We start from the raw sequence: 119609 nt of genomic DNA, 5'->3' as shown, positions 1-119609 counted from the left end.
TGGGAAGAAAGCTGGTTGATTCCAACGACACAGAATGATCGAGCATCTGGCGACCGAGGCAGAAATTGCGAATGCGTCCCTGACCCTTACCTGATCGACTTCTTTTCGCCCGGTGGGGCCTACCAACCAGGGCTTCACCCCGTCCCTCCGAAGGTTCTCTTCGAAAGGAGCAACCTGCCGTTGCTGGCGTCTCTGCTGGATCTCTCTAGCATCCGCGGTCTCTCTTTCTCTCCCTCTCTTCTCTTTTTTTTTTCTTTTTTCTATTTCGAACACGCGTTTTATCCGACCTCGTCTAACGTTCGCAATACGACTATACGCGTGTCTCTCTTTGCTTGGTGCTATAGCGAGTAATGGAAGGGGCCAGAGGCCGAAGGAGAAGGAGAAGAACCAGTCGTGAACCAGAACCGTCGGTCCTCAGAATCTCCCAGTCACCTCTTCGAGTCTGTACGGGGACCAGCGCGTGGATTTGTCTCGATCGTGTACACCTCGACATTTTCCCGCTCCCGGTGCGCAACCACGATCGCGTGGATCGATCGATCCAGGATGACGACGGGGATACACGTCGAGGACGCGGACGATTGACAGGTCGGTGAGTCGATTTTCGAGCCGCGCAAAAAGCGTTCGACAAGCGCTGTCCCACTGCAAACCTTCGTGACATCGTGCCGAAAAACCGGTAACGAAATTCCGCCATGCAATTGCGTTTATCGATAGATTGCTCGATCTATAGAGAGTGATAAACGATATTTCTAACTGATTTTCTTTCATCATTCTCTTTGGGATATTTGTGATTTTTAACGATGTAGGATACACAGCTTTTACTGTGGGATGGCATTCCTTGAACGATTTGCAAGCGCCTCGTATTCCTTTTTATATATATGTACGTACATGGATAAACGAGAATTGAGGGAAATATCTACGAAAGGATATTTTGTATTATTTCTATATCTATCTATAGGATTTTAGAATTCATTCAAAAGTCACGATCCTATAAAATGAAAAGTAGAGAAACGTTGTCGTATTACAAAGAGGATTTTTTAAATTCTTCCTTACAGTTTACTATTATTTACACGATCTTTTTACGATAAAGCTTAGCTTATGGAAATAACTCGTTGGTTTCTTCAAAATTGAATTAATCCTGTACCTATGTAACGAAATCCCGAAATTTACAGAAAGCGAAGTCGATTACTTTGGATAGTACGATTACTTTTATCACTTGCCGTATATACATGTACGTACGTTACACTTTATCGTTCCAACAAAATTCATAAATGAAAATTCGATCCCCGTCCCACGATTCATCGTTTTATTACAAGATCGTGGTATAGAGGTGCCAATTGCGATCTGTCAGGCGCCACGAATCAGAAGCTCGATCTGGAAATCGCGTAGGTGACTTTCTGTCTGTCGTTGATAATTAGTAAAGTAAACGATATTCGAAGGACAATGCCGCGAATCAGCGTGGGACATATTAAAATTCATCGTATAGCATCTCGTAACTCCCGTGTAGACGACATAAATTTAGTACAGAGTGAAACTGGCAATTAGTAGGTAATTAATCGATGCAAAAACAGAACAACGGAAGATAAACACGTACTAAGAGGATGTTCGATGTACGATTAATTGATTTGCCTGGTTATTGAACGTCCACTCGTTATCCATTGATCGTATTCACCAGCGATTCGAAGCACACAGGGTTCGACGATGCATTCATTAAAGCGTCTTGCACGTATAGATTGCGTCAATATATTAGTTTATTAAGAATAATTATTTCATGCGCGCCGTATACACGTTTTACGTGTCACAACAACGAAGTCAATAACCTGGGCTACGATCTCGAAGTCGTAAATCCGCGATAAAATTCTGATAGCGGTGAACTATGACGTGTCTACGTTAAATCAATAGAAAACGCAATGTTTCGTATTATACACTGCGTCTCGTAATCATGAAACTAGTCTGAAATTTTCAGTCGTACGCAGATACAGGGTATAAGATACGATACGACAAGATTTAATTAGAAGTATGTGAAGTAAAATAGACGAAATTTAGACGGTTTCATACTTATGAGACGCGGTGTACGATTAAATTGACATCGATGGAATTAATAGGACATACACGAGGATCAATTCTTTAATTTCTGACATCTAACGTTTAGAAAAATAATAATTGCTATTAATTTTAGAATGACAATCCAATGTTGTTTACAGTATTCGACTAATTTTTTAATTTAATTTTTGTTTGATTCAATTTGAAAAATTATTATATGAAGTTCTTTCTGATATAATTGTAGATCGACGCGTTTGTATACTCTCTATATAGGGAACAAGTTTTCGTATACTCTTTAGCTCGACTAGAGAACACCGATTTGTAGGAAATGATAATTTCTTTCGAATTTAAATGGTGATCCAACTCGACGCTTTTTATCGGTTGCTCAAACTACACCTACACCGCCGTCTACAATTTACATATCGCGTTCCGCTATTTCTTCGTGTTTACGAGCGATCCGATCGCTGCTTACATTCCGCACGCGCATAATCTCGTGCTCGTGGAAACAAGTGGACTTCGGTTACGTGGAAATACGTACGACGATAACACATGTTGCCTTTTGTCGCTACTGCCTGGATCAAACGTTACCGATCGCGACCTCCAGATTTTTTTCAATTCATTCTCGACGTAATATAAAGCAACGCATTCGTGAAATTATTTGAAAACGAGTCAGTGGACAGGTTTATCCAGTTTGTTAAAGCGTGTGTTGATAGTTTATTTATTTCTTTATTTGTTTCTCCGGACAAGCTTTTATTTGACATAAAATCTTTTCGAAACAACACACGTGAATAAGTTCATTTCGTTTGTTAGGGTACGAGCTATCAGTTTTTTTATTTATTTTTTCAAACGTAGATTCATTTGCCGATATGCATAAAAGCGGAAAAGATTAGTTCTGTGACGATAGATATTAAATAATGGAAACAGAGAATTTTGCAAGTGACGCCCAAGACAACGCCTCCTGCGTTGCAAACTAAATGCAAAATGCAAAACATTCTAACGCGCGAATTGAATATTATACACACAGCGTTTGTTTCGTCTTTCAAATATGGTACATCCTGTCGAATAGATTAATTGCTTGAAAATATGAAATATGAAGTGCGATGGTTAATTTAGAAAAGATAGGCGCAAAATACACTGTGCTAAATAGATACGAGATTATCTGGTTGAACGACAGTCACTTGGTGAACTATCGAGGATATAAGGCCAATTAAATATTTGATGACAATCGTATTACGTTGCATAGGGACAATTTTATTTGTATATCTAAAGAAAAGAATTGATACAATTTAATATCCTATGTGACACGATGCACCGTCATAAAATAAATACTCCAACTAAAAAAGGAATCGAGAAGAGTGTTCGCACCCATGCGATCGATAGATTCGTCACGTCTCCATTCAAACGTGCCAATTCCTTAAACACACAGCGACAAATGTTCACGAATATTTTCAGAGAGATTTTACATCAGAAAGCACCCAACTGTGTATTACAATTAGAATTATAAAATGATGTTATAAATCAGAATTATAAAATGATTTTATAAATTAGAATTATGAAATGACGTTATAAATTAGAATTATAAAATGAAGTTCATTATTTTAGCCATTCGTCTTTATGAATACAATCTACAAATTGACGTGTAGCTTATATCAAAGTATACCACATTTTAGTTTATCACGACAAATATTAATTGACTATGAGTTTCGTTTTTGTTGCTTTTCTCAAGGTACTGAAAAGTGGAGCCGCCCCTTCGATTCGGTATACTTCTAGCAAAAATTCGCTTACTAGTAAATTTCCTAGCGGACCAAAGAGAAACTCGCGCGTCAAGTTGAATCTTCAACTTATTGTCCAAATTGTCCAGCCTCAGCTATGTATAGAATGCTTTAAAGTTTTACATTCTAAATAATTTTTGTAATAAACCATTTTCGTATTTTTATCTTATAACAATTCAACTATTATTACAATTAATTATTAATTAACAATTTATTATCATGGAATATCTTTTCAAATACCTACGACGATCCTTCGCAAGTAGTCAAACAAGCGAAACCCGATTATAGGTTACGTGGCCTGACCAGAAACCTTGCTGACAGCCGAATACGGGTGTCGTGGCAGTGAACGTGTTAAACCGATTTTCTATCGCTCCAAAAATTGGCCGATATTGCCACGTTTCGACGATTACCATAGTTGCTCGAAGCATCGATTATTTACGATTTCCTCGCGCTCTAGCGAATTGACACGTCGCGAAGTTCCTTTAAATCCAATGACAGATGCGATATTTACGATGCAGCCGGCAAACAGTCGGTCCTCGTCTCGTAACTTATCAAGATCCGCGGCTTTTCTGTCGATACATATAAGGATACCTGTTGGCATCGCAACAAACCCTCTCAACTATATATTGCTTCTTCTGTTCTCTTCTCTTTGCTGGCCAGTTATATCCCGAAGCGTGCACGATCCCCAAGTGCGTGCAATTAACGCTGCAAATACCAAGTTATCTCTGATAATCCTCCAACGATCACCCAAGCATCAGGCTGCCATTAACGTATATATTATACTGTATACACGTGGTTTAAGCGTCCCTCTAGCAAAGAGAGTTATTAAACCTCGTGTACAGTCGCGTACTTATTCTCTTCGTCTTGATTGAGCGCGTCGCTTTTGACATGTGCCATGGTAACGAACGGAAAACGATTCGATCTGTTACGTGACTCGTTGAAACGGGTGAAAGTTCATCGACGCCTTCCACGCTCTTCTCGATCGTCTTTGCCATAAAACGAGCTTCCTTTTCGTAAAGAAGGTTTTACGTGAGTCTAGAGTGCAGTTTTGTACGTATTTACGAATTTTAGGTAACGACGGTATTGTTCCTTTTGGCAAGTAATCGCGTTCGGAAAGTTTGGCAATTAGAGAGAAGAAATTAGTAGACATTTCTGAAGTATCCTTCGCACGCTCTTTTTATTTTATTCGCGCGTAGAATTTGTGTCGTTCAAATTACGCTTCTAGCAAAGCCGCCTATAACTGGAATTGGAGTATTCGTAATTAGAATCGGAATTATAAATAGTTTGGTGATAAGAACTAGAAGCTATACGGTCTTACATTATACATACGTATGTACATGTACATATAGTCGATTAGAGTGTAGCTAAGTATTTTTCGAAGCTTTTTCTACCCTTTATACATTCATTTATGCATAGAATTTGCATCGTGCAAATCATCTTCGTATTCAGCTAATGTATATTCAAGCTTGGAATTAGGACATTTGTAAACAGAATTGAAATTGCTTGATTCGGTATTAAAAATCAGAGTCAATTTACCTTCATGAAGATACATATTTAAACGCTCAGGTACAGATAGACTGTCTATTAATAGACACATTATTTGACGAAGGATTTTACGTTTATTCTACGCTGCTGTATATACGCAAGTGAACTTTTATATTAATTCGTGGACTCGGAGCATCGAGAGAGGAATCCTTATTCCGGTTCTTCGACGTTGTACGAACATGTGCGTCTAAAAGCATCGTTGCACATGTGCAGCCTTACGTAACTATTTGTAATACTCGTTTTGTTTGACTTGGACAAAGCAGGGTATTTAGCACATGCGCGTTCTAGTCACTTCTATGCTAATCCGTGTGCATTTTATCTGGGACGTGAATTGGCATGACGCTAACACTTTTGCTATCGAACAGTAGCTAATATATTATGCTACCAACAGTTAGTACCAACGACGATATATCATACTTGATCAAAGTATGAGCCACGCACAAGTCAAACCGATCGATTTATTGATCATTCGAATTAATCGGTTTAGCTATCGAGTGACTCGTAATATATTAAAGACACGATTACCAACGAGTTAACGAGCCCGCAACTAAAACTGATCAACCCTTTTCTCTGACAAATTAGAAACTAGTTATACGTATTGTAATTTCCAAAATATTATTTGGCTCGATCAATCCAACTTCTGAGTAGTTGATAATGTTAAAAACACTATCGGTAACGGGCCAACGAACTCATATCTCGAAAGATAAATTAAAACGACTAGCAAAAAGGTAACAACTTACTTGCGATCCGAGAATTTTTATTCTCGAATCTCATGCTTGTTTTAAGAAGCGAGATTTTTAATGTTTCAAAAAGAACGTACATCTAAAACGAGGAATCAAGCAGCGATTCTCTCATACTCTCTTCGAATTTATTTAAGAAATTTGTTAACGATAAAAGGACCACGTTCGAGTGTAAAATAATTCAAAAGAACCATTTCGTACGGAAGTTGTGGCAAAAGAAAGAAAAGCTTCGGATGTATCACCAGCAAAGGATATAATTTTGCGATATAATAACAAGGGAAGATGTAGTAAGTACGAATTATATGCAAGAACGATTAAACTGAAATGTGATCAAACCGTTTATGTGATCAAAACTCGGCGCAAAATTAATTGTACAGCGAAGTAAGGAACAAACGAAAGGGCGTTTCTCTGTTGTAATTCAAGCGAACGTATTTCGAATACAGCAAATTCTCTGTTAATTACACCGTCTGCAAGATTAAACAAATAAATTACCAGTCGAGACAGCGGGCTGCTGGCTTTGCAACCGCTTTCAAGTGTATCTCAACTTATTCATTACCTTTCATCGACCGTCCGTTCAGGCAAACGGAATCCTTATTTGGCGGAGACTTCGTTCCGAAGCTCGTTAAAGCGACCGTAGAAAGTTCATCGAAAGCAACGACGAACCGAGGCAAAGCAACTCGAAGGGATTGGCCACGTTATCGATAACTCGCCAGCAATTTTCCAGGCTGGCCCAGTGACATTTTAACTTCTTGCTGCGATCATTTTCCAGAATTCCACGTTTACTTGTTCCCACGAATCTCATAGCTATTTCGAGATTTAACCTGTAATCGGTATAATAACGAATTCGATGGAAATTGGTATTTCTGTGTGAATAGAAAGATATCTCGACTATTCCACTACCATAGAGTGCAATGGTACTCTAGCGAGATTTTAGATATTTTTATTTATGCCACATGCGTGTAATTTGGAAGATATCCTTCGCGTTTTGTGTATTAGTATTTGTTAACGATTTTAGGGTTTGTAGCTTTTAAATACGATATGACTGAAATTTATAATAGTAGAAATTCAATGATTTTTCTCGCTATAATTTTTCGCTCGTTTAATCGGCGCCCACAGTCGAATAAGTAGATTCACAATGGACGCGAGTTTATCTAGTCGAACGTTAACTAAAATTTCGTTCCAGTAAATGAATTTACAGCGTAATGTAATCGATAGACTGTGAATATCTATACAAATACGAGCACTATACAGGGTGGTTGGTAACTGGTGGTACAAGCGGACAGGGGATGATTCTAGGCGAAAAAAGAAGTCGAAAATATAGAATAAAAAATATACAATAAAAATTTCTAGAATAATAAAAAAAACGTCAATCGAGACAACGATCTACAGTGAGATCCATTATAACGCGTACCGAGCGAAAATTCAGAGTCGGTTTTCTCGAAAACAAAGCCTCGAACGAAAAATTTTTATTCTATATTTTCGACTTCTTTTTTCGCCTAGAATCACCCCCTTTCCGCTTGTACCACCAGTTGCCAACCACCCTGTATATTTTAGATATTTTTACATATTATGCGTCTTCTATATAAAAAAAGAATAAAATAAAATGGCATAGAAATTTGTGGCTTAGTTATTGCTAGAGTAATAAAGTAATAATATCTATGAACTTCTGAAAGTTTTCTGTGAAATCTTGCGAAAACTTGTCCACTTGACCAAACGACTACCATACTATATCGATAGGAACTAACATAAGTAGGAGATTTCTCATAGAACCGTAAGCATAAGTACGCACAAGAACGCTTCATGACATTTCGCGGAAACGAAATCGACTTTCCTGGCTGAAATCGTGAAACGATCCGATCTCCTGACTGTAGCAGTTTCATTCGATGAAAAGCGAGTTTCACGTGGCATTGTTCGTCCGTATTTGCTCGAGCCCTGCTTAACAGGGTAGTTCACTGTTTGCTGAAATGAATACGTAATTCTGCGGAATTTTCCCAAGATTCAGCAACTCGTTTCATTCGTCATCGACTTATTTGGATAACAGTTTCCTCTATCTATTATTATTATCATTATCATATTACGATCGAGGTAATTAGTTAGCTATTTTTTTATTTTTTGTTATCTATAAATAGTTTTACTTTACAAGTTCTTCATATTAGTACCCTCTTCACTGTCACAATTATTCTCACATCTGAGTTGTAATTACTTACTGTTCTATTTGACACGTTAATGCCTATGTTATAGTCATTTATTAATTAAATACACTTATATTTATTCGTCCATTCGTGCATTGTAATTGTTGAATACAATCAACCTATATTGTCATCAAATCGTAAACGTAAAACCTAGTGTGATTGTTTTATATGTATATATTAATCACGTATATTAATTATTATATATGTCGGAGAAGGAAAGACAGCGGGATTTCCCGTCCGGAATGTTGGCACAAACCCCAATACACTAGTCCAGACTTTTATCACTACCCCGCACGCCATTGTCACTTCATTAACATCGATCTCGTCTTCGGCGGTTTTATTGCAGGCATTAATTATTTGTCTTACACATAGCGAGGCTATTTTGTGTAATACTACGTCGAAACCTTGACTTGTAATTTCACGATCAATCGCGATATCATATTTTAGAATAACTATCAGCGAGGACATGACGAATTTATTTCTAATGCAAAACCACTAACGCCCGCGATGGACAAGAGTCGAGACGTACCAATATTTCTCATTCCTCGCATTACGATTATATCGATCGTTCTTTTGCCAGAGAATCTCAAGACTACGGATTCTGTGATCAGTGGACACTTGGCTGCCAAAAATCGAGGTAAAATGGAAACGACTCACCCGGATGACTCGATCCACCAGTTGATGCTTCCACTATGTGGAAATCGATTGGACGCTCGTTATTGAAATTATATTCAGGGCACTGCTTTCTGAGGATTTTTCTCCGTAATCAAATTGAAAGCTGCGCATCATGCAGCGGAATCGGTCGTAAGCTCTTGCGGTGTTATAACCGGCACTGATCCCACTTCTGATGTCGGAGTCAGGTTGGCATTTTGGGGCGTTCTATGAACCTTCGCTTACTTTACCGTCGCGGATGTGGCTAGTATTTATCAGTACGAATATGGGCACTACAAGAGGCTATGAGTAACGGCAATAGAATGTTCGAGATGATGGTGACAACGAATCCAGGTTCGATAACGAATCCACGATCCACGGGATGAACGTAACTCACTCGGCAGTTCGCCCAACGACTAACTAACTAAAAACTCTAACTTTCACTCTAACTCCGTCGATCCAAAAGAGGCTGCCCTTATATACTCCTGTCCCCGCTTCTCGGGTTAATCTTTGTTTTAAGGAGAGCCATATAATCGTTTCATACCTCTGTCAGGTACATGTCCCTACCGTGACCGTGACTACGTCCGGTGACCTGCCACGTCACTTCGAGCCCAAACTCATCGTCATAAAGTCAGATTGGAACATTAAGACTATTTCTTATTTTTATTACTTAAGGACGGCTATAGTAAAAGTCTGGACTAGTGTATTGGGGTTTGTCCCAACATTCCGGACGGGAAATCCCGCTGTCCTTTCTTCTCCGACATATATAATAATCAATATGAATATATAATATTATGTGTCTATCAAGTTTATTCCACTATGTTCTTACAAGCTTATTCGATTGGTATAGTTTTGCAGACACGCCTAACGACCTTGACATTATTTCCTCAGTCAGCAGTAGGAATAAGTACGATGTTAATAATCGTCAGGCAGGCTGGCGCGGCAGCGTTGCGCTTTTGATAGCTATGAGAATAACTCGTGGTATACGGTGCGTATAACGTCGTCATCGAGCAAACGTAATCGCCTTGAAATACGCTCCGCGAATATATAATCCGCTTGCGGCTACATCGTTATTCGCGAGATGCGCGTTCATTCTTAATTAACCGAACGTTACGTTTGCCGCTCGATTGCAGCCAGATGCCAACAGTGACGCTGTTCGATCGAAACAAACGAGGAATTTTTTTATCTGCTACACGAGTTACGTGAGATTCATTGAATAAAATTATAGGTAGCCTTAAGATAAAATTTCACACTATGGGTACTTGTCGTTAGCTTCTTTGAAGTAGCGCGTTTTATATCTTCGATGGAGTAGAGTTTAGCGTGCAAAACGATTGAAAAAATGCGACACAACGCGTTTGTGGAAAAATGACAAAAAGAGACAATACATTTTGGAATATGTTGCGATAAATCGTCGTTTCTTCTTTTGGTGAGATCAATTTTAATAAACCAAAAATGACGAAAAAGAATTTGTCGCAACGTGTTTTTGAGAAGGTTAAAAAATGAGCCTATATTTTTTTAAATGTCTGGAATTAAACAGAACTGTACAAAGTATAAAAAAGGAAATTAGGCAGAAATTCGCAGGGAAAGAATTAAAAATTTAATATTTCGCGAATTTGATTGAATATTAAATTTCATTCCATCTCTTTCACATTGCCTCTGGGTTTATTAAAAGAGAAACACGAATCGCGTTTCATGTACAATTTGCAGATTGCGATGGTTTATTAGTATACCGAGGTAAAATTAAGCAAACATATTCTCATATAATTTGAACGATAAGTGAAAAGGATATCTACACAGACGTTGCTTATTTGACTCGATAAAGAATTTTCTATATGCGAATTTTAAATCATTTCTTTTCTTATTTAACTCATTCGGCGGTTATTTGTAATTAATTTCTCTGTAGGGAACGTGAAATCGTGAATAAATATTCTAGACGTTTTATTTATTTATGTTTAACAAACAGTCCAACAAATGACAATGAATTTTACAACACGCGTATTTATATATTTACTAAAATTGTCACTTCGTAGAATGTGCAAAATAATATCTTTAAATAACGTCGGTTCAGAGTGAAATACCTTACGGTTACGGAAATGAACGTTTCGAAATGATCCGGAAAAAGAACAAATTTCTCCTGTCGTATTACCTCATGCCACAGCATCCTCGGAGAAAATGTAAACTTTTATTTCGCAAAGTAGTCGCAAGACATGCGACTGCTTTTACTTGTATCATCGGAAAACTGTCGGATGCGTTTCTCGTGTTCGTTTTGCTTAACAAAGAAAAAAAGCGGATTGATGTGTGTACTCTACGCTGCAAAACCTAAAACTGTAAAGTTATCTCGTCGATGTAGCGTCGATAGAATTGCATCGTCGAAACGTTAAATCAATAATCCATTTATCAAAACTTCGTTCTCTCTAATCTTCGAAAACTTACTTCTCGAAAATGTTTAGTGCAAAAAGCTTGAAAACCTTCGAATCGAATTAAACGTTGCCTTGTCCTACTTTACGGAAATTTGACCAACAATAATACGTGTTTCCATGATTTTCCCTGATATTTTATTCCAGAATCATTCGTTAGAATCATTTTTTCCTGTGGAATATTCAACGAACTTTCTGATGTTTTAACGTTGCCAGGTTAGTACGCGTTGTGTGAAAACAAGAACAGAGTTGAAAGTAGGAAAATCGTTGAATCTATGAAGAGAATTAACTATAGAGCCGTGGTAGATAATAAATCAGACGAAATAAATTATAGTTCGCTTAGTTGGCTCTTTAGGTCGAGTTTTTGTCCTCGTCGAGCTGGTAATTATTCGAACGACCGATAATCGTGCCCGGTCAGCATGTTGTTGCACTGTCGGTATGCGATCTTTTCATTAAATTAGCAACACTCGTGAGCGCGTGCCGCGTTACGAACTAGCCTGTGGCTCTTCCGCTGCGAAGATTAAACCGGATATAACGCAAAAAAAGGAAATAATGGTAATTACGTATCGAAAAATTATATATCCGAATAATTATATGAAAAAGAGAAGATACAGAGCCAAAGCTGTTCGATACTTTGCTATGTAACACGCGTTTGTGAACAATTCACGAGTTTCTTTAAATTTGTACTTCTTTCTAGCGCAATATCGAGTTTCAGTTTCACAATACATCGTGACGAAATTTATTTTTGTAATACGGTATTCTGTACCTTACCTTTGTCCGAGAGTTTAACGCGCTACTTTGGTCGATACGACAAACGGAAGCAAAGTAAAAATGTGAACAGCGTTCATTGCCTAAAATATACAGGGTGGTTGGTAACTGGTGGTACGAGCGGAAAGGGGGTGATTCTACGCGAAAAAAGAAGTCGAAAATATAGAATAAAAATTTTTTTTTTAATTTTTCCATCGAGACAACGATCCACAGTGAGATCCGTTATAACGCGTACCGAGCGAAAGTTCATAGTCGATTTTCTCGAAAACAAAGTCTCAAAGAAAAAATTTTTATTCTATATTTTCGACCTCTTTTTTCACCTAGAATCACCCCCTTTCCGCTTGTACCACCAGCTACCAACCACCCTGTAGAATATAAAATACGATTGAATATTAAATGATCTATCATCTCTTACATCTACCTATGTACGTCTCAACGATACCAGTTGAAGAAAAAGAACTGCTTTCTCGATATTTACCTAACACAGATATTCGATTGCATAACTTCGGATTTTGAATGAAATTCTTTCTCCGAGCTAATTAGCAATCCACCAAATACAATACAGAGGAATTTCATTCTATCAACGCTGGAGAAGTAATCCGTACAAATATTTCGTAACTGTAAAGAAATAATTTCATACGAAAAATGTCATATCGCAGCGTAAATACAATTAAATTTAGTAATATCCTGCGCGATCGTTTCAAACGTGAAATCCGAGAACGTGGAAATTACTCTGACCTACGCGACGACGAAATAGCCTGAAAAAAAAAAAAAAGGAAAACGTGCCTCACGACACGAAGGTACGTCATTATTAATCATTATGTAAGACGACAATGACAGTGACGCAAGGAGCGTCAATATAAATTCGATTATCTTATCTTAGGAAATATAGGAAGAGTATACAACGATGATGAGTTCAGTGTGAAGTGTGAATAAGTCGAGTTTACCTGGGTTAAGATAGCTTTTATCGCCAGATGGCTATAACTATTTATACGCAGAGACGAGACTCGTTTATTAACATAAACATTCGCCAAGCATGACTAGCTAAGTTAAAACGCGAAACAGCGAGATGCTCGGGAGAGAAACTTGCATAAATCGTCGATCGTCCGTGCATTGTGTATAACGTAGACGACCGTAATTTATTTTGCGTGTTGGATCGGCGATCGATGGATCCAGTATGGTGCGAGTCACCGAGTCATCATTAATATTGGTTTTTACTCGATTTTATCGATCAAGTTTTTTTTTTTTTATTTAATATTTCACATTCACAATTTGTCGAATTTGGACATTTGGTAGAATTTTTTAGCTGTTTGATTATCACGTGGGTGGCCACCCCTAGCGGGGTACCATCTTCGTGTTTATTAGGTTATATGCTTTATAAATTAATATTGGTGAAATCAAAAGATTGATGTCGAACTTTAGATCGATCTTCTTTAGTGATCAAATATAATAAATTAAAATCAAATGTAATTAAAATTCTGAAATGTTTCAAGATCAATGTTATCGTAGATTTAATCCTTTCTGCGCGATTTCCTAAACGACAAAGGTATTTTTAATACAATTTCATAGAAATAAATAAAAAGAAATGTTGAAAAATATCGCTCCATCCGGCGAGCTTAAACTCATCGACACGATAACGCATCTGAAATTGCAGCGTTTGTCGTACCCTGTAAATTGCAACAATGACGATAGCACGGATGGTTAAACAAAAAAAATAATACGATTCAGACACGATAGATATTGGAAATTGGAAAATGATTATTGACGGACCAGAGGTTCACGAAATTTCTCTTGGCATTAAAAATTAACTTCAATCGCGATTCAATGATTTTACTCGTTAATTTTTTGACGCGCGCTCGGCCATACCAGTGTTTTAAATCAGCGTTCTGAAAAGTAATCGAATAACTCGAACTTGGCTGATATTTAGCTTCGTTAGAATAGAATTTATATATCTTTCGATGGTAAAATTTAAAACAGTACGTCACAGAGTGTTTGGCAAATAGGAAAGAAATAATAAAGAAGACTTGGTATCTAGAAGCTTTATTTCGATTATTTTCTGCACAGTTAGAGCCATGTTTTTATCTTTCGAAAATTTACAGTATATATTAGGTCATCCCATAAGTTCGTGCCGACTTTTGCGTATACATTTCATGTGTCGATCTCTAAACATACGGCGATAAGGGACCAATGCACTTGAGCTTAGCCGATCGAGAACAGGCTAGAGCAGATTTTCGTGGATATAAGATCGTAATATAGCGAACACAGCGACTTCTAACAGTAAAAAATCATGAGCGAAATGCGTATCCATTTTCGACATCTCGTGTTGTATGAATTTCGGAAAGGAAGTTCTGTAACAATTGCCACGAGAAACATATGTGCTGTTTACGGAGAAAATGCGCTTTCATCTCGCACCTGTAGGAAGTGGTTCCGACGTTTTAGAGCTGGGAATTTCTGTTTAGAAGACGAGGAACGCTCCGGGCGTCCTCCTCAGACAGACGAAGATAAAATTCGGGATCTTGTTGAAAAATCACGAAGTTTGACAGTTCAAGAGATTGCAAATGTTCTGAAAATACCTAAGACAACGATTCATAGGTGTTTAAAAAAAAGAACATATATAGCCGCTCGAAAAACGGCACGAACTTATGGCATGACCTAATATTTTTCGAATATATTACATCATCTTCGGAATGAAATACCTCGAGGCTAAAAAAAGAAAAAAAATTTCTAGGATTTCCTTCCTCATTTTTGTGTATTGTGATCATCCGTGAAATTGCGGTAAAAAAAAATCGGTAAAATTAGATTCGACGAAATATACCATCCGTTCGGATGAATTTCGGAATGTAATTATAACGGAACATATCAATCTCGTTCTCTTATTACTTTAAAATCACCTGATTTTATATTCAGTTGATTTAAAATTCAGATTCGTACAGTTCATCAAATACACCGAGAACATTTCGAAAAACCGGCTGAATTTTAAATGGATTGATAAAACTCGCCGACTTGAAATTCCCACGCAACGTATGAAACGCATTAATTCAAAAAGTATAGTACGATGCTCGATATGTACGCTGAAAAACTAACCGTTTCTTTTAGCTGAATCCGAATCTGACCTCGGCTGAATCCGAGAGGTTTCCTTGTTCAATCACAGAAATATAAATCACCGTTTTAATTGGAGAACCGTTTCTTCCCGACACAATGCAACTCCGAGCGCATTCAACAAGCTGAATGCACCTTTTAACACCAGCTTTGTTATTGTAATTCAGGAACCTGATGCCTGGTAAACGAAACATAAAGGAGAATATGTCAAGGAAGAAGAAAATATCTATTATCCTATAACGATGCCAGGCGAAGTGATCCAACTATAGGGTCTTTGAATTTTTATATCGCAATCTCATTTTTGTTCCGACAGTCGGAAAGACTTGGAATATTTTATGAGAAACTGTAGCATGAAATTGAAATTGAAATTGAAATTTTCTCGTATTTTTTTCACACTTGAACAACTTTTTAACGATAAAAGTATTCCGGCAACCAAAGAACGAAAGAGGATTGAATTAATACAGAGCGTAATATTTGAAAGGGTATTCTTCGAACTCTCATTTGTCTTATTCGTGCAAGCTTGTGATTTTCTACTTTTAAAGTCTCTGTAAAACTACTATTATTTTCATAATAAACGTGTTATTACAGAGACACGCGAAATACCCGGTGCATAACGTTGCATGCACGACGTTACATCGTGAAATATTTCGTTCGTAGATACGAACGATAGAACGAGCTCCATTTCCTCTCCGATCACTGTCAAAGATAACATAAATCACCTAGATAAATCAATTAGAAGAACTTTGAATGTCCGCTCGTTTAAAACGAGTACAATCCACGCTGGACTCGTGCATGTCAAACGCAAGACGCATGGAGCATTCTGGCTGCGCTTTTTAATGCCTCGTTCGGTATAACAACCAGGAAACAATCCCATATTCCGGTCTTGGGACGTATTCATGATCGCCCGTGGCAATGAAAAACGCGCAAAAACTCAAGCGGGAATAACCGCGATGCTTGGCTGAAGCGAATAGAAAAGGGCATAAGAGATAACGACGCGTAACAAGAACGTTAAAGTTGCGAGAAGAGGTGGGCAACGAGCAAAGGTAAAAAGAATGGGAAAAACATCGGATCGTTAAGGTCGAGGATAAAGAAATTCGTAGAAAAGGGAGAGTACTGGGGGGGAAAAAAGCGAGACTTTTTTTCTAGACAAGGAAGAAAAAAGAGTAAACGTTACAACGTAAAAATGTTTTAAGCACGTATTTCGAGCGAGGTGAATGTAAATCGGGAGGCATCCTAAGTCGCGATGCGTGCGCTATGAATAAATAATAACAGTGATAACGATATAGAAAGACGAATAAACGTAGACAGAAGAATTCCATTCGGATTTTTTCGATATTTCAATATTTTGTGATAATTGGCAATCGACAAAAGGTTTCCAGATTTGTATAGGTAAAGAGGACAATCGCGTAGATAGTAGGAAAGGGTAAAGAAGAGAGGATGGAGAGGAAAAGAGAATAGAGTAGCACGAAAGGGAAACAAATAGAATTAATACTACGTTGTGTGTTTGTAAAATCGAAGTTACAGACGAAAGGACCGGATAACGGGGAAAAATACAGATGGGCGAGAGAAAGAATGGAAGAAGCAAATTAAATGAGCTATATGTTTCACGTTTGTAAAATTGGAGATAAAGAAAGGAAAATAAATAGTAGAAAAGGTAGAGGACGAGGGAAAAAGAACGAAGAACGGAGAACACGAGAGAAAATAAAGTTAATCGTATGCGTTTGCCACATACAGAGATCCGCGGGGGAGATCTGGCTTCGAAGAAGCTCGAACACGTTTCGTGTTCGGAACACGAATGCCAATATAGTTTCGAGCGAAGGTTTACCGCCGTGGTCGTTGGTACTCGTCACCTTGAGCCGGCGATTTAGGCACGTTCACAGAAAATACGCGTGTCATTCGGAATTCCTTGGTTCGCGACCGAGAAAATCGTCTTCAAGGATCACCATTACGCGTGCTCCTCGTGTCAGCGTTATTTATACCGTCGTTACGCCTCGATTTTCATTCCGTGCTTCCTTCGATCTTTCCTTTGCTTCAGCACGCGCGTATCGTATACGCGCTGAAGCTGCATCCTCGCCGAAGCAAAAACGAGCAACCTTTTGTGGATGTTCTATCGTTTGTTGAAAAAGTTGTTAGTTATTGTTCGATGTTTGTTCGCGTTTCTTCGGGTTCTTAGCGCTATATACAAAAGTAACAAAAGGCAATGCTCGTTGTCTGTTTCCGTTCGAAGCGGCAAAGATCAAAGGAACGTAAAGAACACAGCGATAGAAACGAGTAAGCCTCTCGGTAGTCAAACCGATCAGCGAACGTAAAAGCTGCTACATATAAACTGTATGGAAGAACGACAAATTTTCTTTGGAATCGACTATTACTTACGCGGTCTCCTTATGAGAAATATATTTATGAAAATAAGATGTCTTTTCTCAGATTTTCAATACGAATTACCTAGCTGGATAACGTGAAATCGATAACTTTGTAAAAAGTGGATTTAATCAATTTGCTCTGTAACATATACTTACAGCTTCTCTCTTTTTCTGTGCTCTTCGTTCATTCGATACCGTTTACAGTATACGGCAACAATAAGAAACGAAAAATACCTCGTTGTTGCTTCAACAAGGACGTAGCTTAACCATCATCGTCTCGATATAGTATACTCCGGTATTCCATGGTGTTTCGATTCTCCCATTCGAGAAAACAGGCCGACGATTTCCCATGAACGACCTCGAAATAAAAACAGCAAAGATACGCAGCTGGCCTGACGATGAAATTATATTTGAACGACGATATGCTCCTCCTACTTTCCAGATTGTCACGAACGATCTAATGGAATCTGCAAACGACCAAAATGGCGTATATGGAGAACGTTGTTCGCGCGAAATGTTCCCGATTGCCGGTCTTTAAAGCTCTTTTAAAGGAATATGCCTGTATGATCGCGAACCGGGTCGTGCGTTATTCATGTCACACACGCGTGTGCGTAATGTGCATGGGCGAACGAGAAAGGCTGATAGGTGAGCCCACGTGGGTTCTCTTATGTTCCTTTTCATGTACCGGGTGGAACCAAGTGTTCCAACCTCTAGCGATCGTAAAATCGATGCCTTCGAGATGTTTAGATTGGAAACCATAACCTTGAACCGACGTTTTCTCGTAAAGAAAAGGAAAGAACGAGACCGTGTTCGTCCTTCGAGGCTTTATAATTTGAACATGGTTGACACGGTGAAACGGACAAAGAATATTTCGATCTTTTAACCTCGATTAGTCGGTATCGCATAAATAATTCAACTTTCTCGATACTTCGAACTTGAACTTGCCGATTTTGATCATTCGATTCTATGGTACGTGTATCGGTATATTATATATCTATAGGATGAGATTAAATCTCATTGGTTGTATAGATCTCTATCGTCTATCGTGGATTATTGAATTTCAGAAATTAGTAGGTTAAAAATGCGAGATTATAATCTCGTGATTTCTCAACTTCCACTTTCTAATTTTGATTAATTACTTTCGTGAATTTCATCGACGTGATACACGTCGAAAGGAAGAAACGAAACTTGCCGAGTCCATTAAAGTTCAATTCTTTTCACCTCGACTATCCAGTTTTACGATTCAATAGGTTGTAAAATAACGATTAAACTTTCTTGTTCCTTAAACGTCAACTTTCTACCATCTATTATCCAATTCGACCCACGAACGTACCAGCACCACACATTAAAGACAAGAAATTAAAACGGCGCTTATATCGAACTTAAGAAATTAAATCTCTGAGAAGACTTAAGAAATAATATTCTGAAGGTAAAAGTTTGAACCTCTTTGATTCCCCGAAACTACAGTCTTCTCTAACTACTCTATTTTTCCAAACGAACGCATCTCCGCGATTCGTTTGTCAAAAGCAAGAAACCGATCTTCCGCGACGACCGAAACTTGTCATCGCCTCCACCCTACGTTCACAGCCTCCGAATAAATTCTCGATCTTCGGACTCGACAAAAAAGCAAACTTGGTCAAAAGGATTTTTCCGAACCACTCTTCAATTCCTTTCCTACTATCCAACTTCCGGTCTAGATTACCAGCGAGTCGTTTCTCCGACTGCTGCGATTCTATCGATCGGCGAAGGACGCAGCTGAGAATGGCTTCTGATATCGACAGCGTGGAAATTTACGTGACTCGAGGACGATGGTGATTAAGCGAGCGCGGATCCCTTTGGTTGCCGCTTTCCAGCCAAGGACAGAGACGCGTGTCCTCACCGTATCCTGGTCCGTGTTCGTTACGTCAGGTGTACGAATGTTTCCAGGCACCCCTTACATTCGATCACCCACACTGTGCACGCGATCGCGTACGAGAAGACAACACAACGTCGTGCGTACGCCTACGCGGCTTACGCCTTCGCGGCTCGTTGCATCAGGCCCCAGTGTTACAGGCCCAATAAAGGAGCACTCACACGCGCGCAGAGCGGGTAAAACGAGCCGCGATAAAGGAGAAAATAAAGGAACGACAAGAGGAGAGAAACTCGCGGCATAATTAATTCACGCGAGCTGAAACGAGCTGTGGAGGACGCCGAGAAAAGAAATTCCCTCTTGGATTGCGCAAAACTGACCCTTTGCTTCGTTCCTAACTCTACGATCGTCCTTTCGACGCGTCTATTAATTAATTGTTGCTCGAACGAATTACGATTGAATAGGTTTATGCTGTTTCCGAACGTTTGCGTGTAAAATACTATTTGGTTTCTTCTTGTCCTATAACTGCCGGAACCAGCGTAGAATATTTAATTATACAGAAAATTCAACTTTGCATGGAGTCGATTTTATAAATCCAATTGAACATAATTGCATAATATAATTACGTTTGTCGTGTTACAGCTTTAAGGTAGCTTTACAGCTAAGATCCAGCGTAGATTGGATTGGTCTATATAGTCGTTATAGTTTACATTTATAGTAATTAAATATATATATGTAGTATCGGGGAGAAGGGCCCAAGAAACGTCGAGCTAACTACAGACAATGTCGCGAGAGCCGAGGCGTTGTCGGCTCCATCAATGCATTACCGGGTCCTTCAGGTAAATAGCTTTGCCGAAAAGACCTACGTGACCCTGGCTACGAGCGTCTGTAGAACACGTGTGCGGTGGGCCCAGCAAAAGACAATAGAGTGCTAAAACGGCCAGAGAGTCAGTCGAGAAGCAGAGTGTGAGTCGAGAAGCAGAGTGCGAGTCGATCGGACACGGAGTGTGAGTCGGCGTGCGAAGATATCGTAGTCTGTCCTTTTGTTATCGAATATCACTCATTAAAATACCTTAAACTTTAAACTCTACCATCATCACTTGTCCTTACTCTAAGAATCCACCAGTTACTACATATATGTACAGAGGAATTCACGTAATTGGAACAAGCCATATCTGTTTCTGACTGTAATTAGAAAAAATGTCGGAAGATGATGAATGGTCCGCGAGTGCAATCATGCACATGCATTTTAATGCAATCATGCAAGTTGCACCATTTTTCTCAGTGGAAGCGTGTAATTTGTTGCATAGGTAAAATCCTCTCGTCATTCTGTGTAAAAATGACGTTAGGTAATGTGCAACATAAAAATGATTAATTCGGGTGATGTGTATTTTGAATAAATTTCTTCGTTAATAGAGAAGCTGGTAAACTCCGTTACATACTTTGTACATATCGGAGTACAAAGTACAACTTTTGGAACGTTGCAAGAACCCCCAATACCCTAGTCCAGATTTTTACTATAGCTACACTTAAGTAATAAAACTAAGAAATAGTTTTAATGTTCCAATCCGATTTTACGACGATAGGCTTGGGCTCGAAGTGACATAACGGGTCACTGAACGTAGCCACGATCGCGGGAGGGACGTGCACCTGACAGAGGTATGGAATAATTATATAGCTCTCCTTAAAAACAAAGACAGGTAGGGAGAAGAATATATAAGGGCAGTTCCACTTGGACTGCAGGTGAGTTCATTCAGATAAATTTTACTCGTACGTGGAGTCATACGTGTATCACGTCGCATTCGTCATCCCGTTGGCCGTGGATTCGTTATCGAACCTGAATTCGTTGTCGTCGATATCTCGCCGCTGTTACTCGTAGCCTCTTGTAGTGACCACGCTTGTACCAATAAATATCAACTATAACCGCGATGGTAAATTCGAGCGTAAATGGTAAATTCGAACCCGACATATAGATTATATACAATTTCTAAGAAAGTTTCCGAAGAAACGAATAAGAAGGATTCACGTACGCGAGAATCGATAGCGGCAGCGTTAGAAATCGATTTTATTAATTTACGTAACAATGTTGTGAAAGTGAAATGTTACTTATTATGAACGATGCGATAGAAAGTATAATGATCTAAGAGAATAGTCTGCCGATCGACCGTAATATGCCGGACTTTATGCTGCAAGGCAAGGAGCAAGAGAATGACTAGTCGATGGACGAGATTAATGCGCGTTTCTAATTTCTCGAACTAGTAGTTAATCATAGCAACTACTCGCCGCTTGCTATATCGCTCAGAATGAAATATAACGTATCTTAAGAACCACTTCTCCGCGTTGATGTATTATCGATAATCGTCGCAAAAGAATTGTACGTACCTCGTGACTAAATTAACGCAGGTCGAGCTGTTATGAGGTTAATTAAATCTACTCGTTGCGGCAACGTTAAAGCGTCGATTGTAAATTGATGTTTGCGCACGGGTGTAGGGTCGAGCAGCTTCGACGACAACCAGGTTCGAAAGCCGTTCGATACACAAAGTTTCCTATCAGAGTCGAACAAGCGCAACCAATTTGCTTCGAACATGTGCTCGTTACCAATTGCTTCTTAAGTTTCGTCGTTGTAGTCGATAACAGCTCGACTAATGATACCTTTGCGAATATTAGAGAAAGTGAGATATGATAGATTTTTATATTATATTTTATATATTGATATAACAGAAGAATTTCTGAAACGGAGGATGAAAGACACGAGTAAATAGAATTTAAGTAAAATTATAGACAGAGTCTAGCTAATTTTTGTCGTTGCAGTCGATCAAAGAACGCTAATGCCACTCTTTACGTTGTACGATTTCTGCTTAACAAATTATAAAGTACAAGTCTGTTGTTTAGTTCGTTCCTTCCTAATCGTTACGACTTCGTAACTGTGTTTTTCTTATCCTCCGTTATTTAACGACCAGTTCCATAGTGTCTGTACTACGCGATTAAGCGATCGCTCGAATTAGAAGCTGTTCACCGCATCTGTTAATTTCTCGAAACTGATTTCACGTATTCAATAATATGCATGGTTTAATCAAGTTTTGTGTAATCACATATTATTACCTGTACAGTGTTAACTATGGTCGATGTCGGAAAAATCATTGAGAATTACTCTGCTTGATATAATATTGAAATCTGATTATATAATTCTCTCGACATCGAAAATGATCCACGATGGCTGAATAAATTATATCCTGCCTCTGTTTACCTTATTAATTCCCGGATAAAGTTACTTCGTTAATTAATTGCTACATATGTATGTTACAGCAACAATTGAAATCGTATCTCATTAACAATTTTAAATTACACGTCGGTTGCTACCTTCGAATTATCAATTCAGATTTGTAACGCGGAGAGGATACTCTTTCGTTTCAAACACTCAGACATCGATTGATATCGTTTTCACCGAATTTCTTTAATCCATTAAAACAAGATAAATTTCAACGGCTAGAAAATGTTCAACAACGCGAATGACGCAGATAATATTACCATATAATCGATTCGTTAGCTCGATTAATCTCTTGCAATTTTGCGATCTTACGGTGTAGAATATTTCCATCTATCGTGACTCTGAAGGCAAAATTCAACAGCGGTCAACGTGTTAACAGCGTTTCTTATCGAGATGAACAAAGATCACGAGTCGTAGGCGCGATCGAGGATCCCGTATTCCAAGTCCAACCGGCCGGAAGTCGTTCATTTGCCCGACGATATCTATGCAAAACAAAGTCAAGCCCGAGGAGCTCTCGCGGTTCTCCGGCTCGTGCTATTCGATTTCTTCGTTGGATAGTAAATGGTAGCTAGGAAACGATATTTGATGCCGACGCAATTGTACTCGCGACGTTGTTTTGCTCATCGATCCGCGGCACGGCACTTCGATAATTGCATCTAGTCATTTTTCACAAGTTCCACCTATACGCGTCGCCTTCTTCCATAGCGCGTAATGCATAATTCGATACGAAACGCTCTTCTAACCTTCGTATAATATTTCCTCGTTAAAACTTCGATCTTCGATCATTAAGCAGACGTTGGTAAATCGTCGAAGAGCGAGTGGTGGTAATTTTGAACTTTGTATCGTTTCCAAGTTATTGCGTGGAACGCGTATTGGATGCTCGTAATTTTGTAAATACCGACAGATTTTTAACAAAGGTATCTGTCGTAAACACGCAATTGCGGTATTATTATACTTTTAAACGTTTGGTCGCTTAGAACCTTTGACTCATCCGACATTTTTTGTATACTATCTCCTCTCCTATTACAACGTCGTTCGTTTCATTATCATACTTGCCGCCGTTACGCAAGAGAATTTATTGCTAACTTGTAACTAGCGGCATGCAAAATTTCGCTGTTCGTAGAATTTCATAATATCGGATTCTCACGTGTAATTTGCAAAAGCTATTCGTAAAACTTCGTTTGTTCAATCATCGAACTCGTTACTGTCGTAATGTATAATATGTCGTGTGTATATAAGATTTTATTAACGTTCGTAACTCGTAACTACTAACGTGTACAATTTCATTAATAATATCGGTTTGGTTATGCGAAAGAATGCCAGGTATCTAACGCGCGAAGGGAACAAGAAAATATTCGTTCTCGGAATAGTCGTGTCTTTTATCTCGCATTTGCATGATAAAAGTAAGATAGAAACGAGGACAAATTGCTGCGCTAGAAACAGGATTGACATTGCGGCGCTTACTCGATAGCAGTCTGATGACGGGAATGTTTTCGGTTAAAAATATGACCGGCTGTGTTACCTATAATTAAACGCGGTCGATAGGCTGAGAAGTCAATCTAATTTCTTCCAACGCGAAAATAAATCCGTGCGCGCTTGACAGCTTGGTTAAATTTACACGCTGGTTTATTTATCGGATTTACTGCTATTATTTCACGGCAAATAGCAAAACCAGATTTATGATAATTAAACAGGAATACAAGTAACCTTAATATAATTTCCATTGAAGACAAAATATATCACGATCATAAATAAACGTACACACACGAATAAATGCACGTTACGTCAGAATCGATGCGCGTTCGAGAAAAATTCCTAATCGATGCATAATCGTTGAGGAAAAGTGTCGAAGAGGCGTAGAAAAAGGCAGATAGCTGGAATAAAGGGGAAAGTTAGAGAGATATTTGAAGGGGAAGAAAGTGCGGTTTCGTGAAATGCAAAAGCGAAACTATGTACATAGCTGTGCGATGTAATATACATTAACAAATTTTTTAAGCATCTGTTTATTCTAATTTCTATGAAACGTTAAAATATTCCGTACGTAAATGCCGGAGACGTAATTTTATGATTTTTCCATTCAGAAAACAGTCATTTTCTATCCAAAGTGAGGCCGCAAATATTTACGTATGCATGGAAAGTATAAAGTTGCGTAACTATGCGAAGTATCCAAAGTATAGTCGCAAGATACTCGTTCTAATATTTAGCGAATGAAACAACTCTCTTAGATATCGTGTCTTTATCTTTTTCCACGAAAATACAAATTTGCATAAATATCGGCGATCTTATCGCTCGCAGGGATCGAAGGATGTTGTCAAACGATCCATGGAACAACAATTTATCGCGATGATCTTTTAGATCGCGATCAATGGCAGCTTAATTTCATCTCCATCGATGCGATTCGCGAGGCGGATATAATTTCTATCAATATCCTATTACCGAGCTATGCAAGAAATAGAGAGATCAATTTCATGCTCAACTAAATCGCGATTATCAGCGTGTCGTGTATCGAGAAATCCTCGAATCCGTGTGCATTTCATCGTGTCAAAGTGATGAATGGATTGCTCGTGTGTGTGTATTTTAATTAAACGTTGTCAGACCGATGAAAGGGTAAATTTCGCAGGATCCACGTACGTTCCATCCAGCTGCTGAAGACTGATATTTTACATGTGCTATTTTATACTTTATAAGAGAATACAATCGATGAAAATAAATGTGCAACTCTCGATAGACGGACCAGGTCATCCCACGCGAGAGATAACATTTACAGAGGCAATGAATTAACTTAACTCGTTTGCTGCGAGAAACAGTTCAAATATAATTAAAGGAAATTCTTAAACTCGATAAAATACGATAAAATCTTTATTATTATCATAATCTGCTGTTTTCACATCCCGTTAATTTCATTTGCAATTCTTTCGATCAATTTACCTAACTGAATTCTACTTTTTAAATATCGTGGTCGCGGTAGAGAATTCCAAGGATTTGTACAATATCTTTCTTTATTCCTATTATTTCATCTTCCACGATAGAAGCTAGCTTTTGCCAAATTATGGAAATTTGATTTATATTGCCAAGCTTCCATAAAATATTCATTATCCAAATAGATTTTCTTATGCTTTAAAAAGCTAGCGAAGTTTGGTACTTTCGCTATGTAGATTACTTTATTTGCATACGTTCTCCAAGAATATACGTTTACATAATTTCTGCACATCACTGCCTCGACCTTAATAGCGTAACGGATAACGTTTCTGGTAGAACAATTCTTCTCGAAGACACCTATTGTCCTTTTATTCGAACAAATTGTTCTCCGTTTGCATTGTACGCTACTGTAACACCATTTGTAGCCATAAATAGCAGGTAATTAGAAAATTTAACAAGGAGAACATTCTTGCCCAGAAACGATTAACTAACCATAACATCGCGTAGAAAAATAACTGCACTTCGTCAGTCTAATAAGTACAGAGTTCATTCCTCCTCGGCTTATTCGTTCGTGTTTGCTGTCAACAGGCAAAAAGTATTTCCTGTTTTTATACAAGCACCGAAAGAACGAAGACACAGAACCGGCCTAAGAAAATGACAAAAATACGTGATGGTCTCGTCATCCGGTTGCTCATGATATTTTCGTCGTACGTTCATTGAGAAAAATCTTAACGGGCCTAGAGTACATGCCAACGTAGACACTTCTCGTATTTACTATATAGACATATCCGAGACTCCTTCAAACACATAAATCGCGTCCTGTCAAACAGCATGCAAAGAAAGCCGGTATTACAGAAGCGAAAGAAGAGACAAAATATTTGCAGCGATAAAGAGGCAGTTGCGGTATTCGAATTGTATTTGTCGATGGAGAAGAAATATCACAGATTTCTTATATTGTACGAAAGCGCAAAAATTTGTATTGCTAACTCAAAAGTAGAGATAAAAATGATAGGAAAGAAGGGCTATATGAGAAAATTAAAGCTGATGAAGTATATGAAAAAAGAAGATATGAGAAAATTAAAGCTGAAAGTGAGGATAAAAGATATAAAGGAATGAAGAAGACAGGAAAAATTGTATTTGTCGATGGAGAAGAAATATCACAGATTTCTTATATTGTACGAAAGCGCAAAAATTTGTATTGCTAACTCGAAAATAGAGATAAAAATGATAGAAAAGAAGGGCTATATGAAAAAATTAAAGCTGATGAAGTATATGAAAGGATCAAATGAGGATAAAAGATATAAAGGAATGAAGAAGACAGGAAAAATTGTATTTGTCGATGGAGAAGAAATATCACAGATTTCTTATATTGTACGAAAGCGCAAAAATTTGTATTGCTAACTCAAAAGTAGAGATAAAAATGATAGAAAAGAAGGGCTATATGAGAAAATTAAAGCTGATGAAGTATATGAAAGGATCAAATGAGGATAAAAGATATAAAGGAATAAAGAAGACAGGAAAAAGTCGAGTTGAAAATTGTCGGGTGCCAACTGCGATATTTGAATTACGTTTATTGGAAAAGAAATGAATAGCTTTCATATTCAAAGGAGTGCATTTAAGAGGAGATATTCGAAAAACGTTTATTACTACGAATATTAATTGACTATGAATTTATAATACGTTCCAGAAGGTGATTCGATCTTAATTAACTCCGAGTCGGTTTCTGTTGATTCGGACAAATTACTAAAAATTGGAGCTGCCTCCTTATTGCAGCAGCTACTTTAAATCTTGACCTTCGTGGGCTTGCCTTTGCACCGATTTTCGCGGGTTGGTTATTTAAAGAGGCGACCTGAGGCAGCCAGGCGACCAGGCGACCAGGCGACCGTCTGAATGAAGTGGCGCTTACGGAGCGTGTAAATAAAATTTACGATTCGCAAGATCTCATGGCGAACTTTGAACCGTCTCTCCTTTACGATCTTCCTTCTCCATTTTGTCGACTGTTAAAGATTCTACGGTGTCGTTCTTCTGTTTGCTTAACAAACAAGGGGTGTGTACGCGAGACAACGTCATTCCGGGAATTCTAGATATTTTTAAATCGTATACTGTTCGATAAAAGGCAAAGGAAAGAAAAAAGCAAAGGAAGCAAAAATGAGAAACAATTGAAGGGTTCATGATAGAAACGATCCTTATCCATATTTGTCTCTGAAGATAAAATATACCGTAACCTCTTTGACTTTTGTTCGATATATTTCAACTTTATTGACAAAATATTCACTATATTATATCATTTTTATATAAACAAGTAAAAGACAGTAAAATAAATAAACACTACTGTATCTGGTTATACACAATACCAGTTAGAATCTTTTAATATCGCCTTCAAAATATAAAGTGACAAATCTACCAGCTCTGTACTTTTGCACACCATCGTAAATCACTTTTTATTATACCAATCCCAGCGTGTTATGGAATTTATTTAGCTTCCGACCATTAGAACGTGTTATTGTCATTTGTTATTTCGAAAGTCGAATTTGACGAAGAGCTCCTCCGCTTCTCATAAGCACTTGCGTGAAATTTGAGAATATAAAAATATATAAAACGTAACATAAATATACAAAGTAACCGTAACTTGTAGTAGATGAAGTAAATATCCACTGTGGTTGCAACTTTTTTCATAAACATCCACAGTTTAGATACAAGTTTCTCTTGACAGACGGATAGACTCGTGTGTATACTTTTACCAAAACAAGAGCCTCGAAAGGAAACACAGGAGATCAACGACGCGGTTAACCGTATGATTTACACTGGTCCACGGAAGTTTAAGTGCTTCCTCGAAGACGTTGAAGATCGTCGCCGGTGGGGACCCGGTGTTTAATCTCCATCAGGATGCGTCCTCCTCGTCATCCGTGGCGGCTGCTTTGACCGTGGCACGTATGACTTTTTATCTCGCGCGTTTCTCTCGCCGGTTGCACGGCTCTCTTCTCCTATTTATACACTCGCGAGCCTCGTGGCTGGCGTGTGCTCGTTACTATCTGACCGCACAACGCGGGGTTAATGTTACCCTTTGAAGAGAAGGGAAAAAAAGATGGAGAGAAAAAGCGGCAAGCCGGAGCGAGGTGGAATTAAACGGCAGGAAAACAGGAAATTAATTGCTCTCGTGTTCCGTTAATTCCTTCCACAGACTCCTGCACGATACTTTGACGCACCCGCGCATTACATTTTAATTATACACGCTTTGTAATTACCGATGCGATTTTTAACCGACCGATACAACGCCTTGAGCTATATGTGTTGCGCTGTTTAGCGCTGCGACGTAGGAAAAGAGAAAATCGGAAGATTTACCTCGCAGGAACGATAGGAATTTCGATGGAGTGTGCGCCGGTGATATGGAGATGATCTCTAAGCGGAAAAAAAAAAGAAAAAGAAAATGAGTTTATCGCTTGTTTCGCGTTCCATCTATGTACATTGTAACGATTCGAAAACATTTGCGCAAAGTGATAGAAATTGAACTATTGAACCGAGTTAAGTCGATAATGGATAATAGTTAAGTCGTTAATAGATAAGTCGAACATGTAGAATACAATTTTTCCGTTCGGGGCTTCGTTTTTAAGAAAATAAAATTCGATCGTGATTAGTCGAGAATCGACCTAATACACGCGTATGGTAAATTTTCAAATTTATTTTTTTCCGAAACAAATTGTCTCGAGGCAAAAATTACACTCTGCATGTTCGATTTATTTTCACGCGTAGAACGACCTCCTGTCGATTATTTAGTCCTGTCTAATCTGGAATTAGCCATGTTCAAGTATACTTGATAAATAACTCGATTTTCTCGTAAACTAAGCCTCCAACGAGCAAATTTTATTTCATATTTTGTTCTTATTTTTTCATAAGGAATCGCCTCGCGCCCTCTTGGAGTATTCGCTGTACGTTATTCAGCGGCACCCTGTATATGCAGGGTATTTCATAACGTAAAATAATCCGCAACAGGTTATCTTCATAGATGGTGCTCGAAATGACCATCCTCGGTTTGTACGCAGTCGTAGCGACGAATTTCGCCGACATACAGAGCATTCTTTCGTAAACTGTCGTGGATTATTGAAACACAAAAATGGCTATAACTTTGAAGGAATGTCGAATAGGAGTACAGAATTACTTTCGTTTTTATCGTATGCCCTATCCACTCCTGAAATGGATTCCACGCGTTATGAAACATTCTGTACATACTGAACTAATTTCTCCTCAAATTATCTGCTTTCTAAGCTTGAAGTACCGTAGCCGTGGAAAAACTGTTCGATTCTTTTTGCGATGTTTCTCAAAGTTTCATTTTTATTCGGAGTTCGAACGAACTAAACGTTTGTATCAGGTAATTTAGATTTCGTATTAGGTAATTTAAAAAAAAAATGGATATCTTTTTAAGACGCTCTTTACGCAATGTAAATGGTTCTATGGAAAATCATAAAACGAAATTACAACACAAAGGTAACATAGTAACGAAACATAGTAATTTACGAGAACTAGGCGAGTGGCAGATTTTACAACCAGTGGAGAAACAAAAATTCACGATATCAAGTTTCCTGAGTTTCTCCTTCGCTTCCTCGGCAATTGTTCCAAATTGAATTATTCGAACAGCGGTCATTCCTCTCTCTCGCCTTGCATTCGAAGAACGACCGCCACCCACGCGTTCGGAACGACGGTTTACCCGCGTCGAAGTCACGAAGTCGTAAATAAAATAGCGAACAAATTGCCTGGACAATGGCCGCTCGAAAGAAACGCACCGACGCCTCTCTTTTCAAAAGAAACTTCATAATCACGCAAACGTTTGTCGTGTGATTTCTTCGCTATTGTTTACAGGCCATTGTACAGCCTAGCATGCGAGTATCTCGCAGACAGACAAAGAGGACGAGCTGCAATGCCGAAGGTTGTTCGCGATATAGCAACAGAATCTCTTATCTGATGCGAGAAGAACTGTTGGACGCGCTGGCAAACAACTCTTTCCCTAGTGTCGACACGATAAAACCAATTTTCCTCGGTTTCCTTTTTGTTTATCGTTGTACAAACAACGGAACGTTAATGATAGCACGTAATGCTGGACTCTGTATGGAAGAACGCTGGTTCGAATACAGTTTCATTCGATGGAACTGTGCGTCGTGCTCGACACTCTGCTAACGAGGTAATTTTCCAACGATAACGAGGGCTGGGGGATGAAAGTGGCCGCGCAAGGTTAATCTGGCGAGGACGCGAGCGAGATACTCTAAACGATTTACCTCCATGCGCTCTGATAATATTTTTACATTTATGTTAACTTGTAGTCGAAATGTGTTGCATACATATTGTTGTATAGCTTCGTAATTATTAGATCATGCCATAAGTTCGTGCCGTTTTTCGAGCGGGTATATATATGTTCTTTTTTTTAAACACCTATGAATCGTTGTCTTAGGTACTTTCAGAACATTTGCTATCTCTTGAACTGTCAAACTTCGTAATTTTTCAACAAGATCCCGAATTTTATCTTCGTCTGTCTGAGGAGGACGCCCGGAGCGTTCCTCGTCTTCTAAACAGAAATTCCCAGCTCTAAAACGTCGGAACCACTTCCTACAGGTGCGAGATGAAAGCGCATTTTCTCCGTAAACAGCACATATGTTTTTCGTGGCAATTGTTACAGAACTTCCTTTCCGAAATTCATACAACACGAGATGTCGAAAATGGATACGCATTTCGCTCATGATTTTTTACTGTTAGAAGTCGCTGTGTTCGCTATATTACGATCTTATACCCACGAAAATCTGCTCTAGCCTGTTCTCGATCGGCTAAGCTCAAGTGCATTGGTCCCTTATCGCCGTATGTTTAGAAATCGACACATGAAATGTATACGCAAAAGTCGGCACGAACTTATAGGATGATCTAATCGAGATTTTAGCTTCTAATTGGCATAGGGTCGTAGGTAATTGGGGATATTTGAGTCAAGTTAACATCATCCTAATTTTTTGCACCAGACAAATTTGTATTTTTATATGTGACATAATGTATAGAAATATTATATTTGTACACATAATTGTATCAATTGCATCGTCGATTAATTGGATTTGATATCGTTGGATCGTATTTTGTGTCCAGTTATTTAATCTTACAATTAAAGTATTTCACTTTGGCAGGTTGTATAGGTATTCGGAAAATCTATACAATATACGAGTGAATATGGATATTGATACTTTTTTCGAATGCTAGAGACAGACTTTGATTACAAAACGAACGTATATTTCAACGAATCGCAATAGGAGCACTATGGAAACACGGATGGTTTTGTTTCCTTCTTTTTTATTTTTTGTTCTTTTTGAGATACCGGTTTCGATGCTCGTCTATACTGGGGATATTTCAAGGCAACTGAAAGGTAGAACTTTTTTACGCTGGCTGTATCGAGTTTTTATGAAAGCTTGGCGTAATTAATTGGTTGGCAAAAGAGAAGTTCTTTAGTTTGCGATAAATTACTTGTCTACTGAAGCAACATGGGAAAGCAATAACATTTATGTATGTTTGTTAATTAGCGGAAGTACAGCCTTTAAACTCCAACATGAAGTTTAATATTTAATGAAAGTGGAATTTTATTAAGTTTAGTATTACAAACGTAGTAAACATCTTGGGGAAAAATCTTGTTGATCCATTCGTTCTTTACAGCCGTAAGACCCTTGTTAAAATAAAAACGCGGAGGACTTGTTTGATGATAAAGACGAAGACATCTTCATCGCGCGGTTCTAAAAAATGTCCATAAACGAAATGTATATACGTACAGATTATACGACATGCCATAATTGTACAATTATGCTTTACGATGAAAGCAAAGAAAAATCAAGATTCGTTTATTTCATCTTACGAATAAGATAAAAAGTCAATGAAAGCAAAAAAAATTTTTTTTAAAGAACAGAATTCTCGAACTTGACAATTGAAGAGATAAAACTTCTGTTGTGAAGAGAAAAGTTATAAAAATTGTCGAAAACTGTCTACTTTGAAGGTGTTGAGGATCTCGAGGATCTTTGAAGATCTTTTAGCCAACTTTAAAATCGCTAAAATAACGACCTCGATTCTTCTCATCTTCGTATGAACTTTTAAATAATTCAATCAAATCGCAGAACTCGAGTACAGAAGGAAGTAACGGATTAAGCATCGAATGACTCGTAGCCAAAGCATCGGAAATCAGTCCGCTCGCGTCCAAACCTTCAAACCTCACAAATTATCAATTTAGGGCAACGAGGAATGTCATATGACAGAAGCAGCGAACGTTTGATAGATCCTCTCAAACAGGCTTCGTAAGCTAACTGTGCTATCAGTTGGTCAGTTTATCAACTAAACTGCGTATCGATCCATTCGGCGGTAGGCAGTGTCGTGTTATAGCTATTTCACGTTCGCAACCTTCCATCGGTGTCGAATCTAAATCCAACGTGAAATTTCAACCATCGCGCATTGCTCGATGCTGGTTTCGACTAAATTTCCGAAATTAGGCCACGGTTCGCGTGTAATCAACTACTTTGCCTTTCGTTCGACGAAATCTTCCTCTATGGCTCTAGTTACGTTTACAGTGATCCATGAAAGTATTTGAACACTTATCACACGACACATTTATATTTATAGTATAGTACATGTTACATTATCGCACAAGACATTGTGAAATTTCATTAGCAGCGTTTTTCAACCAGTGAATTTAAAAGCAATTTGAAAATGTATACAAAAGCTACGAGATGTTCGTTGCAAATATATTTATTGTTAGTGAAAAATTATTACGCAGTGTAAATAGTAGTATTGCACGCGTGATTAATGATAAATATGCCCACTGAATGTCCAAGTTTATTCGTCTAATGGATAAATTGATCGTGTAAATATTTTTGTGATCTGTGTGAAATGTATATTTGCACAAAATATCTTCTACAGGGTGGTTGGTAACTGGTGGTACAAGCGAGAAGGGGATGATTCTACGCGAAAAAAGAAGTCGAAAAACTAGAATAAAAATTTTTCGTTCGAGGCTTTGTTTTCGAGAAAATCGACTTTGAATTTTCGCTCGGTACGCGTCCACTTTGCCACGCCTCGTTATAACGGATCTCACTGTAGATCGTTGTCTCGATGGAAAAAAAGAAATTTGTATTCTATATTTTCGACTTCTTTTTTCGCGTAGAATCACCCCCTTTCCGCTTGTACCACCAGTTACCAACCACCCTGTATAGTACGTGTTACATTACCACACAAGACATTGTGAAATTTCATTAGCAACGTTTTTCAACCAGTGAATTTGAAAGCAATTTGAAAATGCATACAAAAGCTACGAGATGTTCGTTGCAAATATATTTATTGTTAGTGAAAAATTATTATGCAGTGTAAATAGTAGCCTTGCACGCGTGATTAATGATATATATGCCCACTGAATGTCCAAGTTTATTCGTCTAATGGATAAATTGACCGTGTAAATATTTTTGTGATCTGTGTGAAATGTATATTGTCCTAAAAATGTCCTCTATATTTATATTTTCGGATCGGTTTCAAAATTTATCGATGTAATCACGATGATAGTATCTTATTGCATTGCTAGTTCAAAATGGTTTACATAATACGCATAATATATTCATGGAAGGTTTCTATAACCGTTCGAATACTTTTCTTAGCCACTGTACGTGAGTTGCTTGTCAGTTCGTAATATCGTCGTTGATTCGATCGTTTCGATGAACAGAGTCGTATACCTTGTGTCTTCTTGTAGTTTGTGGTGTACAGTCGAAAGTTAAATCATTAAGAAGTTTCGTGTGACGCTGAAGATGCGAGTACACTGTTTGTTGGCCTTGGAATATTTACCAGAAGATAGTCCAGAGATGTTCGATAACGAGGATTAAACGTCGTGTCTTGTAACGTCTTTGAACCGAGTGTACAGAATATTGAAATATGTGTTAGCTTTGATGGTTTAGCACTAACGAGCGGTAAGTTAATGTTATATGGGTCAATGTCGTATTTACGTGCTTGCGGTTAATAGAATTTGCCTGTTAATCTTTTGCGCGACGAATAACATTTTAAGAAACATCCAAAAGTTGCTTATTCTTTCTTTTACCATTAATTAATCGAGTAGATGATTCCAAGGTAAAAGAAAGAAGAATATAGCGAGAAATAAATAATAATTTTCTATTGAAAATAATGAAAAAAAAATCGATATTCCCAATTATAAGTTTTCATACGTTTTAAAGCAGAGAATTCGTAATCCGACGTCATGCTCTTTTTTTTTCCTCTCTTTTAATTCTTTGGTGATCTCCGTGCGTTTTCAAATTTGAAATTAATCACACACGGAATTAATGAAATAATAATCCATTGAAAAAGCTAAATATTTTAATTTAATGAAGATATTTTATTTAAAAAAATACTTTCGTGCAATAAATCCTATATAATAAATATTTTCTCGAGTTGCTAATACAAATCTATAGAATTATCGATTTTATAATTGCGTAGACCTTTGCGTACTTACGTACATCACGTTTCTACACAATTCCGTTCGATCATCGATGATGACTAATAAATACGACATATCGATCACAACAACAACTGCGTACGATCATATACCGTGTACGGATCTTTATTGACGAAATTATCAACGCTATAAAGATAAACGTGGTAAAGCGTCAGCTAGTCAGAGCAAAAGCAATCAGTCGTCGATGAATCGACGTTGCACACGCACGTCGTTGTCGTTGCTTGAATTTCAATGCTTACTACTTTCAAAGGATTCGAGTGAAAGAGTTTGGCTTTCTATCCACGCCGCCGAAATTCAACACGAGCCGTCCTAACACCATGGTAAATATTTACAGACTATTTCCATTTATCAGCTACCGCTTATAAACAACGTTTTACATGGTGTACCTTCTTAGATAACGATTGCCGTCGTGTCGCTTTATAATAACGTCACAGAAACGAATGACAGCATATGAATATTTAAACGAACGAATGAATACTTAAAAAAAAATGTATTAACATACCGTCGGTCCATCTCATAACCGTAGACATTTTATTACTTCGTAACTCGACAAATTATTGTTTATCGTTTGCTAATCGTATCGTGCAATACGTATCTTTTTACATTCAGATTAATTTGTCAATTTTTTAACGGAAAACACCGGACAATAAAAATTGCGAGATATTGTTACCGCTCGCTTTGATTCATTCGAATATCGCGAATTCATTTTTCGTCGACGAGAAAAAGCGAAATTTCGCTAGTACGTATCGGCAGAGTCTTAAATTTAATATTCTTATCTTGGTAAAGATGAACGTATCCGTTCGAAGGTTCCAAGGTAACGTCTCGTTGCATCAACCTCCATACGTAATGAGCCGCAAGTTTCCATTTCGCGTGGACATCGATTCGAAGAAGTAACCCTCATTCGTGAGAGGAATACCGGTCTCATCTAAGAAAATCGACAGACTTTTCCTTCGAGAAAACTCGTTTGTCCCCTTACCTCGTTCGAAAAAATTGATCGGAAGGGTCGGAAGATATATGATAAATGTAAACGAGGACTTGGGAAGAATACGATAAGCCGCGTTGCCTGTTTTTTAACAGCCAAACGGTTTTAAAATTCTACACGGCGTTCGTCAAATTTTTCCGAAATTCTATTCTTTTATTTTCTTCAAAATAAAAAAGAAATTGTCTTAATGCTCGAATGTACAAAACATCGAAGAAATTAAAATATTCTTTGCCTTGATAATTGTACGTATCTCTGGCTTGCCAAATTTCGTCGATATATCAGGTATTTTTAAAAAAGCTGCATCTTCCAACCCAACAGATCGTTTCGATTTTCAATGGTGCCGTATGAAAATACAAGTTTAATCATAGAGTAACGCCAAAACCAGAAAACCGATAAAGACGTACTCATCGTGTTTTCCTTCCGCGATATTCGAACATTTACTCCTTTAACTCGCGATTATTCGATTAATACCGATTAGTTTGAAGCGAAGAGGACGTTAGGCGGCTCATTAAAGATCAACGAACTGTCGTGACTTCGTCGCTCGAGGAAAGGAGGAAATGCGTTGTTACGTGTTCGCCGTAAGGTCCCTTATTCCGTCCGGCCCTACGACCTCAAGCAGATCGCGACGTGAATCCTAATTACTTCGGGGAATGATTCCTTGGTAAATGTATCACGTAGTACGGGGCGAAGTTTCCAGGCCAAGGATTAAAAAGGGCCTAGAGAATTTCGTGGCAGCCCTCTGGCTATGCGAAATCACTTTCCAACATAATTTCCAAACTAATTTCCGAATTACCCTCTTAGGTGAAATTGATTATTCCGACTGTAATAGGGAAATCACTCCTATCTTCGAGACATATCTAGACAAAGATACGACGAATTACTCCGTAACACGAATTTCCACCTGATATAATGAAGAAAATTACCGCAGTAGTCGCGTATCGACACGACCCGTTTAGTTTGCATCTAACGAAAACACGGCTTCTCTATCTGCTGCTACAGCACGAAACGTATTTATCCGCGGTACATCTAAATATATTCGCAGCGAAAATCAGCCTGTATTATGTAGTCATCGGGTGAATTCTTGGAGACGCGAAAGCCAGGCAAATCATCCGCTAAGAATCTTCACCGGAAACGATAGTAAAAATATCCGCGCGAAACTGGACGAAGCTGAGCGTGGAACAATTAAAGTTGGCGAAGTCGGGGAGAAGCCAGGAGGACGTGTTGCCGTCAGACCAGAAATCCGGCATACGGAATTAGCCCCGCGGTACGGGACATCGTAGATATCGCGCTTAAAGCTCTCGCATTGCTATGGCGTTACGAGCCTTCGTGTTAACGTTTCTATCCCTTTAAGACTGGCACAGACGAGCAATTGGACGTCGTTGTGATTTCGTATCGGTGATAGAGATTTCATAGGATTATGTTTCTAACGATTCAACGCGTATCAAAGCGCGTAATATCGCTATTACCTTGCGATTTTGTCGCAGCCTTGTAACGATGGCATTGTGCAATTCGGCTGGGTTGTATTTTTAATAATTCGATACACACGAATTTGTGATATCGCTATGGACAATATAGAGACCCGATGCAGACCGATAACGCGTTTTTCTCTCCACTTTGCGTTGCAGTTTTACAGCGATGACGTTGCACGATTCGGCGATATTATACTCTTAATAATCCAGCGCACATAAATTTGTAATACCGTTGTTGACAATGTAAGACTCGATGTCGACGAGCAATACAATTTCGTAGATCGGTTCGTGAAAAATATAAACTTGTCAAAATGTACAGCGTCGCCGTTACGAAATCACAGCGACGTTTCAGTCGCCTGCATTGATCCTAATATCCGGTTTAGATTACCAATTCAATTGCTGCGATTTCGCATCAACAACGCTGACCAATTCAACGGAATCATAGTTTTAATAATACAATGCGTCGCGCCGTTACGAAAAATCTGATAAAATCATCGCTTAATAAACATGACAATCAGCTTTATCACTCGAACAGCACATCTACCTTTTTTGAGAAAATCTGATTTTCCTACCTCCCAAGTTGTAAACTTTACGGTGCAGACCTCATTAAGAAGCTAATTAATGCTCTAAGTACTCGATGGGTTCGCTCTAAAGTAAACATCTGATATCAATCAGCAACATCGGAAGATATGCCCCCACCAAGATACACAATTACAAGGTTGGAAGAAATAGATTCCCATCCCGTAAAAATCATGGTAAGAAGGAAAACCACGGGACGGAGAGGTAGTATATCAGGACCAGGCGAAACTTCTTCGAGCAGTCTTAAAACAGTCTTCATCAGAGCGTCATACTCCTCGTGTTATTTTATTATTCGCGTTATGTTATACAGGGTGGTTGGTAACTGGTGGTACAAGCGGGAAGGGGATGATTCTATGCAAAAAAAGAAGTCGAAAATATAGAATACAAATTTTTCGTTCGAGGCTTTGTTTTCGAGAAAATCGACTTTGAATTTTCGTTCGGTACGCGTGCACTTTATCGCGTCTCGTTGTAACGGATCTCACTGTAGATCGTTGTCTCGATTGACGTATTTTTTTTATTCTGTAAATTTTTATTGTATATTTTTTATTCTATATTTTCGACTTCTTTTTTCTCTCACTGTAGATCGTTGTCTCGATTGACGTATTTTTTTTATTCTATAAATTTTTATTGTATATTTTTTATTCTATATTTTCGACTTCTTTTTTCGCGTAGAATCACCCCCTTTCCGCTTGTACCACCGGTTACCAACCACCCTGTATATTACTCGACATCTTTAATCTACCTTTACTTTGAGCGTTAATAGCGTTCACAGTTCGCGATATCAACTGATCGGTTGCTGACTGATCGTCACCTAGTTGAGGATTCGCAACAATTTCTACCGTACAGATATAAATGTAATCATTTGATAATTTTGATAAGAAAAAAAATTGGCATTTTAAGAGTTTCCTAATTTTTTTAAATTAGGCTTTTCAGTCAAAAAATTGGACAAAATTCCCAAATATGTAATACCATGTTTACAGTATCTCAGATTTTTTAAAATAATCTTTCATTGGATACGACAAATAAATCAAGCATAAACTGTAAATCACGCGTTTAGGTCGATAACTGTTCTAATAATAGGAATAGGGAGGTAAACGTTTGTCGAAATGATTTTTCTGGGAAGCTCTTTCGATTGACGTATCACAAATTTAATTTGGTTCCAGGACGCTTTTATCGCGGTTATTCGGTTACGACCTTCCACGGTTTCATTGTTGTTAAATTGCATCGTGCTATGCGTTTCGACAGATTTATGTTTCTACGTCCCCAGCGCAGACGAACGATGCGATATCGTTGGAATTTTACAGCGGTGACTCTGCAGTTTGGCAAATTCGTACTCCAATTAACACAGTGTATATTAACATGGAATTTCATTGTTAGAGATGAAGCTATCATATCGCACAGTGCCTCCACTGCGAAATCACAACAACGTTGTAACACACTGCACTAATCTTTATCTTTCCAATTGCATATTTTATATCCTTCTAATATGAACCAAAAACTTCTAATTTTTATATATCACGTTGGAAATCGTGTTGAAAATCTTTTCTTTCCCATTTATTCTTTCCATTGCCAAAAATGATAGATCAATTTATCGATAAAAATGAAAAACAGCAGCAAACAGAATATTTTCTTATACAAAAGTTAAAATCAGAACGCAATGAAACGATTTATAACAGTAATTTTTGTAAGCAGAATTGTTCGATTTTGCATACTCGTAATTAAATCTTGTCGCGTTGAAGTGGCGAAAAACTGAAAATTTTAGAAACAAATTTCTCTGAGACTCTTTAGCTTTAAACTTTATATTTCCAATCATAACTCTTACATTTTCCATAATAACAAATTCAGAAACATATATCGAAGGTATAAGCTTGCTTGCGTTAGTTCGATCGCATAATCAGATCGTTGAAACACGGCAACCGTATCGCTGTCGCTCATCCGTATCGAACCTTATCGCGATTCATCCCATTCGCGATTTTTCTTTGTATCGTCAATTATAACCGACAGTCTGAAATTCCACGAAACTAATTTATTTGCCGCGCACGCTGCATGGAATTCCATAGCGCATTTTATTAAAAACGAAGATTTCGCTGGTGTAGAATCGGCGAAAGAAAGGTCGCAGATCTTCAGGGTTGAATTTCCACGTTTAACGCGATTCTGACGATAGATAACAGAGAATGTACAACGAACGCCTAATGAAATTACGCGTTTCTGAGAATCTTTTGTTCGTAGAATAATACTAGCGCCGCTCTCTAATAAATCTAGTCGGATAAATGTAATAAACGTATTTCTCTGAAATATTCCTCTCTTTAAATTACGACATATTTTCCGAATTAATTTCCTTCCGTTTGTTACGCGCGTTGTCGTCATGCGTGTTACTACACGATAGAAATTTATAATATATAGCAAATTTATAATACGAAAAAGAGAGACTAACGAAGGTCTTTTTTTTCTATTTTCAGGGTGGTGAGGATGTTTTCCTGTGATTGGTGGTGAAACACAGTAACACTGATCGTGTAGAAAAATGGCTTTGACCGTTGTAACCTCGGCCCGCGTTTTCAACGGAAACGGTAAGTCGCATTAACATACAACGACATTGCAATAATTTTATCGATAATTAAAACACGATTAAATATCGCAAGCAGTAGTGTACTTTGAATATTTTATATATCTTTTCAAATTATATGGATTATATGTAATTATTTTTGCATCTATGTGTTTCCCATGAATAAATGAATACAAATCCGCGGACTATCGATAATGATATGCATTAGCCATGTCGAATATAATTCGTACGATTTAAATTGAATATCGAAAAACCCTTTATTTCGATTGCGAAAGATTATACAATTTGTTATTAATTTATTATATAATATTCGATTTACATCTTTGATCTGCATTTTCAACGAAAACGTGTAAGTAACATTACATAAGTGATATTAACAGATAATAATGTTAGTGATAACGATATACTCTGCTGATAATCCAAATTTTGTGTCTAGCTGAAAATATTTGAGTTGTAGAAAAATAGCACAAAGAAAACATTATAAAGTTTCCCGTCTTATCGGATAAAACAACTTGTTGTTTTCGTTGCATCGCGTCGTTATAAATAAACACAATAAAACTTTGGAAACGTGGTAGCGCTCCTCTAACCGAGGAAACTTTCTCAACAAACTACAAACGATCCGACTAATGAAGCAGCCGGATTCTCCCTGAACTCTAAATTGAAATTTCATGCGAATCTCCGCCACCATTTCCTTTATACAGTTTACTGCAGTTCATGATCAGCTTGATCCTTTAATTACCCAAAAAAGTATCGCGTACATAAATAAAATAAACAAATAAAAGACGACAATGTACGAAGATCGCTAATGAAAAATGTGATAAATCACAATTTCTCGTCTGGTGCGAAAGAATAATTTTTGATATCGTGTCAATCAAGTCCACGCTAGAACTATCTTTTCGTTTGTTTTTGAGAATAAATATGTCTTGTACATTTAAAGTTAATTGACAAATTAATTAATCGATTTAAACGAATACTATCGTTAGATCGTGCATTTCTTATCTATTTTTAATTGACCTTAAGTCTGTTCCTTTCTTCCATTACTTCGTATTATAATTCTTCCCTTAAATGACCAAAAGACGTACACTAAAATCAGAAAGTCAAGAAAAATATGTTTATCGCGGTTATCTTTTCTACGATCTTTAAATACAGCGGTAGAACTTCATTGAGTCATTGCCACGTATACGTTGCGATAGCATGAACGGACCAATATGACACGTAAATGGGATCCCCACGTTGTCGCGGCTAACGAACTTTGCCAGATTATTATTACCGTGGCTTTGGATGATCGCCAATGGTTACAACATATTTCGGTTTACGCTTCGCATCGGTCATTACCCTCGAACAATCAGCCTCTCGAGATAAAACACAATCGAATCTAATTTCCAAAGATAGATCCTTTCTATCGAACTCATCAAACAAAGACGAGATCATTTTCTTTTCGAATATCATTAGGAGGGTCGAACTTTCTCCATATCCGCTTCTTCAAATAAGATACCACCGAACCTAACTTCGAAAGATAATTTTCCTTCGATTTTCTGTTCGATCTATTCGAAGCAGGATAGGGTCATTTTCTTTTCGAGTATCTTGAAGAAGATTGATGTTGCTGTGATACAAATGTGTACGTGATACAGTGTGTAATTGGGACTTTGGTTATGGGTTTAATCAGAGTCATTGATGAAAGAACTGTTACCATTGTCCGCTTCTTGAAATAAATACTACCGAACCTAACTTCGAAAGATATTTTTCCTTCGATTTTCTGTTCGATCTATTCGAAGCAGGATAGGGTCATTTTATTTTCGAGTATCTTGAAGAAGATTGATATTGCTCTAAATTACTATTATAACTTAATATTCGGTGCAGTCGAGGATTCGGTTGGTGAATCCTCTACGAAAGATACTGATAAAAAATGTGTACGTGATACTGTGAATACTTTGGTTATGGATTTATCAGAATCATCGATGAAAAAACTGTTACCATTGAAATAAAATACCACCGTGTATTTTTCCTTCGTTTTCTGTTCGATCTATTGAAGAGGATAAGGTCATTGGTTATGGGTTTAATCAGAATCATCGATGAAAAAACTGTTACCATTGTCCGCTTCTTGAAATAAAATATCACCGAACCTAACTTCGAAAGATATTTTTCCTTCGATTTTCTGTTCGATCTATTCGAAGCAGGATAGGGTCATTTTCTTTTCGAGTATCTTGAAGAAGATTGATGTTGCTCTAAATTACTATTATAACACATTAATATTCGGTGCAGTCGAGGATTCGGTTGGTGAATCCTCTACGAAAGATGCTTCGATAAAAAATGTGTACGTGATACAGTATGTAATTGGGACTTTGGTTATGGGTTTAATCAGAATCATCGATGAAAAAACTGTTACCATTGTCCATGCTCTGCTTGATTCGGGAAATTGAAATACGTAATTACTCCACGGATTTTATATGAATTCCATTTTAATCTTCTAACGCACAATCTTTCTTTCCATTTTATGGAGTCGATCAAATTCTTATACAAAAGTAACGTACAAACAAAAATACATTTTCTATTTGGTAATACGAGTAATGAAATATTTTAATATACAAAAAATACATAAAATGCACGAAACACGCAGAAATATATAAAATGTACCGTGTATGATATATTCCAGAATATTTGACGAGTGAATCAGATTTCTACCTGGAAATGCTTCCATTTCTTTCGGTTAATTACGTTCATAAAAATATGAATTTGCATCAACATACGCAATACGTATTCACGTACACATACGATATATCGTATTAAATTCATAAAGATCGATAGCTAAAGTAACTATCTGAAGTAAATGTGATTTATACCTGTATATGTCACCAACACGTGTAGCATGTGCGCTAAGTGGTTAACATAAATGTTTTATGTGTCGTTTGATTTAAGTGTTAGATAAAAACTTTTATCGAATAGATAATGATATTTTTTATACTTGTTCCCGGTATACTTCAGTGGGGACGCAGGCCTACGTTTCCGGTTCGACAGGCTCGAAGTGTCTTTGCTGCCCTTACGGCTACCACATCGACCTGGACTTCGTGCGATATTGCGAGGCGGTTGCAGCAGGAAGTGCCGGCGACAGGTCTAGCATCGAAAGACGAAAGAAAAGAGAACGTCGAAGGCAATGTCAGTCGATGGAGGTTCTCCTGGGTCTGGTAATTGATCGCTTCATTCCATAATTAAACTGCTGCTAGATCCAAATTGTGAATCTAGGACGCTCCATTTCGAACGTCAATCGTTGAACGGTTTAAATCAAATGGACTTTCGTTCCGTGATAATAGAATCCTTTTTAATCTTCCTTTTCTTCATTTTATATCTCAATGTAATATCACGCGAATCACCTTATATCGATCCATTTAAAAACCAAGATTCTGTTAACGTAATATCTCTGAATATGTAAATTCCCATTACACTTACAATGAATGGAAAGGAATGTGAAGAATTCGCGCAATAGCTTTTCGTTATTATTTCCTCGGTACAGTTTTATGAAATTTAAAGAGATCGAGGTATTTTATATCTTTACGATAAGGCGTATCTTTTTGATTATAGGAATTCTTTCCATATCTTTGATTCGCGTAATAATATAACGTATCGACTGTACTATGTAGATTTTGTGTAACTCGACAACGATTTATTTCCCTACTTTAAATGTTGCATTTACGTAACTTCCACGCGTTATTTCACTGCTTGATCCTCAATGGGTTAGGTCGAACGAAGGTCCAACGATGCTCACCTCGAGGTAAAAAATGAAAGACAAGCATAATAAACAGAAGGAAGATGGTTTCGTAAATTGTTTGATATTTTTAATCTTAGGTGAGTCCAGCCCTCGTCGGAATAGAGGCGGAATTACCGAAAATACCACAGGAACCTGCTACAACGAATGGCGTGACGACTCTGCCGAGGTCGAACCACGATAAGCAAGAGTGCACGCAAGTATCAACGGCTCTCGACCTCAGCGACGTGGTGGGCGATTTCGAGGCGACCTTGAAACGTTCGTCCAAATCCACCAAGACTTTCGATAAAGAGGATCGCACAGAAAACGGTCAGACATATTTATCTTTCGTTTCTATTCGATCGTTTCGTCCCATTTATCGAGTCGTAATTGCGGTTTCGATAAAGGCAGCCTGTATTTGTAATAAAATACAGTTTGAATCGTAACTTTGCTTGGAAATTCCTCAAATTGTATGTTATCGAATACGGATTACGCGTAACATACGATAGAACTTGATTGCCTGAAACGATCATGATATTTGCCATACCGATAATCATCTAATTTTATTGTCGTACGAACGAAAATCGCTTATATCGAATCGCTCTATGAACGTTAATATCAAGTAGAAACTTTGAAATAGAAATGCGTTGAAATAATGTGTCATCGATGTGACAAATACTTCCAATTCCGTACGTTTCCTAAAATTGTAGAATCTGAGTAGAGAAAAATATCGAGTCGATCCTTGGAATTCTCTTTCGCAGCCGCGATGTTAAAAACATAGAATTCGATAATATAAGTTGGTCGAAAAAGATCACAGATAAAACGTAGCGCTAACGCAACGTTGGTTCTTAATGAGTTAATTAATGTGCCGATATAATCGAGATTCCCGGGTTCTATTTCGATATCACACGGTCACGTAGATATCTCGCAAAAAAATCACAAGACAAGAATTGTTCGTTTAATTTTTCTTCCTTCCATTCGCTCGCAATTGGCGTCTCGTGAACTGCAGCCTGATTACGTAGACTTTCTTTGGAATTATTTTCCATGTCGTAACAGAGGCGTCTTTCTGTCGAACGATACAAAAAGGAGGAACCGTACGATGCAACCGATCGCAGCCAATATCAATCGCAGCGGTGAAGAAACGAAGGGGCAAGAAAAAAAGAGAGAAAGAAGGGAATAGATCCGATAATTTCACGCACATTTGATTTCCTCGCGCTGAATCCTTTCGGCCATCTTTGGATTCTCCATGGCCCAATGACCTGATACACAATGATGCCGTGCAAAGAGAAATGCTTCCTTCGCTTTAGAGTCACTGTTTCGCTGAAATGCTTCGTACAACGGTTAAATAAATGCACAGGTCTCGCTAATGAGTTGCTTTCCGTCGTAATCGCCTCGAGGTGGTTTCTCGCCGCGAAATGCATACGCTTGTAACGTGGGGGCTCGAGCAGAGAGACGAGTAGAAACCAGCGAGGAAAAGAAAGAGAGGAACGAAATAAAAAGCAGAAGTGAATCGCGCGTAGCAGGAAAATGAATCTTGGAACTGGCTGACGTTTCCTACGAAACGAAACGTATTCGCGATCGAACAAGTGGCAGGTGGAAACTATAACGCAACAACTCATCGTGTAATTACGGTTGACGAGGAATGCATACGAGCTGTATGAAAATTTCTCTTCGCAATTTCACGTCTGCGCTTTCGTACGTACTCTGTTGCTTCGAAAGAATTCGGACGCTCGTTCGTTTTTGACGAGATGTAATTTAATCTTCGAATCGCCGGTCAAAATTTTCTATCGATAGATCATGATTGCATTCTGTATCAGTATGCTGTTTTTATGGCATGGAGAAATTGACTTGAAGAGCATCGATAGATAATTATCGATGTCCCGCAGAAGCGAGATAAATCAAAAAAGTGATTCAAAATTACGAAAAAAAGAAAAGATGTATAACAACCTCCTAGGAAAGAGTATCTGATCTCTAAGATAAAGTTCACGTACGAAAGATATTTCTGGACTCGTAACAACGTATAATTTAAGCGTATAAATAGAATGTAGTATTTCGCGATTCTGTCAAATGATAAGGATCTTATTTAATCGCGAGTTACTCGTTCATTTACACATTTTACAAATTGTTACAAATCGACTAAAGTACATACGTATATGATATATGGAAACCAATCAGCGGTAATGTATTTCGTCGTATCAAAAATTCTTTATTGCAGAATGTTTCAATGGTTTTCAAGCGATTTAACGAGTGATCTATTTTACTATCCGTTTAACGGGCCCGTCATAGAAGGCAATCAGTTAAACAGGTGAATACAATTTTCTCCTCTCAATTAAGACCTTCACAGTGCGGGCGATTCACGATCGAAAATCGAATAATTGCCCCGTCAATTGGATTCCTCTCGGAGAACGGTTTACCTGCTAATGCTTCTATGATTTGAACTACTTTTTCTGTATACATGGTGGCTTAAAGGAAAGAACCAATCTATGGTAGTCTATATTTGCCATAGTTTAAAAAGTTTGAATTTAATTTAGATAGAAATAAAAGATACAATTCCATTGCACGCTTGCTTTTCAATTTTTCGTCCCAAATTTATCTAGAACGCAATTGAAACACCGAAATCTGAGACATTGAATGTTGTTGCGTAAGTTGCTAATCGTCGAACGCAATTGAAACACCGAAATCTGAGACATTGAGTTGTTGCATAAGTTGTATCCGTCAGAATACATTTGTAACATCCATCTACGTGGATATTATATATTTTTTATAAAAATCTTCAGATTTATCTTCGGGTTTATTATAAAGGAGACTTCTTGTTTTCTACGACCTCAAAATTATTTAATCTTTTCTTTCAAAATTGTTTTTTAATGTTTTGAAAGGATAAAAATCAGTTGCCACCAAAGTCGAAAAACTTTCTATATACCTAATATAATAATTCCATTGCACGCTTGCTCCTCAATTTTTCGTCCCAAATTTATCTAGAACGCAATTGAAACACCGAAATCTGAGACATTGAGTTGTTGCGTAAGTTGTATCCGTCAGAACACATTTGTAACATCCATCTACGTGGATATTATATATTTTTTATAAAAATCTTCAGATTTATCTTCGGGTTTATTATAAAGGAGACTTCTTGTTTTCTACGACCTCAAAATTATTTAATCTTTTCTTTAAAAATTGTTTTGTAGTGTTTTCAAAGGATAAAAATCAGTTGCCACCAAAGTCATCGCACTTGCGAAAAACTTTCTGTATACCTAATATAAAAATACATATCTTATTCTTATCTTTCATAGCAACTTACATAGCAATATTATAGTTTTATTCTATAGCTTACCTGTACGAACAAAAATCGAGGAGAATTTATACAGCAACCTAAGACGAATATTCCTAGTGGCGCCTACAATACATTCAATAGGAGGCACACAAACGACTGCACAACTTCTTTCGTTCGCGTACACCTTGTACGTTAAAACTCATTAAAGATGAAAGATCGCCATCAAGGATAACTTCTTCGGTCCTCGGTTCGTCGTCCTCGTGAACGCTTCGCCTCGACTTGGTACGGTTTTCACTTTCGCTGAAACAAAGCGGCTCAGCTTTTTACTGATGACACGGTTGACGGTTCGGTTGACGAAATACGACGATCGTGTCATTTTCTCACGAGACCGCAAACTCAATCCCAAGACGTGGCTGCACGCTCGTCTGCAGGAAGATTCTCACGTTTCGCAACCTGGGTCGCACTTGCTCCCGTTTCCTGTCTTATCGGTCGTCAGACAATAGAAGCTTCTTGAACCGGGAACACGCGTCCTACCGACGAGAACGACGCTGTTTCCTCTCTTTGATGCCACTCTCTGATAAATTGGACTTCTTCGGTGCAGAGTATGAAACCTAACAATGGGAACTGAATAAATACAGAATTATATAGCGTAGAAGGTAATGCGTTTGAGGGAATAGGAACACGAGATCAGTTGCGAACAGGATCCGTGTTTTACGTAAGACAAATTAACAGATTTTAAGAGATTTTAGGAGAATCGGCACTCGTTCGTGTGCGTTCTTCTCGGTGTTCTTCAAGGAAATTTCTACGCTACATACAACGGGGCAATTTTAAAATTCGAATTACAATAAACTGTGCTTCTCTTTCGATCTTCTCAAACGTATTCTTGATTATTCTTGATTGTAATTTTGTATGTTCGAAGTAAACTATGCATACCTTTTGCAATTATCTCAGCCGTCGGGTGACATAAAAATCAAAAAACCAAGAAAGACAGACTCGTACGTTTCTCCCACGTACGCTTCTCTTATTTATATATTCGCATTTTTAACTCGTTCGCTTGTTATCGTACCATTATGTATACTTCTTCTTGCTATACCATTCTACGAATAATCATTAATCTATACGGTAATCTAAGATCGTACGATCTAATCGCTTTCTAATTTTCAAATCAAAGTGGCAAAACATAATCAACTACCGCTTCTATCCCTCGAAGCAAGCAAAATTCCGGTTACAGAGGCCTAAGCTAATAATTCGATCGAGAAGCGAATAAAACGCGGCACCGGTCCGACCGCACCGTTAAGTAATCGCGAGAAACGGTTGTTCGATACAATTCCCGTGTTTCCGTGACGAGTAAATCGCGAATGGTTCACGCGGCCGTTGATCGCCGGGCTGACTGGTAAATCGCGGTTTAAAGATAGTCCCGGTGGCTTCTTCGGCAGAGTCGGCGCTCGAACGCCGCCGGAACGCGTCAGCGAAGTCGTCGGTGCGTGGCTGGAACCACCTGCTTCCGGTGCTCGTGGCATCGCGTCAGTTGCACCGTCGCTTCAACGGCACCTGTGTTACAACCCCGTGGCAATAACGTTCGAAGTTCCGTCCTCTTTCAACCAAACTAATTCCAAGTTCCTCATCCGGGCCGATTTCCCTGACAAAAGTAGGATCTGCACGCCAGCGGATAGGAATGCGAAAAGATTATGCACCGAACTGTCGTTCTCTGTTCTTAGCTTGGCTCTCTTTCTCTTTTCTACGCTTCCTTTTGCATTTCGTATCTCGTTTCATGATTTTCTTTTCTCCTCTTGGTTAGGAGGGAGTTATTCTTAGCTTCTTTTTCTCTCTTTCTGTCTAGTTTTTTTTCTCCCCTCGTTTTCTATGCTTCCTTTTGCGTTTCGTATCCTGTTTCATGATCCTCCTTTTTCCTCTTGGTTAGGATGCAGCTATTCTTAAAAGAGTTGATTCTATTAGGAGAGATATTACGCGAGAGGTTCCTTTTATGCTGTTTTATCGATCAGCATCGGAGGTTTCTGCGATTCAATATCGAGATTGCTTTCCATCGATTCTTCCTACATTGGAAATTGAATTATCTGCCTATCATCTTACTACATTTTTTTTTTTCAAACAAGCTCAGGAACTTTTTATTCGCCAGTTTTACGAAAACAGGGAACGAATACGCGATTTACTCTCGTTATGTTCTTCAAGGCTGTTTCAAACCAATTGTACGTTTCTTTTGTCTCGAAAAAGTTTCCTCAGCTTGAAACAAATACGAAAGAATCGTCGTTGATGTCGGTGGTTTTTCATTTCGATTTTACGACAAAGATTCTTTCAAAACGACAGACATTTCTGTATCTTCCTACATAAGAGCAATATCGGCACATTAGCATTCGGAAATTATTGGGATAAATTCACGAATCGTTATTTACGTCCTCTCGGAACATTAAATATCTATTTATTTATTTGTTAAAACGTGAGCAAGATTAAGATATAGAAATAGCAAATATTTGTCGGAGCTAAATTAAAAAATTCCTAAAAATGTACATTGTTCAAAATGTACACGTTGAAAAATTGTCTCGTGTAAAGAGATTAGGATTTTCTGGAGAAACAGAACAAACCCATTACTCTAATGGAGCGTAACTTTCTCTCGACGTTGGTAACAGGATTCTCAAAGCAGCCGAACTTTTCGCGAAAGTGCATCAAATCGGACTGACACGCTTCATTAGGAACTTGAACGCAGCCGTAAAACTCGTAAAATAATGTAATTTGTTTCAGAAACGACTCGTTGGTCGGTGAAAAAAAAAACTCGTTCCGAAAATTACGTTCCACTCGTACGTTATATCGCAGAGTGTTCCGCGATCGAACATCAACGTGTGCACGCGTACAATTTAACGAAAGCGTCGGCATACCGGTCGACGATCATCCAGACTTTATTAAAGCGTTAACAATAGCAACCGCTTGGCGAGGATGCTTAGAAAGTAGAAAAAAAAAAGGACAGGCGAAGATTCCGTGATTCTCGTAATTTCGCTTTTGCGTGACGTGTTGAAATCGCGCGTGTATCTTATAGATGTTAGATAGTGGCTAATCGAATCTCACAAGGAACAGAGAGCAGCATCCTGATTAACTTGTTGCTCTACTATTTCCTTTCATGACTATTACTTTTCCATATGATAAAATCAGCCACTTAATCGTTTGAAATTCTTTCTTTCCTGTTGAAAATAGAAACGCTTTGCGTCGTTTGGAAGATAGATCTGTCGCAATACGATCATCGCGTACGTACAAAGTGGTAATTTGTAATTTTCATAAACTGGAAATTAAAAGCTTCGTTTTTAAGTATAACTCGTATTCCTCGCTATCGTACCAGAATTTTCGCCTTAAACGCGACTGAAAGTTCCAAACCAGAAAGATACATGTGTCACGAGTGGTTTGATACCGTATCAACGGTAGCATTCGTCAAATTTTCCAGTCGAAAGCAAACAATCCAAACGCGTCAGTCGTTCGCGAAAAAGGGACACGATATTGCGAAAGACGTTTTACCGGTACGAAAATACCACGTTGGTAAATGTGTGACACGAATTCGCTAGAGGCCGCGATTCCACGTCCGAAAATACACGTGGTTTAATATCGAAAAAGCGTTTCTGGCAACGCAACGGACGAAGAAACGTCTGTGGTAGAAGATGGAAACACGATGGACTTCTCCATTGGAAACATCGGTACGCGAGACATCACTGTGCGAAACATCGGTGCGCGAATGCGGTGGCACTCCATTTAACTCGATTTGGAAGGTATGACGTGACTTCATCGAGAACGCTAAACCATTTTGGTGCAACCTTGTCAGAGCAAGGTGGTCGCATATGGCGGCGTGCACCTGTCAGCGACCTAAACGTACGTACGAGCAACTGTCGCAACTGTTCTTCGTGAGGACGAGCTGTAAAACCGGCGGCATTTAAAAAAAAGTGGCAACACGATCGATGGGCCCACGACGATTGGGACAACGATCAGGCAACCAGGAAACGCGTGGCGCGTGAAAGCGATGGTCGAGCGAAAATGCCGATCGATGGTCGGCCGACTAAACGTTCGAACGCGCCCGAGGTCGTTTAAAATGTTGTTCACGCGCGTAAACGCGATGCTTTTGATTCGACGATTGCACCAGCGGGTTCGTTTATACGGCACCATACACGATTTAATGCATCGCGGTTAAACTAGATTATTCGACCACCTCGAGCCTGCTATTTTTGTACTTCAAAGAGATAGACTCGCGAGAAGCTTTGCGCTTTGATAAACATTATGACGATGCAGTATTACGAAATTGCAAAACCAGAGTATTACCGAGAATTGGAACGATAATACGACGTTTTACGCTTACAAAACGTACGAAGCTTGAAAGATTTTGCGAAGCTAATTATTAATCTGTTTGGTGGATTGTATCTTACGAAATTAGAAGTTAATAGTAAAAACAGATTTTCATCGATTTCATTTACGTCAAATATGATATAATTTATTTGTACAAGAGAAACGAAAGAAAATATACGAAAGAAGATAAGAGATAAGGAGAAAGGGAAAATAAGTGAAAATAAGAAGGAAAAAAGAAGAAACTTAATTGTCAAATTAAATTGTACTGAAACAATCACGAAAATATAGCAAAATATCTAGCCAATGTCTTCCCGATGTCCGCGAATCGTTGTTGCCAAAACGAAGCTTCGTAAGCAGACAGTTTAGACGAATTAGAGAGGGTGAAGCATTATTTCCACGGCGATTAAGAAATCGACGAGCATGCATGCACCACGCATACACGCTCGTCAGTCAGTGTACCGTCGCTACGGGCAAAGAACAGGAGAAGAGGCACATTTCCCCTCTCCATTCACCTCATCGCGAGTAGTCAGAGTCCTGGTTGGCTATAGCCCAGAGTTCGGCGTCACAGTCAAACGCAAACAGTGGCCGCGGCAAAACAGTGGCACGAATGCTGGAAAAACCAACGACAGAAACCCCGGACACGGCATGCGATCCATGGGGATCCAAATCGAAGAGAATCGGCTGCTCTGATTATCAGGGCAATTCGATTATCGCGCGATTCTCAGCCGGATTCATTGCGTCACTGCACGATCGATCGATCGATGCGACAACGAACGAACGAAACAACGACTAAGCACCGGACAACGAACGATGCAACCGCTTTAAATCATCATGTTCGGTTTTCCACTGACTGATAATCGAGAGAAAGTTTACGAGTTTCCACGAAGTCATCAGCAATTCGTGTGATCTAGAGTGCGTATCGAATCTTAGAGGAACATCTTGTTACCGGGATTTGGATGAATAATTAATTGGTTTTTACACCTGTGGACAAGTGTTTCGTTTCGATAGTTTGGTTCTCGCGGATCGAATAGCGGTCGAGACATTGGCAAAATGGGGGTGAAGAATTTTATTATGAAAAGGATACCCTTCTGCAAGATGAAGGCGAAGAGGAAATACCGTGAGCCTATTTTTTCTTACTTTCCTGCTTTTTCACATTTTGTCGAGCGGTACGAGTAGGTCGCGATCGACGATGCTAAGGAATTACGACGAAACGTTTATTTAGTTAAATATATATATATATATATTTCTTTTAATATTTATCTATTTTACACGATGATCATATGGAAAAATTTCATATTGCATATATTTGAAATTTCAACGATAGATAGTGGCGAACAATACACAAGTCTCCGCGTCTGTTTTTCTTCGCGATATCTACGAAACGTTACGATAACAAATTCTTACGTCATATCGATTTTTCTCATCATATATTTGCGTGAATTATCGTCTACTGTTTGCATATCGTTTCGCATACTCGTACAGCTCGAATCTAACCGCTACTTAGACTAGACTTTTCCTACCAGAGACGCGCGTGTTTCAACGTCAACAGCAATTAAAAGATACTTTATCTGAAGGCTAAAACAAACGAAGAATTCATTATCATCGCGATAGGAGAATCGTGCTACCGCGTGTTTGGCCACTTTGACCCTAGAAATTCGTATCTGTACGTTTTCTCGCCTCCCCTCCAGAAAGAAAGAGGAAGAAACGAAACGTCCGGCAGTAATCGAATGGAAAGTGGAAGAAATTTTAATGGATACGATCTTTCGTTGGCTAGCAGTTCGTTTAATTAGAGTGTTTGACATGGAATCAAATTATATAGGAATCGCGGATATATCGGAAATTATTCAGAGGCAACCGTTCCTTTGCTTTTTCCTTTTTTACCCAATCATTTCGAGGATCTTTTCGATTCCTTCGAATTTAAGATCGTCGTAAATTTATCGTCGATAAATATCGTTCATTTGGAGTTGAATTCGACGAGCTAATACCATCGGTTAGAATTTATCATCTGTCACTTATAGATTAACGATCATATTAAGAAAGAGGAGATTCGATATAAACCACGTGAATTCAATGTTACCACAATGTCGCAATAAGAATATCAAAATCTTAGATATTATTGATCAATATTATCGATAAATAGCCAGAATATTCGTTTAATTTTCTCATATGCGGGAAAAGGTATCACGAAAACTACCGGAGACATAAGATTATCGTTGCAGACATCTTCTGTTCCATCCAAACAATTTTTCGATAAACAAATTCTTTAGAAAGATCCCTGTAACAGTTTCATACCAAGTATATTTAAATTCTAAATTCCTATAGTCTCATAAATAACGAAACTAGTTAATCGTTAGGAAAATGCATTGAATAATATGAAAATTTAATGTTTTGATTAAATACACGACATTACGAAGAAACTACTTATATTCTCTTAAAAATTCGTATGGGAAAGAAAAATGTTTTGCTCGTTTATTGCTACAAATCCTTCAATTTTTGAACAGGAAGAAGAAAGGGAAAATGAAGGGAAGAAATGTCGAGGACCAGTCGAGTGCTCCTTTTTAATTTGACTTTCACGACCGATGACGGTTGTTTCTTTTTTGTTTTTTTTTTCTTAAAGGAATATGTACTTGTTTCTAATCCACATGTACAACGTACGCGAGAAACCAGCACAGTTTCATCCATATAAAGCGCAACGTAACGATTACGCGCCATTATTTACATGGCTGGATCGTTCGTGCATCCTTCGCGTTGTCACGGCTCGCGTGAGGACCGTGTCGAGTCCTTTTAAGGATATTCAATAGCGCTAGAAGGCTGCGTAAAGCTCCTCACTTCCTGAACAAATTTTTCGTCAACGTAGATGTTACATGCCCTGTCAGTTTCTAAAGTTGCTGAGATATCAAATTATAATTGGGAAATTCTTTGATGGAACTGCAAGAACTTAACTTCTTAACGAAGATTGATTTTCACGGTGATCGCTAGTATATTTTTCATTAACCTAGATTTGTATAGCTTTTAATATAATTGCTAGTATGTCCCAATTGGTCTCAGTGATGTCAGTAATGTTACGTATATATATTTTATAATAGCAAAAATAATATATAATTATGTTATATATATCGTATAATAATCCAGCAATCGTTTTAAAAATGACCTCTTAAATATTCGGGTTATATGGTTGCATCGGTCTACGAACAGATAAATAAATGGTCATATTTGTGAAATTTTTGATATTTTGAAATGCTAGCGTAACGGTGTTTTTTTAAAGAAAATAAACGTTTTATATGTATATAACCGATTCAGGGGAAAAAATAACAGTACAAGGGATAAAGTGAAAAAGAGCAATATAAAAAGCAACTTTCAGTTGGAAGAATCGAAGGATTTGAAAAATCTGTATGTTCTTTTTCCAAATAATATTCGTTCAGCCAACGCGTTAAAGTAAACTCGGTAAAAATAACGGAAAGAAGTTTCAAAGGTAAAAATTGATTCTAGAATCTCCTGTGATTTGAAGAGTAAGCTGTTAGAAAGCCGATTTAAATCTATGAATTTTATAGCGAGCAACAGGATCGATCGATAACGGCCAAGTTTCTTCGTTCCGCGTGCTGCAGGTGCACCTTTGGGTGCAGAATTTATTTCTAACTGTTCTCATACGAACGACTGCTTGGGTAATAAACTCGTGTTGATCTTATAACAGTCGAATTTACGAGCTATTTTATTTCGTTATAAGGGAAATTGAAAAATATCATCTTATAAAGGGAAACGCAAAGGAACAAGATGAATAAACATCTTCGATACTTTCATCTTGTTGATAAATGGCAGATCGATCCGATCTTAAAGCGTACCCTTTGTACATCGTGTTGGTTGTCTCAATGAGCCTGCGAGCCTTCGATACTTGTTAATTCTGTATCCTCAAAAAGGTCAACGAGGTAGTCCTAGATTCCTCGAGAGTCTCAATAGCGAAGCTTTAAAAGCAGACATCGAACGTCCATTGCTTAAACGACTTAAACAACCGATTAATCCGAACGAAGAAGTAATCTGTCACAAAATTTATGCTTTCATCCAGTTAGCTGAAACAACTTTAAACCCCCTTCTTCGTATTCAAATTAAATTCCACTAACTTGACTTCGAGTCCTTTTACTTAAATTTAAATAACTTGACTAATCCGTTTAAGGATTAACGAGATCCAACGGAAGCCGGATTATTACGATCACGAGTCTCGAATATTTTACTTTACCCCTGCTTTACCCCTTTCTGGTATTTATGCAACTTTATATTTCCATGAACGTAGCTAAGAAATTAGAATTTAAAAACAGCGAGATAGTTGCTTTGCCCTGTAATCCTTAAATTTTCCATAAATGCATAAAAATCCACAACTTAGGTGTAACTAAAGTTGCTTGACAAATAAAACCGTTTAACAAAATAATTACACGAAATAAGAACAGATATAGCTTGAAAAGCGATCACGCAGTATGCAAAATTGACCGATCGTTCGCCGTCCAAGAATCAAAGTTTTATGGCCTTTTCTCTTCTATTCTGTCAATCCGCTTACTCGGCGCTTATTCTCAAATAAAATATGCATACTTCGATGCCTGACCGATTTCATGACTTGGTTATATAGCTTGCGTCGACTGTAACGAAGGGAAAAAGTGGCACACGATGGATGAACGTTGTTCTGCGAGAGCGCGTGACGCGATTCGCGTGCGGCAAACCCCTTGGCATTAGGCCGAGCCTGAGACACGTGTGTCACGATATCGTCAAACGCATTCGAAATGCCGCGTCTGGCGCGTTTCTTTATTGTCCAAGCTCGTTTCCATGCAGCCACGCGGTCCGTTACGCAACAATCAATTAAAAGAAAAATTGAACGACAGCGCAGGTGAACACCGCTGCCGCAGTGCTTGCGTAACGTACGCTGTTTCTCCGTCTGTTTCGAGTGGAGAACCGTATTGTTACGAACGAGGGGTGTACGCGGAAAATTAGATTGCTGTTCCCTCGGACTTCACATGCAGATAACGCGTAATCCCATTTTTTAGAAATGGAGACATCAATTAAAATTTCATAACGTGTTAGAATTCATCGTTCGTTTCGTTTTAATTAAATACTGTTACGAGCAATATATTTTTACGATCGAAATAAAAGACCAGATACTCTATAATTTAAATGGCAAAATTACGGATCTCCTTTTAATCGAATCGTGTTAATCCGCGAACGAGTCAGTACCAAACGATTTAATCGACATTTATTTATTCAATAGTATTCTGCATAAAATATCTTGCAATTTTTAAGTCATCGTAACTGCGAATGACAACTGCACGCAGTGACTAGTACGGACGTTTAAACGACCGTGGACGTGAATAACACAAGGTCGATGACCTTTTGTAGTCGTTAGATGATCTTGAATATCGATTGCATGATCTCGGTGAACCCATTTGACCTCCAAATGCGTTTCGACGATATAATCTCAATGACCCCACTTAGCTCTCAAATAACCTAGAACTCTGACAATATGATCTCAATCATCTTTTAGAATTTTCTGATCACCTCAAGCGCTAATGACTTCGACAAATGCGTTTATCTATGCAAGTATCTTCTGTTCGTTACCCTAATGTTTTCATGGTCGAACGACGTGTTTACGCAATTCTTCAAAAGATATTTTATATCTATGTAAAATCTTGTGCACATGAAAAAAGTAATTTCCACGGCTGTCCAATTTTTCCATCGCGATATTTCTACGCCTTCAACGAAACAGGTGTCCCATTAACCTATTCGTGTGCGTATTACGTGACGCATTCTGCGTAACTACGGTAATTAAACATCGCGCTAAAAGCTATCGCTATGTTGCACAGTGTCCAATATTTTTCGCCGCGCTATAAGAACTTTCTTATACCTTTTGCAAGCAACATGTACATTCGTACGCATTTTCTATTTAATCGATACAATTTCATCAGCTGAGATATTTACTTTTCTCTTCTCTTCTCTTCTCTGATGAATCGGTTACACGACTTCGCTATCTGTATCGAAACGTATACCGGGGGAATTTGGATATTCAAGGAAGACATTATCGCAACGAAATGATCCTACTGTCCATTTTATTACTTGTATCATCTTATACGTCGAGTTGTAATACTGGTGGATACAGAACCCATAGCAAAATAAAAGAAAACATCAAACCAACAGAACGCAACTCTGACACCGCGTAACACAGGTGTAAAATTGTAAATATGGTAAATATTCGTAAATATTGTAAACACTTGTAAATAACCCTATTTGACACTCCCCCCCCCCCCCCCCCCCCCCCCCCCCCCCCCCCCCCCCCCCCCCCTCAAAGTCACACAGCACCCAAAAAGCAAGCTACCGAAGCGTCCTGTTCTGCAACCTAGTTTTCAGGACAGAAAAAACAAAGACAAAATCACACAGAAGCTCCGCTCCCCCAGCGGCTTAAACCTAATAATCATATTAAACACGAAAAATGTAAAGCACCGACACACATCATAACATGGCTACGTCGTACCGTCGCGTATCGGTACTTTTGCCAAAAACATCACTACAAAAATTCACCGTTTATTGTGAACACCAAAAGGTATTTAAAAAACTTGTATCTTGGGCTTAATAAACATAAAAAAAAAAAAAAATACGTCGAGTTGTACGTTACTATTATACATCGTATTGCACATACTACACGTGCGATTCGTATCGTATATTTGGATAATATCAATAATAATATCAATCAAATATTCATTCGCTCGTTAATTTAATCGCATGAAGTATTTGTTTGTATTGAGGGCGGCATACTTGCGTTCGTTATCAATAACGAAATGTTTTACTTCATAAAGTTTCGTAGAATTATTTGAATAATTAAATTAAGGAGAGAACGATCAAACCGATTTCAACGGATATATTGAGAAAACCTTCGGCTAAAATAACGTACACTCTCATCGGAGCAAAAATCGAACAATTCTGTTTTCATTAAGCAGCAATTTTTCCGAATGTCGCGTGTAATACGTGTTTCCTTTTTCTAATAAAGCAGAAAAATTCTGCTCGCTTTAATAAAGAACAAAGCGCGATATGAAGGTCTGACTTCATTACATAGAATTGTGTTTTAATACGAATTTCTGTGGCATTCGCGAGTAGACATTCTTATAATTAGAATCATTCCGTCGGCTGCCAGTTGAAATTAAATTCAGGATTGAATCCACCAACTTTAATTACATATCGTTCACGTGCGATTCATTGAAATATGTACCTGAACGCGCGTGAGTTTTTTTTAATATTTCCTGGTTCCGTGCAAAATGTCAAAAGCAAGATCCTTAGTCGTTAAAAGGTACAATACGCACGCGATAGTAGCGGCACGTACATTACATTTTCCGTATATACTCCACGATTGTAAGATAAATTGAAGAGCTCGTAACAAAAATAACCCTTGTCCGTGTTTGTCTCTTCCCAAAGAAACAAGATACTTGGCATACTTTCGACAAAATACTTGCCATATTGTACACGTGATCGTTGTAGACCGTAGTTACACCGTAGATGAAATGTATCTAATTAAATCAGCAATTTAAATCAGAAGTTATGGAACCTTGATAAAGACAATTTTCGTTGAAGTGGTCACCGCTTCTAAGAAAACTCTACATCTGGTCTTTTTTAGTTTTCTCAAGCACCGAAGCCATCGACAGCTTGCAGACAAAAGACTGCGACGAGGACAGACCATAAACAGTAGACAAACGACGTTGGCTTGGGGGTTTTCAGTTATTGGGTAACACAGCTAGCGTGCGGATCTGGACCAGCTCAAATTGTATTCTTACTTATAATTACACTTCTATTTAAATATATTTTCTGCCTTACAATTTATCCACCAGGTTTCTCCGTTTACACGTCGAATAACCTCGACAATTTTAGATCCTTTTAATTTTCATCCGATGATAAACGAGCACATGGACTAGTTTTCGCTATGTCGATGCCGAAATATCAGGAATAAGAAATAAATTATGGAAATAAATAATAAAAATATTTCTCTAGATGGAACGAACACGGCCACACCAGCGCAGAACAACGCGCAAACGGAACACGCCGGGGGTGATTTTGACAACGCGAGCGTCGGAAGCGGAAATTCGAATCTCAGCACCGGCGCGCTACAGGTAGGAGCAACAAGTAAACAAAATCGAACTCGTACACTTGACGACGTCTACGACGGTAAAATCGTATTACTCTGAACGCAAACTTGTGTATTTGTAGAACATCAGAGAACAAATGGCGGCGTCGTTGGAACGGATGCGAGAGTTGGAGGAACAGGTCAAGGCAATTCCCATGTTACAGGTAAACAGAATAATTTTCATTTCAATCTGAACCGTTTTCCTTACTGTAAATCTCGTGAATCGCGTTTGTCCTTCTTTCGATAACGTAATCGTGTTCGAATCCCTACGGGAGGAGAGTCGTCCTTTTAATTATCGTAAACTCGTGACTCAACAACGTAATGAACTTTGAAGAAGGAAAGATAATAACTTCGCACGGAGACTTTCGTTGTTCGTTGAACCGACACTCGAGAAATTCACATTTCGTTTAGCGTGTTTTTCTCGACGTTCGTTATAACACGAGTTAATTTCTTTCTTTTCATCGCGATACTTTCGTCAAGGAAATGTAATTACGTGTCGCAAAGTAAATGCTGACTGTTGCAGTGGCACGTTCCGTGCCTCGCGTTTATCGGTAACACAAAACGATTATTCGGAAGCAAAGTTTTCATACAGTAAACATTGAAAAAAAAATGTATCACCGTAACGTCAAAACTAAATTCGTCGATTTAATTTCAATTCCAAGGACAATTCGTGTGGAACTAACCTTCTCTTCGCGATCGATCAAACGATCTATCTTCTTCTCTGTCTATGCGATAAAAATAACTTGTTACAGGATCCCTTACGTTTGAATCATTTGACTTTCTAAATTCACCAAACGACTTCGATACATTCTTAAATTTCCAAATTTAAGGATCTTTAAAAATTCACCAAACATTGAACATCTGGACTTTTAAATTCACAGATTTCGAGATCTTGAAAAAATTCCTCAAATCTTTAAATCTTAAAATTTCCAACTTCCAAAGAGTCCGATTTATTAAACCCTGAGAATCTTTTGTATCTTGGAAAATTCGCCGAACCTTAGACACCTAAACGCCTCTAAATCTCAAAATCTTCGCGTTTCCAAAATTCCCTAAACCCCAGTTAAATATATGCAAATCTCTAAGAGTTTAGCAAACTCGAAACACCTGAACCTCCAAAACCCCAAGTGCCTAAATTTTGAAGTATCCAAAATTGATCAAACCCTTGACTCTACACCATGCAAGTAGTTCCCCCGTGTCACCGAAACGCTAAACAGCAGAACCGACATTAGACGGTTACCCGAATGCCATAACATTTCCCTTTTGACGACGTCTCCAACGCAGGTGCAAGTGTCGGTGCTGAAAGAGGAGAAGCGGAATCTGCTGCGACAAGTGGACGAGCTGAGCAAAACGAGGCAGTACGACGATAGCGTATTGCACAGGCATCGCAGCCAGTCTTTCTCGGAACAACGCGACTCCCAGCGAAATCTGAGGAACACGGCCACTCCAACGAGAGACATGGGAACGATGTGCGGCGTAATGACACGGGACGTCGGTGTTTCGCACCAGCAGGTACGCCGTCGACTTCCGTTTCACGCCGTTTTATCGGCCCCCTCGATCTCCTTTTGTTCTCGCTCTCTTATGTTCCATCGCTTGAGAAACCGTAACACGTTGAGAACGCGGCGTCGAATCAACTTCAACGGACCGAGGTGGAAAATTTGCATATACCCGATGCTCGGCTACCTTTTAATTGCACTCACAGCGAAATAGTTAGGCGAATGTTGCTTTATCGGATCTGGTGAGAAAGTATGGGGCTTAAATTCGCCGTTGAAACGCGAGCCCGTCTCTTTTCGGCAGGATGATTCTATGCAATTAATTTCATGCAGTTTCTACTTCTTGGGTTTCTTATGAATATGCGCGAGCCACCTTTCTATTAGCTTGTTACCATTTGCATGAAAGAAAAGTTTTTCGAACGCAACCGTCCGTTTTACTTGATTTTATTCGAGGCGGAATAAATTAATCGGTGAACATAAAGGAGTAATAATAGACGGTAATGCAATGGTTTTTATTCGACGGTTTATTTTATCAAGTCTCCTTTACGAGTTACCTCTCTCTCTCTCTCTCTTTTTCGGTTGCCTGGCATCTGCTGATTCTAATTACGAGCCCGATATTCCGCTTCCTAATACGCGTTTGTATTTATAGCCGAACGAAAATGGGTCACCGTGCACATTTCGTTTGCATCACACTTTTACGCTGTAATTGAATTAAAGGTTAAGTCGATAAAATCTCCGCGAATTTTCTCATCGTGTCAGATACGTCGCTTACGTAAATCAAAATAAAGTTTGCATCGAAAACTTTGTTAGAAAACTAGCTACGAACTGGGTAACTAACTTCCGCCGATTAGCTTCCGCGAAGTAGTAATCTAGTATTCTCTAGGCTCTTCGTTCTAAAAGCCAAGGGTAGCATTGTAACTAATCGAATAAAAGAAAGATACGTATTCGCGCATAAGTATCAGGACATCTACTTGTTATATTTATTCATTGACTTGCACAAATTTTATTTCATCTATATATATGTGTGTGTGTGTGAAGATGACAGAGGAAGAACACAATGATTGAACACAATTTAATAATAAAATAATTAGAAAATAAAAGCAGTAGATAGCATTCGATTTGTACCAAGTATCGGGTATCCTAATACTTATGGCAGCGTACGTAGTACGTATACGTAGTAACACGTTGAACTGTCACGTGATCAGGTTCGAACCCGAGACGTCGGCATGATAACGAGCACCCCGATAAAACGATCCTTGCAAAAGAGTCGATTGCAAATCGAAGAAATCGTACCTGAAATTAAAGACCAGAGCACATTGTCCGACGATCGAACGTCGTCGAGCCTTGATAAGCTCTACTCGAGCGATTCCCACGACAGTTGGAGATCGACTTTAACACGTAACCGACGACTGTACGAAGACATAATGTCGGAGGCAAAAATGAGGAATCGTTTGAAGAGGAGCCCACTTCAGATAGAAACGATACCACCTACCAGCCCGAAATTGGCCAGAGATGAAAAGAAATTTCGCGATGTTGCAGTTAACACGAGGAACAAGTTAAAGAATCTTGTATACAGTCGATTTGTGATCGAGGATATAGCACCTGAAATAAAGAAAGAAGCGAAGAAAAGATCGTGTGGAACATCGACAGGGTTAAACATGAAAGACGTTTTAACGAAAGAAGATGTCGCGGTTATCGTGGATGATGCTCTCAGGATTTATAAGAGTACTTTAATTAAAGATACAGTGTCTAGGGGTTGTCAGTGTACCCCAGATCCGGTAAAAATAGTCGAGAAGAAGGATCAGTACATACAGGTGGCGGAACCATTTAAAATGAGAACGAACGTAGGAGTCATGGTAAAACCGAGAGTGTGTGAAATTGGAATCGAGGTTAGAACTGGCCCTGCAACGAGGACCATCGCTGTTGGTCCCGATCCAGTTGCTACTCAGTCGTTATCTTTACATTCGATGAACTCGAGAAGTCATTCGTTTAATTACGGCGATACTCAGCTAAAAAGAAAAACTACAAAATCTGTTAGCGTTATGGTAGATGATTTAGTGAAAACCACGGTAAAGAGTACCGACACTTCCGGTCTAGCGCCTAGAAAACGAGAGTTTGGTACTTCGCCGATAAAAAAGAAATTCACAGACGTCTCGGTCGGAGAGTCGATCAAACCACACATTTCTATCTCATGCGCTGCTAATTATTGCGATAATTGTAAGGAGACTATAAAGAATTTGGCGAAACAAATTGTCAACAACGCGGAAAATAATATGAATCACCAGAACACGAATCTCGTCTCGAGGATACCGAGGCCGTCTCAAATACCGTTGAACAATACGATAGATTACAGAAGACAATTTAAACGGCAGGATACGTATACGAAGATACCTGCAGGTGTGATTAGATATGATTCCGATAACAAGGAACAATATGACAATCGGTTAGTAACTCGTTTAAGGATAATATCCCCGTTATTTTTCTCTCGTCTCTATTATGTTAATTACTCTTCTCAATGAAACACGATGGTAAATCTTATTATTTAGATACTTAAAACCTTATGTAGATTAGAAATTGGCAATGTGTAATCGTTATTAATTCATTTGAATTACATATTAAGATTTATTTTTCCAAAAAACTATCTTATAAGATCGTTCGATATCTGTCGATATAAGCACTAGAATATATTACGTACGCCATCTATAGGGTGGAAAGTTCAGATTAAGGGTAGTTCGGTAAAAAAGGTAGTAAAGAAGTTGGCACCATGGAGAATCAATCTATCGTATAGTCAGTGACAATCAAGTGCATATCAAGGATTTGTTGGTTTTTTCGAACCCCATGGTTGCGCGTCCTATGCGTCATAAGTATTTTCACGGAGCAGAGCGCAGAGGTCAAATCGTAAATAACGTCGTAGAGGTCAGTGACAGAAAAAAGTGCACTTAAAATCATTGCGATTTCGCTATGGTGAATAAGTAAATCGTGTATCCGATCTCAACAAATCGATGCTGCAACAGCAGCAACAACAACACACTACCCGTTTAGTTAACGATACCGAACTCACCGAAATAAATTCTGCTTGTTTCGTTGAGAAAGGGTAATTGATTTCTTTTTAATCACTTTATTTTATTTGATCCTCTCCAATAAAAAAAACGTATATTATATATTTTATACATTTTACATATTATATATTATATGTTTATTATATTTTATATATTTTTGTATTTACATTTCTCCATACTTTTTATAGTATCCAACAATTGCAAGGAGAGAAAAGAAAAGATGATAAATCAGAAGAAATATATAATACAGAAAAACAAGCAGATAGTGAAGAAAAACACGAACTTCCAGAATCTGCATTGTTCCAACCTATACAAGAAAAACCCAGGAAGAAAGTTGAACCATCGAAAGAGATGCAGGCCGCCATGAAGGTTCTTAACGACAGCTTTAAAAAATCTCCTAGTAAAAATATCTCTCATCAAATGAAAAATGCTATTAATATCATCCAACAAGAATGGTTCAAAGTTTCAAGTACAGTAAATGCCAATCCCTTAGAAGTTGAAGATTATCTAGATTGTTTTGAAGAATGTTCAAGTACTTTATTGGAGTATATTGTTAATATGACTGACTCAAGTGGGAACACCGCAATGCATTATGCAGTATCTCATGGAAATTTTGATGTTGTATCTATACTTCTTGATTCAAAAGTTTGCGATATTAACAAAGCAAATGTGGCCGGATACACGGCTGTGATGTTGGCGGCTCTTGCTGAAGTCAGAAATTCCACTCATGCTTCAGTGGCTAACAGGTTATTCCAGCTTGCAGATGTTAATATTCGAGCAAAATTAGTGAGTACTTTAAGTAATGACTTTAGTATGATTTTACTTTGTGCCTTTTTTTTTTGTATACTTAAAATTTGTAATATTTTTCAGCATGGTCAAACTGCCTTGATGTTGGCAGTATCTCATGGTCGCAAAGACATGACACAGTTACTTCTGGATGCTGGAGCAGCGGTTAACATTCAAGATGAAGATGGCAGTACAGCTTTAATGTGTGCCGCGGAACATGGGCACACGGACATCGTACGATTGTTACTTGCGCATCCAGACTGTGATCCATCGATCGTTGATATAGATGGTAGTTCCGCTCTAAAAATCGCGTTAGAAGCAGGCAATCGAGATATCGGTGTATTACTCTATGCACACGAGCGCGTGAATAGAGGAACAAGTCCATATTCATCGATGAGACGTAGTAGAAGAGGTTCCAAACCAACAACACCTACCGGCCCTTCCCCTTCAGCTCCCGTAAGCCCAGCTCCATCCCGGCGAATTCATTCTTCAACAGTTTCCTTAAACACCTCAAAATATTCTGCTAAATAATTTACAATATTCGAAGACTTTTTTTATTGATATTTAACGTACTAGTAAATAATTTGAATTATAATCGCATCATACAAGTAAGCAATAATACAATCGGCGTTCCGTGTTTCCTATATTTATTGCTAACGTGTTTTAGTATTTATCGTCGATTTATAATATTTTAGGATTTTAATTTTTTAAGATGAAACAATCATGTTCTTGCCTAATCATTCATCAGTCTCAGCGCAAACATTTAATTTAAGATGTGTATTTAACTGCTCAACTTTGTATACAATTATTCAAAAAAGGTTTGAGGATGTTTTGTAAAGTTAGTCCATAGAAAAGGTATCTGTGAAACGTGTTGTTTCATATCGTTAGTAGATAGGAGGGATTTGTATAAAATTTGAAACTTCTTTCTAGGTGCTATCAGAGTAAAAGATGAATCCATTTTCATTGTTAATAAATTTTATACGATGTCACGATGACTAAATGGTTAACTTCAAAATTCAATTTTTACATTTTTAGAAACCATGTGTGAAAGTACAAAAAAATTTCTTATATATAAATACGAGCCCACACAGGGAAAGAATTAAGTACGTAATGTCTTCCAACATCCTGTGGCATTGAACATTCCAAAAAAAAAAAAAGAACGAATCAACAAACAATCCGAATTTCTTGTCGCAGAAAGTTTTTCTTATATCTACTCTATAACATATTTTGTAACTGTCAGGCCTAATTTCCGTTAAATCCTGGGGATCAAACTATCAGTAGAATAATTATGTACTGATACACATAGAGGAAAACAATACAATATGTGTAATGATTATATGGTGCACAAATACGAGATTTCTAATTCCCGTGACTATAATGTTGAATTTATATACGGAGAAATTTGTAGAACCTATTGGTGATCGTTCGATGTTGAAGTAGAAATGTTATAGATGTGAAAGTATAAATATAGCATCCGTACATAACAACAAAATATCGGAGGGCATACGAGGAAAATTTACTAAGTTTAATAGTTGTTGAAATTATTTCAGGATACAGTATATATATATATATACATATACATATATATTATATATTATATTATATAGAACAAAATACAAAAGATGTAATTTCATTTCATTCCTCGTTTATCTGTGTTACCCTCGTGTTAGGAATTGGATGTATAAGAATAATCTTAACGTTGAACGTATTCTTACATAGGGTTGTGAATATCTAGAAATAACGAACGTATTTAAGTTCAACATCAAAGATTTAGGTTTAACGCTATAATGAGTATTCCTATCGTTAAGGATTTATATTAACGTTAAGTGACGACTATGTATCAAAGATAGTACTGAATCAAGTAATAGACTCGTAGGAATCTAGAAATTAGATAACTACTTTTCATTGTTTGTGCCTTTATATTTAACATAATATTGTAATTGATAATAAAATCGAGAAGAAACAACATAAGATAATTGTATGATACTACAATTTACCAAAAATTAATGTAAACAATACATTATGAATTAATCGAAATCCTCACTTTATCTTATAAACTTATATGAAACCCTTAACCGTCATAAATGTACTAATGATAATAAAAAGCAAATTTTGGTAAAGTTTAATGTCCCATGATCGGCAAAGAATATTTTATCGATAAAATATAAATTGGATCAATTTAATATACATATACGTTATTAGAAGTTCAGCATTTTGATAGTAATAGTCCTTTTTCAAATAGAAATATATTCTCATAAAAACTATACATTGATCCCAATATTATTTATTTCAAAACCGTAATTTTAAATAATACAATCATATATATTTGATTGTTAATAGTTTGAACACTTTACATCATATTTGAAATCCGAGTTAAAGTAGGTTAAAGTTTCGAACTTCGAAGTTGGCAACCCTGATTGATAATGATGATCAGTGCTGATTACATATCATGATCATGACCGTAACGTGACGTTGACATACATACGTCATATGTACATACATCACCACTCACTACGTTTAACGTATACATATGTGTATAACGTACATTATTTGATCGCTTCCTTGACAGTTCTTTTCGCATGGTTTGTAATTGTGTTTTAACATAATCAATATGTATGAAAACAGTTTAAATATTTTTATCAATTTCGTGGATATATAATATAAATTAAAACAAACAATTTGTTGTAATATTGCATATGACATGTTAATTTCTAATTCAAAATTTATGTGAATTAAAAATACAAATTTCAACGTAAAACTCATGTTTATGTGTGTTTCAATATTTTATCAAATTATTTAAAAATAGAAAAAAGTTGTAATAAAAGAAACGATAGATATTTTACAAATATTAAGTAATATTTATAATTAAAATATCAGTTGTTTCTTTAATTTATGTCTTACTGTATTAATATTTTGTGACACGTTTATTGTTTAGATTCGCTATAATTTTTTGCTGCAAAAGTACATTAATTAACCGCCAAAATTGAGAATAAAATGCGAAGGACTCATTCAAGTAGGTTAACCTATGTTCAAAGTTCAATATAATGTTTAATTGTTATAACTTAATATGATTTGTATTTTATGATAGATTATGCCTATGAACCATTACCAACTACATCGAACGATGCAGAGTTGGAAGATGAGAATGAAAGAATGACAGATCATTTGAAAGACAAAATTCATGCCCTAAAGTCACTGTCGATTGACATTGGAAATGAAGTGGAATATCAGGATAAAATGCTCCGTGGAATGGTGAATAACACATTAGTGTAGATAAAAATCTACTGAGTATATATAGAAAATAGAAGTATATAGAAGAAACTTTTTGTTATCAGGATGAAGATGTTGAAAGGACAAGTGGTTCATTAACAAACGCAGTTGCACGTGTATTACGTTTATCTAAAGGAAATCATACTTACTACATCTTATATTTAATGTTGTTTTCCATATTTGTCTTTTTCATATTATGGGTAACAGTGAAATTCTTTTAACTAGAACATTGTAATGTCAAAGGGGTATTCAAAAACAGGATTCATTCCCATGAAGTGTTTTATTATACACATGTTTATAATAATTTCCAAGTATAACATTTAATATTTGTGTATAAGAAATAACATTTTAAACCTATTTCAATAAGCTGTACAGTTAAACTTTAGCAGAATTCTATGTATAAAAAATTTTATCCTAATATTACATTTACATATACAGGATGTCAAAAAATTATTTGTCATAGTTTTTGGAGGTGATTTTTTTACCTTTGGAAAAGTGAATATCTGTTGGTTGTTGAAAACTAATGGAATTTTCACATTTTTTTCAGACAAATGGTTAAGTTGTGATCCGTGGTTCCTATGTGACTTTCGTTCTTCGTGATGCAATAAAAAATGAATTTAACCTTGAAAATCAGGTTAATTTTGCGGTTCACTTTTTTAACAGATCTCCACCGACCCGAAAATGTAGTCACCTTCCAAAACCATGACAAATAATTTTTTGATATCTTGTACATAAATTAAATAATCTATAAGAATGATCAAAAATATTTTTTATGTTAAGATAAAACGTATATATAGGTGTATACATATATATATATATATATATATGTATGTATATATATACATATTTAAATTTTTTAATGCGAAATAAAGATAATTGTATATCCGAAATTTTCGTCGAGTGATGTTTGAAGATTGGCGGCAATGAACTGCAACTAGATAGTAAATGGTAACCTGTTATAACCTGACTATCGAGTAGTATTTACGTGTAAGATATTTGGCTATACATGGTACTAAGTAATAACTTTATATCAAAATAAAACAAATAATTTATGAAAATGAAGCTCAAAAATTTACGAATAAATCCTTTGAGTCGAGTTCAACGAGGGAAAGAGGAAGGAGAACCAAGTACTTCAGAACACAAAACATCAGAGGTTATTTTGCCATCTGACAGCAACTTTAATCACATAAAATGCAAGGCAGTTCGACATCAAAAATGTCTGAAGTTAATGAAAGAGAAAGCAAAGGCCAAAAAAGAAGCCAAGAAGAAAAGAATTCAAGAAGGTGGTCCAAAACAAGTACCACATACTCTTGAGAGCTTAAGGGAGAAAGATGAAACTATTGTTTCTGGTGATATTGATGATGAAGAGAATGCAGAGCTTAAAGTTGATTTTGAACATGATGAATTTGCTCCTTTTTATAAGCATGCTTACGAACCTAAAGTTTTGATTAGCTTTTGTGACAATCCGACAAGAAAAACCAGAATTTTTGGCAGAGAATTAACAAGAATAATACCGAATTCTATCTCTTTATATAGAAACCGTTCTGGAGTAAAAAAGATGGTAAAAAGTGCTATAGCGAAGAATTTCACTGATATTGTAATTGTTAATGAAGATCAATGCAAACCAAGTATCCTTTGTATACATCTGTAACTGAATTATTTAGAACAATTTTGTATTATTTGTATATTTAATGTTTTCCTTATAAGTTTTCTTAGATGGTTTGTTGGTTATTCATTTACCTGATGGGCCAACAGCACATTTTAAACTTAGCAATGTTAAATTAACAGTAGATTTAAAACGTAGTCACAAAGAAATTTCTGAACATAGACCAGAAGTTATTTTAAATAATTTCACTACTCGCTTAGGTTGTACAATTGGTAGAATGTTAGGGGCACTGTTTCATTATGAACCTGAATTTAAGGGCAGGAGAGTGGTAACATTCCATAATCAAAGAGACTATATATTTTTCAGGCATCATAGGTATAATAATTTAGTCTTTATTGTGGTAGAATGCTTAATGAACATACAATTACACAAGTGATATTACAGATATCAATTTGACATGGAAAGGAATAAACCCAGATTGAGAGAGTTAGGACCTCGATTTACCCTAAAATTGCAGTCACTGCAACATGGAACATTTGACAGCAAATATGGAGAATACGAATGGATTATACAAGGAAAAAGACATGATATGGAAACGAGCAGAAGAAAATTCTTCTTATAAAGTTTATTTAATAAACTAAATAAAAGCTCTTTTATAAGAAATATAAAAATTTCCTTTTATTAAACTTTTACAAAATGTGAACTTGTAGATATAAAATACAGATATTTAAATTTATCTTTTAACACGAGTTAATAAGAATACCTTATTTCTTTTTGCGCATCATGTGTTTAATAGCTTTCGGTTTAAATTGTTCATAGGGTATATCTGTTCGTTTTAAGACATAAACTGCAGCTTGGAGACCACCTATATTTACACCCAAGGTTTTTGTTACATAGAACAAATCTCCAGCTGCTTGTAAAGCCTGTAACAAAGAAAACAACCTCAATCATAATTCTACAAAAATCTGATTTCAAAATTTTAATAGCGTACCATACTAAGACTGCGCCTGTCGTAAGTGAGTAAAACACTCCGACCTCTTAAGGGTTTCATAATTCGTCCTAACTCTATCAAGAATTGCTTATAAAGTATTCTATTGTCCATCATTCGTCCACTCCTTTTACCAAATGGCTATAAGGATTATTTGATAAAATAAATAAATAGGGTAACGTATAATAAAAATGTTATAATATTTAAATACTTCATCTAATACCATATCTGTAACAATAATATCAACAAAGGAATCTTTAAAAGGTAATTGTGAAACATTCCAATGTAGTAAGTCAATTTTACATTTAGAGGAAGATGCCTCTATGTTAGATTTTGTGTTATGTACAGCTTTTGGATGATTGTCCCCTCCAATAATATAAGATTGGGAATATACTAAAGCTGCCTGTAATTTTCAATATTAATAATTTTTATCTTTAACATAATATATTACGTTATATTGAAATACAAATGTATCTGTATTACCTCAATTGGGATGGAACCACTACCACACATTGGGTCAATTATTATGTCTCCTGGATTAGGATGAGCTAATCTTAACAAATTATAACATACAGTTGCTCTAAGAGTAGTTGGTCCAAAACACATGATATTCCTATGATGCTTAGATTCATGTGTAATACGTAACTGTGTTATCAATTCATCTATTCACGATATAATACATATTATCCTCTACAATAAAAAACAACCACATATTAATTTATTTCACTTACTGTCAATTACTTTACAAACTACTTCTAAATAATATGTCGATAGATCCACAAGCCACAGATATTTATCTTGCAATTCTCCTCCAATAGCTCTGGCAACCTCTGCCGATTCAAATGTATGTTTTCCAGTTCTTTCACACGTTACTCTATATCTTAATATTTCATCTTCCTTAGTGTCAGATGGATCTTGCCCTCTTTTTCTTCCTTTAACTGTGATTGGTGTAACAGTTGTGTTACAAAGCTTACGATCTTTTTCTGCTACATTATATTCATCAGTAGTTGGATATATTTTCCCTTGAAAACCAGTAATACTTTTCCAAGCGTTCAAAGCTTTTTCTAATTTCATATCGTTATGCACAGCATCTTTAAATAATTGTAAATCAGCTTCTTTACTGTTTCCTGAGAATTCAAATTTTCTAACATCTGCGACAATATAAACATTGTCTATTGATCTCATCTCTTGTACCTAAAATTACAACTCAAATAAAATAATATTATTAATTCGCTTTCTGTACAATAATAATTTTACTTCACAGAAATAAATTTACATATTAAAAACGTCAGCTCTGAAATAAACAAAAAATAATATTACTTGTGCGAATTGACTCCAATATACGTTAAAATAAATCTTGCCGCGTTCCTTAACAATCTTAACATTTTTATCTAATTTCTCTTTGCATTCATCCACTGCTTGCCATTCGAAACCTAAAATTAGACGATTTATAGGTTACTCTAAGTAACCACGTGCCTTTAATCTTATTAATTAGGGAACATTTAGCTACCTGTATCTATTGTCGTTGCTATTATAAAAACATTATCGTTCTCTAATGATTCTATGAAAAGCTTTCGTAAATTCGATTCGTTGTCCTCATTCATGTCAAATTTTGTACTTTACATGTAAATTATATTATGCTTCATGAACACGTGATTATACACGTGACTAATATCAAACTAGCACCACGTGTCCCACTAATCAGATAAACTGCACTTAATTATAAATCTATAATATTAATTATAGATCAAATTAAATGATTATTATATTCTATTTACTTCTCATGCAATCTTTTACTGCTTATATTTTTACTTTACATAAAAATTAATTTTAATATAAAACAGAGCGTTTTAACGTTCTTTATAATTATTTGATATTATTAGAACATTAAAGCATTCCATGAACGCGAAAATCTATGTACCTCGAGATTTTAATACGCGAGTGAAAGGTAGCTAAAATCGCGCGGTTACGAAGTCCGTTTTTGTGCAAAATAAAGAATACCTCTTCGAAGCTCATGCATTCCTGATACAAGATGTCAATTTTGTTCAACAGTTTACAAAATTTCTAACTTTTACGAAATGTAACAACAAATGGTTATCAAACGCATTACATAGAACGAAAACCGGTACATATCGCGAAACGAATATTTTCAATAATTTTAACGGTATTGTAAATTTATATATAAATTGCATCTGTGTGCGCAGATATGTGCATTTTATCGAGCCGCGAGTCAGACGAAAGAACAGCCACCGACACTGTTTTGTTATGTTCTAATTTATTTCGTTATTTACTTTTAATTGCGGTTAAAACACGCTAAAACTTCGTTAATTAAAATAAATTGAATTTTCTATATATATTCAGTCACTATATCCACTTTTGCAATAATTGTAATATATTTTTCGTAATTGCCATTCCAAAGGAGTTCGTATTTATATCACGAAGGATTAATTAAGTTTGATAATACAAAATAATCATAGAAGCTTCACACATGTTGTTCGTCTGTTCACGTTGAGCAAAAGACAGATTGAAGAAATATTTAAAAAATTACTAAAAAATCTTAAGATTTAAATGACAACGATTCAATAACGAAAAGTCTTCTTATCAACAAGATAAGAGAAATTTAAGTACTCCGTGCAAAGGTGATCATAAATTCAAATATTTCATTTTATCGGTCTAACGATCAGAGAGGACCAAATGCGAAAGAAAATTACAAAAACGTAAATTAAATTGGAACGTTCAATTGTATAAACGATTCATTGTATAAACGATCGATTACAATATAATGATAGATTTTCTTTGGAAACGCGAAGGGTATCTATACAATTCCATTTTATAAATCCAATTGCGAAGTTTAACGATCCTTTCACGATGCAAATGAATATTCACGAAAAGCAGTCGGCGTCAGTTGACAGTTGCACTTATCCTCAATTTAATTCATCGTATAGATATCCCGCGAAATCAGTTTCCGTACTTCACGCGACGTTAAATCTCACAAAAGTTGATTTAGCTTCAAATGTGAATAACGATGCAAAATTGTAACGATGAGATTTATAAATAGGAAAAATAATTAAATAATTAAATTTATTTAGTACACCGTAGAATTTGTTCCAATTTGTAATTAGAGTTTAAGTCAGACACTTTTAATGATATCGTATATATTAGGTTCATTCTCACCTAATTCTTTATTCAATTTAATCACATTAACACGTACATCTTATTCTTGCAAATGACGACGGCCAGCAATTTCGAGCCGCAATTAATTACTCAATTATGTCGAAAGAGATTATCGCTCAAAGTAATATGCATATGTATGTACATATGTCGTTATATTATAATACATAATATCGGTTTTGCTAACATAATCTTAAACTCCTTTGCCAATGTACGTACGAATTTTTTAATATATGCCAATGTTATTAATGTAAAATTTATCGTGACATATCTTCTCGCACGATAATTTGTCAATTATTAATATTAATGAATCTGCAGATTACAAATCGTGGCTCGTAAAAAGTAAAATTCTATCATAACAGACGTTCTTTCTAATTAATTTTTTATTTTAATTTTATATGTTACAAGTTAAATTACTAAATATTTAACAAGTATTTAGATGCAAGAAAAAAGCAAAGAGTAATCTTTGCAACGTATTACAACTTAGCTTTGACTAAAGTTAAGCGACAACATTTTCCTAAACAAATCTCTGTCTTTAACAAAATAAAAATTGCAATATGTACATTAACCATATAAAACCGTATAAACCGAATAAATTTTAGAAAAATCCTGCAACAAGATATAGCACAAAATCTTCCATATCTCTCTCTCTCTCTCTCTCTCTTTCTTTCAGCAGAGAATTTCTCAAGAAACTGGAATTATAGCGTGTGAAGATGATAACAGTACAAGTTCCATGGTACAAGAGGAACCTGGTTACGTTTATTCCGGCATACTAACACCGCTGATAACTCGAACGTCGCTTGCCATCGATAAGTAACCATGGTTTTAGTAATTCGTGTACGTTTCGAACGGTCTCTAACCTGATGATAAAATTTCAGGTGGAGAAAAAAAAAAAAACGATGGAGATCGAAACGATGATCGTTCAATGGAGGTTCCAGTTATTAAATAAAAATCATCGTTCATCCGGAGTGTACGTGGAAGCGCTCGTTGATCTGGGACGCACGCAGGTAAATATGTAATTTCCTGTTATTCATAGACAATCGTTTGAGTATCCTGGATTAAAATCGATCATTAAATGGTTACAGGCTAAAGAGGGAGGTTACCACCGTGGAAGGTAGAAACTCGCGGAGGTGACTGCATCCCGGGTCATTTCAGGTCGAAAGTTCGTCGGGCCATACGTCTCTATACATAGAAGCGACTGAACCTCCCCCTCCTCTCTTGATCTTTCCACCCTTTCCTCTCTTTCTCGCGCATCCTGTCCCGTGGACTGACAGCTGAAGCCAGGAGTGACTGAAATATTCATCGGCACAAGGCGAACGAGGCGCGACTGAACGTCGATCTGTCAACCTCTTTGACTATATAAATATGGACTGCCATCGAGATTCCGCGCGTTATACAGATTTACGATAGAAAGGCAAATGTTCAAAACATTTTTCGATGGACATTTAACGAATTAATCTAATGCCAGCAGCATGGCACTGAAATTAGGATCGAATCGTGTTTGTCAGGAAGATAGAGACGATAAGATTTATTAGACGACTTTTGTTCGATTTTTTTTCCGGAAACTATTTCTAGAGCTTTTAACTCATTGGCGTAATTATTTTCTTAACGCTTGAACGTCCCTCCGTGTAAATATGGAATGAAAATAACGTTTAGTTAAAATAGTGCTATACGATGTAGTATGGAATGTGTTTCTTTTATTTTTTAATTATTGTAAGTACCACGTTAAACATTACGACGATGATCCGTGTAAATTCGACTGAAATGTATATACGTTACAAAGATTTAAGATTCGATAGTATGCTCCGTGATACGAAACTTTGTGCTTCGGGATATCTCTGTCAGAGTATTATCAGGGGATTACACTTCCACGGGTTTCGAGGAACGACAGATCATCAGCACTGTCGAGAAATTTAAAGAGACGGATTTTGCTGATGGACAGTCGTAAAAATATGACTGTTTAACAGTCACGTACACGCGTTACTCTTAAACATATACTACTTATCTCCTCTAAAGCGAATTAGTTATTTTTTTAAATATATTTCAGGTAAAACGACGTAAACGATCTTCTACCGTCTGATCACACATGCTCGTACTCTACTCGTTTAACTGCAATTTCTAAACTCGTTTCCTCCACCGAGTGACATCAGAAGAAACTTCGTAATTAAATTCTCGGTTTATAACTTTGATTTGCATTTCGAATGATATGCTGCGAAGACAAATTGCATTCGCATAACAAAGTCTGCTTCCTTCTCTAACTTTACTTTCGATTCTTTAGATCGAGAATTAATCAGATAGAAATTTGATATTTTGTATCTGACGTGGAATCACGACAACGAATGCTCGAAGCTGGCTTAAACAGGCGTTAAAAGCTCGCAAGCCAAACGAGGCTTTCTTCCGCACTTGAACAATCAACATTTACCTAGACAGCTTCTCCTAGAAAAATCGCAAGTGTAAATCTTATTTTTACGACATGTTAAAATTGCCATGTTATAATTCCCAACGGAATCTACGTTTAATACTCGAAAGTTCTGTTAATTGAATGGTGCAAAACTTCTTTAAAATCTCCGTTCTTGCCAGGTTTATCGACGATCAAAATGGCAAACGTAAATAGCTTTTCACGCGAGCTATCTCTCTGCCATAATGCAGGCGCAACGATGCAACAGAGGGTGGAAAGCGAAACGTTCTCGTATGCGATTTCGATGCTTGTTTGTCGTCCACGCACGACAACCGAGGGATGGGCTAACTAGACGTCGAATTAAGCCGGCACTCCGAAACGCTTTTAAAATTTAAATAATGCATCGTTGCCCGACCCGTCTGCCCCTTTTCGCGGCACCGGAATTTCTCATTGTCCGCGTTCCTTCACCTGTCGACCCTCGTTGCCTCGACTTTTTGGCAGTTTTTGAGGAACGCCCGGACGTCTCAACCTGTTACCATCGACGCGCCGAAACCGGATGTATCTCACTCGACTCGGCGCTGCTCTCTTCTGGAAACGAAGGTGGCTGACAAGGATGTAGCGTGGAAGAAAGTTCTCGCTGAGCTTCGAAAATATCGCGTGCTCTCCGAGGATATAAAAAAACCGGATTTCCAGGCGGGGCCATCTTCGGTAATTAACGTTGAATTCTTTATGAATTTTATCGGGCTCCTTCCCTCGCGTGTACATCGTATATCCGTTTCGCCGTTGGAAAATCAGATAAACGATATGGATGGACGTTATATTTGAATAACGACGGAGAATTGCTGGGAATCGACGGAATTGCGCGGCATGGAAATTGGAAGAAACAGAGTTATCGGCCAGCGAACGTGTTCGATGGATTTGCAGGGGAAATAGGATTGCCGAAGGATACGGTGGATCCTCGAGATGGTAAAATTCGGATTAAAACAAACGGTAGCGGGGCGCGTTGCAGCCGAATAAAACGATACTCGACGGAATTGTTAGGGATTGACGGAGTTGTGTTTGACGTATGGAAAATGAAAATTGACAGAAGTAGAATCGTTGCGTGGGAAACGTTACGTTTGAGGAAGCGTGGACGAACATTATATTTGAATAACGACGCTCCATTCGCTGTTGCTAGAGATAGAAATTGAAAGAAATAGAATTTTTAGAGGAGAAACGCTGTGTTTGAGGAAATACGGTGATTGTTAACGGAGTTAGGATAGATGCGGAGAATCGTTGCAGTGGATCTGCAAAGATGATGAAATTAGGATTAGAGTAAAGTAGATTATTCTTTCCGTTGGTATTGAAATGAGTTGATAAAAATGGTCGAAGAAAATTGAATCGCGAGTATTTTAAAGATCGTAAATAAATATAACGACACTCTGAAAACGTAATAGAAATTTATTTCTGCGAGGATATAATAAACAGAGATATTTTCGGACGTAACGACGACGAATGTATCGAAATATTATTTCAGCGATTGAATTCACGGTTACGAGATAATAAACGTTGGAATCAAAATTTCTGTTTTCCAGTAGCACCGGTTACTTAAGATTATGATCAGTTTGTAACAAAGAAAGATATCGTAATTCGTAGTGAAAACAGTGACGAACATAGTAAATTAATTTCTTACGTGGTCGAAGAACGGTTATCGAATGCTACTTATATAAAGTGCGTGAAAAACAAGCGAAACAGATGAGCTAGGCAGATATACGAGATAAACGATCGTTTATTATCGAGTATACGATACATATCGGTGGCGGTACAATTAGCTACGAGTATCGGTCAATCGATCGTTCAAGTAACAATTAGTCGATGGTTCCACGAGTCAAGTGTGCAATTATAATTTCAAAGGAATAATTTAATTCGTTTCCGTGAGAGCGAGAAAGAGAAAGAGAGAGAGGGAAGTGGGGGTGGGGGATTGGTCGAGAGTATCGTGGATGAAATTGAATAAAGTGCAGCATCATGAAAGACGATCTTTTCTTTTAGTTATTTTTATTCGGACGCGGATCTACAGCAGCAAGCGGCATCAATTTGTTTTCAACTTAAATGCCTGGAGGGCATTAAAACCAATTCCTTTCGCCGACTTTCTTTTGTGCTTTAATCAACCTGGTATTCATTGGATTTCTAAAACGATGAATTTATAACAAAAACTATGAAAGCAGAGTATTATCGGTTTCTCTATTATATAATATTTGTAGGAGAAATTAAGAACGTTTTTTATACGCCCATACGCGTACACGCGTGTATATATATGTTGTACTAATAGCTAGAGCCCGAGTTGGTGATGATAGAAGAGTTTATACAAATAATATTAACATATTATCAAATACATACAACATATCGATGGATATATACTGATGGACGTATCGATAACGCATTATAGAATGTATACAAGTAATACTAATACTACTGGTACAATAATAATAATAATGTAACTATTATTACAATTCTAATTAGGTTCAGTGGTGTGCAAAAGATTTTTCACTTTATTTTCCAAGAGCTATTAATTAATTTTGTTGTACCGTTTCCTTTAACTCGTCATGTTCTAACATTAGTTGAAATTATTTCAGATAATAATCTTTGCACATCACTAATAAATATTCTTAATGTATACGCCTCGGTGGAACAACAGTTTCTTCCTTAATCGTAGAATTCGCGATCGTCGAGAAGAAACGAAATCTGAAATTGCGCTGTGTCTCGAAGTAACAGGTGCCATCGGCAACAGGCAGAGTTGAGGTTCTGCCCTTTCGTGATTATGATTATTGCCCGAAAGCCAATATCGTGATCAAGGCTTTCTGAGCAACAATCAAAAGCATAAAGAGCGTTTACTGGACGAATATCTGGAGAACGGTCGCTTCTTCGTAATCTGCAACACAAAATAAACAGATTATTCGAAATTGTCTGAATCTACGGAAATGTAAAAAATAGTTAAAATTACATCGGAATCGTAGTATTAACAACGACGTGGAGGTAATTTCGTTTTGACGAAGATTCCTTACGAGGCTTGAAAAGAATCGCGGAAGCTTGGAAAACATCGAAACTACCTTGCACGCTCGTCAATCTTCTCAGAAACATGATTGAGACGAATGGCCCAGCGGGGCTATCGAATCATAATTTCATTACACGTAAGATATCGAACACATGTCGGTACAGCGATGGCAGCCGACAGATCTCTCTTCTTTCGTTCGTTTACGCGCAAGGTATGTACAATGATTCGACAAGATCCTTATGGACGATACTTTTTTAATTATATTCTTCGATAAATTTCAATGAAAGACTCGTTTGGTTAAGTAAAATCATCGCGAGGGAGATCAACGTAAATTCTTCCGATTAAACTCCAAGTACTTTAGTGGATTTCTTCTTTACCGACCGTGTTGCTTTTTTAAATTCCGTGGCGCGTATTTGAATTTAAAACACTGCGAAACCAATTCGATTCACAACTTAATATACACGATCGATTACAACTACGATCGAAACCTAAATCTACAATCGCATCTAGCACAGTTCTACGCCAAAAGCTTTATTCATTATATTATACATAAAGCTACCAATAGCAGCGAAACAAAAATTAATTTCCGCTATCTACAACGATCTACGACACGATACCAAATCAAATAGCAACGAAACAAAGAGACAAGTCACTACGAGATAAAAATAAATCTACAAAATGAACAGAAACGAAAGAAGAATAAAAAGATCAAACGGTAAAGCAATACTGATCGAACGATCTTCTACAATCTACAGAGTATACCTATCGATCCTACTCGGTGTATACCACGCATCGCAAAGTCCATAGAGTCGAAGTCAGAAGTCTTTACCAAGGTCCAGCTGTTGGTGAAGCAAGGAGTGTGCCTCGTGACTGGGAGAACCGGAAGCGGAAGCGTTGGACCACGACCGCCGGAGTCCCGGAGTCGAATGACGTAACTTGGAAACCGACGGAAGGGTTGCAGGTGCAAAAGGGGTAGGGGTTGCTAGCCGTGGTCAGTGGTGGGGGCGCGTTTCGCTTCTGCGCAGTGGCGATCGGCGCAGCGGCGATCGGCGCGACAACGGAGAGGGGAGACAGTCGTTCAAAATCGGCGACGAGCCGCGTCGCCCGCGTCCTACGCTCGACGTCCATTAGATATTCTCGATCTTTGTAATTTGACAATTAGCCGACGGCGGAGGTGAAACACTGTCAGTCAAACTGGCTTGATGCAGCGACGGGGTCGATGCACCGGAGGATGATTTATTTTATTAATTAGGCAACAGCGTCGCTTCCGCGGATACCTGCCAGCCAGAGACAGATCCAGGCACACAGGACAGATCCTTGCAATTCCGGATACGTCAGGAGCATTGATTCCATTATCTTCTGTAACCCCATCGAACTGGCGCATCACGGAGATTGGAAGCGAACTAACCGGTTGTTTCTTTTTTGCTGGCTATTTCTGTTCCTTCTATATTTTCCGAGCTTTTGAAAATTAAAATAGTAATTTTAGAAAAGAGCCGAGTGCTTTTTGCAGACAGTTGCTTTCGTTCCTCTTATTTGTTCTTTTTTGTCTTTCTTTTTTTGACGATTCTTTTTTTCATAGTTTTGTTTCTCCCATATTTCGTATGTTTTTGAAATTGAAATAATAATTTTAGGAAAGACTCGGATGTTTCTTGTTGGCATTTAATTTCGTTCCTCCTACTGCCTTTTTGGCGGAGAACCATGTGTGTTTTGGTTATTGAAATACAAAGTAATTTTAGATGAGAGTCGAATGTCTTTTTCTTTCGTATCCATTTTTGTTTTTCCTGTTTTTTCGAGCAGGAAAGAGAAACTGAAATTGATATCCTTTTACGTTCATTTGTACACTATTTTTTTATTATTAAAATAATGCGCGAGGATGAAATGCGTAAGAATTAAAAATGGCAATCTGCAGAGTGTGATGCGAAGTTCGTTCGAATTACGTGTCGATAATTTTCCAGCACGTCTGACGGTATAAATCTCGTCGAAGTAGAAAATTCATAAACGATAATGATTTTGTGCGAGATCGCGAAGTTTATCGTGTATCCACTGATTAAAAACGCAACTATAGATTCTTATCGATGTGGCTCGTGAAAATACGACAAGCATCCGAGGTGCATAACTCATTTTCGTAATTAGATCGGCTGGAAACGAAGATACGATTACATTATGTAGAATCCTGGAGGCGAATGCCGTTAACGAGATTAAGCTCGTTACGAGGAAATTCACGTTAAAATTTCAGGTTACTGAATCGTGCAGGGAAGTCATTTTCAAAAATAGACGAGGCACGTGTCTTCCTCTTTGTCCTCTTTTATCCTGTGTCACTTAAAATTGACTTTTGACTTGGAAAGGAAAATTTTCGTCGAAAAAAGGAAACAATGATACGACGAAGAAGATAAAATCAGCTCGTATAATAAGGCAACAAGTTGCTTTTTATTTGGCACGTTAGCGTTGATGATATATCCAACAGTAAGTTGTAAGAAAATATAGACTTTGTCTATTTAAATTACACGCTTTCTGTGGCAATAAGAAAGTTGCAAGTGCATTTTTATCGAAGAGAGAAATAATCAAATTCTGGAGCGTAGGATATTATCGACGTTTCGTCTTTTTTAATAAAAGTTAGTTTACGTTAAAAACAGAGTACCGTGGAAGTATCGTGCAATTATTCAATTTGGAAGCGTTCACTTTGCGATTATTTAATTTGAAAGCATTCACTTTGCCATTATTCGATTTGGAAGGATTCACTTTTCAATTATTTAATTCGAAAGCACTCGCTCGCCCCGTTGTCACTTTGCAACTGTTCGATTTAAAAGCATTTCGGGTTTCAAATATTCCAGTTGCCAAGTTTCATTTACGCCCATTCGCTTTCCAAGCTTTCCTATTACAAATATTTTATTCGCAAGCATTCACTTTAGAAATCCTTAGTTTACAACCATTCACTTTCCAAATATTCACATTGCAGGTATTCGATTTAAAAATACCCACTTCGCGGATATTTACTTTCCAAACGCTCGCATCGCAATCAGTCACTGCACGAAACTTCGTATTACAAAAACTTCTTTGGAGAATAGTCTCCAGAGGAATTCTTCTATTCCCGTAAATACAACATTTTCCAACAAATTCCAAATATTTCTAACAAACTCCAAAGACTTCGAACAAGTCGCAAATTCCAAAGGTCAAAGCGTCAACTCCGTCGAAAGAATGAGAATCACAGGCGATTCTACGATGTATTCAACAAGCAAGAATCGCAACCAACAACTCCAAAAATACGCACTACGTGATTTCGCATCGTTGTTCTCCAAATCAACATCCCCCACTCTTGCTGAATCGAAGGAAATCTTGAAAATCGTTAAAACGTAGCATCGACCTGTTGACGCGTCGTGTTCGATAAAATAAAACGACTACGAGTGCATCGACGAAGAAATTTGCCCAACGTTATTATCATGTTAGAGCGAGCAAAACGTGTAAATCCTGACAGACACGCGTGACACACGATCTTTATATAGCATTGTTCTAGGAGGGAAAGAGAAGAGGAGGATACGAAGCCGGCGAGAAGGTGCATTGCCCTCGAATCCAGGGCCACCGGTTGGTCCAGGATCGTCGGCTCTCGGAGGGAATCGGCCTAGCCTGAACGGGTTAGAGGCTCGATTGTGATACAAGGTCACCCGACGCGGAGCATGAGTAATCCAGCCTGCTTGGTCAACGACATGTTATGCAACACGGCTGTGATAATCCTTTGGTGTCGGTTCTCCGCGTCTCTTCTTCCTTTCTCTTCGCTTCCAGACGTCCTTTTAGTCGCCTCACGACCGTTGAAACACACCACCTTTGGATCAACTCGGATTTTGCGATGCACATGGAACAAAAACACCGGACGAATGCTGGCAAAGGCAGTTTAAACGGGGTTTAATGATTTTTAGATGGACAAAAGGGAGACACGTGCAGGAATATTGATTTATACGAGCGAGATATTTTTAAACTCTGCTTGGAAAGGACAGATGCTTAATTTATACCGAAATACGAGGACCTGTGTTTCTCCTTCTGGATTTCTGTCCTTATTACTTAAAATACGGACGTCCTAATCGTCCCGGAGTCATGCAGAGTCAAGGTTATACGCGGCTCTTCGATTTTTACGACGCTTCTTAAGTTTGATTTTTGTTGCCTTTTCAGGTTTCAGGAAGCAAAGGTTGATTAACACGAGGAAATAAAATGTCTGTTCGAACGCATTACATTCTTCCACTTACGTCAGTAAATATATCGTCTATCAGTGGAATTATTTTTGTAGCCTCTTATATTTATGACGTTTATTATCCAGTATATTTCCTGTTTCATATATCAAATACTTCAAAGTTGTATCGAGTAACGTATCTCGCATATTATACAAAATACATAGTACAGTATATATGTACAATTTTCTTAGATTCTCCTTTTATAGATACAAAGAATACATACGTAATATGAGTCATTTTCCTGACTCCAGGCTTAGCCATCTTGATAATTCTCCGATTATAGAAACTTCCGATTAGCCGGTAACCTGATCGATAAGTCGACAGCCGTACTCTACTGGAAAGTAGAATCAAATTTAGCAGAAAGTTAACGAAAGAAAAGGATCGTTATTCGCATGTTGCGACCTAATGTTAAAAACTTGAGAAAGTTTCTTACGGCAGACGTATAACGGATTATTGAGGAGATCGCGGTTGGGAAAGGCTTTGAAATAAAGTAGGCTTCAGTTTTTCCCCGTGGATCAGTTTCTTCCTCTTTTTAGACACGTAATCCGATGTGTGTCGTGCTTTTAGCCTTGTCCCCGCGTTGGAACACGAGTTTTTTACCCTCGAAAATCCTGCCCATCGAGTACGTACGCTGAGAAACGAGCACGTGCTAGCTCTACTCGAGGAAGAGAGTCCTCGAGAGGTGAATGAGACAAAAAGAAAAAAGAAAAAAACGGTGAGGTAACGGGACAGAGCGAGAAAGAAGGAGGATAATATTCACGAGCCGCTCCAGGCAAATCTGTTCGATCGAAAAGCATCGATGACAATTGCCAAGCCTGATAGAATTCCGATCCTTAAACAAATACCTCAAGTTTCGAACGAACTGCACGTCAAATTTAAACCGTGGCCTAATAGAATCGAAAATGTTCCCCTCTTGTGCGCGCGTTACGCTCGCACGTCGTTCCGCTCCGAAAACCTATCGCTACCTTCTATCTCCAGTTTCGATCTATAATTTTCGTTTCTTAAAGGTACGCTCGAACCTCGTAAATTACACGTTTTTAAAGGCAAGAGGGGAAAAAATCGTTCGATACATAGCCGGCCGAGGAAAACGTTTAGCGTGTGAAAAAATGTAAGTCAACGATGAAACGAAAAATTGGGACAGAGTGGTTGAAAAATATCAAACTCCTTTGAGTTTCGAATAAAAAAGTTTAAATTCGAAAGCAAGATTTGTATTTGACGATTGGAATTTAATTGGAATTTACAAAAGGTTGACAAGGAAATCGAGTCTAATTTGAAACGTAAGAATTGGACCGCCTCTACTGGGCGCTATAATCCTTCAAACGAATTATTCCCAGCCACTCTGAGACCTCTGGAACGTCTTAAATATCCAGCAAACCTCTCGCCAACGTCTCTACATAATTACGTGAATCGTCATTTCGCCAGAATCCAGTGTATCGAGCCACTCCTTCTAACAGAACATCCCCGGCGCGGTTGAATAAAACACGATTTAAAATCACCGTGAAGCCCATCCACGGCTCGGCTGCCGCGATTTCACTGCTTTACGTCCTCTGCTTTTTCATCGAGTTAGCGCGCACCGTACGATCGTGAATAGACGTCTGACAGTGACAGATTTGTTCTCCTCTCTAAGCAGCTTAGAAGACGTCCAAAGTGAGTAACAGAGATACACGCGGTTCCTGGTTGGCCACAGTTCCATCATTATCGAATGCCCTTAATTGCTGGCAGCCACGTTGGCTACGTCACTGGTTCGCAAGCTATAGCGACGAATGCGACGTGGAGAAAGGTCTGCCACGAAGTGCAGATCGAGGTGAAGACAAAGAGGATCCGTGAAACCGAGAAGGAAACGAGACACGTACACGCTCACACACACAGTGGCTTTGAACTTGGAATTGCACCGAGTTGAGAAGCAAATCATGTTCGCTGGAGAATCCTCGAACGTGTACCGCGTACTTGCCGTCTATAGGGTGGTCCAATTTGCGCGGTTCTACCGCTCACGTTAACGTTAATGGATCCGATCGCCACTGGCCTCTAATCGGCTCTAATTAACGTTTCGATATCGGGACGTCCGACGTGGCAAACCGGTTAACAAACGCGAGACTAATCACAGCCTAGGAAATTCAACGTCCCTAGATTGCCAATTTAATCGAGTACCTTGCGTTTACGGGGAAAAACGTGTAATAGAAGGAGTATCAATAGGGTGGTTGGCGAAGTTCGAACTGCGTTACGATATTGATAATCACGATATAGATACGTACAGCGAGTCACGGAAGTATTTGGACATTTATCGTGAACGATTATTGCGAATATATTGTACGTACGTTTTTGAAATTTTATTAATTTTATAACGAAACACGGCTGTCATAATTGTATCGGTATTTTCTTAACGTATATAGAAGTTGCAAGATATATTTATTCCAAGTATACAGGGTGTTTCACAATATGTGGCGAGATCGGATACTTCGTCTTGTTTCAAAGTTATAGCCACCTTTTGTGCCACAGTAACCCAGGACAAATTATCTTCGTAAAAGAAATGAAACTACCAACCTCGGTTTGCACGCAAGTCGCCGTATCGGAGAATTTCGCGATCTTTTAAATATTCCTGGTGTATGTCCATTACGAGTACATTTTATGAAAATAATCTGGCGCGTATTATTATAACACAAAGGTGGCTATAACTTTGAAACGAGATCAAATATGACACGCGTTTGTAGGAATCTTTTTCGTTCTTTCCGTGTCGCCTGCCTGGTACTGAAGTGGGTCTCGCATATTATCAAACACTCTGTATATCTAGCGAAAGAAATAATTTACTTTACATAGCAGCAGCAGTGGTCTTAAACAGAATTAGTACTAAAAATGATTCCACCAAATACCGTAGTTTCTCAACGTAACGAACTATCGACTATTCGAATGCGAATAAAAATCTTATAAATTCTACGTACGATAAAATTTCAGATTCGTTTTACGGTTTATCGATACGATCGTGATGGTCGTGTTTCGTTACAGCCTGAATAACATTTCAAAATGTTTCGTATAACAAACATAGTATATTCGTAAAAAGTTTTCACAAACGTTAAACCGCACGTAAAACGTTCGTTTTATTGTAATATCGAAAAATAAGGATAGAAATTTTTTTCCGATTACTTACAATTTATTAATATTAAACTGAATATACAGATATAAATTGGACAGAGAACGATATTTATTTAACGGAAACTAAATGCAATACTCGTATCTGTATCAAATAACTTTACAGTTATTTGATCACTCTCGTCACAACGAATCTAACATACACACACACTCTCTCTCTCTCTAACAACTCTATCAATTCTCACGACTCTACTCTTCGACGACTCGAAACCTCTAACGACTCTACTCTTCGACGACTCGAAACCTCTAACGACTCTACTCTTCAACGACTCAATTAGCTCTGACTCTCGCAACACACTCGCTTTTCGACTCGCATACTCTGACCTCTCGGTCATCCGCCCTTGAAACACGAAACCGTCCTTCTGCTCTAACGTTGTTTCTTGTTTTTCTCATATCTCTGTAAGAACTAGGTGACTTTAGTCACATAGGCGCTCTTAAATGTAAATGAACCACAGAAGGACGACGTACACGGTTTTTTCTATTTTCAACCGATCTCTAATTCAAATCTATTCTACGATATTACATTATGATATATTCGACATGGATAATCTTCGAACGCGATTCCGTTTGATCTCCGTGAAATGTATTCGAATGCAGGATCGCGTGTAAATTGTTTCTTTATAGAGGAAAAACGGGGCAGGAAATCGTGCGCACTGTGAACGATTTCACCTGATGATGCGTGTTTGCGCAGCTGTAACGTTTTCAATAGCTTCGAAACTCGTCGAACAATCGCGTGATTTATTAATATAGCCACGGTCGGTGATGGGTGAATTAAATAGTTCAAACGTGAGTTTCTAAATTCCTCGGTGAAATACGCTAAGGTCAATATTGATTTTTTATTACGTAAATTGGATGGATATCTTGTAGGAAAAATTGCGCCAGGCTTTTTGCGTATTAGATTTTAATCTCTCGGGATATCCTATCGTTCTTTCGATAATTAAAAAGCGTAACAGTGAACTTTCCCGCGAAATATTTTCACGGTCTGGAATTCCGCGCGATAAATCACCTTCACGGCGTATCAAGGCAAGGCAAACATCGCTCGAATAAAAGTGGATACGACTCTGTTCAGGTATCTAATACTTTCTGGCTGTTTAACCTTCCCCTCTGGCTAACATACAGCACTGTGCAAAAGTATTAGACCATTTACGTTACTTTATGTATACTTTTAGAAAACATCTTCGCATTTCATGCAGAGGCCAACTTTAATATACTTTCTTCCTAATATTACCTTTTTTTTTCATAGCTGACAGTTTCTATTAATTATGAAAACTTTCGAAAGTATTGAAGCAAGTAGAGGTGTAATTATTGTAACATGTGTGTCAGATCGTTTAGAAGAAGTCAGAAGAGGAAAAGAATTTATAAAGGAAAGTCAGTTTTATAAAAAAAAAGATTGAACTAACAAAATTATTAGAGTTATCGAACGAAAATAGACGTATCAAAAAATGATTCTTGTCCTGAAGAAACTACCATAGTTGAGATAACGAAAAGATTAATTCGTCTAATCAAGAAATATTCCCTGAGTTTGCTATCGTTATACAGGGTAACTGGTGGTACAAGCGGAAAGGGGGTGATTCTACGCGAAAAAAGAAGTCGAAAATATAGAATAAAAATTAAAAAATTTAAAAATTTTTTAAATTAAAAAAGCATCGTCAATCGAGACAACGATCTACAGTGAGATCCGTTATAACGAGACGCGATAAAGTGCACGCGTACCGAGCGAAAATTCAAAGTCGATTTTCTCGAAAACAAAGCCTCGAACGAAAAATTTTTATTCTATATTTTCGACTTCTTTTTTCACGTAGAATCACCCCCTTTCCGCTTGTACCACCAGTTACCAACCACCCTGTATAAATTAAATTCGTCCTAATAAAGAACGATGCAATTAAAATAACGTCAAGAGTATCGGTTCTTAAAAGTAAAATATTTCCACCGGATAGAGATATTTTGGGATTTCTGTATGGGCCTGTATATCTTCGTAAGTCATTTATCGCGTCGTTCCTCGCTCATCCTCACAATGCCGCAAGCCTACACGCAACAGATCCCGAAAAATCGAGCGTGAACACGACCCAGCCACCGTATGCTTCGATTTTCGAACTTAATTAAACTTTCTCCGAGCAATCCTATTTTCCACGGGTCAGAAAAGTCGCGTCACCGTTCGACAAGAGTAGGAAACTTACGAAATAACACGTTGACGTCTGTTTGCGAAAAAAAAGGTGGAGTAAAAACGGGGAATGAGAAAAAAGAAAAAAAGAAAAAAAGGAGAAAAGAATAAAAAGGGCCCGGAATCGGGAACCACGGGGAACATTAGAACGCTATTACCGAAGAAACTGCGAGAAGGGCAACACGGTTACGCACGGTGATGCGGCAGAAAACGACAGGACGGGTTCTATTATCCACAGCGGAGAAGAATTCCTCGCCACGGTTATCCGGATACCTCGAGGAAACGGCTGAATTGGATTCGTGGAGAGATCCGCGAGGAGTCAGGAGCAAGAAATCGAACGGTTCGATCGTGAGAGTGAAGCGCCGGAAACGCTGGCCCGCGAACAATCGCTCGATCTTTCCGCCGAGGAAAAATCTCTGTCCAATGTCACGGTCTCCTCTTTCAATTCGGTTCTTATACTATTTTATACCGTGGCGAATCGTAGAATTACCGAAGACTTACATCGAACGTCCTTTCGAGCACAGGGATTTTTATACTCACGATTGTAACGATATCGTTAAGGAAATGAGAAATGTAGGATAATTTAGATAGAGACGTCTTACGAAAGATGGATAATTTAAAAAGAAACGCATAAAACAATTTACGAATGACGAATAATTTAGAGGAAGACATCTCCTAGGTACAACAAAGGTTTTCACGTTGTTGGTTGATACGAAATAAAAGGACTCGAATAATTTTATCTCTTATCGAAGCGTTTAATATCGTGAGAGCTTCAGCGAACCGGTCTTCGAAATTTGCTCACAAACGATTAACAAAATTTTGAGATTCGAATTTGTGAAATTTTCTAAATACGCGCAATTTGATTCGAGTAATCTACGCGGCTGGAAAATGTCGCGAGCTACAAAGGTATCTTATTAAGAATCTTATTATAACAATTACATAATATTCCAGGAAACGTAGTTCACTGCACGAACGTATGATCGCTGGCACAGCTGACCGCTATCCATCCGTATAATCCATCTCACGTCCATTTTGCCTGTAGCTCTTTGGGCTGTTCGATGTTTCCCTTTGTTTCGTAACAAATCAAAAATAATTGGAGAGGAAAATACGTGAACACAGTGACGCAAACGTGACAGGGAACAGAACGATTTGGCGCTATGAAATACGACGTGTAATAAAATAACCCGTCCTTTGGCTTTCGTGAAATAAATCCACGTTACGCTCGTGGCCACTGAACGAACTGAAATGACGACGAAGAAGAAGAAGGAGGAGAAGAGTCGAAGAAGAAGAAGAAGAAGAAGAAGAATCGTGTAAGAAAGATTTGAAGACCGTTCCAAGGCAACTAGGTTAGATTTCTCGAGAGGCGGACGGATATCGGTGGCCTCCTCTGGCTGCTCATTAATCGGAAGAAAAGTTCATCGGCTCCTTCATTGGCCTCTTGCATCGTTCGTTTCTTGAGAAATTCGCGGCTGGCTGGTCACGCGCTTTTTCAGCCAGCCGTGATGGAACAATTACCGGCTACACCGTTCATTGCCAATAAACGACAAACGAGAGAAAAATAATTGACCCGTCCTTGCTGTTTCCTTTATTTCTACCCAACTCATCCGGACGCAACGTCGGATTTTATCCTATAATAATATTTCTTCAAGTTCCTGCGGACATAATATCTGTATTTCTCGTTTCTTCCACGTCGATCAACAGATGATGGCTTGTTTGCATAGACCGTCGGGGAACAATCGGCGCTTTTAATTAAAGGGATGATCACACGGTCCACGCGGTAATGAGCTACTATGCGGCTTCCATTGTCAACGAGTTTATTCGTGGATTTACGTTCGAGGATTTTACGTTTGAAGCGGGAATAATTGCACTGGTAATTTGGCTTCCTGAGCTGAAATAATTGGGAAATATTTATCGCGAAACAGCTTTGAAATTTCACATTTACTTCGTTCAACGATCAAGCTCTTTTTTTCTTAATAATCAAATTTCTAGTTCTTAAAGTCGATCCTCAAATAGGCAAATTAAATCGTTCGTACGCAGACCTACGTTTTTATATTAAGCCAAATGTTTGAAATATTTACGAAGAAAAACACAAATTCAGAGGAAAGAAATTTAAGGGTGAAATTTTACTGCTTTGCCTAGAGAAGGTTAATATACAGGGTGGTTGGTAACTGGTGGTACAAGCGGAAAGGGGGTGATTCTAGGTGAAAAAAGAAGTCGAAAATATAGAATACAAATTTTTCCTTTGAGGCTTTGTTTTCGAGAAAATCGACTTTGAATTTTCGCTCGGTACGCGTCCACTTTATCGCGTCTCGTTATAACGGATCACACTGTAGATCGTTGTCTCGATTGACGTTATTTTTTTAATTTTTTAAATTTTTAAATTTTTATTCTATATTCTCGACTTCTTTTTTCACGTAGAATCACCCCCTTTCCGCTTCTAGCACCAGTTACCAACCATCCTGTGTATATCAGTTCTCATTTTAAAAAACAATTTCTGGTCTATACGCATTCTCTTGTTTAAATGAAGGGCAAAGTTAACAGGAGATAGAAAATTCAACGTATCCAAAGTGTTATAGGAAGCAGTTGGTTTAGTCGAGGTTCGTGTAGGATGCTAAGGGTACGGTGGATACGATCGTTTCGAATCTTTTCACAGAAAACTTTAGATCGATCGGAAACGAAAAAATTGACTGGTCAAGAGCGAGAAGGAAGAAGAAGATAGAAGCTTGTGGTTTCGCAGGTGGAAAGACCCGGGCGAGCAATATACATAATACGGCAAGTCATGATAGCCGATAAACCCTACACTTCTCTGGACGCGTTATAATGGTCACTATAAAAGGGCCCGGCCAAGCAATCGTCTACCTTGAGATGGTTCTGCGCAACAACCTGAAGAAGATGCACGAAAAAAAAAAAATTCCAAACTCTCTTAAATTAGACATAGCTCTGTCTCAACCCTTTTTCGTAATACGAAAGCGAAGAAAATTCCAAAAACGAAGAAACAATAATAAGGTGTAATTGAAAGCGTGCCGTTGCATGCAACAAGACGCGATTAATTAAAGACAGCTGCAATTTCACCTGTCTGTAACGCAATTCTTTGTAGAAAAAAAGCTCATTGTTGGATTGGTAAGCGTGTCGATATTTTGCTTACAGGGTCTCTAGATGTATAGCTTTAGAAACCAGCTTCTTCGTCGTCCTCCTAAGGAAACACTTTACTTTCGAGGATAATTTTCTGTCATTTGCCAAGGCACAATGCGATGATTGCTAACGGTGAATAATGGTTTTTCGTGGAAACGAGCACCGCGCCATCGGCGTAGCACGTGTCATCAGTGACTGTAAAGATAATTCCACGTGAGAAGTTGAGAACAATACGAAGTTGAGAGGAAACTTGAACGACGATAGAAAATTGCCTGTTTCGAAGATGAGGCGATTATTTAAAAGATGCGTAGAAATATTGATGAAAATATTGACCAACGTTGCGAACATGATTCCATCGTAAGTGACAAGTCAAGGATAATATGGTAGAAAGTCGAGAGGAAAATTCTATGAAGGCAGAAAACCAATTACCTCAAAGATGCGACTCTCGCGTACTAGAAATATCGATGAACATATTGATACATATTATAACGACGATTCTACGTAGAAAGTTGATGCTGAACCGAGAACTGAATGCGATACGATAAGAAACTTGAGAATAAACTTCGATAAGGGTAGTTAAACTAATTACGTATTTCAGAAATGAAGCTGTCGTATAAATGTAGCGTAAAAATAACGACGACTATATAAACATATATATTTATTAAAGAATTCTGTAAATATAATTCCAAGCAGCAAGATCAGAAGAAACATAACGATAGGAAATCGACTATCCGAAGACGAAAGTATTCCATAAAAATAGTATAAAAATATTGGGGGGAAAAAAATACAATTTCTTCTTGAACGTTGAAATAAAAGAGTTAATCCAGTCAATAGAGCTATTCGGATGGATTTGACTCGACCTGACAGGTTCTTTTGCATAAATTATCGTCAGATATCATAGAAAATGAATATTTGGTATTGCGCCATCTAAAAGATTCGTATGCTAAGTTCGCGGAAATTCGATGTAGCAAGAATGACCACCTCTTTCATCCGAATGGCTCTATTTGAATGGATTATCTGCTTTGGCTTTGCTTCATAATCGAGGGTTCCTCGGCTCGAGTCCCAAATGGAGTCGTCCGAGTCGATTTTTCAACCGGCTCCTCTGCAACTTGATTTATTCGTAGTTGCTATTGTGCTTACTTCGGCGTGGCTTTGATGGTTCAGAACACGCATAAAACTTGTAGGTCGACACGAAGACCAAGAGAAAAGGGTCAATGCACAAACCCACTTGGGCGAAAATAACATATTATTGATATTGATTGTTAAAAGTTCATAAGTGTGTATATTTTTTTGCTTCTTTCTTCTTCTCTGATTTCTTCTTCTCTGTGACTTCTGTCACTTAACTGAGTTTAATTGCTATAAGAGTGAATTAACTTTATTATAGATTTTTTTATATTTTTTTTATACATTAGAATTTTATCAACAAGAGGCAGGAGAATGTTTCAAAACCATGTACGTATGTAAGCTAAATAGGTGAGATTAGGGTTTTTAGGAGTTGAGAGATATTTCGTCTAAATATTTTTAAGTGAATTTTCCTGAATTTTGTAGCTGGCTATTTCGTTTACTAGCGGAATGTCAATTTGTTTAAAGTTTTACATGTAAAGTAATAAGATAAGCTATTTTTGTATCCTCGTGTAATTTCCATATACTGTAGTCACATCGACTGCAGCGACTCTCAAAAATCGATTTCGAATTTTTCCTGCACACTTTTTAATGTACACATCAAGCATAGAAAGAAGACTAAAAAGGAAACACCCAACAGATCTCGTAAAGGATATAATCTAACAAACACTAAGATGGTACCCCGCTGGGGGTAGCCACCCACATGATAAACAAACAGCCAAAAAATTCCACCAAATGTCCAAATCGGACAAATTCTGAATGTAAACAACTAAATAAAAAAAAACACTTTTTAATGTACGCTTTTGTCTCCAAGAAGATATTATCCTTTCGAATGTACTACGCAGGTAGCGCGTGTTTCAAGCCTTTCGGCTAAATGTTTATAGCTTGATAACACGTTTTTACATTTCACATTTTGCCTACAATTACACGCGATACGATTTAAATTGTACACATTTTGATTTGGCAGATGATCTCATCGAGGGTAATCGCTTTTTGAAACTTGGTCGCTAAGTTCTGGTTGTACAGTGACAGCCTGCGCGTAGGATTTTAATTGTATCCGAGTATGGTCGATGTGTTAAAGCGAATTGAGCGATTAAAGGAAGTTGAACGAACGACTAGTCGACTGGTTGTGTGTGCGTGGGTTGAAAGTCGGTGTTTTGTTGACTAGATGTGCCAAAAGTGACGTACATTGACTATAGTTGGGTAGTCCACTTTAAAGTTATAGCTAGTGGACTATCGACTTTTTATCTTGCGCGTTTTATATAGTTCGAGTTTTAGTCACGGTCGAAGGACATTCGTCCGTGTTTTTTTCTTTTTTTTTTTATTTAATATTTCACATTCGCAATTTGTCCAATTTGGACATTTGGTAGAATTTTTTAGCTGTTTGATTATCACGTGGGTGGCTACTCCCAGCGGGGTACCATCCTCGTGTTTGTTAGGTTGTATCCTTTATGAATTCGTCCGTGTGTTTCATACTGAAAGCTTCTGCAATGAAATAAGATTCCTGTGTTTCTCATTTGCTGGAAATTTATTCCCAAGGAGAAGGTGATTTTATATACGCGGTACTTGGATCGTTAGTCGTTTTGGATTTCGTGGCACATCAGAGAGTCGAGGTTCTATAGTTTCAATCGCGTTAGGATATCTTCGTGTCCGATTTTTGAGAAACTTTTCCAGGCTCGTATTATCACTTTCTTGGTTTATGGTGAGAATGTGTGAAATGTCATTCGAGATGCAAAACTCCTTCAACTTTTTATGGTTTTGCACGTTCTGGAACATGATCTCGATCTGGTTTGCAAGAAATTTAACTTGAAAACCGTCTCCGTAGTACTTCACATGCTTTTTTACTTAGATTCGTGTGATCCTTCGCTTAGAGCTACACGTAGATCGGAGGAATGAAAGAGATAAGTTACCTTGTTCGAATTAGCGTCAGAGTTTTTGTTCGTCGATTTAGTCGAGGAGCAGAAAAAGGCATTCCTGTCGTCCTTATACGTATATTTCTCGTTTAGGCATAGATGTAATCTACGATGTTAGGTATTGCGTTAAAAAGCGAAATAAAATTTTTAATGTCGTCGTTATAAAACGTCAGCGTTGCGTAATAATTGTTCCTATATCGGTAAACATATTGGAAGATAAATGCGACTGTCGAAACTCTCGTATCGTAAAACCAGGACAGAAACATTGTCCGAAATGTGGAGAACGATATAAGGATAATTCGATGGAAGAAGTTGAAAGAGAATTTTGACGACAGTAAAAAATTCTTTGTTCGAAGAACGGAAACTATCCCATAAAAGTAACTGCAACATAGCTATAAAAACAATGACGAATAGGAATAAAAAGGAAAATACGGTTTCTTCTCATCCGTTTGACGTTGAAATAAAAGAATGGAAAATTCGAAAGGTAGGAGATAGATCCGTTTGTCGTACAGCCTTGAGCATCTGCGAGCGTAACCCGAAGGAAGGAAGGCGGCGGTTGCAAATGCGCTTAGAAACGATGTAATACCGAGAACTCGGCCTCCGAGAGAGCGGCAATAAACGTAATGCAAGCATCGCTTGGCAAAGATTCCGTGCGGCGAGGAACGCTTAACCCGCCACTTCCTGGGCTTCTTGCGAGAATTCCACACCGAAAGTAACAAAGGAAATCGAGCGATTGTTCTTCCACCGCTATCGTAAAATATTTCTATTCTTTCGTTTTTCGGTCTTTTTCCTTTGCTCGTCGCGATACAGATATAACTACCATTCGATAAGGCGTGGAACGAGACTCGAGTTCGTTCATGCAATAATTGGTATAATTGAAGTATAAATTGTCAGGTGATATATTGAAAGGAATGAAGATAGAGATGAAGATAGTTTGAACAGTGGCCTGATTTATATAAATTCGGCATTAACTTTGCTATCATTTTTAGAATCTTTTTGGAACATAATCCAATTATGGTTTTCTATCGTTAAGAAATTCCATTAAGTTTGAAGAAAATATATTTTCAGTCTTTCCTAGAACATTGAGAATCCTCTTCTTTGTTGGAATTTACGATATTTCTTTTGTATTAACTTCAAAGCATAGGGTTTCGAACGATTTTTCTTCTTATCGAAGTATTTCATATTTTAGAAAGTTCTCATTGTCAAAATAAATTAGTATGAGAAATTTGCTGATAATTGTACAACTATGTAATATGTATATAAATATATGTATAAATACGTAAAATATATAGATTAAAAAATGTAGGATTCGAGTTCGAGAAGTTTTTTAAATACACGTTCGATTTAACCCAGATAATTTACATACGTGTACGAAATATCTGTATCTTTTTGAGGAGAATGTAGAGTATTGTTCTTCGTTGCCAAGCTTGAAATACAGTGAATGAAATTGCATCGAATTAGATGCAGTGAGTAATAGAATCAGCTACATAGGAGCGCCAACTGGTCTATAGCGATACCACAAAGTTCATCGCTCTAGGAGAACAAGTTTCAAGAGCGAAGCGCGGTAAGGTGCGAATTCCGCGAGCGTCCCAAGTGTTTCCAAGTCAAGACGGTCTGTTACCTAATTCCAAGGATCAAGACAGTGGGTTAAACATATTATGTACCGGGTTATATACTGTATGATAATTTACGAAACTCTCGAAATTCTCGTATCTATCGTGAATTAATCTACCGATTAGTCAAACATAACTCCCAAACTTGAGACAGATTGTACTATACAGTTAAGTACTTGTACATTTTGAATTTCCTAAAAGAATTGTTATAAACAATATTTTCTATATTAACTCGTTTTGCTATTATTCTTTAAGAAATAAGATATCGACGAAAGCTTGAAGCAAAGCGAAAAATATGTAGAAAAATATATAAACTGTAGAAAAATTTGGAGAGTCTATCTAGTCTGATTACGAAGTTTGTTAGGAAAATAACTCGAAGAATATTTTCCTCTAATTGAATAGAAATTTTATCTTCTATTCCTATCGTCGATAGTTAATTTACGAATATGTTTATTTTCTACGCTGTATGAAATTTCTTTTACATTTAAAAAAAATAAAAAACGAAAGAAATGGAATAAAAGTAGAAGGAAAAATTCACATCATCGAGGCTACGAACGTCGGTGAAATCTTGTTTTATTTCAGGTGATTAGTCCGCGATGCAATTAATTCGGAAATGCGTTCCGCCTGCAATATGGCAACCGATCACGCTCTGTTGAGTACACGCACACCAATTATTCAGGCGCGCGTTCCTTAATTAGAATTTGATTCCCAATTAATTGGATTCACCTGGGCGATAAGACGGCGCGTTATGTTCCTACCTGGATACCGGTAATACGTCGAACCGCATTGCTGGAAATCCGAAACATTGTCCGTGATCCGGCCCGACGATGGGTCGCCGGGACGAGTTAAGAATCTGCGGCGGTGGCAGAGGAACCGCGTCTGGTAAATACGAGTCATGCTGGAGGAGCGCATTCCCCGCAGAGGCTCTCCACGATCCACCTGGAAACAAAGTCCTGAAGATCGTTTCATTCCCTTAGATCAAGCGATTCTTCCGAGAGAAAGTCGGATAAAGAATGAAGATTCGATCGATGATAATTCCATAAATTTCTTTTTGCGGTCCTTATTGAAGAAGAATCAGGAGATCCACGGAAATTTTATGTTAGACGTTAGTGGATTTTCTGGAGAATTTTGTTAATAAAATTCGAACAGTCGGAAGATTTGCAGAAATTTGATTTTAGATCTCAAAGCTCTATTATATTATGGAAGAATTTTGTAAAGAACGTCGGCGTTAAAATTTAAAGATTCGTAAAAATTGCGCACACGATACCAAGATAAAGTATAAATAACAGAGTGTGTAAATTTGTCATAGTCAGCGTGAAAGCCTTTCAGCTGATTGATGACAATCAAGGTCATAAGTCCGATATCGAGCATAAGCCTTCGACTAAATGATCGATGATATTAATACGAAATTTTCTGCAACTTGTAATCTTTGCGTCAACGTAAAATAAATTCGTACCTCGGAATTTTCCCTAAATTCCGTTTTACACAAAATAGTCGTTCGTCCTAGAGCGTGGCGCATCGAAAAGAAGATCACCGTGTTGAGAACCACTATTGTCCCCGGTGCATTAGCCTATTTAGCTGAAACATTAGCTACGAAAGTCACACTCCCGCGATCCTATCATCCTCGAGAACAAAACGAGCGTGCATTTCGCCGATTAAACATTTTCCACGAATCAAACACTTGTATCTCGTATTTTCCACGCGATTGAGGAGCCTTGCGACCAACCAAGTCCCACAGGCTCACCCCGTATAACGTTCAGCTTTGTTTGCCTCTCCGCGCACCATCTCACGTACAGACACTCGATCTGCAGTAGGGAACGTTCAAGATCGCGTATACGTGGGGCAGAAGACAGATTTTCAAAGGCTTTTATCCCGGGACTAGAAACAAAATGATGTCTGGCGGGTGTTCGACGGATATTTCCCAACGTTTCAGGTAGACGAATTAATAGAGAGTCTACGAATTTACGTAATTTAGTTGGGTAACCTGAAATTTCTTCTATTCTTGGTATATTCATCATTTTTTAAGATAAAGTTGGTTCACCTTCCATCTGCATATTGACCTGTTTTCGTAACCGTTAATTTTAAGTAATTTATCATTTCTTTTTTCGTACTTTTGTTTAAATTTAGCTTTGCTTAACAGTTAGTATACTCGTCGTGAAGAAGTGGCAATATTTTGTGCTATCACGAGTCCTGTCAGTGATAAAATTAAAAAATGAAAGAGTTATTTCATTACAATTTAATTCTATTGGGTTGTTTCAAAAGTTTCTTTCGTTTTATAATAATTCCTTCCTTTTTAGAAGGATAAATTTTTAAAAAGATGAAAAGAAGAATTATTTCCTTCTAGAAATTTTTGGGCAATCTAATATATTAGAGAAACCACGCATGCTCTGTGTTTGACGAGTATACTCGTCGTGAAAAAATGGCAAATTTTGTGCTATCACGAATCCTGTCAGTGATAAAATTGAAAAATGAAAGAGTTATTTCATTACGATTTAATTCTATTAGGTTGTTTCAAAAGTTTCTTTCGTTTTATAATAATTCCTTCCTTTTTAGAAGGATAAATTTTTAAAAAGATGAAAAGAAGAATTATTTCCTTCTAGAAATTTTTGGGCAATCTAATATATTATAGAAACCACGCATGCTCTGTGTTTGACGAGTATACTCGTCATCGTTTAGTTAAGAAATTTTGAATCTATTTTATGAATCTATTTTTGAATCTATCTCTACATGGAAAAGTAAAAAGGTTCTAGCGTTTAGAAGAAAAATTTAATTTTTCTGTGAATAGGTAGAGTTCGTATTATTTAGAAGAATATTATAAATAAAGAAGCAAATAAAAATTTGAGGTTCCAGTCCTGGAAGAATTTGCAAGAAACTGAACGATCTTTGTTCGAAATTGATTCACCAATTAGTTTCTCAGCTCTCGTGCACACCTGTTTAAACGACACAGCTTCGTGAAAATATATCGCGTTTAAAGTACATCGTCGATGATTCTTGAACTGTGACGCATCTCACAAATCAGCCTGTAACTTCTTTATCTTTTAGAGTCCAGTTTTTTGAAGTATTCTTTTGAAATGTTTTATTATTGATTTACGTAAAAAATGTTTTCCATTTTCCGAACTTGTTACACGACAAATCTTCCTTCAGAAAATTAAGGTAACATACGGCAATAAAAATCATTGGCTGATATTTTAAAAACTTGGAAGAGTATTCAAGAATTCTTGGCGATTTATTAAACCATAAAAATCTGAAAAAACTCAATAGATTTAAACAAAGTACATCGACGACGCCAATAAAAATAAGATTGCGGACGATGGGTAAAGCAATTATTGTAGGATATTCTAGAAAGTATGTTTGCTATTATCCTCGCGTGTATGAACGATAGAATTTATGACAGTATATAAAAGAAGGAAAAAAATATAACGCAGAATCGGCAGAATAGTAGCTAATTAATAGACTGCGGATGTTTATGCAAAATTACATTTTTACGAAGGTAATTGAAAAAATAAAAACTCAACAGTGATCTTTTACGCTATAAAATATTATGATGTTTAGTTTGCTTTATATATACCCTATAATAGCATAACATTATGGGCATTCTGTACATTTTTGCGTTATAAAATTTTTCACAAGTGGATAAACATCCGCCGTCTACCAATCAAATATGTATATATTGCAATTATGCTATAAAATGCGTGTGTAGAATTATCGCTACAAAAAGAAATTGTACGAGCATTTTCTGATTCCACGTCAAAAATATATTCTTATAGCTGCATAAGCTAATGATAAATTCAATTAACGAAATAATATTACTATATTCAAAATATTATTATATTACCATGTTTAATACTGTATTTTATGTATATTACCATAACTGCTATATAATTGCTATATAAACGAAAATATCTTTGCATTTTCTCAAAAAGTAAGAGTAAGTAAAGTAAAAGAGTATTTTCTCAAAAAGTAAGTAAAGAGATGAGATTCCGAAGCGAAGATGCGACGCGTACACGCATTCAGAGAACGCGTAAAGATGTTAAACATTAAAGCAATTCACATAATCAATGTCCGCAAAGACCGTTGGTGCGGTCACTCCATAAATTCAATCCTAATATCTTCTCACAGTCGCTTTGCGAACGTTGGTCATAATCGTTGTTACGAATAAAAGGGTTAACAAGTCGACCGCATACTTGCCATTTCAAGAATCGTACAATTTTTCCACGGAAGCTGCACTAAAGCGCACTAAAACCACTCAATATGCGTTTCTCGTTTGCAACACGGTCTTCTCTCCTTTTGTCTCCTCGCTGCTGAGCAAGAGGAATGCGAAATACCGTCCGATAAGGCGATACTATTATGTGCACATTGTACAATCACAATGGAAACTGCAACGCTGGACTTTTATTATTTTTTTTTTTTTCTTTTACGGGTTACGACGAACCATGCACATTTTTTCCGTGTAAATAGCGGAACACGTGGTACAGTGTACGTACTGTGGTTGACGGATATCGACAGGGACAAAACACTTCCTGCGCGGAAACGTTCAATTGATTCTCTCACGTATGAAATCCGCGACTTCTACGAAGCGGCTGAACTCTACGTAGCCATGAATGGGCGCATATGCACGCGGGCTTGGGGAGTTTAAAATTCAATTACACCCGTTGGGTAGAGAATAATCCGCTAACCCTCGCGTCGTAGTCTTCCCCGCTCTCTCTCTCTCTCTCTCTCTTTCAGTCTTTCTCTTTCTCTCTCTCGCTCTTTCTGTCTCTCTGTCTGCGTCTCTCTTTGGCATTATAAACCCAGCGTTCGATATACGGGACCAAACATCTGTATAGTACACGTATACAGTGACGTATTAACAGCAACAGCTTCGGTGACTTTGACATCGATAAAAAGACACAGTACGAAATTGAAGATAAAATATTCTCGATTCTATCAAGGGATTAAGCGAAATTGTCGGTATTGCAATTAGAGAACAATGGGGTAAATTAGGAGGGAATTTCATTGAGAATGAAGACTGACAGATTCTGGATACGAGAGATAGAAATATTTCGATCGTCGATCGAATATAAACTAGACAACTGAGAGATGAAGATGACAAGTGATATTTGTTGAAGAGCGAGACAAATATAGGAAACGTTATACAGAATTCGTATTTATCTTCTGCTCTTCCTTCTAATATGAATTTCCAGACCTTTCCACTTCAATCCAAATATTTCTATTGAAATCTTTTTTTTTTTTTTGCTGAATTGACTTGTTTCGCTTATACCATTTTTCCTTCTTCTATCGTGAAACAGTAAACAAGGTTTCATTAATAATAATATTTATTACGTGTTTATACATATGTATTTATTTATTTATTTATTTATTGTACGAGGCTTATACCCAGTACAATATTATTTATATGTATAAGTAGACTGTGGATTTTTATGCAGATATTTTTCAGGATATAATTAAGAAACTAAAATCTTGAAAGAAAATCCTCTTACCTATCAAATGTTATAAAAAGCACTGTAATCTGGATATATATTCTTTGTTTTATATTTTTATATATTTTCTCGTATTATGTGCGTTCTGTACAATTTCGCACTTTCAAATTTTCCATAAATGTACAAGTGTACACACGTGCAATAAATCGCGCGTTAAGTTTATACAATGAATCAACTGCTTCGTTAAATTTGTGGTCCCGATAACTAAATTTATTCTGAAAATTTGTCAAATTTGACTGAAACACTCGCCACGGAATAGCCGTAGAAAAACGTTCAACAACGCGGCAAAGAAAAAGTTACTAAACGAATTTACTGTAAAATTCCTGAAAGATCAAAGTACTTGCGATTCATGAAACGTCCAACTAGCCGTACAGAATCGACTTCTGAACCATCGAACAAAGAGCTACGAAACGATATTATCCTGAAAACTGTTCAATTCCAAAGTACTTTATAAAAGACCCATCTAACCCATCTAAGAATTTACGATTTCCTTGAAACTTCGCTTCGACGAAGCAGCAAGCCCCGTCGGTTACGTACAATACAAAAGAGGATCGATGAAAAAGTGATCGAAGGCCGAAAGCTTCTCGAGTGGCATCTCGATGAAAGACAATCGCGGTTTCGTCAGAACGCCTGGTCGTCAGTGACGTGTGAAGGCCAGTTCTCTCCGAGGCTCCGATAATAACCGATATCGCGATTTACAAAGACCAACATGCATACATACATAGCCGAGCAGGTAAAAAGCGTCGAGTCGAACCGGTCTACGATCGAGCATAAGTAGTACAAACTACGAAGCCTGAAACCAGGATCGTAAGAGGTCTGTGGCTCGGACGCTGCTAAAAGGGCTGCGGATGAGCTTCGAGAAATTCGCGGAACGGGGACTCGACGTTTGCCGGGTTAATTAGAAAGTTTCATCGACAATCGTGGCGTCGAGAAGGCTCGACGAAGGAGAAGGAAAAGGAAGACGAAGACAGAGAAGAGGAGAGACCTGGAAGTTCCTACATACGATGGAAACGTACAGTGGCACTTTCGAGATTTTTGATACGAAGTTGAACAAACTGTACAATACCGCGAGTATCTGCTTTCGCAGCTGTGCACACCAATGACGCGAGATATACTCGACGCTCTTGTCGCGTCCGTATAGAAATATCGAAAAATTTCCGGTTAGCGAACTGGCTAACGATGAAAAAAAGAAAAGAAAGGAGAGAGAAAGGGAGAGGAGGGAATAATATGAAGCCTTTGAAACTGGTGAAACCGGTATGTTTTCGGGTTTTTCGTTGGAGAAAACCTTTCATCCCCGTGGTATCCACGGGGTGGATTTTAAACCGACAAAAGAATCAGGGCCGAACGAACGTACAGAAAATTACCCGGATACCGGTGACAGTGCAAGAGAGAAGAGAGAAAAAAATACGCAGTTAGCTATATATTTTTTTTGTCCGTTGATCAGAGAGAAATGAAATTTCCCGTGGTCCTTGGAGGACTCCCCTAGCGTAAAAGGGTGGGATTGGCCGTGGTGTGCGTCACCATGGTAACGATAGGTCAGGATAGGGATAAGCAACGGTAATGCTCCCTTTTTTTTTTCCAGCCGAAGGAACCATCTTGCGAGTGGCTGCCGGCGAACACACGTACGCAACACCGATGACGCGAAGCTTTTCGCCCCTATAGTCGAGCCACGAATTCACCCTTCGACCGAAAAAGAGAGAAGGAAAAAAATACGTGACGCTTTTTCACCTTCGAAACTGTTACACCAAAATTTCCACCGTTGCTGTTTCTAATCGTTTACCAGGAACGCGTTCACCCCTCTCTCGTTCCCTTTTCTTTCTTTTTTAGTATATATATATATATATATACACTATATCTCTATAACACATATCGTCATCCTGAAACCAGAACAAAGTAACAAACGCGCGAATCGAGAGGCTAACCCGACACTCGGCTCGATGAAAGCAATTTATTTGATGAATGCATCCGGGAGAACAATGCGATCCAGGTGGTGTGATAGCATGCAGCCCGTGCAAAGCCTTTTTTTCTTTTCTTTTTTCCTCTCCCTCTCCCAGCTTGCGCCACCCTTCACCCCTCTCTCTTTTGTTCCGCGTCGATCGGCGATGCTTCGCGTTTCGAAGGTCGAAGATCGTTCGATCCAGACGGCGACAAAAAGCTGCGCGTTTTTGAAGTCTAAATCGAATCGAGCCGTTCGAAGGAAGCAAGGGGAAAATCCCTGTTTCGAAACGCGCGAGCTTCGCGCGCGCCATTAAAATCGGATTCGTCCCGGGATGAATGATCGAACGGAGAACGGTACGTGGCTCAGGTGCGACAAGCTCGCCACAGTGTCGTTTATTAGCTTCTATCCGAGGGAAAGCCGAAACGCCACTGGAATATCTCTCGTCGTATCGCAAATATTTTAATCTCCGCCGATCCGTGAAGAAGTTACCGATTGTTCGAGACACGGTATATACCTCGAGGTGATCGATAAAAAATGAGGAGAAAGAGGAAAACGAAGGAGGAAGAAACGGAAGAGGTTTTTAAATTCCTTTAATCGCATCGACGACCTCGGAAGAAATCATATCGACTTGTTTTATTAGGCCAGGAAACTTTGTACCGAGTGAATCATCGTGGCAACAGCAACGTTGATTTTTATTTGGTCCTGATGATAGTAATTGGTATCTGCTGTTTATAGGAATAAAGAAAGCTTGTATTGAAAGCTTTAGACACGTAGTATTTTTATTGAGAAATTTGCCCAGGTTTGGCTGATTTAGTTTGCGTAATCGTTCGATTTTCACAGAATATACAACGCACGTGTTATTTGAATACGTGATTATTTGATAACGCGAATTGATTCGAGAGATACAGCTAAACGTAATAAGGTGGAATTTTTGTCGAATAGTTAGGTAACACGTGGATATACGTGGGATATTTGTAGATTATTATTGTCTTTACGACTAATCCTCCGATTCTCCGAAGAATGATAAGGAACAGAATATAGTGTAGTGTACTTGGCATCGTGAGGTTTTGGCTAAATATTTGCACAATTTTTTTAAGCATTGGCCTAATTTATCTATCTATCTATTTATCTGTCAAGAAAGATATACGAGTAATGGTACTTATCACGCTATCCATTTATACATTACGATGTTTTAGCTTATGAAATCTAGAATAGTATAATCGAATAGTTATAATGGAATAGTATAATCTAATAATATCGTAACTATCAAATAAGATATACGTTTCGATCATACTATGTAAAGCCTATTCGTAAGAAATATCTTCCTATTTACTTATTCTCTTCACTTCTGTTATTAACCGCTTTTGCTTATGATTTGTTTGGCAATTACTTATACAATCATTAGTTATTGATCGTCGTGATACGAATAGCTAATTACTCCATTCACGTTACGTCTAATGCAGAATATTGAAATCTGTATTTATATCAGTCATTTAAAGAAGTCTCTAATTATTTCGAAATCTGAGGAATCAACGTTAGATTTGGAGCTAAATAGGAACTGTTACAATCCCATTTCAGTGTCATACTAGTATCATATACAGAGTGGTTGGTAACTGGTGGTACAAACGGAAAGGGGATGATTCTACGCGAAAAAAGAAGTCGAAAATATAGAATAAAAATTTTTCGTTCGAGGCTTTGTTTTCGAGAAAATCGACTTTGAATTTTCGCTCGGCACGCGTGCACTTACCACGTCTCGTTATAACGGATCTCACTGTAGATCGTTGTCTCGATGGAAAAAAAGAAATTTTTATTCTATATTTTCGATTTCTTTTTTCGCCTAGAATCACCCCCTTTCAGCTTGTACCGCCAATTACCAACTACCCTGTATAGTAGTAGCATAATACTATTCACGATAGTACAACATGATGTTAAAAAAGCTTCAAAAAAGAGTGAAACTCGCTCAAAAACACGTTTAACCGATTCTTTCGAGCATTGAATAAATCCAACTGAAAAAGATCTCCTTCGAAAATGATCGATATTTGTCTCATTCAATTATCACGATCACATTTCTAACGTCCATAACGTCGGTTTTTATTACACGCAATCAATCGATTGGAATTTCTAGGATGGAATGTCGAGCATTCGATGACTTCGTGGAATCGCGCAGTCCATTCGCGAGATTCCAACAATGTCGTTGGACGTCTCGTCAGCTCTCTGCGGTTTGACTATGAAAAACGAGGTCACCGGAGAGGCTGTAAAACATCACGTAAAATTAGCGAGCCCGTGATAGCGTCGTAAAAATGATTACTACCGATGAGTCATAGTGGAAACGCCATAGCCGCGCTCCGCCATTTTTCCCCTGCACCATTTTCTTCCCTTTTCCATCGGCCGATCGTGCAAGAATAAACGCAAACGCGACGGCAATTACGCTACTTTCCTTCGAACCGAATCTCTCGACACACTTGACGGAACGCTAATGCCCGGAATCGATAAAACTCGAGGATCGTTGGCCGATTCTTTGTACACCTTGATAGCCGCGACAAGAAACTCTCGGTTTGGTTGTAAAAATTTCAAACGGCAAGATTTATGAAGCAATTCGATGGAATCGGGGAAAAAAGAACGTAGAAACTAGATTGGACGAAGTTGATGAGCGTATGTGTAATCGAAGATGGTATTTGGTATCCTTCGTGCGGATTTCTTTATTTTTATCCTTTCTATCGTATTCGATATAATAATTCGTTTTTTTCGCTGGAAAAACGAACAACATGTAACGAGCGAATTACGACAAATGTCTAGTAAGTAGATTTATCTTCGTACGGGCAAAGTAACACGCTACACGTAATGATTTATTACGAACGTACCACGAGCCTCGTATCAGTCAAACTTCGAACTTGCGTTCGTGCAAGTTACTTAAATCGAGATCAAATAATCTTCGTTTAATTCGAAGTAATTTGACTTCGAATGGATCGCTCGTGGAAAATGGATATCGGAAATGGCGTGTGTCAAAGATCACGCGGATCGTGTCAATCGAATACCGATAAACGAATCATTGTCAAATTGGGAAATCAATAGGGATCAGCAAGCACGAAATTGGGAATAATATTACGTTACGTAATAATTACGTTTCGAGTCTGGGAATAGTTGGAGAAATCTCAATTTCAGTGGGAAAGTCGAAAGATATTTCGAGTTGTTCGAATTCGCGTTAACCCTCGTCGAATTAGTCGAGATACTTTGGCTCGAAGAATAGTTAAAAAAGAACGTCAACTGCATTTGACGAATGAGAAGATACTTCAAGCTCTGCGAGTTCGCCGTAAGCCTCGTCGAATCGGACAAGTTACTCGAAACTCGAGGATTAGTTAGAAGAAAGTCAAGTGCGCTTGAGACGTGAAAAACTGTTTCAAGTTCTGCAAGTTCGCGTTGAGTCTAAGTTCACATTGGTGAAATTCCTTGAATTCGAGCGACACGAAGTCAAGCGACTCGACTGTTGGGAACAAACGCAGAAACTGGAAAAAACGTTTCGAATGAAATAAATAACAGGTTCTCGCTGATAAAGTCGTTCAAGTGGCTTGAATTCAGATAGCGTGACTAATCCGAACAACTCTTTGAGAAACTAATTTCAAATTGATCGAAATCAGGTAACTTAACTCGAATTAAGGCTACGGATGTCGAGAAATTTTTGCGAAATCGGATAATTCGCTTGAACTTAAAATTCCTCGCAGTATATATCCATATAAATAACATTCGATTTGCGTTATGCAACGTTTCCTTCGACGAAAATCGATGTGTTACGATTATTTCTGCTTTGGCAGAGCGATCATTTTAATACGGGATCGTGAAAGCGATCGATCGAACGATTTTGCGGCGTTGAGCGACGACAACGGAGCGGAACGAAGAAAAAGCGCGCGAGAAAAAGGCCACTGAAGAAGAGAAAAAAGGAAGAAGGGGAAGCGTATCGAATTATTCTGGCACGACCGATCATTCCGTTGAAAAAAAGCTCGCTGCCCGTTCTCTGACTGTCTGTCTGTCTGTCTCCGTGAAAAAACTGATTTTGTTTTTACGAGTAAACGACCAGACCGCTTTCGATATTTCACCGCCATGTAAAACGCGGCTGCGGTATTTTTCTCGAATTCGAAAGCGAGAACATTGACCGAGCAGCAAGGTCGCCTGTACGCCAGCCTACCAAGAAGAAAAGATAATTTGCTCGATTTCGAGATACACCAGCATTTATATAAGAATAATTTATGACTGTAATTTGTGTTTATAAATATGGTGCAGTTTTATATCTTGATCGAGTTTCCCTTCTTTTCTCCCGCACCGGCTTCTTCAATTTGCAACTTTGTTAAGCTGGATATGATACAGGGTGAGCAAATAAAAGTTTTCTACGCGAGTTTCTTCAAACTACTCGTTATTCGAAATTATTATACCGGAATATTTAATCCGAATAATTATTAATCCAAATATTATTATATCAATATCGCTACTATTAATACTAATACTACGTATGCAATATTATAGTTCTGTTTAGAGAAAATAAAAATAAGTTTGAAAATATCTTCACTTATAGAGAAGAATTATTTTATTAAAAAGAATCATTACAAACTACGTATGTATGTACGTACGATATTTATTGTAATGAGGCTTAAAGCATGGTACAACCTTTGTTTACACAAGTGCAGGTTTATACATATATTGCGGATCGTAATAAAATATTTCTAAAGTAAAATGAATTTCGTCAGAAGCATTTTCGTCGAATAAGAAAAAGCTCGGAAGATATTTTCATAGGAAGACGAAAATAAGGTACCCTATATATCCTTGAAGAATGCTTATTATAGAATATTATAAAAAAAATCTAATCTAATAAAAGCTACGTTATATAAAAGACGATAAGACACGACGAAAGTACAAGTACCTATCATAAATGATTGTTCGAGAGCTCGCTGCAATTATCGACTGGTTAGATCAACGCTTTACGGTGATGCATTTTGAAACGTAATTATATTTACGGGCGGATGGCCGACCGGTTAATTCCCAGCAGGCGATATTTTAACGCGGTACGATTTTTTTAGCAAATAGTCGAACGCGAACAATCCGAAACGGTATTCGAAACGGCGGCTAGCCCGTTCCTAATTAATTATGCTCACTCTCTCAATTAGTGCGCCGAAAGCACGGTTCAATTATAATAACATGATAATACATGAGCCATGCAAGGGGTCGTTATACCCGCCAACGTGACGTCACGTTCACGTGAAAAGCATCGTTTATCGCGTAAGATAGATCTGCAGATTAAGAAGGATAGAAAGAGAGAGAGAGAGGTAAAGAAAGAGGTTAAAAAAAGAAAAAGGATGGTATTCGTACAGGAAGGAAACCTGTTAGCGTCAATTAAGAAGTATGCTGACAGTGCGCGCACGGCGAAAAGATAATCACGAAGCTTGCATCGTGCGAAATTCAATTTATGCAATCCGCTTCTACATAATTTTCTACTTTCTTTTTCCTTTTCTTATATTTTTTCTTCAACCGTCTATTCTCACTTCACGCTTCTTAAATAAACGCTGCTGCAACTTCTGTCGCACTTTCTCAGGCATTATCGCCAAGAATGAGAAATATATTCGAGCCGAGAGATTGGTAATTAACGCTGAGACTTTTAAAAAAGTCTTAATTTTTAAGAAGTAATTGGAGGATCGTGCGACGAAAGAAACGTATACCTTCTCGTTCCTCTAATTTTTAGGTTATACGTGATTATGTTGGTTGGAATATATTATTGAAAAATTTACATTTAAAAAGCTAGGTTAACTTCGTTCGTTCGTAGATTGACTTCGTTCAAATTATTCACATAAAACGTGCGATTCTTTTCGTATAGAGCAACATGGTATTCGTTAGCAGGATTGGAAAATAATAGAGTTTAGAAATAAACTTTCATCGATTCCCATACGAACAACTCTGCTGTTATTCAATAATCACAATATTAATATTTATTCTGACATTATGGTGCCCAAATTTGATGGTACCATGCGTATGATAAAAAGCGGAAATATATAAACAGAGACATTCTAAAACATGCTCTAATATAATAAATACTATTTGCATTATGTATTTTTTGCATTATGCATTATGTATATAGGAAAAAGTATTGTAAATTATTAATTTCAAGATACCTGGTAGAATCTTCCGGTGTCAATGTATCTTCTGTCATGTTCAAAAAGCATCGTGTGAGGTTAGGATACCGCGTGATTGTCCTCATATGGTCCCGATGATAAATTCTCGATAACGATAAACATCGTTAACCTCTACCGCGAAATGAGGTCATTCTATCTCGAACGAGATCGTCTTGATCGATTTTTTTCAATGTTTCTGAATGAAAGCTCTTTCACGCCGGCACAACACTTCCGTCGATCACGAGCGCCCGTTACGGAATGCTGGAACACTCGTGCCCGATCTTTCTCCTGTAGCTCGTTACCCCCACTACGACAAAGTCCCTTATACTTTTTTAAAACCCACAATACTTCTCGATAATCTATTGTCAATTCGTTTAACGATCACTCGATGATACACGTCAAATGTATTGTTTCAGAGTCGGTAAGATAAGAATGCTCGATTCAAATACAATCAGTCGAGGCAATAATAGCTACGTTCTGTTAAATACGATCTTTGATATCTTATATATAACGTGTTGATATGTCAGCGATCTTTTATACGAAATTTCTGCTGAATATTAATGTATGGTATATTCTTATACACATAGAAGTTACAAGTAAAACTTTCATTGTCTTTTAAATAATTTTAACGTTCTATAGCATAATGTGGGAGGATAATATCAATGTCAAAAGTTTTAGAAATACCAATCATAAATTAATCATTTATCGATACTATGTTTGTATCTTACCTTCAGAGAGAAGGATTATCAATCCAACGTTTCATGTAATATAATCGACAAATTTCAAAAAATAGAGAACAGACAATTTCGAGTCCTTCGATTGCATAAATATCTCACAGATTGTAACGAGAAAGGCAAACAAGATTAATTATTTGTTCTAAAATCGAAACAATAGATCAAGCCTTCGAAACGCTATTTATTAAAGAACGTTATAGCGTGAAATGAACGGACAACTAGTTCTCAGAATTAGAATGGAGAGCCAACATAAGGAAAAACGATTACGAAGTATAAATAATACAAGTGTTTAAACACATAGGAGTGGGTGGATACGTTCGTCAGTCTGTCATCGTTCGGGTCGGGTCATCCTGTGGCTAGACTCGGTTCGCGCGTCGTGTAACTTATTACGTCATCAGACATCAACCAACCAATCCGGAAGCGTCCCCGTCAAAATCACGTGACCCACCACCCTCTAACCATCCCTTGACCACGCAGCACATATGCGCATCGGTATCACGGGTTCGCATTCTCACAGGCGTACCAACGCAATTACGACAGACAAAATGGCGTTTTTTCATGATGACCATTTTATTGATAATTTTTTTACTTGTGTGAATGCACGCTCTTCGCATATCGCTTAGAGATAAGAAAGTAAAGATGATTGCTTATGAATAGCGATTAAAGAAAACTTTTATGACCATTCTAAAGAATTCCTTAATTTGCAGAAATTTTGGTTTAACTTTACTTTACGTTTGTATTTTGATACATATTTTTATCTGTCACTTTAATTTAGGATAATAATTTTGCTATATTAGACATTTATTTTTATTTCGTTTCAGATTACTTTGAATGGTTCAATATTCTTTATCGTACACGTATCGTACACGTATGTGGAAATAACATGTTAGGACAGGTAACTTTTCATTTGTAAAATATATTATCAAACAGAATTTAATTTTTAAGAAATATTCTATACTAGTTGTAAACCTGCTGAATAATAACATTGAACTTTTTTATCAATCTTTTATCTCAGTTTTTAGCAGAATTCTCTTAAACGTTATCCTTATGCTAGCTGTAAAGTAATTTAATTTAAAAGAAATTGTTAGAATAGACAGAAAATTATTTGACAATAAATCCCATACTTATTAGATTATTGAAATTATCCACTGTAGATAAGTTTGAAAAGCCGTAATAAATAATCGATAGTCCTGACCGGGGATAGCAATTGATCTGACCAATGGGGCATCAAAATAGGAGGGTGAAAGGCGATTCTTATGTGCACCTCCTCGAATCCGTTTCCAGAAACCAGTATATTGTCCAAGCAACCCCTGGCTAGTTTTGATGTTCTGACAGCACTCTTAATGACCGATCGGATACAAAATGGCGTGCAAATGTATGTATATATAATCACCATATTACGTCCGTATTATAAAAAATAAAAGTTCCAGGAATAGATAATTATAATAGAATTACAGTAAAATTTATTGTATATGTTCGTTACCTTGTTTATAGGTTAAACGTGTACTTTTATGTAAATTAAAGATAGTAATTTTAATTGATAGTAATAATTTAATAAAATATTTAAGAGAATAATAAACTTCTGTCAATTTGTTGTTAATTCAGAAAACATATTTCGAACCTTCACAATTTTATATAAATTTAAAATTATTGATCCCTGGTATAAGAAATTCGAAACATTTAATGATTAAATGTTTTATTTATGAGGTTACTCTCTTCGTGAAATGTAACTTTCTACTATAAACTTTATTAATGTGGTATTTTATTATTTTAATGTATTATTTGCGTGTAAATAGTTTATTTACTGTTATTAATTGAAATATGCTACTTGCCAAGTTATACACAATTTCTACTATACGAAGTATTTAAGCTATAATTGCACTTCGGAAACATATCTTATCAAGACACTTCACACTAATGTTAATAACAAGGTATAAAGAACACGAGCATGTGAAAGCTGCGCACTACGTCGAGAGACTGAAGGATAAGCTGCGAATATATTTGGTACTCCATTCTTATATAAAACAACCCTTCGGGCGATCTGAGAGGGGTGAAATTTTAAATCTAATGTATAGATAGGAAAAAGGGAGCTAAAAAAATTGGAAGGGTGAACAGTTTTTGGTCCAGGTGTTACCAGCCACAGGGAGCTGAAGAGGGTTCTTTCCTTTTTATATTTATATTATTTTTCTAAGTAGTGATGTAAGTTACGATGACAAATAAATCGAAGTAAAATTCTTTATTTCGACATTAAAAATTATTGCTATATAATAATCGTTTTTATATCAGTAAACATGTTGAAAAAATAAATGAACGTTATAAATTGATACATTCTATCTTATAATACATGCATCTTTAAAGTGTGCTGTATATCGTATTTAAGAACTTTTATATTATCTATTCTTTATAATTTAAAAGCCATAGTGATCAACCCATAAATTGAAAATTAGAGGAAAGTATTATATATATTTTGAAATTTATCATTAGTAGTATATAAGCTCATGGAAGTGAAATAAGTTCATTTTACATTATGAAATATTTTCCATGTGCCTATTTTATACATATATAGTATATATTATTTTATATTATTTGTTATATAATTCGATTTGTTCTTTACTTATCGTATGTTTCGTACAAAAAATGTACTTTTGGTTATAATTTCCGGAATTAATTTCTTCATTAACATGGCTATGTAACCTGGAAAATATTAAAGTAATATAATTATTAATCATTATTATAATTACAATACGTGCCATTATATATAATTATTTCTTATTGTTTTTTTACATAATTTTATAGGAGATTGAGCTGTTCAATACCTTGTTTGAAAAGTACTATAACGCAAATTAACTAAAAGATTAAGACATCTTATCAGAATATAATGTACAGTAATCTATACGAATTTATGTAACAAATCAATTTGTAAAAAGATTATAGGTCTTTATAGATAGAAAGAAAATAATTACCATAGCCATCTAACGAAGATAGCGTCAACTATTTAATAGATATGAAATCGTCGAGATGGCGTGATCATCGCATTGCACGTTGCGTCTCAGCTGGCAAGTAACGATAGATAAAAGACACTAGTGTTTCCAGTTACAAGTTACAAGCTATCTTTTATACGTACACCTTAATGATATTTGCTACTTTTACAAGTAAGATTTTGAATTGTTTTTGCTTAATAAAGTTTATCTATCAAATGCCGAACTAATTTAATTTATAGTCGAGCGTATAAGAATAAATTGTCATGGTCATCCTTTGGTTCCTACTTCTTATGTTACATTATCGAGGGAAGCTGGTTTGAAGCTTCACAAAAACGTAATTCTTTATAATTTTTGTTGTATTTCAAATTTTATCAATTCATTTGTACATATTTTGAACACATGTATGTTTGACATATGACAAATATACAAATTTTATCGTATTCCTATAAAATTTTGTGTTTTGTGCAAATAATATATTTTGGGTATAACGCACATTTTCCATTACATAAAGTATTTAAAAGCTATAATTGCGCTGTAGAAAACACATCTTATCAACACATTTTACGACACTAATGTTAATAACATACCCATAACCTGAACGAACGCGTGGTAGCTATACATGCGCATAATATAGAGAGCTTGAAGGATTAATTGCGAATAGGTTTGATAATCTATACTTATATATTGAAGTGCTGTAACCATAATAAATAATAATTATATTATATTATTTCAAACAATATTCCTTGTTCTTTTAAATATAATGTAAGTGGTGAACCACAGTTTTTCCTCTTTCCAAAAATTATATATGAATATTGTTTTACAGAGTATTCCAGTTATGACCCCTCTTTAAATGCTACTTAGAGAACATAGATCCATTACTAGTGTGAGTAACAATTATAGTACCGTAGTTATCTATCGCATATATTACTAACTACATATCTATTGGGTTGGCAACTAAGCGATTGCGGATTTTGTCATTAGGCGGTATGATATATTTACAAATTTATTTTTTTCGGAAATAAAGCATCTTACGGACAAATTTTATTCTGTTTTATTATTTTTATATTTATCGCGTGTTAAACATATGTGTATTTGAAAAATGTACAAATAGATTATAAAATTTGAAACACAATAAAGGATTGTAATGATTTAAGCTTTTTTAAAGCCTAAATTCAATTTTCCTCGATATACAAGGTGGTTGGTAACTGGTGGTACAAGCGGAAAGGGGGGTGATTCTACGTGAAAAAAGAAGTCGAAAATATAGAATAACAATTTTTCGTTCGAGGCTTTGTTTTCGAGAAAATCGACTTTGAATTTTCGCTCGGTACGCGTGCGGTACGTTATAACGGATCTCACTGTAGATCGTTGTCGTTGAAAAATTAAAAAAAAAAATAAAAAAGAAAAAAAAATGTTATTCTATATTTTCGACTTCTTTTTTCGCGTAAAATCACCCCCTTTCCGCTTGTACCACCAGTTACCAACCACTTTGTATAATTCACATAGCAACCAATAGGTGGCTTCGGTATTATCATCTTACTCGCAATGGTAATTACCCTGTAAACTGTATATAAGTTGAGAAAATAAGCTTGTCCATGCAATACATTTATCAATCATATCCATATTAATTTTTAGTACAGTGAAGGTAGTCTTCATTATCTCCAGAATTTTAACGAAATAGCAAATAATATTCATCTCATTGAGACTTTCTTTAGTCATTCAATTCTCTTTAGAGATACTCAATACTAGCTAATTACACTTTTTATTTTGTCACATGTTTACAATTAGAATTTGAGGTTATAAAATAAACTTAGTTTCCAATATTTAATAAACGAGAACAATTCAGAATCTTTATTATAAAAGCAGTGAATGTATTGTAACTAGTAACTTGGTTTTCCGAAACGTTATATATTTGATTTTTAAAAAAATCAAATTACATAATAACAATAAAAAATTATAAAAATACTTATTAGGTGGGCACCTGAAAAATGTTAATGACAAATGTATCATAACGTAAAATGAGGTTATTTTGACTTAAAAACGTTTTCTATGTAAATAGAACTTCTCTCTTACTCATAGTAGTAGTAGACATTTTTTATGTGCCCACCTAATAAGTATTTTTATAATTTTTTATATTATTTGTTATATAATTTGATTTCTTCAGATTTAAATATGCAACACTGCGGAAGACCAAGTTACAAGTTACAATAACATTCACTGCTTTTACAATAAAGATTTTGAATTGTTCTCGTTTATTAAATTTAATGTTTTAAATACTGGAGAGACTAAGTTATTTTATAACCTCGAATTCTAATTGTAAGTACGTAAAGCGAAATAAGTATAATTTAGCTACTATTGGTCTATCAAAAGCGAATCGAATAAGTAGAGAAAATCTCAACAAACAAAAAAAAAAAAAAAAAATACATATTATTTTGCTTTTCTTTAATACTATACAGATTTAGTTCATGTCTGCGTACAAAAAATTAATATGGATATAATAGATAAAAGTATTGCATCGGCAACTTTATTTTCTCAACTTATATACAGTTTACAGGGTAACAACCATTGCGAGTAAAACGATAATACCAAAGCCACCTATTGATTGCTATGGTAACTATATCTCGAGGAAAATTGAATTTAGGCTTCAAAAAAGCTTAAATCCTTACAATCTTTTATCGTATTTCAAATTTTGTAAACTATTTGTACATATTTCAAATACACATATGTTGATACATGGTAAATATAAAAATAATAAAGTAGAATAAAATTTGTCCGTAAGATGCTTTATTTTCGAGAGAAGTAAATTTGAAAATATATCATGCGTACCCTATCAGTTCTTATCTGAACATATTCAAATTTTATTTTCTTGGAAATATGCCTTTAGGTAGAAAAATTTTATTTTGCATTTTTCATTTATTTTCTCATGTAATTTAAGCTCTTGTCGATTATTTACTCCTGTTCAGTCCGGAATTAGCCAAATTCAAGTACACTTATCAATTTTCCGAACTTGATTTTCTCGGAATCGGAGTTTCACATGTAAAAATTTTATTCTACATTTTCTTATTGGTTTTCGCATTTTTTCACGTAGAATCACCCCCTACTCGGTTGTACCACTCGTCCGGCCTCACTCTGTGATATACTTCACGCAGAGTTGCAACAACTTAGTATGTCTTAATTTTTGTATTCAGTATTAATGTCACGAATTAAAAATATTTCATTTCTTAAATGCTTTCTTACTAAAAATACTTATAATGCGAATCATCAAATTTTAAAACGTATGATTCCACGAAATTCGTTCAACAGATTGAGATTTCGTACAGTCATAAAATTATCGGAAAGGAAAAGGTACATATTTTTACTTATCTTCACTCTCATAGAGGAAACAACTGTTATAATGTTCCCACTGTTCAAAAAAGATTAATATGCGTATAATATTTAAGGGTATTGCATTTATTAAATTACTTGCTTCTTTTATATCCTGCATAGAAACAAATTTGCGATTAAAATAATAATGTCGAGGCCATATATTCATTCGTTACTATGTTAGTTTTCGAGAAAACCTGGTTTTTCACAAAAGATCAATTCTCGACAATATTTTGTTCCTATGTTATCTCGATACAGATTTATTGAACATATATATGTTTATAAAACGATTTAATTAATTAATACTAACATGAAAGTCCGAAGATATTTTATTCTTATACATTTTGCGGTAAAAAATATCTCTAACAAAAATATTTTAGAATCTGTACCCCAATTTACATATATTGACATAAAAATTTCTTTTATTCGTGGTTACATCGATGTCAGCAAAAAAACTATTTTCGAAAGTTGGTTAAACGATAACCTAGCGAAGAAACTCACTTGTCGGAAACGATATTCATATTTTTAAATGGTTTACCAGATATATATGTATTGGAATAATAAAAACAAATATTGAAAACTCGAAATTAGAAAATGAAAATTTAGATGAAATTATTACCCTCCGGCCTTCCTTTTTAATCAATATTAATATCATTAAAATCTATGTATGTTTTAGCGATATCCATGGACGGATTGATATAACAATAATATTCTGATAAGCACTTACATTTCCCTATTTCCACTATTACCTCCTTCAACAAAAACTTCCTTTGTTATAATTCGATGGATGTTTGTCCACGACAAATGTTGCAAAAAATGATATAAATATGGATATATTTACAGAGTATTGCAATCGTACCTACTTTAAGGAACGATATTTAAAGTCTATGGGTTTGCTATTACTGCGAGTAAGAGATAGGTTACATAGCCATCTATCGAATATAATGTTAACTATCTACAATATAACACGGAAATGGAAGGAGTTTCATGAAACGACGAAATAGCAAGGGAGGTACTTACTATTCTCTATTCTATAACGCCATGCAACATTTTTGTTTACACATATATGTGACACTTTCGACCAATACGCGTGCTTAGCTTTAGGATTGTGTTGAGTCTGTCAAAAACAACTAATTGGGCTCGTATTCCTTCCAGGGGGCTTCTTTCCATCTCCATGTTATACACATGTTCATACAACCCTTCTTATAAAATTGGGAAGACTAATAACATTTGTAATTAATGTTAATGCAAAGGACCAAAAATATTTTATTCCTATACGCTTCACGGTAAAAGATATTTCTAACAAACAATATTTTGAAACAAAAATACGTCTTTGAAACTCATACTTCGCAAAATTTTTACCTATTCACTCGTAATAATTACGAAGTTACGAGACGATGTTTTCAGACTTGACAACAATTTATTAAAATACCACTATATACAATGGTTTATGATTCACAGATGGTCCCAGGAAAATTTTCCAAATAGAATATTCCAGAATGAAAGATTTTTTAACCATTACGCGTATTGATTTCTTCGCGTAGATATTCCCTGGTCATATTTCCATCTAAGCTTCAAGAAAAAGCTTCCCTTCTCTCTTAAAAGAATTAATTCGCTCTCGAACGCCAAAACATACCGCGAATCTTCCCCCTTTTTTTCTTTTAT

At 37.1% G+C, this 119609-nt stretch overlaps 4 protein-coding genes across 9 annotated transcripts; 3 read left to right on the top strand and 1 right to left on the bottom strand.

The window, feature by feature from the left end:
* The first annotated feature begins 399 nt into the window (after nt 1-399).
* LOC117234677 (KN motif and ankyrin repeat domain-containing protein 2) lies at nt 400-67566 on the top strand. 5 transcript variants are annotated; one of them, XM_033496119.1, is made up of 10 exons: nt 400-585; nt 40603-40710; nt 43689-43888; nt 44547-44775; nt 60062-60180; nt 60278-60358; nt 61476-61703; nt 62890-64127; nt 64932-65529; nt 65614-67566. In XM_033496119.1, the coding sequence occupies exons 2-10, from the start codon at nt 40665-40667 to the stop codon at nt 66058-66060; spliced, it is 3186 nt and encodes a 1061-aa protein (XP_033352010.1). In that variant the 5' UTR covers nt 400-585; nt 40603-40664; the 3' UTR covers nt 66061-67566. The 5 variants fall into 5 exon arrangements, with proteins under 5 accessions (XP_033352010.1, XP_033352011.1, XP_033352014.1 ...); XM_033496120.1 differs by having other exon boundaries at nt 400-589; XM_033496123.1 differs by lacking the exon at nt 400-585 and adding an exon at nt 34416-34574.
* Nucleotides 67567-68003: 437 nt separating this feature from the next.
* On the top strand, nt 68004-69217 carry LOC117234678 (BET1 homolog). The gene is made up of 4 exons (XM_033496125.1): nt 68004-68111; nt 68465-68542; nt 68618-68781; nt 68865-69217. The coding sequence occupies exons 2-4, from the start codon at nt 68524-68526 to the stop codon at nt 69018-69020; spliced, it is 339 nt and encodes a 112-aa protein (XP_033352016.1). The 5' UTR covers nt 68004-68111; nt 68465-68523; the 3' UTR covers nt 69021-69217.
* A 420-nt stretch (nt 69218-69637) lies between these two features.
* Nucleotides 69638-71061, top strand: LOC117234724 (probable ribosome production factor 1). Its single transcript, XM_033496206.1, has 3 exons — nt 69638-70427; nt 70516-70780; nt 70850-71061. Exons 1-3 carry the CDS (start codon nt 69851-69853, stop codon nt 71025-71027), a joined length of 1020 nt encoding a protein of 339 aa, XP_033352097.1. The 5' UTR covers nt 69638-69850; the 3' UTR covers nt 71028-71061.
* Nucleotides 71062-71101: 40 nt separating this feature from the next.
* Nucleotides 71102-73074, bottom strand: LOC117234722 (THUMP domain-containing protein 3-like). Of its 2 annotated transcripts, XM_033496205.1 has the most exons (8): nt 72904-73074; nt 72714-72826; nt 72125-72587; nt 71877-72055; nt 71697-71796; nt 71617-71621; nt 71397-71534; nt 71102-71328 (listed from the first exon to the last, which is right to left on the bottom strand). In XM_033496205.1, the coding sequence occupies exons 1-8, from the start codon at nt 72995-72997 to the stop codon at nt 71170-71172; spliced, it is 1251 nt and encodes a 416-aa protein (XP_033352096.1). In that variant the 5' UTR covers nt 72998-73074; the 3' UTR covers nt 71102-71169. The 2 variants fall into 2 exon arrangements, with proteins under 2 accessions (XP_033352096.1, XP_033352095.1); XM_033496204.1 differs by having other exon boundaries at nt 71104-71328; nt 71617-71796; nt 72904-73073.
* Between the last annotated feature and the right edge of the window lie 46535 nt (nt 73075-119609).

This window comes from Bombus vosnesenskii, unplaced genomic scaffold, assembly GCF_011952255.1.
Source record: "Bombus vosnesenskii isolate JDL3184/JDL3185 unplaced genomic scaffold, Bvos_JDL3184-5_v1.1 scf7180000013308, whole genome shotgun sequence".
Taxonomy (NCBI): domain Eukaryota; kingdom Metazoa; phylum Arthropoda; class Insecta; order Hymenoptera; family Apidae; genus Bombus; species Bombus vosnesenskii.
This window is presented reverse-complemented; position numbering and strand designations above follow the sequence as displayed.

What these genes read in the sequence shown, in the direction of transcription:
- LOC117234677 (XM_033496119.1), top strand. Translation starts at nt 40,665, where the DNA reads ATGGCTTTGACCGTTGTAACCTCGGCCCGCGTTTTCAACGGAAACG. An exon ending in TCGGTGTTTCGCACCAGCAG is followed by an intron (nt 61,704 to 62,889) that starts GTACGCCGTCGA and finishes TCACGTGATCAG; the next exon opens with GTTCGAACCCGAGACGTCGG. An exon ending in TTAATATTCGAGCAAAATTA is followed by an intron (nt 65,530 to 65,613) that starts GTGAGTACTTTA and finishes AATATTTTTCAG; the next exon opens with CATGGTCAAACTGCCTTGAT.
- LOC117234678 (XM_033496125.1), top strand. An exon ending in ATAAAATGCTCCGTGGAATG is followed by an intron (nt 68,782 to 68,864) that starts GTGAATAACACA and finishes TTTTGTTATCAG; the next exon opens with GATGAAGATGTTGAAAGGAC.
- LOC117234724 (XM_033496206.1), top strand. Translation starts at nt 69,851, where the DNA reads ATGAAAATGAAGCTCAAAAATTTACGAATAAATCCTTTGAGTCGAGTT. An exon ending in TGAAGATCAATGCAAACCAA is followed by an intron (nt 70,428 to 70,515) that starts GTATCCTTTGTA and finishes AAGTTTTCTTAG; the next exon opens with ATGGTTTGTTGGTTATTCAT. An exon ending in ATATTTTTCAGGCATCATAG is followed by an intron (nt 70,781 to 70,849) that starts GTATAATAATTT and finishes GTGATATTACAG; the next exon opens with ATATCAATTTGACATGGAAA.
- LOC117234722 (XM_033496204.1), bottom strand. Translation starts at nt 72,997, where the DNA reads ATGAATGAGGACAACGAATCGAATTTACGAAAGCTTTTCATAGAATCA. An exon ending in AGCAACGACAATAGATACAG is followed by an intron (nt 72,827 to 72,903) that starts GTAGCTAAATGT and finishes GTCTAATTTTAG; the next exon opens with GTTTCGAATGGCAAGCAGTG. An exon ending in ACAGGCGCAGTCTTAGTATG is followed by an intron (nt 71,329 to 71,396) that starts GTACGCTATTAA and finishes TCTTTGTTACAG; the next exon opens with GCTTTACAAGCAGCTGGAGA.